This window comes from Cetorhinus maximus, chromosome 13 (genome assembly GCF_964194155.1).
Source record: "Cetorhinus maximus chromosome 13, sCetMax3.hap1.1, whole genome shotgun sequence".
NCBI lineage: Eukaryota > Metazoa > Chordata > Chondrichthyes > Lamniformes > Cetorhinidae > Cetorhinus > Cetorhinus maximus.
This window is the reverse complement of record NC_135891.1, coordinates 115,872,008-116,014,017: the sequence shown is the minus strand read 5'-3', so window position 1 is coordinate 116,014,017 and position 142,010 is coordinate 115,872,008. Positions and strand designations below refer to the sequence as shown.

The window sequence follows — 142,010 nt, the reverse complement described above, 5'->3', positions numbered from 1 at the left end:
GTGAGCAGAGCGAGACTGTAAAGAGAGAGTTCAGTGAGCAGAGCGGGACTTTAAAGTGCGACAGTTCAGTGAGCAGAGCGGGACTGTAAAGAGAGAGAGTTCAGTGAGCAGAGCGGGACAGTAAAGAGGGAGAGTTCAGTGTGCAGAGCGGGACTGTAAAGAGAGAGAGTTCAGTGAGCAGAGCGGGACTGTAAACTGCGTCAGTTCAGTGAGCAGAGCGGGACTGTAAAGAGAGAGAGTTCAGTGAGCAGAGCGGGACTGTAAAGAGAGGGAGTTCAGTGAGTAGAGCGGGACTGTAAAGAGAGTGAGTTCAGTGAGCAGAGCGGGACTTTTAAGTGAGACAGTTCAGTGAGCAGAGCGGGACTGTAAAGAGAGCGAGTTCAGTGAGCAGAGCGGGACTGTAAAGAGAGAGAGTTCAGTGAGCAGCGCGGGACTGTAAACTGCGTCAGTTCAGTGAGCAGAGCGGGACTGTAAAGAGAGAGAGTTCAGTGAGCAGCGCGGGACTGTAAAGAGGGAGAGTTCAGTGAGTAGAGCGGGACTGTAAAGAGAGAGAGTTCAGTGAGTAGAGCGGGACTGTAAAGAGAGAGATTTCAGTGAGCAGAGCGGGACTGTAAAGAGAGAGAGTTCAGTGAGCAGAGCGGGACTGTAAAGAGAGAGAGTTTAGTGAGCTGAGCGGGACAGCAAAGAGAGAGAGTTCAGTGTGCAGAGCGGGACTGTAAAGAGAGAGAGTTCAGTGAGCAGAGCGGGAATGTAAAGAGAGAGAGTTCAGTGAGCAGAGCGGGACTGTAAAGATCAAGAGTTCAGGGAGCAGAGCGGGACTGTAAAGAGAGCGAGTTCAGTGAGCAGAGCGGGACTGTAAAGAGAGAGATTTCAGTGAGTAGAGCGGGACTGTAAAGAGAAAGAGTTCAGGGAGCAGAGCGGGACTGTAAAGAGAGAGAGTTCAGTGAGCAGAGGGGGACTGTAAAGAGAGATAGTTCAGTGAGCAGAGCGGGACTGTAAAGATAGAGAGTTCAGTGAGCAAAGCGGGACTGTAAAGAGAGATAGTTCAGTCAGCAGAGCGGGACTGCAAAGAGAGAGAGTTCAGTGTGCAGAGCGGGACTGTGAAGAGAGAGAGTTCAGTGAGCAGAGCGGGACTGTAAAGAGAGAGAGTTCAGTGAGCAGAGCGGGACTGTAAAGAGAGAGAGTTCAGTGAGCAGAGCGGGACTGTAAAGAGAGAGAGTTCAGTGAGCAGAGCGGGACTGTAAAGAGAGAGAGTTCAGTGAGCAGAGCGGGACTGTAAAGAGCGAGAGATCAGTGAGCAGACCGGGACTGTAAAGAGCAAGAGTTCAGTGAGCAGAGCGGGACTGTAAAGAGAGAAAGTTCAGTGAGCAGAGCGGGACTGCAAAGAGAGAGTGTTCAGTGAGCAGGGCGGGACTGTAAAGAGAGAGAGTTCAGTGAGCAGAGCGGGACTGTAAAGAGCGAGAGATCAGTGAGCAGAGCGGGACTGTAAAGAGTGAGAGTTCAGTGAGCAGAGCGTGACTGTAAAGAGAGAGAGTTCAGTGAGCAGGGCGGGACTGTAAAGAGCGAGAGTTCAGTGAGCAGAGCGGGACTGTAAAGAGTGAGAGTTCAGTGAGCAGAGCGGGACTGTAAAGAGAGAGAGTTCAGTGAGCAAAGCGGGACAGTAAAGAGGGAGAGTTCAGTGAGCAGAGCGGGACTGTAAAGTGCGACAGTTCAGTGAGTAGAGTGGGACTGTAAAGAGAGAGAGTTCAGTGAACAGAGCGGGACTGTAAAGTGCGACAGTTAAGTGAGCAGCGCGGGACTGTAAACTGCGACAGTTCAGTGAGCAGAGAGGGACTGTAAAGAGCGAGAGTTCAGTGAGCAGAGCGGGCCAGTAAAGAGAGAGAGTTCAGTGAGCAGAGCGGGACTGTAAAGAGAGAGAGTTCAGTGAGCAGAGAGGGACTGTAAAGAGAGAGAGTTCCGAGAGCAGAGCGGGACTGTAAAGAAAGAGAGTTCAGTGAGCAGAGCGGGACTGTAAAGATAGAGAGTTCAGTGAGCAGAGCGGGACTGGAAAGAGAGAGAGTTCAGTGAGCTGAGCGGGACTGTAAAGAGAGAGAGTTCAGTGAGCAGAGCGGGACTGTAAAGAGAGAGAGTTCAGTGAGCAGAGCGGGACTGTAAAGAGTGAGAGTTCAGTGAGCAGTGCGGGACTCTAAAGAGCGAGAGTTCAGTGAGCAGAGCGGGACAGTAAAGAGGGAGAGTTCAGTGAGCAGAGCGGGACAGTAAAGAGGGAGAGTTCAGTGAGCAGAGCGGGACTGTAAAGTGCGACAGTTCAGTGAACAGAGGGGGACTGTAAAGTGCGACAGTTCAGTGAGCAGAGCGGGACTGTAAAGTGCGACAGTTCAGTGAGCAGAGCGGGACTGTAAAGAGAGAGAGTTCAGTGAGCAAGCGGGACTGTAAAGAGAGAGAGTTCAGTGAGCAGAGCGGGACTGTGAAGAGCGAGAGTTCAGTGAGCAGAGCGGGACTGTAAAGAGCGAGAGTTCAGTGAGCAGAGCGGGACTGTAAAGAGAGAAAGTTCAGTGAGCAGAGCGGGACTGTAAAGAGAGAGAGTTCAGTGAGCAGAGCGGGACAGTAAAGAGGGAGAGTTCAGTGAGCAGAGCGGGACTGTAAAGTGCGACAGTTCCGTGAGCAGAGCGGGACTGTAAAGAGAAAGAGTATAGTGAGCAGAGCGGGACAGTAAAGAGAGAGAGTTCAGTGAGCAGAGCGGGACAGTAAAGAGCGAGAGTTCAGTGAGCAGGGCGGGTCTGTAAAGAGAGAGAGTTCAGTGAGCAGAGCGGGACAGTAAAGAGAGAGAGTTCAGTGAGCAGAGCGGGACTGTAAAGAGAGAGATTTCAGTGAGCAGAGCGGGACTGTAAAGAGAGAGAGTTCAGTGAGCAGGGCGGGACTGTAAAGAGAGCGAGTTCAGTGAGCAGAGCGGGACTGTAAAGTAAGAGAGTTCAGAAGCAGAGCGGGACTGTAAAGAGTGAGAGTTCAGTGAGCAGAGCGGGACTGTAAAGAGAGAGAGTTCAGTGAGCAGAGCGGGACTGTAAAGAGAGAGAGTTCAGTGAGCAGAGCGGGACTGTGAAGAGCGAGAGTTCAGTGAGCAGAGCGGGACTGTAAAGAGCGAGAGTTCAGTGAGCAGAGCGGGACTGTAAAGAGAGAAAGTTCAGTGAGCAGAGCGGGACTGTAAAGAGAGAGAGTTCAGTGAGCTGAGCGGGACAGTAAAGAGGGAGAATTCAGTGAGCAGAGCGGGACTGTAAAGAGCGACAGTTCAGTGAGCAGAGCGGGACTGTAAAGAGAGAGAGTTCAGTGAGCAGAGCGGGACTGTAAAGTGCGACAGTTCAGTGAGCAGAGCGGGACAGTAAAGAGGGAGAGTTCAGTGAGCAGAGCGGGACTGTAAAGAGCGAGAGTTCAGTGAGCAGGGCGGGACTGTAAAGAGAGAGAGTTCAGTGTGCTGAGCGGGACAGTAAAGAGAGAGAGTTCAGTGAGCAGAGCAGGACTGTAAAGAGAGAGAGTTCCGTGAGCAGAGCGGGACTGTAAAGAGAGAGAGTTCCGTGAGCAGAGCGGGACTGTAAAGAGAGCGAGTTCAGTGAGCAGAGCGGGACTGTAAAGAGAGAGAGTTCAGTGAGCAGAGCGGGACTGTAAAGATAGAGAGTTCAGAAGCAGAGCGGGACTGTAAAGAGAGAGAGTTCAGTGAGCAGGGCGGGACTGTAAAGAGCGAGAGTTCAGTGAAAAGAGCGGGACTGTAAAGAGAGAGAGTTCAGTGAGCAGAGCGGGACTGTAAAGCGAGAGAGTTCAGTGAGCAGAGCGGGACTGTAAAGAGCGAGAGTTCAGTGAGCAGAGCGGGACTGTAAAAAGAGAAAGTTCAGTGAGCAGTGCGGGACTGTAAAGAGAGAGAGTTCAGTGAGCAGGGCGGGACAGTACAGAGGGAGAGTTCAGTGAGCAGAGCGGGACTGTAAAGTGCTACAGTTCAGTGAGCAGAGCGGGACTGTAAAGAGAGAGAGTTCAGTGAGCAGAGCGGGAATGTAAAGAGCGAGAGTTCAGTGAGCAGAGCGGGACTGTAAAAAGCGAGAGTTCAGTGAGCAGAGAGGGACTGTAAAGAGAGAGAGTTCAGTGAGCAGAGCGGGACAGTAAACAGAGAGAGTTCAGTGAGCAGAGCGGGAATGTAAAGAGAGACAGTTCAGTGAGCACAGCGGGACTGTAAAGAGAGAGAGATCAGTGAGCAGAGCGGGACTGTAAAGAGAGCGAGTTCGGTGAGCAGAGCGGGAGTGTAAAGAGTGAGAGTTCAGAGAGCAGAGCGGGACTGTAAAGAGCGAGAGTTCAGTGAGCAGAGCGGGACTGAAAAGAGAGAGAGTTCAGTGAGCAGAGCGGTACTGTAAAGAGAGAGAGTTCAGTGAGCAGAGCGGGACTGTAAAGAGAGAGAGTTCAGTGAGCAGAGCGGTACTGTAAAGAGAGAGAGTTCAGTGAGCAGAGCGGGACTGTAAAGAGAGAGAGTTCAGTGAGCAGAGGTGGACTGTAAAGAGCGAGAGTTCAGTGAGCAGAGCGGGACTGTAAAGTGCGACAGTTCAGTGAGCAGAGCGGGACTGTATAGAGAGAGAGTTCAGTGAGCAGAGCGGAACTGTAATGAGCGAGAGTTCAGTGAGCAGAGCGGGACTGTAAAGAGCGAGAGTTCAGTGAGCAGAGCGGGACTGAAAAGAGAGAGTTCAGTGAGCAGAGCGGGACTGTAAAGAGAGCGAGTTCAGTAAGCAGAGCGGGACTGTAAAGAGAGAGAGTTCAGTGAGCAGAGCGGGACTGTAAAGAGAGAGAGTTCAGTGAGCAGGGCGGGACTGTAAAGAGAGAGAGTTCAGTGAGCAGAGCGCGACTGTAAAGAGCCAGAGTTCAGGGAGCAGAGCGGGACTGTAAAGAGAGAGAGTTCAGTGAGCAGAGCGGGACTGTAAAGAGAGAGAGTTCAGTGAGCAGAGCGGGACAGTAAAGAGGGAGAGTTCAGTGAGCAGAGCGGGACTGTAAAGTGCGACAGTTCAGTGAGCAGAGCGGGACAGTAAAGAGAGAGAGTTCAGTGAACAGAGCGGGACTGTAAAGTGCGACAGTTAAGTGAGCAGCGCGGGACTGTAAACTGCGACAGTTCAGTGAGCAGAGAGGGACTGTAAAGAGCGAGAGTTCAGTGAGCAGAGCGGGCCAGTAAAGAGAGAGAGTTCAGTGAGCAGAGAGGGACTGTAAAGAGAGAGAGTTCCGAGAGCAGAGCGGGACTGTAAAGAAAGAGAGTTCAGTGAGCAGAGCGGGACTGTAAAGATAGAGAGTTCAGTGAGCAGAGCGGGACTGGAAAGAGAGAGAGTTCAGTGAGCAGAGCGGGACTGTAAAGAGAGAGAGTTCAGTGAGCAGAGCGGGACTGTAAAGAGAGAGAGTTCAGTGAGCAGAGAGGGACTGTAAAGAGAGAGAGTTCCGAGAGCAGAGCGGGACTGTAAAGAAAGAGAGTTCAGTGAGCAGAGCGGGACTGTAAAGATAGAGAGTTCAGTGAGCAGAGCGGGACTGGAAAGAGAGAGAGTTCAGTGAGCAGAGCGGGACTGTAAAGAGAGAGAGTTCAGTGAGCAGAGCGGGACTGTAAAGAGAGAGAGTTCAGTGAGCAGAGCGGGACTGTAAAGAGTGAGAGTTCAGTGAGCAGAGCGGGACTCTAAAGAGCGAGAGTTCAGTGAGCAGAGCAGGACTGTAAAGAGCGAGAGTTCAGTGAGCAGAGCGGGACTGTAAAGAGAGAGAGTTCAGTGAGCAGAGCGGGACAGTAAAGAGGGAGAGTTCAGTGAGCAGAGCGGGACTGTAAAGTGCGACAGTTCAGTGAGCAGAGGGGGACTGTAAAGTGCGACAGTTCAGTGAGCAGAGCGGGACTCTAAAGAGCGAGAGTTCAGTGAGCAGAGCGGGACTGTAAAGAGCGAGAGTTCAGTGAGCAGAGCGGGACTGTAAAGAGAGAGAGTTCAGTGAGCAGAGCGGGACAGTAAAGAGAGAGAGTTCAGTGAGCAGAGCGGGACTGTAAAGAGAGAGAGTTCAGTGAGCAAGCGGGACTGTAAAGAGAGAGTGTTCAGTGAGCAGAGCGGGACTGTAAAGAGCGAGAGTTCAGTGAGCAGAGCGGGAATGTAAAGTGCGACAGTTCAGTGAGCAGAGCGGGACTGTGAAGAGAGAGAGAACAGTGAGCAGAGCGGGACTGTAAAGAGAGAGAGTTCTGAGCAGAGCGGGATTGTAAACTGCGACAGTTCAGTGAGCAGAGCGGGACTGCAAAGAGAGAGATTTCAGTGAGCAGAGCGGGACTGTAAAGAGCGAGAGTTCAGTGAGCAGAGCGGGACTGTAAAGAGAGAGAGTTCAGTGAGCAGGGCGGGACTGTAAAGAGAGAGATTTCAGTGAGTAGAGCGGGACTGTAAAGAGAAAGAGTTCAGGGAGCAGAGCGGGACTGTAAAGAGAGAGAGTTCAGTGAGCAGAGGGGGACTGTAAAGAGAGATAGTTCAGTGAGCAGAGCAGGACTGTAAAGATAGAGAGTTCAGTGAGCAAAGCGGGACTGTAAAGAGAGATAGTTCAGTCAGCAGAGCGGGACTGCAAAGAGAGAGAGTTCAGTGTGCAGAGCGGGACTGTGAAGAGAGAGAGTTCAGTGAGCAGAGCGGGACTGTAAAGAGAGAGAGTTCAGTGAGCAGAGCGGGACTGTAAAGAGAGAGAGTTCAGTGAGCAGAGCGGGACTGTAAAGAGAGAGAGTTCAGTGAGCAGAGCGGGACTGTAAAGAGAGAGAGTTCAGTGAGCAGAGCGGGACTGTAAAGAGCGAGAGATCAGTGAGCAGACCGGGACTGTAAAGAGCAAGAGTTCAGTGAGCAGAGCGGGACTGTAAAGAGAGAAAGTTCAGTGAGCAGAGCGGGACTGCAAAGAGAGAGTGTTCAGTGAGCAGGGCGGGACTGTAAAGAGAGAGAGTTCAGTGAGCAGAGCGGGACTGTAAAGAGCGAGAGATCAGTGAGCAGAGCGGGACTGTAAAGAGTGAGAGTTCAGTGAGCAGAGCGTGACTGTAAAGAGAGAGAGTTCAGTGAGCAGGGCGGGACTGTAAAGAGCGAGAGTTCAGTGAGCAGAGCGGGACTGTAAAGAGTGAGAGTTCAGTGAGCAGAGCGGGACTGTAAAGAGAGAGAGTTCAGTGAGCAAAGCGGGACAGTAAAGAGGGAGAGTTCAGTGAGCAGAGCGGGACTGTAAAGTGCGACAGTTAAGTGAGCAGCGCGGTACTGTAAACTGCGACAGTTCAGTGAGCAGAGAGGGACTGTAAAGAGCGAGAGTTCAGTGAGCAGAGCGGGCCAGTAAAGAGAGAGAGTTCAGTGAGCAGAGCGGGACTGTAAAGAGAGAGAGTTCAGTGAGCAGAGAGGGACTGTAAAGAGAGAGAGTTCCGAGAGCAGAGCGGGACTGTAAAGAAAGAGAGTTCAGTGAGCAGAGCGGGACTGTAAAGATAGAGAGTTCAGTGAGCAGAGCGGGACTGGAAAGAGAGAGAGTTCAGTGAGCTGAGCGGGACTGTAAAGAGAGAGAGTTCAGTGAGCAGAGCGGGACTGTAAAGAGAGAGAGTTCAGTGAGCAGAGCGGGACTGTAAAGAGTGAGAGTTCAGTGAGCAGTGCGGGACTCTAAAGAGCGAGAGTTCAGTGAGCAGAGCGGGACAGTAAAGAGGGAGAGTTCAGTGAGCAGAGCGGGACAGTAAAGAGGGAGAGTTCAGTGAGCAGAGCGGGACTGTAAAGTGCGACAGTTCAGTGAACAGAGGGGGACTGTAAAGTGCGACAGTTCAGTGAGCAGAGCGGGACTGTAAAGTGCGACAGTTCAGTGAGCAGAGCGGGACTGTAAAGAGAGAGAGTTCAGTGAGCAAGCGGGACTGTAAAGAGAGAGAGTTCAGTGAGCAGAGCGGGACTGTGAAGAGCGAGAGTTCAGTGAGCAGAGCGGGACTGTAAAGAGCGAGAGTTCAGTGAGCAGAGCGGGACTGTAAAGAGAGAAAGTTCAGTGAGCAGAGCGGGACTGTAAAGAGAGAGAGTTCAGTGAGCAGAGCGGGACAGTAAAGAGGGAGAGTTCAGTGAGCAGAGCGGGACTGTAAAGTGCGACAGTTCAGTGAACAGAGGGGGACTGTAAAGTGCGACAGTTCAGTGAGCAGAGCGGGACTGTAAAGTGCGACAGTTCAGTGAGCAGAGCGGGACTGTAAAGAGAGAGAGTTCAGTGAGCAAGCGGGACTGTAAAGAGAGAGAGTTCAGTGAGCAGAGCGGGACTGTGAAGAGCGAGAGTTCAGTGAGCAGAGCGGGACTGTAAAGAGCGAGAGTTCAGTGAGCAGAGCGGGACTGTAAAGAGAGAAAGTTCAGTGAGCAGAGCGGGACAGTAAAGAGGGAGAGTTCCGTGAGCAGAGCGGGACTGTAAAGAGAAAGAGTATAGTGAGCAGAGCGGGACAGTAAAGAGAGAGAGTTCAGTGAGCAGAGCGGGACAGTAAAGAGCGAGAGTTCAGTGAGCAGGGCGGGTCTGTAAAGAGAGAGAGTTCAGTGAGCAGAGCGGGACAGTAAAGAGAGAGAGTTCAGTGAGCAGAGCGGGACTGTAAAGAGAGAGATTTCAGTGAGCAGAGCGGGACTGTAAAGAGAGAGAGTTCAGTGAGCAGGGCGGGACTGTAAAGAGAGCGAGTTCAGTGAGCAGAGCGGGACTGTAAAGTAAGAGAGTTCAGAAGCAGAGCGGGACTGTAAAGAGTGAGAGTTCAGTGAGCAGAGCGGGACTGTAAAGAGAGAGAGTTCAGTGAGCAGAGCGGGACTGTAAAGAGAGAGAGTTCAGTGAGCAGAGCGGGACTGTGAAGAGCGAGAGTTCAGTGAGCAGAGCGGGACTGTAAAGAGCGAGAGTTCAGTGAGCAGGGCGGGACTGTAAAGAGAGAGAGTTCAGTGTGCTGAGCGGGACAGTAAAGAGAGAGAGTTCAGTGAGCAGAGCAGGACTGTAAAGAGAGAGAGTTCCGTGAGCAGAGCGGGACTGTAAAGAGAGAGAGTTCCGTGAGCAGAGCGGGACTGTAAAGATAGAGAGTTCAGAAGCAGAGCGGGACTGTAAAGAGAGAGAGTTCAGTGAGCAGGGCGGGACTGTAAAGAGCGAGAGTTCAGTGAAAAGAGCGGGACTGTAAAGAGAGAGAGTTCAGTGAGCAGAGCGGGACTGTAAAGCGAGAGAGTTCAGTGAGCAGAGCGGGACTGTAAAGAGCGAGAGTTCAGTGAGCAGAGCGGGACTGTAAAAAGAGAAAGTTCAGTGAGCAGTGCGGGACTGTAAAGAGAGAGAGTTCAGTGAGCAGGGCGGGACAGTACAGAGGGAGAGTTCAGTGAGCAGAGCGGGACTGTAAAGTGCTACAGTTCAGTGAGCAGAGCGGGACTGTAAAGAGAGAGAGTTCAGTGAGCAGAGCGGGAATGTAAAGAGCGAGAGTTCAGTGAGCAGAGCGGGACTGTAAAAAGCGAGAGTTCAGTGAGCAGAGAGGGAATGTAAAGAGAGAGAGTTCAGTGAGCAGAGCGGGAATGTAAAGAGAGACAGTTCAGTGAGCACAGCGGGACTGTAAAGAGAGAGAGATCAGTGATCAGAGCGGGACTGTAAAGAGAGCGAGTTCGGTGAGCAGAGCGGGAGTGTAAAGAGTGAGAGTTCAGAGAGCAGAGCGGGACTGTAAAGAGCGAGAGTTCAGTGAGCAGAGCGGGACTGAAAAGAGAGAGAGTTCAGTGAGCAGAGCGGTACTGTAAAGAGAGAGAGTTCAGTGAGCAGAGCGGGACTGTAAAGAGAGAGAGTTCAGTGAGCAGAGCGGTACTGTAAAGAGAGAGAGTTCAGTGAGCAGAGCGGGACTGTAAAGAGAGAGAGTTCAGTGAGCAAGCGGGACTGTAAAGAGAGAGAGTTCAGTGAGCAGAGCGGGACTGTGAAGAGCGAGAGTTCAGTGAGCAGAGCGGGACTGTAAAGAGCGAGAGTTCAGTGAGCAGAGCGGGACTGTAAAGAGAGAAAGTTCAGTGAGCAGAGCGGGACTGTAAAGAGAGAGAGTTCAGTGAGCAGAGCGGGACAGTAAAGAGGGAGAGTTCAGTGAGCAGAGCGGGACTGTAAAGTGCGACAGTTCCGTGAGCAGAGCGGGACTGTAAAGAGAAAGAGTATAGTGAGCAGAGCGGGACAGTAAAGAGAGAGAGTTCAGTGAGCAGAGCGGGACAGTAAAGAGCGAGAGTTCAGTGAGCAGGGCGGGTCTGTAAAGAGAGAGAGTTCAGTGAGCAGAGCGGGACAGTAAAGAGAGAGAGTTCAGTGAGCAGAGCGGGACTGTAAAGAGAGAGATTTCAGTGAGCAGAGCGGGACTGTAAAGAGAGAGAGTTCAGTGAGCAGGGCGGGACTGTAAAGAGAGCGAGTTCAGTGAGCAGAGCGGGACTGTAAAGTAAGAGAGTTCAGAAGCAGAGCGGGACTGTAAAGAGTGAGAGTTCAGTGAGCAGAGCGGGACTGTAAAGAGAGAGAGTTCAGTGAGCAGAGCGGGACTGTAAAGAGAGAGAGTTCAGTGAGCAGAGCGGGACTGTGAAGAGCGAGAGTTCAGTGAGCAGAGCGGGACTGTAAAGAGCGAGAGTTCAGTGAGCAGAGCGGGACTGTAAAGAGAGAAAGTTCAGTGAGCAGAGCGGGACTGTAAAGAGAGAGAGTTCAGTGAGCTGAGCGGGACAGTAAAGAGGGAGAATTCAGTGAGCAGAGCGGGACTGTAAAGAGCGACAGTTCAGTGAGCAGAGCGGGACTGTAAAGAGAGAGAGTTCAGTGAGCAGAGCGGGACTGTAAAGTGCGACAGTTCAGTGAGCAGAGCGGGACAGTAAAGAGGGAGAGTTCAGTGAGCAGAGCGGGACTGTAAAGAGCGAGAGTTCAGTGAGCAGGGCGGGACTGTAAAGAGAGAGAGTTCAGTGTGCTGAGCGGGACAGTAAAGAGAGAGAGTTCAGTGAGCAGAGCAGGACTGTAAAGAGAGAGAGTTCCGTGAGCAGAGCGGGACTGTAAAGAGAGAGAGTTCCGTGAGCAGAGCGGGACTGTAAAGAGAGCGAGTTCAGTGAGCAGAGCGGGACTGTAAAGAGAGAGAGTTCAGTGAGCAGAGCGGGACTGTAAAGATAGAGAGTTCAGAAGCAGAGCGGGACTGTAAAGAGAGAGAGTTCAGTGAGCAGGGCGGGACTGTAAAGAGCGAGAGTTCAGTGAAAAGAGCGGGACTGTAAAGAGAGAGAGTTCAGTGAGCAGAGCGGGACTGTAAAGCGAGAGAGTTCAGTGAGCAGAGCGGGACTGTAAAGAGCGAGAGTTCAGTGAGCAGAGCGGGACTGTAAAAAGAGAAAGTTCAGTGAGCAGTGCGGGACTGTAAAGAGAGAGAGAGCAGTGAGCAGGGCGGGACAGTACAGAGGGAGAGTTCAGTGAGCAGAGCGGGACTGTAAAGTGCTACAGTTCAGTGAGCAGAGCGGGACTGTAAAGAGAGAGAGTTCAGTGAGCAGAGCGGGAATGTAAAGAGCGAGAGTTCAGTGAGCAGAGCGGGACTGTAAAAAGCGAGAGTTCAGTGAGCAGAGAGGGACTGTAAAGAGAGAGAGTTCAGTGAGCAGAGCGGGACAGTAAACAGAGAGAGTTCAGTGAGCAGAGCGGGAATGTAAAGAGAGACAGTTCAGTGAGCACAGCGGGACTGTAAAGAGAGAGAGATCAGTGAGCAGAGCGGGACTGTAAAGAGAGCGAGTTCGGTGAGCAGAGCGGGAGTGTAAAGAGTGAGAGTTCAGAGAGCAGAGCGGGACTGTAAAGAGCGAGAGTTCAGTGAGCAGAGCGGGACTGAAAAGAGAGAGAGTTCAGTGAGCAGAGCGGTACTGTAAAGAGAGAGAGTTCAGTGAGCAGAGCGGGACTGTAAAGAGAGAGAGTTCAGTGAGCAGAGCGGTACTGTAAAGAGAGAGAGTTCAGTGAGCAGAGCGGGACTGTAAAGAGAGAGAGTTCAGTGAGCAGAGGTGGACTGTAAAGAGCGAGAGTTCAGTGAGCAGAGCGGGACTGTAAAGTGCGACAGTTCAGTGAGCAGAGCGGGACTGTATAGAGAGAGAGTTCAGTGAGCAGAGCGGAACTGTAATGAGCGAGAGTTCAGTGAGCAGAGCGGGACTGTAAAGAGCGAGAGTTCAGTGAGCAGAGCGGGACTGAAAAGAGAGAGTTCAGTGAGCAGAGCGGGACTGTAAAGAGAGCGAGTTCAGTAAGCAGAGCGGGACTGTAAAGAGAGAGAGTTCAGTGAGCAGAGCGGGACTGTAAAGAGAGAGAGTTCAGTGAGCAGGGCGGGACTGTAAAGAGAGAGAGTTCAGTGAGCAGAGCGCGACTGTAAAGAGCCAGAGTTCAGGGAGCAGAGCGGGACTGTAAAGAGAGAGAGTTCAGTGAGCAGAGCGGGACTGTAAAGAGAGAGAGTTCAGTGAGCAGAGCGGGACAGTAAAGAGGGAGAGTTCAGTGAGCAGAGCGGGACTGTAAAGTGCGACAGTTCAGTGAGCAGAGCGGGACAGTAAAGAGAGAGAGTTCAGTGAACAGAGCGGGACTGTAAAGTGCGACAGTTAAGTGAGCAGCGCGGGACTGTAAACTGCGACAGTTCAGTGAGCAGAGAGGGACTGTAAAGAGCGAGAGTTCAGTGAGCAGAGCGGGCCAGTAAAGAGAGAGAGTTCACTGAGCAGAGCGGGACTGTAAAGAGAGAGAGTTCAGTGAGCAGAGAGGGACTGGAAAGAGAGAGAGTTCAGTGAGCAGAGCGGGACTGTAAAGAGAGAGAGTTCAGTGAGCAGAGCGGGACTGTAAAGAGAGAGAGTTCAGTGAGCAGAGCGGGACTGTAAAGAGTGAGAGTTCAGTGAGCAGAGCGGGACTCTAAAGAGCGAGAGTTCAGTGAGCAGAGCGGGACTGTAAAGAGCGAGAGTTCAGTGAGCAGAGCGGGACTGTAAAGAGAGAGAGTTCAGTGAGCAGAGCGGGACAGTAAAGAGGGAGAGTTCAGTGAGCAGAGCGGGACTGTAAAGTGCGACAGTTCAGTGAGCAGAGGGGGACTGTAAAGTGCGACAGTTCAGTGAGCAGAGCGGGACTGTAAAGTGCGACAGTTCAGTGAGCAGAGCGGGACTGTAAAGAGAGAGAGTTCAGTGAGCAAGCGGGACTGTAAAGAGAGAGTGTTCAGTGAGCAGAGCGGGACTGTAAAGAGCGAGAGTTCAGTGAGCAGAGCGGGAATGTAAAGTGCGACAGTTCAGTGAGCAGAGCGGGACTGTGAAGAGAGAGAGAACAGTGAGCAGAGCGGGACTGTAAAGAGAGAGAGTTCTGAGCAGAGCGGGATTGTAAACTGCGACAGTTCAGTGAGCAGAGCGGGACTGCAAAGAGAGAGATTTCAGTGAGCAGAGCGGGACTGTAAAGAGCGAGAGTTCAGTGAGCAGAGCGGGACTGTAAAGAGAGAGAGTTCAGTGAGCAGGGCGGGACTGTAAAGAGAGAGATTTCAGTGAGTAGAGCGGGACTGTAAAGAGAAAGAGTTCAGGGAGCAGAGCGGGACTGTAAAGAGAGAGAGTTCAGTGAGCAGAGGGGGACTGTAAAGAGAGATAGTTCAGTGAGCAGAGCAGGACTGTAAAGATAGAGAGTTCAGTGAGCAAAGCGGGACTGTAAAGAGAGATAGTTCAGTCAGCAGAGCGGGACTGCAAAGAGAGAGAGTTCAGTGTGCAGAGCGGGACTGTGAAGAGAGAGAGTTCAGTGAGCAGAGCGGGACTGTAAAGAGAGAGAGTTCAGTGAGCAGAGCGGGACTGTAAAGAGAGAGAGTTCAGTGAGCAGAGCGGGACTGTAAAGAGAGAGAGTTCAGTGAGCAGAGCGGGACTGTAAAGAGAGAGAGTTCAGTGAGCAGAGCGGGACTGTAAAGAGCGAGAGATCAGTGAGCAGACCGGGACTGTAAAGAGCAAGAGTTCAGTGAGCAGAGCGGGACTGTAAAGAGAGAAAGTTCAGTGAGCAGAGCGGGACTGCAAAGAGAGAGTGTTCAGTGAGCAGGGCGGGACTGTAAAGAGAGAGAGTTCAGTGAGCAGAGCGGGACTGTAAAGAGCGAGAGATCAGTGAGCAGAGCGGGACTGTAAAGAGTGAGAGTTCAGTGAGCAGAGCGTGACTGTAAAGAGAGAGAGTTCAGTGAGCAGGGCGGGACTGTAAAGAGCGAGAGTTCAGTGAGCAGAGCGGGACTGTAAAGAGTGAGAGTTCAGTGAGCAGAGCGGGACTGTAAAGAGAGAGAGTTCAGTGAGCAAAGCGGGACAGTAAAGAGGGAGAGTTCAGTGAGCAGAGCGGGACTGTAAAGTGCGACAGTTCAGTGAGTAGAGTGGGACTGTAAAGAGAGAGAGTTCAGTGAACAGAGCGGGACTGTAAAGTGCGACAGTTAAGTGAGCAGCGCGGTACTGTAAACTGCGACAGTTCAGTGAGCAGAGAGGGACTGTAAAGAGCGAGAGTTCAGTGAGCAGAGCGGGCCAGTAAAGAGAGAGAGTTCAGTGAGCAGAGCGGGACTGTAAAGAGAGAGAGTTCAGTGAGCAGAGAGGGACTGTAAAGAGAGAGAGTTCCGAGAGCAGAGCGGGACTGTAAAGAAAGAGAGTTCAGTGAGCAGAGCGGGACTGTAAAGATAGAGAGTTCAGTGAGCAGAGCGGGACTGGAAAGAGAGAGAGTTCAGTGAGCTGAGCGGGACTGTAAAGAGAGAGAGTTCAGTGAGCAGAGCGGGACTGTAAAGAGAGAGAGTTCAGTGAGCAGAGCGGGACTGTAAAGAGTGAGAGTTCAGTGAGCAGTGCGGGACTCTAAAGAGCGAGAGTTCAGTGAGCAGAGCGGGACAGTAAAGAGGGAGAGTTCAGTGAGCAGAGCGGGACAGTAAAGAGGGAGAGTTCAGTGAGCAGAGCGGGACTGTAAAGTGCGACAGTTCAGTGAACAGAGGGGGACTGTAAAGTGCGACAGTTCAGTGAGCAGAGCGGGACTGTAAAGTGCGACAGTTCAGTGAGCAGAGCGGGACTGTAAAGAGAGAGAGTTCAGTGAGCAAGCGGGACTGTAAAGAGAGAGAGTTCAGTGAGCAGAGCGGGACTGTGAAGAGCGAGAGTTCAGTGAGCAGAGCGGGACTGTAAAGAGCGAGAGTTCAGTGAGCAGAGCGGGACTGTAAAGAGAGAAAGTTCAGTGAGCAGAGCGGGACTGTAAAGAGAGAGAGTTCAGTGAGCAGAGCGGGACAGTAAAGAGGGAGAGTTCAGTGAGCAGAGCGGGACTGTAAAGTGCGACAGTTCCGTGAGCAGAGCGGGACTGTAAAGAGAAAGAGTATAGTGAGCAGAGCGGGACAGTAAAGAGAGAGAGTTCAGTGAGCAGAGCGGGACAGTAAAGAGCGAGAGTTCAGTGAGCAGGGCGGGTCTGTAAAGAGAGAGAGTTCAGTGAGCAGAGCGGGACAGTAAAGAGAGAGAGTTCAGTGAGCAGAGCGGGACTGTAAAGAGAGAGATTTCAGTGAGCAGAGCGGGACTGTAAAGAGAGAGAGTTCAGTGAGCAGGGCGGGACTGTAAAGAGAGCGAGTTCAGTGAGCAGAGCGGGACTGTAAAGTAAGAGAGTTCAGAAGCAGAGCGGGACTGTAAAGAGTGAGAGTTCAGTGAGCAGAGCGGGACTGTAAAGAGAGAGAGTTCAGTGAGCAGAGCGGGACTGTAAAGAGAGAGAGTTCAGTGAGCAGAGCGGGACTGTGAAGAGCGAGAGTTCAGTGAGCAGAGCGGGACTGTAAAGAGCGAGAGTTCAGTGAGCAGGGCGGGACTGTAAAGAGAGAGAGTTCAGTGTGCTGAGCGGGACAGTAAAGAGAGAGAGTTCAGTGAGCAGAGCAGGACTGTAAAGAGAGAGAGTTCCGTGAGCAGAGCGGGACTGTAAAGAGAGAGAGTTCCGTGAGCAGAGCGGGACTGTAAAGAGAGCGAGTTCAGTGAGCAGAGCGGGACTGTAAAGAGAGAGAGTTCAGTGAGCAGAGCGGGACTGTAAAGATAGAGAGTTCAGAAGCAGAGCGGGACTGTAAAGAGAGAGAGTTCAGTGAGCAGGGCGGGACTGTAAAGAGCGAGAGTTCAGTGAAAAGAGCGGGACTGTAAAGAGAGAGAGTTCAGTGAGCAGAGCGGGACTGTAAAGCGAGAGAGTTCAGTGAGCAGAGCGGGACTGTAAAGAGCGAGAGTTCAGTGAGCAGAGCGGGACTGTAAAAAGAGAAAGTTCAGTGAGCAGTGCGGGACTGTAAAGAGAGAGAGTTCAGTAAGCAGGGCGGGACAGTACAGAGGGAGAGTTCAGTGAGCAGAGCGGGACTGTAAAGAGAGCGAGTTCAGTGAGCAGAGCGGGACTGTAAAGAGAGAGAGTTCAGTGAGCAGAGCGGGACTGTAAAGATAGAGAGTTCAGAAGCAGAGCGGGACTGTAAAGAGAGAGAGTTCAGTGAGCAGAGCGGGAATGTAAAGAGCGAGAGTTCAGTGAGCAGAGCGGGACTGTAAAAAGCGAGAGTTCAGTGAGCAGAGAGGGAATGTAAAGAGAGATAGTTCAGTGAGCAGAGCGGGAATGTAAAGAGAGACAGTTCAGTGAGCACAGCGGGACTGTAAAGAGAGAGAGATCAGTGATCAGAGCGGGACTGTAAAGAGAGCGAGTTCGGTGAGCAGAGCGGGAGTGTAAAGAGTGAGAGTTCAGAGAGCAGAGCGGGACTGTAAAGAGCGAGAGTTCAGTGAGCAGAGCGGGACTGAAAAGAGAGAGAGTTCAGTGAGCAGAGCGGTACTGTAAAGAGAGAGAGTTCAGTGAGCAGAGCGGGACTGTAAAGAGAGAGAGTTCAGTGAGCAGAGCGGTACTGTAAAGAGAGAGAGTTCAGTGAGCAGAGCGGGACTGTAAAGAGAGAGAGTTCAGTGAGCAGAGGTGGACTGTAAAGAGCGAGAGTTCAGTGAGCAGAGCGGGACTGTAAAGTGCGACAGTTCAGTGAGCAGAGCGGGACTGTAATGAGCGAGAGTTCAGTGAGCAGAGCGGGACTGTAAAGAGCGAGAGTTCAGTGAGCAGAGCGGGACTGAAAAGAGAGAGTTCAGTGAGCAGAGCGGGACTGTAAAGAGAGCGAGTTCAGTAAGCAGAGCGGGACTGTAAAGAGAGAGAGTTCAGTGAGCAGAGCGGGACTGTAAAGAGAGAGAGTTCAGTGAGCAGGGCGGGACTGTAAAGAGAGAGAGTTCAGTGAGCAGAGCGCGACTGTAAAGAGCCAGAGTTCAGGGAGCAGAGCGGGACTGTAAAGAGAGAGAGTTCAGTGAGCAGAGCGGGACTGTAAAGAGAGAGAGTTCAGTGAGCAGAGCGGGACAGTAAAGAGGGAGAGTTCAGTGAGCAGAGCGGGACTGTAAAGTGCGACAGTTCAGTGAGCAGAGCGGGACAGTAAAGAGAGAGAGTTCAGTGAACAGAGCGGGACTGTAAAGTGCGACAGTTAAGTGAGCAGCGCGGGACTGTAAACTGCGACAGTTCAGTGAGCAGAGAGGGACTGTAAAGAGCGAGAGTTCAGTGAGCAGAGCGGGCCAGTAAAGAGAGAGAGTTCAGTGAGCAGAGCGGGACTGTAAAGAGAGAGAGTTCAGTGAGCAGAGAGGGACTGTAAAGAGAGAGAGTTCCGAGAGCAGAGCGGGACTGTAAAGAAAGAGAGTTCAGTGAGCAGAGCGGGACTGTAAAGATAGAGAGTTCAGTGAGCAGAGCGGGACTGGAAAGAGAGAGAGTTCAGTGAGCAGAGCGGGACTGTAAAGAGAGAGAGTTCAGTGAGCAGAGCGGGACTGTAAAGAGAGAGAGTTCAGTGAGCAGAGCGGGACTGTAAAGAGTGAGAGTTCAGTGAGCAGAGCGGGACTCTAAAGAGCGAGAGTTCAGTGAGCAGAGCGGGACTGTAAAGAGCGAGAGTTCAGTGAGCAGAGCGGGACTGTAAAGAGAGAGAGTTCAGTGAGCAGAGCGGGACAGTAAAGAGGGAGAGTTCAGTGAGCAGAGCGGGACTGTAAAGTGCGACAGTTCAGTGAGCAGAGGGGGACTGTAAAGTGCGACAGTTCAGTGAGCAGAGCGGGACTGTAAAGTGCGACAGTTCAGTGAGCAGAGCGGGACTGTAAAGAGAGAGAGTTCAGTGAGCAAGCGGGACTGTAAAGAGAGAGTGTTCAGTGAGCAGAGCGGGACTGTAAAGAGCGAGAGTTCAGTGAGCAGAGCGGGAATGTAAAGTGCGACAGTTCAGTGAGCAGAGCGGGACTGTGAAGAGAGAGAGAACAGTGAGCAGAGCGGGACTGTAAAGAGAGAGAGTTCTGAGCAGAGCGGGATTGTAAACTGCGACAGTTCAGTGAGCAGAGCGGGACTGCAAAGAGAGAGATTTCAGTGAGCAGAGCGGGACTGTAAAGAGCGAGAGTTCAGTGAGCAGAGCGGGACTGTAAAGAGAGAGAGTTCAGTGAGCAGGGCGGGACTGTAAAGAGAGAGAGTTCAGTCAGCAGAGCAGGACGGTAAAGAGAGAGAGTTCTGTGAGCAGAGCAGGACTGTAAAGAGAGAGAGTTCAGTGAGCATAGCGGGAATGTAAAGAGAGAGAGTTCAGTGAGCAGAGCGGGACTGTGAAGAGCGAGAGTTCAGTGAGCAGAGCGGGACTGTAAAGAGCGAGAGTTCAGTGAGCAGAGCGGGACTGTAAAGACAGAAAGTTCAGTGAGCAGAGCGGGACTGTAAAGAGAGAGAGTTCAGTGAGCAGAGCGGGACAGTAAAGAGGGAGAGTTCAGTGAGCAGAGCGGGACTGTAAAGTGCGACAGTTCAGTGAGCAGAGCGGGACTGTAAAGAGAAAGAGTATAGTGAGCAGAGCGGGACAGTAAAGAGAGAGAGTTCAGTGAGCAGAGCGGGACTGTAAAGAGCGAGAGTTCAGTGAGCATGGCGGGTCTGTAAAGAGAGAGAGTTCAGTGAGCAGAGCGGGACAGTGAAGAGAGAGAGTTCAGTGAGCAGATCGGGACTGTAAAGAGAGAGATTTCAGTGAGCAGAGCGGGACTGTAAAGAGAGAGAGTTCAGTGAGCAGGGCAGGACTGTAAAGAGAGCGAGTTTAGTGAGCAGAGTTGGACAGTAAAGAAGGAGAGTTCAGTGAGCAGAGCGGGACTGTAAAGAGTGAGAGTTCAGTGAGCAGAGCGGGACTGTAAAGATAGAGAGTTCAGTGAGTAGACCGGGACTGTAGAGAGAGAGAGTTCAGTGAGCTGAGCGGGACTGTAAAGAGAGAGTGTTCAGTGAGCAGACCGAGACTGTAAAGAGAGAGAGTTCCGTGAGCAGCGCGGGACTGTAAAGAGAGAAAGTTCAGTGAGCAGAGCGGGACTGTAAAGAGAGAGAGTTCAGTGAGCTGAGCGGGACAGTAAAGAGGGAGAGTTCAGTGAGCAGAGCCGGACTGTAAAGAGAGAGAGTTCAGTGAGCAGAGCGGGACTGTAAAGAAGGAGAGTTCAGTGAGCAGAGCGGGACTGTAAAGAAGGAGAGTTCAGTGAGCAGAGCGGGAATGTAAAGAGAGAGAGTTCAGTGAGCAGAGCGGGACAGTAAAGACGGAGAGTTCAGTGAGCAGAGCGGGACTGTAAAGATAGAGATTTCAGTGAGCAGAGCGGGACTGTAAAGAGAGAGAGTTCACTGAGCAGAGTGGGACTGTAAAGAGAGAGAGTTCAGTGAGCAGAGCGGGACTTAAAAGTGCGACAGTTCAGTGAGCAGAGAGGGATTGTAAAGAGAGAGAGTTCAGTGAGCAGAGCGGGACAGTAAAGAGGGAGAGTTCAGTGTGCAGAGCGGGACTGTAAAGAGAGAGAGTTCAGTGAGCAGAGCGGGACAGTAAAGAGGGAGAGTTCAGTGAGCAGATCGGGACCGTAAAGAGAGAGAGTTCAATCAGCAGAGCGGGACTGTAAAGAGAGAGAGTTTAGTGAGCAGAGTTGGACAGTAAAGAAGGAGTGTTTAGTGAGCAGAGCGGGACTGTAAAGAGAGAGAGTTCAGTGAGCAGAGCGGGACTGTAAAGATAGAGAGTTCAGTGAGTAGACCGGGACAGTAGAGAGAGAGAGTTCAGTGAGCAGAGCGGGACTGTAAAGAGAGAGTGTTCAGTGAGCAGACCGAGACTGTGAAGAGAGAGAGTTCAGTGAGCAGCGCGGGACTGTAAAGAGAGAGAGTTCAGTGAGCAGAGCGGGACTGTAAAGAGAGAGAGTTCAGTGAGCAGAGCGGGACTGTAAAGATGGAGAGTTCAGTGAGCAGAGCCGGACTGTAAAGAGAGAGAGTTCAGTGAGCAGAGCGGGACTGTAAAGAAGGAGAGTTCAGTGAGCAGAGCGGGACTGTAAAGAAGGAGAGTTCAGTGAGCAGAGCGGGAATGTAAAGAGAGAGAGTTCAGTGAGCAGAGCGGGACAGTAAAGACGGAGAGTTCAGTGAGCAGAGCGGTACTGTAAAGAGAGAGAGTTCAGTAAGCAGAGCGGGACTGTAAAGATAGAGATTTCAGTGAGCAGAGCGGGACTGTAAAGAGAGAGAGTTCTCTGAGCAGAGTGGGACTGTAAAGAGAGAGAGTTCAGTGAGCAGAGCGGGACTTTAAAGTGCGACAGTTCAGTGAGCAGAGCGGGATTGTAAAGAGAGAGAGTTCAGTGAGCAGAGCGGGACAGTAAAGAGGGAGAGTTCAGTGTGCATAGCGGGACTGTAAAGAGAGAGAGTTCAGTGAGCAGAGCGGGACTTTAAACTGCGTCAGTTCAGTGAGCACAGCGGGACTGTAAAGAGAGAGAGTTCAGTGAGCAGAGCGGGACTGTAAAGAGAGAGAGTTCAGTGAGTAGAGCGGGACTGTAAAGAGAGAGTTCAGTGAGCAGAGCGGGACTTTAAAGTGCGACAGTTCAGTGAGCAGAGCGGGACTGTAAAGAGAGAGAGTTCAGTGAGCAGAGCGGGACAGTAAAGAGGGAGAGTTCAGTGTGCAGAGCGGGACTGTAAAGAGAGAGAGTTCAGTGAGCAGAGCGGTACTGTAAAGAGAGAGAGTTCAGTGAGCAGAGCGGGACTGTAAAGAGAGAGAGTTCAGTGAGCAGAGGTGGACTGTAAAGAGCGAGAGTTCAGTGAGCAGAGCGGGACTGTAAAGTGCGAGAGTTCAGTGAGCAGAGCGGGACTGTAAAGAAAGAGAGTTCAGTGAGCAGAGCGGGACTGTAAATAGGGAGAGTTCAGTGAGCAGAGCGGGACTGTAAAGAGAGAGAGTTCAGTGAGCAGAGCGGGACTGTAAAGAGAGAGAGTTCAGTGAGCAGAGCGGGACTGTAAAGAGAGAGAGTTCAGTGAGCAGAGCGGGACAGTAAAGAGCGAGAGTTCAGTGAGCAGAGCGGGACAGTAAAGAGAGAGAGTACAGTGAGGAGAGTGGGACTGTAAAGAGAGAGAGTTCAGTGAGCAGAGAGGGACTGTAAAGAGCGAGAGTTCAGTGAGCAGAGCGGGACTGTAAAGAGAGAGAGTTCAGTGAGTAGAGCGGGACTGTAAAGAGAGAGAGTTCAGTGAGCAGAGCGGGACAGTAAAGAGGGAGAGCTCAGTGAGCAGAGCGGGACTGTAAAGAGAGAGAGTTCAGTCAGCAGAGCGGGACTGTAAAGAGCGAGAGTTCAGTGAGCAGAGCGGGACTGTAAAGAGGGAGAGTTCAGTGATCAGAGCGGGACTGTAAATAGAGAGAGTTCAGTGAGCAGAGCAGGACAGTAAAGAGGGAGAGTTCAGTGAGCAGAGCGGGACTGTAAAGAGAGAGAGTTCAGTGAGCAGAGCGGGACAGTAAAGAGGGAGAGTTCAGTGAGCAGATCGGGACTGTAAAGAGAGAGAGTTCAGTGAGCAGATCGAGACTGTAAAGAGAGAGAGTTCAGTCAGCAGAGCGGGACTGTAAAGAAGGAGAGTTCAGTGAGCAGAGCGGGACTGTAAAGAGAGAGAGTTCAGTGAGCAGTGTGGGACTGTAAAGATAGAGAGTTCAGTGAGTAGAGCGGGACTGTAGAGAGAGAGAGTTCAGTGAGCAGAGCGGGACTGTAAAGAGAGAGAGTTCAGTGAGCAGAGTGAGACTGTAAAGAGAGAGAGTTCAGTGTGCAGCCCGGGACTGTAAAGAGAGAGAGTTCAGTGAGCAGAGCGGGACTGTAAAGAGAGAGAGTTCAGTGAGCAGAGCGGGACTGTAAAGATGGAGAGTTCAATGAGCAGAGCGGGACTGTAAAGAGAGAGAGTTCAGTGAGCAGAGCGGGACTGTAAAGAAGGAGAGTTCAGTGAGCAGAGCGGGACTGTAAAGAAGGAGTGTTCAGTGAGCAGAGCGGGACTGTAAAGAGAGAGAGTTCAGTGAGCAGAGCGGGACTGTAAAGAGAGAGAGTTCAGTGAGCAGAGCGGGACTGTAAAGAGAGAGAGTTCAGTGAGCAGAGCGGGACTGTAAAGAGCGAGAGTTCAGTGAGCAGAGCGTTACTGTAAAGAGCGAGAGTTCAGTGAGCAGAGTGGGACTGTAAAGAGAGAGAGTTCAGTGAGCAGAACGGGACTGTAAAGAACGAGAGTTCAGTTAGCAGAGCGGGACTGTAAAGAGAGAGAGTTCAGTGAGCAGAGCGGGACTGTAAAGAGAGAGAGTTCAGTGAGCAGAGCGGGACTGTAAAGAGAGAGAGTTCAGTGAGCAGAGCTGGACTGTAAAGAGCGAGAGTTCAGTGAGCAGAGCGGGACTGTAAAGAGCGAGAGTTCAGTGAGCAGAGCGGGACTGTAAAGAAAGAGAGTTCAGTGAGCAGAGCGGGACTGTAAATAGGGAGAGTTCAGTGAGCAGAGCGGGACTGTAAAGAGAGAGAGTTCAGTGAGCAGAGCGGGACTGTAAAGAGAGAGAGTTCAGTGAGCACAGCGGGAATGTAAAGAGAGAGAGTTCAGTGAGCAGAGTGGGACTGTAAAGAGAGAGAGTTCAGTGAGCAGAGCGGGACTGTAAAGAGAGAGAGTTCAGTGAGCAGAGCGGGACTGTAAAGAGAGAGAGTTCAGTGAACAGAGCGGGACTGTAAATTGCGACAGTTCAGTGAGCAGAGCGGGACTGTAAAGAGAGAGAGTTCAGTGAGCAGAGCGGGACTGTAAAGAGAGAGAGTTAAGTGAGCAGAGCGGGACAGTAAAGAGGGAGAGTTCAGTGAGCAGAGCGGGACTGTAAATAGAGAGAGTTCAGTGAGCATAGCGGGACTGTAAATTGCGACAGTTCAGTGAGCATCGCGGGACTGAACAGAGAGAGAGTTCAGTGAGCAGAGCGGGACTGTAAAGAGAGAGAGTTCAGTGAGCAGAGCGGGACTGTAAAGAGCGAGAGTTCAGTGAGCAGATCGGGACTGTAAAGAGAGAGAGTTCAGTGAGCAGAGCGGGACTGTAAAGTGCGACAGTTCAGTGAGCAGAGCGGGACTGTAAAGAGAGAGAGTACAGTGAGCAGAGCGGGACAGTAAAGAGGGAGAGTTCAGTGAGCAGAGCGGGACTGTAAAGAGCGAGAGTTCAGTGAGCAGGGCGGGACTGTAAAGAGAGAGAGTTCAGTGAGCAGAGCGGGACAGTAAAGAGAGAGAGTTCAGTGAGCAGAGCAGGACTGTAAAGAGAGAGAGTTCCGTGAGCAGAGGGGGACTGTAAAGAGAGAGAATTCCGTGAGCAGAGCGGGACTGTAAAGAGAGCGAGTTCAGTGAGCAGAGCGGGACTGGAAAGAGAGAGAGTTCAGTGAGCAGAGCGGGACTGTAAAGATAGAGAGTTCAGAAGCAGAGCGGGACTGTAAAGAGAGAGAGTTCAGTGAGCAGGGCGGGACTGTAAAGAGCGAGAGTTCAGTGAGCAGAGCGGGACTGTAAAGAGAGAGAGTTCAGTGAGCAGAGCGGGACTGTAAAGAGAGAGAGTACAGTGAGCAGAGCGGGACTGTAAAGAGCGAGAGTTCAGTGAGCAGAGCGGGACTGTAAAGAGCGAGAGTTCAGTGAGCAGAGCGGGACTGTAAAGAGAGAAAGTTCAGTGAGCAGTGCGGGACTGTAAAGAGAGAGAGTTGAGTGAGCAGGGCGGGACAGTAAAGAGGGAGAGTTCAGTGAGCAGAGCGGGACTGTAAAGTGCTACAGTTCAGTGAGCAGAGCGGGACTGTAAAGAGAGAGAGTTCAGTGAGCAGAGCGGGAATGTAAAGAGCGAGAGTTCAGTGAGCAGAGCGGGACTGTAAAAACCGAGAGTTCAGTGAGCAGAGAGGGACTGTAAAGAGAGAGAGTTCAGTGAGCAGAGCGGGACAGTAAAGAGAGAGAGTTCAGTGAGCAGAGCGGGAATGTAAAGAGAGAGAGTTCAGTGAGCAGAGCGGGACTGTAAAGAGAGATAGTTCAGTGAGCAGAGCGGGACTGCAAAGAGAGAGAGTTCAGTGTACAGAGCGGGACTGTAAAGAGAGAGAGTTCAGTGAGTAGAGCGGGACTGTAAAGAGAGAGAGTTCAGTGAGCAGAGCGGGACTGTAAAGAGAGAGAGTTCAGTGAGCAGAGCGGGACTGTAAAGAGAGAGAGTTCAGAGAGCAGAGCGGGACTGTAAAGAGAGAGAGTTCAGAGAGCAGAGCGGGACTGCAAAGAGAGAGAGTTCAGTGAGTGGAGCGGGACTGTAAACAGAGAGAGTTCAGTGAGCAGAGCGGGACTGCAAAGAGAGAGAGTTCAGTGAGCAGAGCGGGACTGTAAAGAGAGAGAGTTCAGTGAGCAGAGAGGGACTGTAAAGAGAGAGAGTTCCGAGAGCAGAGCGGGACTGTAAAGAAAGAGAGTTCAGTGAGCAGAGCGGGACTGTAAAGATAGAGAGTTCAGTGAGCAGAGCGGGACTGGAAAGAGAGAGAGTTCAGTGAGCAGAGCGGGACTGTAAAGAGAGAGAGTTCAGTGAGCAGAGCGGGACTGTAAAGAGAGAGAGTTCAGTGAGCAGAGCGGGACTGTAAAGAGTGAGAGTTCAGTGAGCAGAGCGGGACTCTATAGAGCGAGAGTTCAGTGAGCAGAGCGGGACTGTAAAGAGCGAGAGTTCAGTGAGCAGAGCGGGACTGTAAAGAGAGAGAGTTCAGTGAGAAGAGCGGGACAGTAAAGAGGGAGAGTTCAGTGAGCAGAGCGGGACAGTAAAGAGGGAGAGTTCATTGAGCAGAGCGGGACTGTAAAGTGCGACAGCTCAGTGAGCAGAGGGGGACTGTAAAGTGCGACAGTTCAGTGAGCAGAGCGGGACTGTAAAGTGCGACAGTTCAGTGAGCAGAGCGGGAATGTAAAGAGAGAGAGTTCAGTGAGCAAGCGGGACTGTAACGAGAGAGTGTTCAGTGAGCAGAGCGGGACTGTAAAGAGCGAGAGTTCAGTGAGCAGAGCGGGAATGTAAAGTGCGACAGTTCAGTGAGCAGAGCGGGACTGTAAAGAGAGAGAGAACAGTGAGCAGAGCGGGACTGTAAAGAGAGAGAGTTCTGAGCAGAGCGGGATTGTAAACTGCGACAGTACAGTGAGCAGAGCGGGACTGCAAAGAGAGAGAGTTCAGTGAGCAGAGCGGGACTGTAAAGAGCGAGAGTTCAGTGAGCAGAGCGGGACTGTAAAGAGAGAGAGTTCAGTGAGCAGAGCGGGACTGTAAAGAGAGAGAGTTCAGTCAGCAGAGCGGGACGGTAAAGAGAGAGAGTTCTGTGAGCAGAGCAGGACTGTAAAGAGAGCGAGTTCAGTGAGCATAGCGGGAATGTAAAGAGAGAGAGTTCAGTGAGCAGAGCGGGACTGTGAAGAGCGAGAGTTCAGTGAGCAGAGTGGGACTGTAAAGAGCGAGAGTTCAGTGAGCAGAGCGGGACTGTAATGAGAGAAAGTTCAGTGAGCAGATCGGGACTGAAAAGAGAGAGAGTTCAGTGAACAGAGCGGGACAGTAAAGAGGGAGAGTTCAGTGAGCAGAGCGGGACTGTAAAGTGCGACAGTTCAGTGAGCAGAGTGTGACTGTAAAGAGAAAGAGTTCAGTGAGCAGGGCGGGTCTGTAAAGAGAGAGAGTTCAGTGAGCAGAGCGGGACAGTAAAGAGAGAGAGTTCAGTGAGCAGAGCGGGACAGTAAAGAAAGAGAGCTCAGTGAGCAGAGCGTGACTGTAAAGAGAGAGAGTTCAGTGAGCAGGGCGGGTCTGTAAAGAGAGAGAGTTCAGTGAGCAGAGCGGGACAGTAAAGAGAGAGAGTTCAGTGAGCAGAGCGGGACTGTAAAGAGAGAGATTTCAGTGAGCAGAGCGGGACTGTAAAGAGAGAGAGTTCAGTGAGCAGGGCGGGACTGTAAAGAGAGCGAGTTCAGTGAGCAGAGCGGGACTGTAAAGTTAGAGAGTTCAGAAGCAGAGCGGGACTGTAAAGAGAGAGAGTTCAGTGAGCAGAGCGGGACTGTAAAGAGAGAGAGTTCAGTGAGCAGAGCGGGACTGTAAAGAGAGAGAGTTCAGTGAGCAGAGCGGGACTGTGAAGAGCGAGAGTTCAGTGAGCAGAGCGGGATTGTAAAGAGCGAGAGTTCAGTGAGCAGAGCGGGACTGTAAAGAGAGAAAGTTCAGTGAGCAGAGCGGGACTGTAAAGAGAGAGAGTTCAGTGAGCTGAGCGGGACAGTAAAGAGGGAGAGTTCAGTGAGCAGAGCGGGACTGTAAAGTGCGACAGTTCAGTGAGCAGAGCGGGACTGTAAAGAGAGAGAGTTCAGTGAGCAGAGCGGGACTGTAAAGTGCGACCGTTCAGTGAGCAGAGCGGGACTGTAAAGAGAGCGAGTTCAGTGAGCAGAGCGGGACTGTAAAGAGAGAGAGTTCAGTGAGCAGAGCGGGACTGTAAAGATAGAGAGTTCAGAAGCAGAGCGGGACTGTAAAGAGAGAGAGTTCAGGCAGCAGGGCGGGACTGTAAAGAGCGAGAGTTCAGTGAGCAGAGCGGGACTGTAAAGAGAGAGAGTTCAGTGAGCAGAGCGGGACTGTAAAGAGAGAGAGTTCAGTGAGCAGAGCGGGACTGTAAAGAGCGAGAGTTCAGTGAGCAGGGCGGGACTGTAAAGAGCGAGAGTTCAGTGAGCAGAGCGGGACTGTAAAGAGAGAAAGTTCAGTGAGCAGAGCGGGACTGTAAAGAGAGAGAGTTCAGTGAGCAGGGCGGGACAGTAAAGAGGGAGAGTTCAGTGAGCAGAGCGGGACTGTAAAGTGCTACAGTTCAGTGAGCAGAGGGGGACTGTAAAGAGAGAGAGTTCAGTGAGCAGAGCGGGAATGTAAAGTGCTACAGTTCAGTGAGCAGAGGGGGACTGTAAAGAGAGAGAGTTCAGTGAGCAAAGCGGGACTGTAAAAAGCGAGAGTTCAGTGAGCAGAGACGGACTGTAAAGAGAGAGAGTTCAGTGAGCAGAGCGGGACAGTAAAGAGAGAGAGTTCAGTGAGCAGAGCGGGAATGTAAAGAGAGACAGTTCAGTGAGCAGAGCGGGACTGTAAAGAGAGAGAGATCAGTGAGCAGAGCGGGACTGTAAAGACAGCGAGTTCAGAGAGCAGAGCGGGACTGTAAAGAGAGAGAGTTCAGTGAGCAGAGCTGGACTGTAAAGAGAGAGGGTTCAGTGAGCAGAGCGGGACTGTAAAGAGCGAGACTTCAGTGAGTAGAGCGGGACTGTAGAGAGAGAGAGTTCAGTGAGCAGAGCGGGACTGTAAAGAGAGAGAGTTCAGTGAGCAGAGCGAGACTGTAAAGAGAGAGAGTTCAGTGAGCAGCGCGGGACTGTAAAGAGAGAGAGATCAGTCAGCAGAGTGGGACAGTAAAGAGAGAGAGTTCAGTGAGCAGAGCGGGACTGTAAAGAGAGAGAGTTCAGTGAGCAGAGCGGGAATGTAAAGAGAGAGAGTTCAGTGAGCAGAGCGGGACTGTGAAGAGCGAGAGTTCAGTGAGCAGAGCGGGACTGTAAAGAGCGAGAGTTCAGTGAGCAGAGCGGGATTGTAAAGAGAGAGAGTTCAGTGAGCAGAGGGGGACTGTAAAGAGAGAGAGTTCAATGAGCAGAGCGGGACTGTAAAGAGAGAGAGTTCAGTGAGCAGAGCGGGACAGTAAAGAGGGAGAGTTCAGTGAGCAGAGCGGGACTGTAAAGAGAGAGAGTTCAGTGAGCAGAGCGGGACTGTAAAGAGAGAGAGTTCAGTCAGCAGAGCGGGACTGTAAAGTGCGACAGTTCAGTGAGCAGAGCGGGACTGTAGAGAGAGAGTACAGTGAGCAGAGCGGGTCAGTAAAGAGAGAGAGTTCAGTGAGCAGAGCGGGACTGTAAAGAGCGAGAGTTCAGTGAGCAGGGCGGGACTGTAAAGAAAGAGAGTTCAGTGAGCAGAGCGGGACATTAAAGAGAGAGAGTTCAGTGAGCAGAGCGGGACTGTAAAGAGAGAGAGTTCAGTGAGCAGAGCGGGACTGTAAAGAGAGATAGTTCAGTGAGCAGAGCGGGACTGTAAAGAGAGAGAGTTCAGTGAGCAGAGCGGGACTGTAAAGATGGAGAGTTCAGTGAGCAGAGCAGGACTGTAAAGAGAGAGAGTTCAGTGAGCAGAGCGGGACTGTAAAGAGAGAGAGTTCAGTGAGCAGAGCGGGACAGTAAAGAGGGAGAGTTCAGTGAGCAGAGCGGGACTGTAAAGAGAGAGAGTTCAGTGAGCAGAGCGGGACTGTAAAGAGAGAGAGTTCAGTGAGCAGAGCGGGACTGTAAAGTGCGACAGTTCAGTGAGCAGAGCGGGACTGTAGAGAGAGAGTACAGTGAGCAGAGCGGGTCAGTAAAGAGAGAGAGTTCAGTGAGCAGAGCGGGAATGTAAAGTGCGACAGTTCAGTGAGCAGAGCGGGACTGTAGAGAGAGAGTACAGTGAGCAGAGCGGGTCAGTAAAGAGAGAGAGTTCAGTGAGCAGGGCGGGACTGTAAAGAAAGAGAGTTCAGTGAGCAGAGCGGGACAGTAAAGAGAGAGAGTTCAGTGAGCAGAGCGGGACTGTAAAGAGAGAGAGTTCAGTGAGCAGAGCGGGACTGTAAAGAGAGAGAGTTCAGTGAGCAGAGCGGGACTGTAAAGAGAGAGAGTTCAGTGAGCAGAGCGGGACTGTAAAGATGGAGAGTTCAGTGAGCACAGCAGGACTGTAAAGAGAGAGAGTTCAGTGAGCAGAGTGGGACTGGAAAGAGGGAGAGTTCACTGAGCAGAGTGGGACTGTAAAGAGAGAGAGTTCAGTGAGCAGAGCGGGACAGTAAAGAGGGAGAGTTCAGTGAGCAGAGCGGGACTGTAAAGAGAGAGAGTTCAGTGAGCAGAGCGGGACTGTAAAGATAGAGATTTCAGTGAGCAGAGCGGGACTGTAAAGAGAGAGAGTTCAGTGAGCAGAGTGGGACTGTAAAGAGAGAGAGTTCAGTGAGCAGAGCGGGACTTTAAAGTGCGACAGTTCAGTGAGCAGAGCGGGACTGTAAAGAGAGAGAGTTCAGTGAGCAGAGCGGGACTGTAAAGAGAGAGAGTTCAGTGAGCAGAGCGGGACTGTAAAGAGTGAGAGTTCAGTGAGCAGAGCGGGACTGTAAAGAGACAGAGTTCAGTGAGCAGAGCGGGACTGTAAAGAGAGAGAGTTCAGTGAGCAGAACGGGACTGTATACTGCGTCAGTTCAGTGAGCAGAGCGGGACTGTAAAGAGAGAGAGTTCAGTGAGCAGAGCGGGACTGTAAAGAGTGAGAGTTCAGTGAGCAGAGCGGGACTGTAAAGAGACAGAGTTCAGTGAGCAGAGCGGGACTGTAAAGAGAGAGTGTTCAGTGAGCAGAGCGGGACTGTAAAGAGAGAGAGTTCAGTGAGCAGAGCGGGACTGTAAAGAGAGAGAGTTCAGTGAGCAGAGCGAGACTGTAAAGAGAGAGAGTTCAGTGAGCAGAGCGGGACTATAAAGAGAGAGAGTTCAGTGAGCAGAGCGGGACTGTAAAGAGAGAGAGTTCAGTCAGCAGAGCGGGACTGTAAAGAGAGAGAGTTCAGTGAGCAGAGTTGGACAGTAAAGAAGGAGAGTTCAGTGAGCAGAGCGGGACTGTAAAGAGAGAGAGTTCAGTGAGCAGTGTGGGACTGTAAAGATAGAGAGTTCAGTGAGTAGAGCGGGACTGTAGAGAGAGAGAGTTCAGTGAGCAGAGCGGGACTGTAAAGAGAGAGAGTTCAGTGAGCAGAGCGGGACTGTAAACTGCGTCAGTTCAGTGAGCAGAGCGGGACTGTAAAGAGAGAGAGTTCAGTGAGCAGAGCGGGACTGTAAAGAGAGAGAGTTCAGTGAGTAGAGCGGGACTGTAAAGAGAGAGAGTTCAGTGAGCAGAGCGGGACTTTAAAGTGCGACAGTTCAGTGAGCAGACAGGCACTGTAAAGAGAGAGAGTTCAGTGAGCAGAGCGGGACTGTAAAGAGGGAGAGTTCAGTGCGCAGAGCGGGACTGTAAAGAGAGAGAGTTCAGTGAGCAGAGCGGGACTGTAAACTGCGACAGTTCAGTGAGCATCGCGGGACTGTAAAGAGAGAGAGTTCAGTGAGCAGAGCGGGACTGTACAGAGAGAGAGTTCAGTGAGCAGAGCAGGTCTTTAATGTGCGACAGTTCAGTGAGCAGAGCGGGACTGTAAAGAGAGAGAGTTCAGTGAGCAGAGCGGGACTGTAAAGATCGAGATTTCAGTGAGCAGAGCGGGACTGTAAAGATTGAGAGTTCACTGAGCAGAGTGGGACTGTAAAGAGAGAGAGTTCAGTGAGCAGAGCGGGACTTTAAAGTGCGACAGTTCAGTGAGCAGAGCGGGACTGTAAAGAGAGAGAGTTCAGTGAGCAGAGCGGGAATGTAAAGAGGGAGAGTTCAGTGTGCAGAGCGGGACTGTAAAGAGAGAGAGTTCAGTGAGCAGAGCGGGACTGTAAAGAGAGAGAGTTCAGTGAGTAGAGCGGGACTGTAAAGAGAGAGAGTTCAGTGAGCAGAGCGGGACTTTAAAGTGCGACAGTTCAGTGAGCAGACCGGGACTGTAAAGAGAGAGAGTTCAGTGAGCAGAGCGGGACAGTAAAGAGGGAGAGTTCAGTGTGCAGAGCGGGACTGTAAAGAGAGAGAGTTCAGTGAGCAGAGCGGGACTGTAAACTGCGACAGTTCAGTGAGCATCGCGGGACTGTAAAGAGAGAGAGTTCAGTGAGCAGAGCGGGACTGTAAAGAGAGAGAGTTCAGTGAGCAGAGCAGGTCTTTAATGTGCGACAGTTCAGTGAGCAGAGCGGGACTGTAAAGAGAGAGAGTTCAGTGAGCAGAGCGGGACTGTAAAGATCGAGATTTCAGTGAGCAGAGCGGGACTGTAAAGATTGAGAGTTCACTGAGCAGAGTGGGACTGTAAAGAGAGAGAGTTCAGTGAGCAGAGCGGGACTTTAAAGTGCGACAGTTCAGTGAGCAGAGCGGGACTGTAAAGTGCGACAGTTCAGTGAGCAGAGCGGGAGTGTAAAGTGCGACAGTTCAGTGAGCAGAGCGGGACTGTAAAGAGAGAGAGTTCAGTGAGCAGAGCGGGAATGTAAAGAGGGAGAGTTCAGTGTGCAGAGCGGGACTGTAAAGAGAGAGAGTTCAGTGAGCAGAGCGGGACTGTAAACTGCGTCAGTTCAGTGAGCAGAGCGGGACTGTAAAGAGAGAGATTTCAGTGAGCAGAGCGGGACTGTAAAGAGAGAGAGTTCAGTGAGTCGAGCGGGACTGTAAAGAGAGAGAGTTCAGTGAGCAGAGCGGGACTGTAAAGAGAGAGAGTTCAGTGAGCAGAGCGGGACTGCAAAGAGAGAGAGTTCAGTGTGCAGAGCGGGACTGTAAAGAGAGAGAGTTCAGTGAGCAGAGCGGGACTGTAAAGAGAGAGAGTTCAGTGAGCAGAGCGGGACTGTAAATTGCGACAGTTCAGTGAGCATCGCGGGACTGTAAAGAGAGAGAGTTCAGTGAGCAGAGCGGGACTGTAAAGAGAGAGAGTTCAGTGAGTTGAGCGGGACTGTAAAGAGAGAGAGTTCAGTGAGCAGAGCGGGACTGTAATGAGAGAGAGTTCAGTGAGCAGAGCGGGACTGTAAAGATAGAGAGTTCAGTGAGCAGAGCGGGACTGTAAAGAGAGATAGTTCAGTGAGCGGAGCGGGACTGTAAAGAGAGAGAGTTCAGTGAGTAGAGCGGGACTGTAAAGAGAGAGAGTTCAGTGAGCAGAGCGGGAATGTAAAGAGAGAGAGTTCGGTGAGCAGAGCGGGACTGTAAAGAGAGATAGTTCAGTGAGCAGAGCGGGACTGCAAAGAGAGAGAGTTCAGTGTGCAGAGCGGGACTGTAAAGAGAGAGAGTTCAGTGAGTAGAGCGGGACTGTAAAGAGAGAGAGTTCAGTGAGCAGAGCGGGACTGTAAAGAGAGAGAGTTCAGTGAGCAGAGCGGGACTGTAAAGAGAGAGAGTTCAGTGAGCAGAGCGGGACTGTAAAGAGAGAGAGTTCAATGAGCAGAGCGGGACTGTAAAGAGAGAGAGTTCAGTGAGCAGAGCGGGACTGTAAAGAGAGAGAGTTCAGTGAGCAGAGCGGGACTGGAAAGAGGGAGAGTTCAGTGAGCAGAGCGGGACTGTAAAGAGAGAGAGTTCAGTGAGCAGAGCGGGACTGTAAAGAGAGAGAGTTCAGTGAGCAGAGCGGGACTGTAAAGAGAGAGAGTTCAGTGAGCAGAGCGGGACTGTAAAGAAAGAGAGTTCAGTGAGCAGAGCGGGACTGGAAAGAGGGAGAGTTCACTGAGCAGAGCGGGACTGTAAAGAGAGAGAGTTCAGTGAGCAGAGTGGGACTGTAAAGAGAGAGAGTTCAGTGAGCAGAGCGGGACTTTAAAGTGCGACAGTTCAGTGAGCAGAGCGGGACTGTAAAGAGAGAGAGTTCAGTGAGCAGAGCGGGACTGTAAAGTGCGACCGTTCAGTGAGCAGAGCGGGACTGTAAAGAGAGCGAGTTCAGTGAGCAGAGCGGGACTGTAAAGAGAGAGAGTTCAGTGAGCAGAGCGGGACTGTAAAGATAGAGAGTTCAGAAGCAGAGCGGGACTGTAAAGAGAGAGAGTTCAGGCAGCAGGGCGGGACTGTAAAGAGCGAGAGTTCAGTGAGCAGAGCGGGACTGTAAAGAGAGAGAGTTCAGTGAGCAGAGCGGGACTGTAAAGAGAGAGAGTTCAGTGAGCAGAGCGGGACTGTAAAGAGCGAGAGTTCAGTGAGCAGGGCGGGACTGTAAAGAGCGAGAGTTCAGTGAGCAGTGCGGGACTGTAAAGAGAGAGAGTTCAGTGAGCAGAGCGGGACTGTAAAGAGAGAGTGTTCAGTGAGCAGAGCGGGACTGTAAAGAGTGAAAGTTCAGTGAGCAGAGCGGGACTGTAAAGAGAGAGAGTTCAGTGAGCAGGGCGGGACAGTAAAGAGGGAGAGTTCAGTGAGCAGAGCGGGACTGTAAAGTGCTACAGTTCAGTGAGCAGAGGGGGACTGTAAAGAGAGAGAGTTCAGTGAGCAGAGCGGGAATGTAAAGTGCTACAGTTCAGTGAGCAGAGGGGGACTGTAAAGAGAGAGAGTTCAGTGAGCAGAGCGGGACTGTAAAAAGCGAGAGTTCAGTGAGCAGAGACGGACTGTAAAGAGAGAGAGTTCAGTGAGCAGAGCGGGACAGTAAAGAGAGAGAGTTCAGTGAGCAGAGCGGGAATGTAAAGAGAGACAGTTCAGTGAGCAGAGCGGGACTGTAAAGAGAGAGAGATCAGTGAGCAGAGCGGGACTGTAAAGACAGCGAGTTCAGAGAGCAGAGCGGGACTGTAAAGAGAGAGAGTTCAGTGAGCAGAGCTGGACTGTAAAGAGAGAGGGTTCAGTGAGCAGAGCGGGACTGTAAAGAGCGAGACTTCAGTGAGTAGAGCGGGACTGTAGAGAGAGAGAGTTCAGTGAGCAGAGCGGGACTGTAAAGAGAGAGAGTTCAGTGAGCAGAGCGAGACTGTAAAGAGAGAGAGTTCAGTGAGCAGCGCGGGACTGTAAAGAGAGAGAGATCAGTCAGCAGAGTGGGACAGTAAAGAGAGAGAGTTCAGTGAGCAGAGCGGGACTGTAAAGAGAGAGAGTTCAGTGAGCAGAGCGGGAATGTAAAGAGAGAGAGTTCAGTGAGCAGAGCGGGACTGTGAAGAGCGAGAGTTCAGTGAGCAGAGCGGGACTGTAAAGAGCGAGAGTTCAGTGAGCAGAGCGGGATTGTAAAGAGAGAGAGTTCAGTGAGCAGAGGGGGACTGTAAAGAGAGAGAGTTCAATGAGCAGAGCGGGACTGTAAAGAGAGAGAGTTCAGTGAGCAGAGCGGGACAGTAAAGAGGGAGAGTTCAGTGAGCAGAGCGGGACTGTAAAGAGAGAGAGTTCAGTGAGCAGAGCGGGACTGTAAAGAGAGAGAGTTCAGTCAGCAGAGCGGGACTGTAAAGTGCGACAGTTCAGTGAGCAGAGCGGGACTGTAGAGAGAGAGTACAGTGAGCAGAGCGGGTCAGTAAAGAGAGAGAGTTCAGTGAGCAGAGCGGGACTGTAAAGAGCGAGAGTTCAGTGAGCAGGGCGGGACTGTAAAGAAAGAGAGTTCAGTGAGCAGAGCGGGACATTAAAGAGAGAGAGTTCAGTGAGCAGAGCGGGACTGTAAAGAGAGAGAGTTCAGTGAGCAGAGCGGGACTGTAAAGAGAGATAGTTCAGTGAGCAGAGCGGGACTGTAAAGAGAGAGAGTTCAGTGAGCAGAGCGGGACTGTAAAGATGGAGAGTTCAGTGAGCAGAGCAGGACTGTAAAGAGAGAGAGTTCAGTGAGCAGAGCGGGACTGTAAAGAGAGAGAGTTCAGTGAGCAGAGCGGGACTGTAAAGAGAGAGAGTTCAGTGAGCAGAGCGGGACTGTAAAGTGCGACAGTTCAGTGAGCAGAGCGGGACTGTAGAGAGAGAGTACAGTGAGCAGAGCGGGTCAGTAAAGAGAGAGAGTTCAGTGAGCAGAGCGGGAATGTAAAGTGCGACAGTTCAGTGAGCAGAGCGGGACTGTAGAGAGAGAGTACAGTGAGCAGAGCGGGTCAGTAAAGAGAGAGAGTTCAGTGAGCAGGGCGGGACTGTAAAGAAAGAGAGTTCAGTGAGCAGAGCGGGACAGTAAAGAGAGAGAGTTCAGTGAGCAGAGCGGGACTGTAAAGAGAGAGAGTTCAGTGAGCAGAGCGGGACTGTAAAGAGAGAGAGTTCAGTGAGCAGAGCGGGACTGTAAAGAGAGAGAGTTCAGTGAGCAGAGCGGGACTGTAAAGATGGAGAGTTCAGTGAGCACAGCAGGACTGTAAAGAGAGAGAGTTCAGTGAGCAGAGTGGGACTGGAAAGAGGGAGAGTTCACTGAGCAGAGTGGGACTGTAAAGAGAGAGAGTTCAGTGAGCAGAGCGGGACAGTAAAGAGGGAGAGTTCAGTGAGCAGAGCGGGACTGTAAAGAGAGAGAGTTCAGTGAGCAGAGCGGGACTGTAAAGATAGAGATTTCAGTGAGCAGAGCGGGACTGTAAAGAGAGAGAGTTCAGTGAGCAGAGTGGGACTGTAAAGAGAGAGAGTTCAGTGAGCAGAGCGGGACTTTAAAGTGCGACAGTTCAGTGAGCAGAGCGGGACTGTAAAGAGAGAGAGTTCAGTGAGCAGAGCGGGACTGTAAAGAGAGAGAGTTCAGTGAGCAGAGCGGGACTGTAAAGAGTGAGAGTTCAGTGAGCAGAGCGGGACTGTAAAGAGACAGAGTTCAGTGAGCAGAGCGGGACTGTAAAGAGAGAGAGTTCAGTGAGCAGAACGGGACTGTATACTGCGTCAGTTCAGTGAGCAGAGCGGGACTGTAAAGAGAGAGAGTTCAGTGAGCAGAGCGGGACTGTAAAGAGTGAGAGTTCAGTGAGCAGAGCGGGACTGTAAAGAGACAGAGTTCAGTGAGCAGAGCGGGACTGTAAAGAGAGAGTGTTCAGTGAGCAGAGCGGGACTGTAAAGAGAGAGAGTTCAGTGAGCAGAGCGGGACTGTAAAGAGAGAGAGTTCAGTGAGCAGAGCGAGACTGTAAAGAGAGAGAGTTCAGTGAGCAGAGCGGGACTATAAAGAGAGAGAGTTCAGTGAGCAGAGCGGGACTGTAAAGAGAGAGAGTTCAGTCAGCAGAGCGGGACTGTAAAGAGAGAGAGTTCAGTGAGCAGAGTTGGACAGTAAAGAAGGAGAGTTCAGTGAGCAGAGCGGGACTGTAAAGAGAGAGAGTTCAGTGAGCAGTGTGGGACTGTAAAGATAGAGAGTTCAGTGAGTAGAGCGGGACTGTAGAGAGAGAGAGTTCAGTGAGCAGAGCGGGACTGTAAAGAGAGAGAGTTCAGTGAGCAGAGCGGGACTGTAAACTGCGTCAGTTCAGTGAGCAGAGCGGGACTGTAAAGAGAGAGAGTTCAGTGAGCAGAGCGGGACTGTAAAGAGAGAGAGTTCAGTGAGTAGAGCGGGACTGTAAAGAGAGAGAGTTCAGTGACCAGAGCGGGACTTTAAAGTGCGACAGTTCAGTGAGCAGACAGGCACTGTAAAGAGAGAGAGTTCAGTGAGCAGAGCGGGACTGTAAAGAGGGAGAGTTCAGTGCGCAGAGCGGGACTGTAAAGAGAGAGAGTTCAGTGAGCAGAGCGGGACTGTAAACTGCGACAGTTCAGTGAGCATCGCGGGACTGTAAAGAGAGAGAGTTCAGTGAGCAGAGCGGGACTGTACAGAGAGAGAGTTCAGTGAGCAGAGCAGGTCTTTAATGTGCGACAGTTCAGTGAGCAGAGCGGGACTGTAAAGAGAGAGAGTTCAGTGAGCAGAGCGGGACTGTAAAGATCGAGATTTCAGTGAGCAGAGCGGGACTGTAAAGATTGAGAGTTCACTGAGCAGAGTGGGACTGTAAAGAGAGAGAGTTCAGTGAGCAGAGCGGGACTTTAAAGTGCGACAGTTCAGTGAGCAGAGCGGGACTGTAAAGAGAGAGAGTTCAGTGAGCAGAGCGGGAATGTAAAGAGGGAGAGTTCAGTGTGCAGAGCGGGACTGTAAAGAGAGAGAGTTCAGTGAGCAGAGCGGGACTGTAAAGAGAGAGAGTTCAGTGAGTAGAGCGGGACTGTAAAGAGAGAGAGTTCAGTGAGCAGAGCGGGACTTTAAAGTGCGACAGTTCAGTGAGCAGACCGGGACTGTAAAGAGAGAGAGTTCAGTGAGCAGAGCGGGACAGTAAAGAGGGAGAGTTCAGTGTGCAGAGCGGGACTGTAAAGAGAGAGAGTTCAGTGAGCAGAGCGGGACTGTAAACTGCGACAGTTCAGTGAGCATCGCGGGACTGTAAAGAGAGAGAGTTCAGTGAGCAGAGCGGGACTGTAAAGAGAGAGAGTTCAGTGAGCAGAGCAGGTCTTTAATGTGCGACAGTTCAGTGAGCAGAGCGGGACTGTAAAGAGAGAGAGTTCAGTGAGCAGAGCGGGACTGTAAAGATCGAGATTTCAGTGAGCAGAGCGGGACTGTAAAGATTGAGAGTTCACTGAGCAGAGTGGGACTGTAAAGAGAGAGAGTTCAGTGAGCAGAGCGGGACTTTAAAGTGCGACAGTTCAGTGAGCAGAGCGGGACTGTAAAGTGCGACAGTTCAGTGAGCAGAGCGGGAGTGTAAAGTGCGACAGTTCAGTGAGCAGAGCGGGACTGTAAAGAGAGAGAGTTCAGTGAGCAGAGCGGGAATGTAAAGAGGGAGAGTTCAGTGTGCAGAGCGGGACTGTAAAGAGAGAGAGTTCAGTGAGCAGAGCGGGACTGTAAACTGCGTCAGTTCAGTGAGCAGAGCGGGACTGTAAAGAGAGAGATTTCAGTGAGCAGAGCGGGACTGTAAAGAGAGAGAGTTCAGTGAGTAGAGCGGGACTGTAAAGAGAGAGAGTTCAGTGAGCAGAGCGGGACTGCAAAGAGAGAGATTTCAGTGAGCAGAGCGGGACTGTAAAGAGAGAGAGTTCAGTGAGCAGAGCGGGACTGCAAAGAGAGAGAGTTCAGTGTGCAGAGCGGGACTGTAAAGAGAGAGAGTTCAGTGAGCAGAGCGGGACTGTAAAGAGAGAGAGTTCAGTGAGCAGAGCAGGACTGTAAATTGCGACAGTTCAGTGAGCATCGCGGGACTGTAAAGAGAGAGAGTTCAGTGAGCAGAGCGGGACTGTAAAGAGAGAGAGTTCAGTGAGTTGAGCGGGACTGTAAAGAGAGAGAGTTCAGTGAGCAGAGCGGGACTGTAATGAGAGAGAGTTCAGTGAGCAGAGCGGGACTGTAAAGATAGAGAGTTCAGTGAGCAGAGCGGGACTGTAAAGAGAGATAGTTCAGTGAGCGGAGCGGGACTGTAAAGAGAGAGAGTTCAGTGAGTAGAGCGGGACTGTAAAGAGAGAGAGTTCAGTGAGCAGAGCGGGAATGTAAAGAGAGAGAGTTCGGTGAGCAGAGCGGGACTGTAAAGAGAGATAGTTCAGTGAGCAGAGCGGGACTGCAAAGAGAGAGAGTTCAGTGTGCAGAGCGGGACTGTAAAGAGAGAGAGTTCAGTGAGTAGAGCGGGACTGTAAAGAGAGAGAGTTCAGTGAGCAGAGCGGGACTGTAAAGAGAGAGAGTTCAGTGAGCAGAGCGGGACTGTAAAGAGAGAGAGTTCAGTGAGCAGAGCGGGACTGTAAAGAGAGAGAGTTCAATGAGCAGAGCGGGACTGTAAAGAGAGAGAGTTCAGTGAGCAGAGCGGGACTGTAAAGAGAGAGAGTTCAGTGAGCAGAGCGGGACTGGAAAGAGGGAGAGTTCAGTGAGCAGAGCGGGACTGTAAAGAGAGAGAGTTCAGTGAGCAGAGCGGGACTGTAAAGAGAGAGAGTTTAGTGAGCAGAGCGGGACTGTAAAGAGAGAGAGTTCAGTGAGCAGAGCGGGACTGTAAAGAAAGAGAGTTCAGTGAGCAGAGCGGGACTGGAAAGAGGGAGAGTTCACTGAGCAGAGCGGGACTGTAAAGAGAGAGAGTTCAGTGAGCAGAGTGGGACTGTAAAGAGAGAGAGTTCAGTGAGCAGAGCGGGACTTTAAAGTGCGACAGTTCAGTGAGCAGAGCGGGACTGTAAAGAGAGAGAGTTCAGTGAGCAGAGCGGGACAGTAAAGAGGGAGAGTTCAGTGAGCAGAGCGGGACTGTAAAGAGCGAGAGTTCAGTGAGCAGAGCGGGACTGTAAAGAGCGAGAGTTCAGTGAGCAGAGCGGGACTGTAAAGAGACAGAGTTCAGTGAGCAGAGCGGGTCTGTAAAGAGAGAGAGTTCAGTGAGCAGAGCGCGACTGTAAAGAGAGAGAGTTCAGTGAGCAGAGCGGGACTGTAAAGAGAGAGAGTTCAGTGAGCAGAGCGGGACTATAAAGAGAGAGAGTTCAGTGAGCAGAGCGGGACTGTAAAGAGAGAGAGTTCAGTGACAGAGCGGGACTGTAAAGAGAGAGAGTTCAGTGAGCAGAGCGGGACTGTAAAGATAGAGATTTCAGTGAGCCGAGCGGGACTGTAAAGAGAGAGAGTTCAGTGAGCAGAGCGGGACTGTAAAGAGAGAGAGCTCAGTGAGCAGAGCGGGACTGTAAAGAGAGAGAGTTCAGTGAGCAGAGCGGGACTGTAAAGATAGAGAGTTCAGTGAGCAGAGCGGGACTGTAAAGAGAGAGAGTTCAGTGAGCAGAGCGGGACTGTAAAGAGAAAGAGTTCAGTGAGCAGAGCGGGACTGGAAAGAGGGCGAGTTCACTGAGCAGAGCGGGACTGTAAAGAGAGAGAGTTCAGTGAGCAGAGCGGGACTGTAAATAGAGAGAGTTCAGTGAGCAGCGTGGGACAGTAAAGAGGGAGAGTTCAGTGAGCAGAGTGGGACTGTAAAGAGAGAGAGTTCAGTGAGCAGAGCGGGACTGTAAAGAGGGAGAGTTCAGTGAGCAGAGCGGGAGTGTAAAGAGAGAGAGTTCAGTGAGCAGAGCGGGACTGTAAACTGCGTCAGTTCAGTGAGCAGAGCTGGACTGTAAAGAGAGATAGTTCAGTGAGCAGAGCGCGACTGTAATGAGCGAGATTTCAGTGAGCAGAGCGGGACTGTAAAGAGAGAGAGTTCATTGAGCAGAGCGGGACTGTAAAGAGAGAGAGTTCAGTGAGCAGAGCGGGACTGTAAAGAGAGAGAGTTCAGTGAGCAGAGCGGGACTGTAAAGAGAGAGAGTTCAGTGAGCAGAGCGGGACTGTAAAGAGAGAGAGTTCAGTGAGTAGAGCGGGACTGTAAAGAGAGAGAGTTCAGTGAGCAGAGCGGGACTGTAAAGAGAGAGAGTTCAGTGAGCAGAGCGGGACTGTAAAGAGAGAGAGTTCAGTGAGCAGAGCGGGACTGTAAAGAGAGAGAGTTCAGTGAGCAGAGCTGGACTGTAAAGAATCAGAATCACAGAATCCCCGTGTAGAAGTGGCCCTGCGGCACATCGGGTCTGCGCTGACACTTGAGAAACACCTGCCCTATCTACCTAATCCCATTTACCAGCATTTGGCCCATAGCCTTGAATGTTATGATGTGTCAAGTGCTCATTCAGGTACTTTTTAAAGGATGTGAGGTAACCCGCCTCCACCACCCTCCCAGGCAGTGCATTCCAGACCGTCACCGCCCTCTGGGTAAAAAAGTTTTTCCTCACATCCCCCCTAAACCTCTTGCCCCTCACCTTGAACTTATGCCCCCTTGTGACTGACCCTTCAACTAAGGGGAACAGCTGCTCCCTGTCCACCCTCTTCATGCCCCTCATGATCTTGTACACCTCGATCAGGTCGCCCCTCAGTCTTCTCTGCTCCAACGAAAACAACTCAAGTCTATCCAACCTCTCTTCATAACTTAAATGTTTCATCCCAGGCAACATCCTGGTGAATCTCCTCTGCACCCCCTCCAGTGCAATCACATCCTTCCTATAATGTGGCGACCAGAACTGCACACAGTACTCCAGCTGTGGCCTCACCAAGGTTCTATACAACTCCAACATGACCTCCCTACTTTTGTAATCTATGGCTCGATTGATAAAGGCAAGTGTCCCATATGCCTTTTTCACCACCCACTAACATGCCCCTCTGCTTTCAGAGATCTATGGATACACACACCAAGGTACCTTTGTTCCTCAGAACTTCCTATTGTCATGCCGATCATTGAATACTTCCTTGTCAAATTACTCCTTCCAAAGTGTATCACCTCACACTTTTCAGGGTTAAATTCCATCTGCCATTTATCTGCCCATTTGACCATCCCATCTATATCTTCCTGTAGCCCAAGACACTCAGCCTCACTGTTAACCACCCGGCCAATCTTTGTGTCATCCGCAAACTTACTAATCCTACCCCCCACATAGTCATCTATGTCATTTATATAAATGACAAAAAATAGGGGACCCAGCACAGATCCCTGTGGTACACCACTGGACACAGGCTTCCAGTCACTAAAGCATCCTTCTGTCATCACCCTCTGTCTCCTACAACTAAGCCAATTTTGAATCCACATTATCAAATTACCCTGTATCCCATGTGCATTTGCCTTCTTTATAAGTCTCCCATGTGGGACCTTGTCAAAGGCTTTGCTGAAATCCATATAAACTACATCAACTGCACTACCCTCATCTACACACCTGGTCACCTCCTCAAAAAATTCAAACAAATTTGTTAGGCATGACCTCCCTCTGACAAAGCTATGCTGACTATCCCTGATCAAACCTTGCCTCTCCAGGTGGGGATAGATTCCCTCCTTCAGAATTTTCTCCAATAGTTTCCCTACCACTGACGTGAGATTCACTGGACTGTAGTTCCCTGGCTCATCTCTACGACCCTTCTTAAATAGCGGAACCACATTAGCTGTTCTCCAGTCCCCTGGCACCTCCCCCGTGGCCAGTGAGGAATTAACAATTTGGGTCAGAGCCCCTGCGATTTCCTCCCTTGCCTCCCTCAGCAGCCTGGGGCAAGAGTGAGACTTCAGTGAGCAGAGCGGGACTGGAAAGAGAGAGAATTCAGTGAGCAGAGCGGGACTGTAAAGAGAGAGAGTTCAGTGAGCAGAGCGGGACTGGAAAGAGAGAGAGTTCAGTGAGCAGAGCCGGACTGTATAGAGCGAGAATTCAGTGAGCAGAGCGGGACTGTAAAGAGAGAGAGTTCAGTGAGCAGAGCGGGACTGTAAAGAGCGAGAGTTCAGTGAGCAGAGCGGGACTGTAAAGAGAGAGAGTTCAGTGAGCAGAGGGGGACTGTAAAGAGAGAGAGTTCAGTGAGCAGAGCGGGACTGTAAAGAGAGAGAGTTCAGTGAGCAGAGCGGGACTGTATAGAGCGAGAGTTCAGTGAGCAGAGCGGGACTGTAAAGAGAGAGAGTTCAGTGAGCAGAGCGGGACTGTAAAGAGAGAGAGTTCAGTGAGCAGAGCGGGACTGTAAAGAGAGAGAGTTCAGTGAGCAGAGCGGGACTGTAAAGAGCGAGAGTTCAGTGAGCAGAACGGGACTGTAAAGAGCGAGAGTTCAGTGAGCAGAGCGGGACTGTAAAGAGCGAGAGTTCAGTGAGCAGAGCGGGACTGTAAAGAGAGAGATTTCAGTGAGCAGAGTGGGACTGTAAAGAGAGAGAGTTCAGTGAGCAGAGCAGGACTGTAAGGAGTGAGAGTTCAGTGAGCAGAGCGGGACTGTAAAGAGAGAGAGTTCAGTGAGCAGAGTGGGACTGTAAAGAGCGAGAGTTCAGTGAGCAGAGCGGGACTGTAAGGAGTGAGAGTTCAGTGAGCAGAGCGGGACTGTAAAGAGAGAGATTTCAGTGAGCAGAGCGGGACTGTAAAGAGAGAGAGTTCAGTGAGCAGAGCGGGACTGTAAAGAGAGAGAGTTCAGTGAGCAGAGCAAGGCTTAAATTTAAATATCTTGTCTTATAATTACAAACAACCAAAATGTTTGGCATGGGAGCTCAGTCCCATGAGTTGTATGGCCTGCAACTTGTGGGAATTTTTAGGGGGATTCTTAGACTCTCCTTGCACTCTGGATGACCACCTGTGCAGGATGTGCCACTGGCTTGACCAGTTCGAGCAACAGGTTTCGGAGTTTGATCATCAGCTGGAGACACAGCGGAGCATCCGCGAGGCGGAGAGTTACGTCAATAGCACATTTTTAGATGTGGTCACTGCACAGCTTAAGGAAGTGCAATCGGTGAGGGAATGAGTGACCACCAGTCAGAAGAAGGGAGACAGGCAGGTGGTCAGGAAAGCCCCAGAGTGCATCTCACTCAAGAACCCTTTTTCTGTGTTGATAAACGGTGAGGGTGAAGGTTCCCCTGGAGACTTCAGCCAGAGCCAAGTTCATGGCACTGTGGGTGGACAGCTGCACAAGGCGGGAGGGGTAAGAGTGCAAGAGCAATAGTGGTAACAGACTCAATAGTGAGGGGTGCAGACAGGTGCTTCTGCGGCTGTAGACGTGACTCCAGGATGGTGTGTTGCCTCCCTGGTCCGTGGGTCAAGGATGTCACAGAGCGGCTGCAGGGCATTCTGAAGGGGGAGGGCGAACAGTCAGAGGTCGTAGTTCACATTGGTACCAACGACATAGGTAGAAAGAGGGATGAGGTCCTGCAACAAGAATTTAGGGAGCTAGATAGCAGCTTTAAAAACAGGACCTCAAAGGTTGTAATCTCTGGATTACTTCCTGTGCCACGTGCTAGTGAGTATAGGAATAGGAGGATAGAGAGGATGAATGCGAGGCTGAAGAGATGGTGCAGGAGGGAGGGCTTTAGTTTCCTGGATCACTGGGTCTGTTTCTGGCGAAGGTGAGGCCTGTACAAGGCGGACGGGTTGCACCTGAACCGGAACCGTCCCAACATCCTTGCGGGGAGGTTTGCTACTGCTGTTGGGGAGGGTTTAAACTAATTTGGCAGGGGGATGGGATACAGAGTGGAGGTACAGTAGGGGGGTGATGCACAGCCAAATATAGAAGAGAAACTAAGTCAGTCTGGAAGGCAGAGCAAACATAGACCTGTTAAGGCACAAGGGAATAATACAAGGCCGGATTGCATATATTTTAATGCAAGGAGTCTTACAAATAAGACAGATGAATTGAGGCGTTGATTAACAAATGGGAATATGATATTGTTGCTATCGCAGAGACATGGTTGACGGAAGATCGGGACTGGTGGCCTCAATATTCCAGGGTATAGAATCTTCAGGCATGACAGAGGGTGGGGGTGACGGTAAAAGAGGAGGTGGCATTGCACTATTGATCAAGGAGTCAATTACTGCAGCAAGCAGGGATGATCTCTTAGAAGGTTCCTCAAATGAGGCCATATGTGTAGAACTTCAAAACAAAAAGGGGGCAATCACTTTGCTGGGAGTGTACTATAGGTCTCCAAACAGTCAGGGGGAGATAGAGGAGCAGATATGTAGGCAAATCTGAGCGAATTGTAAAAATAATATGGTAATAATAGTCGGGGATTTCAACTTCCCCAATATTAACTGGGATAGTCTTAGTGTGAAAGGCTTAGAGGGGCCAGAATTCTTAAAATGTATCCAGGAGAACTTTTTGAGCCAGCATGTAGAAAGTCTTACATGAGAAGGGCTGATACTGGACCTAATCTTAGGCAATAAAGCCAGGCAAGTGGTAGAAGTATCAGTGGGGGAGCATTTCGGGGATAGCAATCACAACTCTGTAAGATTTAAGGTAGTTATGGAAAAGGACTGGGTATAAAGGTCCTGAATTGGGGGAAGGCCAATTTCAATATGACAAGACAGGATCTGGCCAAACTGGACTGGGAGCAGCTACTTGTAGGAAAGTCTAAATCAGACCTGTGGGAGTTATTCGAAAAGGAACTAGTGAGAGTTCAGGGCCAACATGTTCCTGTAAAGGTGAAGGTAGGACCAACAAGTCCAGGGAACCCTGGATGTCAAGGGATATAAAGGATTGGATAAGGGAAAAAAGGAGGCTTATGGCAGGTATGGAGGGCTGAAAACAGCAGAAGCCCTACAGGAGTATAGAAAATCTAGAGGCAGTACTTTAAAATGTAATTAGGAAAGCGAAAAGGGAGCATGAAAAAACACTGGCAGGCATGATAAAGGAAAATCCCAAGGCATTTTATAAATATATTAAGTGCAAGAGGATAACCAGGGAAAGAGTAGGGCCCATTAGGGACCAAAGTGGCAATCTGTGCGTGGAGCCGGAGGACGTAGGTGAGGTTTTGAATGATTACTTTTCATCGGTGTTCACTATGGAGAAGGACGATGTAGGTGTAGAAATCAGGGAGGTGTACTGTGATATACTTGAACAAATTAGCATCGAAAGGGAGGAGGTATTAGCGGTTTTAGCCGGCTTAAAAATTGATAAATCCCCAGGTAAGATGTATCCCAGGCTGCTATGTGAGGCAAGAGAGGAGATTGCAGGGGCTCTGACACTAATTTTCTAATCCTCTCTGACCACAGGAGAGGTGCCAGAGGACTGGAGGACAGTGAATGTGGTACCATTGTTCAAAAAGGGTAGTAGGGATAAACCAGGTAATTACAGGCCAGTGAGTGTAACATCAGTGGTGGGGAAACTATTGGAAAAAATTTTGAGGGACAGGATTAATCTCCACTTGGAGAGGAAAGGATTAATCAAGGATGGTCAGCATGGCTTTGTCAGGGGGAGATCATGTCTAACAAATTTGATTGAATTTTTCGAGGAGGTGACTAGTTGTGTAGATGAGGGTAACGCAGTTGATGTAGTCTACATGGACTTCAGTAAGGCTTTTGACAAGGTCCCGCATGGGAGAATGGTCAAGAAGGTAAGAGCCCATGGGATCCAGGGCAATTTGGCAAATTGGATCCAAAATTGTGTTAGTGGCAGGAGGCAGAGGGTGATGGTCGAAGGTTGTTTTTGTGAATGGAAGACTGTGACCAGTGGTGTACCACAGGGATCAGTGCTGGGACCCTTCCTGTTTGTAGTGCACATTAATGATTTAGATGTGAATACAGGAGGTATGATCAGTAAGTTCGTAGGTGACACAAAAATTGGTGGTGTCGTAATTAGTGAGGGGGAAAGCCTTAGATTACAGGGCAATATAGATGGGCTGGTAAGATGGGCAGAGCTGTGGCAAATGGAATTTAATCCTGAGAAGTGTGAGGTAATGCATTTTGGGAGGACTAACATGTCAAGGGGATACACAATGAATGGTAGGACCCTAAGAAATACAGAGGATCAGAGGGACCTTGGTGTACATGTCCATAGATCCCTGAAGGTAGCAGCAAAGGTAGATAAGGTGGTTAACAAGTGATACTTGCCTTTATTAGCCGAGACATAGAATATAAGAGCAGGGAGGTTATGTTGGAACTCTATAAAATGCTAGTTAGGCCACAGTTGGAGTACTGTGTGCAGCTCTGGTCGCCACACTATAGGGAGGATGTGATTGCACTGGAGAGGATGCAGAGAAGATTCACCAGGATGTTGCCTGGGCTGGAGTGTTTCAGCTATGGAGAGAGACTGGGTGGGCCGGGGTTGTTTTCCTTACAACAGAGAAGGCTGAGGGGGGACCTGATAGAGGTATACAAAATTATGAGGGGCATGGATAGGGTAGATAGGAAGAAAACTTTCCCCTTAGCGGAGGTGTCAATAACCAGAGGTCATAGATTTAAGGTAATGGGCAGGAGGTTTAGAGGGGATTTGAGGAAAGGTTTTTTCACCCAGAGGGTGGTTAGAATCTGGAACTCACTGCCTGAGGGAATGGTAGAGGCAGAAACCCTCACAACATTTAAGAGGTATTTAGATGAGCACGTGAAACACCACAGCATACAGGGCGAATGGGCCAAGTGCTGGAAAATGGGATTAGAATGGATAGGTGCTTGATGGCCGGCACAGACACGATGGGCCGAAGGGCCTGTTTCTGTGCTGTGTAACTCTATGACTCTATGAGCAGAATTTTACCGTTGATGGGCGGGCAGGCCCGACCGACTTGGCAGCAGGCGGGCAGCCAATCGCCGCTGCCGAAACAGGCCCCGCCGCCATTTTAAGTGGGCGGGCCAATTAAGGCACGTCCAGCGTGTCGCCCGATGGGAAGCGCTATGTGTTTCCTGTGCTGGGGAGGGAGATTCCCCAACTGTCAGAGTGCGCCCTTTCGCGCATGCGCACTGCTCCCTGAGGCAAAGCGCTGTCTCAGGGAGATCACTGAAAGGCAGTGAAACTTTAAAAATAGAAAAATAAAAAAAAATCATTAACATGTCCCCCTCATGTGAAAATGTCACACGAGATGGGACATGTTAATGCAATACCCAAAAACTTTATAACAATATTTCAATTCCGATATCAAACCTCATCCCGCCACTGGATGAGGTTTGTAAAAAAAAAATCCCTTACCCGCCTGCCCGTTGGGCCCGTGCGCCGGCCCGAAGTTCGCACGGGCCCCTCAAAATCCTGGTCGATTGGAGAGATGATGGCCTTAACAAGGCCTTTAATTAATGGCGGGCACGCGTCCCGCTGCATAGCCGACCGAAATATCGCGACGCCGCGCGCTGACGTCGGGACGCTCGCGCGATGTCAGCGGGCGACATTTTAAGCGCTGGCGTGCGGACTCCGCCACCCGCACACCAGCCAGAAGGTTCTATGACTTTGCCATGTCTTCTCTCCATTCTTGTGGTCATTGCAGCCTCAGTCACTTCCTGTTGAGTCATTTGAATCCATGCCAAGGGCCCTTTAATTGGAAACCCCACTTTTTAACTGATCCAGGCTGCCTTCCCTGACTGTGTGCAAATTGACAGCCATTTTTCCCTACATTACAACAGCGACCACACTTCAACAAATACTTAATTGGCTGTAAAGCAGATTGTGCGATACACAATAGAAATGTGAGTCCTTGTTTCTTACAGAACAGACGCAATGTTCCATTCCCCATGTGCATTGAGGTGAGAGTCCTCCTATTTGTTTTAATGGTCTGGGATTAGGGAAGGGAGCAGTGGAATTAAGCAGGCATTACAAAGCATGACTGCAATCTTGCCAGAATTTTCAAGTCACATGAATGATGTCAGCTGTAATAATTCCATTTTTATGTTATTCATTTTCAAGATGTGGGCGAGACCAGCGTTTATTGCCCAACTCTAATTAGCCTTGAGAAGGTGGTGGTGAGCCGCCTTCTTGAACCACTGCAGTCCATGTGGTGTAGGTACACCCAGAGTGCAGCTAGGAAGGGAGTTCCAGGATTTTGATCCAGCGGCAGTGAAGGAACAGTGATATATTTCCAAGTCAGGAGTGCCATTGTCAGGTGAGTGGCTTGGAGGGGAGCATACTGGTGGTGGTGGCCCCATGCATCTGCTGCCCTTGTCCTTCTAGATGGTGGAGGTTGCAAGTTTGGAAAGTGCTGTCTAAGATGGCTTGGCAAGTTGTTGCAGTGCATCTTGTAGATGGTACATGCTGCTGCCACTGTGCGCCAGTGATGGAGGGAGTGAATGTTTGAGGGAGTGCATGTTCAAGATGGCAGATGGGCTGTCGATCTATTGGACAGGTTGCAGAGCCTCAAGACAACCCATAGCCAGAACGTGCCAGCTTCTTTGAGGTGGGGTTGGAGGTCAAAGGGGAGAAGAAAACTCAAAACAACAAAAGTATGAACAGTTTGCAAAAGTCAGCCCCAGTGTTTCATTTTTACATCTCACAAGCACACAGATAAGGTTCCTGACCGGTTTGTTTAAGTCAAAAATACAGGAATCGGTTAAGCAACACTTCCCTTCAGGAACCACCAGAGAAAGCACAATAAAGAGCCATCCAATCAAACAGACCGAGCTGTTGATGACACGCCTTCTAAACTGCAAGGCCTGAGGGGCAGGTCTTTTATTTAACCCAGCAATAACACACGCAAGAAACCGCATTAGCTTGTAGATTTCCGGCTCTGAGCTGTCAGCCTGTTTACTACATCAACTTTATGCATGACATGCTGGTTTAGCTAAACCACTGTGCGTACCACAAACTGATGCTTTGTCACCCCTGCACTTGATTGCCAGGAAGTACAAAGAGGAGAAGGGTGGGGGAGATGGGGAAGGGAGTGTGGCCGAGGAGACTGGGGGAGGTTAGGAGAAATCTGCTTCCCGTCATATGGTGTTCAGGAACTACTTGCCCCAGTGCACATGAGTATCAGCTTTTCACAAAAGGCACAATGACAGGAAAGTTTTAAGCCATAACTTAACCACAATGCTTTGAGTTAAGGGGTTACTCACACAGAATGACAAAACGGTTGAAAGACTTAAACAGATGGGTTGAAAAGGAAAGAAACTTAAAGGTTCTTAAAGGGAAAGAGGTAACATGAAAAATAAAATCAAGAAAGAAAGTGTGTGTGAGGAAGTTTAAATAAAAACAAGGTTTTCGGGTATCTGTTACTATAATAATAATTCCTCTGGGATATTTAACATCCACCCAAGCTTTTCAATGAGGCCTCAGCTAAGATTTCAACTGATGGGCAACGCTTCTGGCAATGCAGCACTTCCTCAGCGCTACATTGAAGTGTCAGCCTTGATTACATGTTCAGGAAAAAGATTCACAAGAATGGTTCCAGTGATGGGGAAGTTCAGTTTCATGAATAGATTGTAGAAGCTGGGGCTTAAATCTACAACTAATACCTTGTCAGCCTTTCCACCCCACCCCCACTAGAGCTGTACCTTGAGTGTCCTGCCATCCATTCTTAATTAGCACTTTTCTTAGATAATATCACCACCTTCAACACCTCTTTGATCCTTTTGTCTGTGACATCTTTTGATTATCTGCTCCTATCACTGCTTGCTTGTCCCTACAACCACCCCACCCTCAACTTCTCTCCCCCCCCGCCCCCCACCTTAAACCAGCTTATATTTCACCCCTCTCCTAACTATACTTCAGTTCTGTTGAAGGGTCATGAGGACTCGAAACGTCAACTCTTTTCTTCTCCGCCGATGCTGCCAGACCTGCTGAGTTTTTCCAGGTAATTCTGTTTTTGTCCTGGGAATAGAGGCTATTAAGAGATTTGATAGAGGTTTTCAAAATCATGAGGGGTCTGGACAGAGTAGATAGGGAGAAGCTGTTCCCATTGTTGGAAGGATTGAGAACCAGAGGGCACAGGTTTAAGGTGATTGGCAAAAGAGGCAACAGGGACAAGAAAAACTTTTTCCACAGCGAGTGGTTAGGATCTGGAATGCGCTGCCTTGATTGTGCGGTGGAGGTAACCCAATCATGGCTTTCAAAAGGGAATTGGATAATCTTCAAAAGAGATAAGATTTGCAGGGCTGCAGGGAAAAGGTGGGGGAGTGGGAATAAATGAGCTGCTCTTGCACAGAGAGCCAGCACAGACACAGTGGGCTGAATGGCCCCCTTTTGTGCTGGGACCATTCTATCAATTGAAGTTCTGGAGTTGGACCTGAACTGATAGTCCCCTGACTAAGAGGTGAGAACGTTACCCACTGAGTCAAGCAGAACAAATCAATGCAACCACACTTAGAATATTCCAATGCTTAGTGACGAAAGAGCCTTCTTATGTACATTAACATGGTCTTTTGAACCATCTCCATTGTAACAAGTTCCTCTAGTTGTGAACAACAACATTTAACTAGATTTATTTAAAAACTCAATGTGTCTCCACAAGGGTAGTGTCTGGAATGGAGAAGCTTAGCTATGGGGCAAGGCTGGATCGGCTGGGGTTGTTTTCTTTGGAACAGAAGAGGCTGAGAGGAGACTTAATTGAAGAATATAAAATGATGAGGGGTCTAGGTAGAGTGGATAGGAAGGCCCTATTCCTGTTGGTTGAGGGATCCATAACCAGTCTGTAACCATAAATCCATAGATTTAGGGTAAAATGTTTGATGTTTTGAGGGCATTCAAGGGGAATTTTTTTCACCTAGAGAATGGTGGGGATCTGGAACTCATTGCCTGAAAGAGATAGAAACTCTCATCACATTTAAAAAGTACTTGGATATGTACTTGAACTTTCATAACCTACAGGGCTTTGGACCAAGAGCTGTAAAGTGGGATTAGGCTGGAAAACTCCTTGTCATCCAAAGTGGATATAATGGGCCAAATGGCCTTCTTCCATGTTGTAAATTTCTATGACCATATGGGATGAGCTTTGACAGCCTCGAAAAGGCCTCTTCTTGTCCATAGCTTAACTACTAATTGCAAGTATGTGGTGTTGCAATGATGTGACGTGTGCATGTGTGATATTAATCTTTAAATTCATTGGCTGGCCAAGACAACTTCTAATGGAATTTCACACATACTAATGTCAAGAACTACTTCAAAAGATGAACTGAAAACAATACTGGCTGTTACCATTTGTATTTCTATGAAGATACAGAAAGTCTACCAGAACAATGGCTACATAGAAAGTGTTCTTCCTAGCTCCTCACAAGGAAGAATGCTCCATTTAGATGTATGGCTGGGACATTACAAAAACTAATCACGTAGGCCATAAAACAATAGCCATGGTCTGTCCAGACATGAGCTAATCAATTACCTTCTGAAATCATTATGGGCAGACAGGACGTGTGACCAGGATAACTATTTTGAAAATTCTGCCTCAGCCAGATACCAGTGAAGGACTCATAAACGGTGAACTCGCTATTTTTTGCCTTTTATCAGTGAATTATAATTCGGCCAAAGAGTAAATTCTTACTGTAGAACTTGTAATTTTGCATTTTGCATGCTTGTTTGTGTGTGTGTGTGTGTATGTGCATGCGCGTGTGTGTGTGTGTGTGCGTATGTGTGCGTGCATGTGTGTGTACGTGTGTGTGTGTGCATGTGTGTGTACGTGTGTGTGTGTGTGTGTGCATGCGTGTGTTGTGAAGGCCAGGATGTGGGTTTACCTTTTTAAATATCTTTATATCTTTACCTGGGTGGGTTTTTAGCTCAATAAAAATTAACCCCTTTTGTCAGACTGGTTTCTTTATAATCAGTGTGTAAATGATTAAGAACAGACATTGAATTAATGAGTTCATTCGTATACATTGCAAAAAACCCTGTTATGGTTGATCGAGGAGTAGGAAAGAAAGAGCAAATCCTGACTTGTGTCTCCCTGGTCGTAACAATGGAGGAATTCTTTTTTAGTGCCTCAGATTTTGACACTCCTTAGCTTCTTTGTTCCTCCCTTCCTCTTATAACCTTTAGTCATTTCTAAACCAAACCTGGTGTCAACTTGCCACCGCATCTTGATTTAACTTATTTTATCACCTACTCTATTCAACCCTGCTGCTACCGCCCTTCAGCTCTGTTTCTCAATGATGAACCAAATGGTTGCTCAGGTCTGGGCCTATACATAACTCCAGCCCCACTCCAACATGCTTGACTCCTAACTGCCCTCTGAAGTGACCCAGGCCCTCAGCTACCATAACGTTTCAGTAAGAAGGCCTACTAGCACCTTCTGAGGATAGGTGGGGCCAGGCAACAAATGCCAGCGACGCCCACACCCCAAGAATGTATCAAGAAAATCATCTCGACAGGCTCTCCAGCTTCTTTGCATGTTGTGGAATTTGTGTTTCTCTTATCTTTCCCTGCCTGGGCTACACTTGGCATCATTGTGCTTTCTCCAAAGAACAACACAGGGTATAGTTTAGAGAAAGATTGACGACACAAAAAGATGATACATTCATGGAAGAAAAGGTGGTTAACTCTGATTATTACAATGCAATATATGGAATTTCATAAATGTTGTAGAAATTCTTTAAAAAGGTATCCTTCAGTCTTCAAGGACTTATCATCAATAATCATTTATTCAACTTGTTTCAAAGCACTTTGGAATGCAGTGACCACTCTTATGTAGGCGCATGCTGTTACGTAGGTTAAAGAGGGGAAAGAGCCTGTTCAGAAGCAGGAAGTTGCTGAGCAATCTATGTCTCATCCATCCTTAACAGGAAGTCTAGGACGCATGCAGCAAACGCAGCTGCTCACAGAGCAGAGAAGCCAGACACAGCATGGAGAACGTTCCACCCGCTCGCTATTCGCACTCTGCAATGTGGAAACCCTGCGCAGTGTAGGAGAAGCAACATTTCAGGGTAAAGAAACTTTATTGACTGGTTTTACGATATTAAGTGTGCTTTGTAGAGTGAACAGGCCTTTTTTCGCATGTACATACACCAAGCTCACACACACATATACACACAAACACTAGTGACGTACAAACTCACACACACACACACACAAACACAAATATTCATATACACACAGATGCACACTCTTACAAACATAAGAATTCATACAAACACTCACATACACACTCGTGCACACACACTCATGCACACACAAACACTGATGCACCCAAAAATACTCATGCATACTCAACTACAAATGCACACAAATATACACTCACTCATACACACACATCCAAACACAAACACGCACACACACATACTTTCTGGGATGAGTTATTTGAGCAGTAGCAGGTTAATTTTGCCCCTTCATATTCCAGGGCTCCTTTGACCTGGTATAGAAGCTTCTAGACATTCCAAAGTGCTTTGCAGCAAATGAAGTGCTTTTGCAATTTAGCCACTGTTGTAATGTTGAAAACTCAGTAGCAAAGGGGTGCACAGCAAGATCCCACAAACAGCAATGTAGTAATGACCAGGTAACATGTTTTGATGATGTTGATTGAAAGATAAATATTGACCAGGATGCCAGGCAGACCTCCCTTGCTCTTCTTACAATAGTGACGTGGGATCTTTTACATCCACCCTGAGAAGGCAGACAGGGGGACAGGGCAGTTTAATGTCTCATTCAAATGGTGGTACCACTGACAGTGCAACACTCCCCTAGTACTGCAGTGAGCATGTGAGTTTAGATTCTCTGCTCAATTCTCTGGAGTGGGGCATGAGCCCTCAACCTTCTGACTCAGTTTGATAAATACTGAGCCATGGCTGACTCCTTTCAACCTGACCTTCTATAACAAGTGACAGAAACCACTTTGTTTTTGTGCTCCTCCAAGTAGTACTGGACAGTGGGACACCAGGAGGCCATTTCCAGCTTCCAGTCTGGGTGTAATTGGACAGAGTGGATCAGCCGCCCATTCTCACCCCACTGATTCCTGGAGGTTGAAGGTCAGGCAGGTTCCGAAAGGGAGACGGGATCGACCTGCTCCTCCGGATTACCCACCCAACCAATCAGTGAAGCCAGAGACCTAATTGCCCCCTCCCCCACTGTTTGTTCAATCACTCCAGGTACAGCATGCCTAGATGGAGACTGAGACTCCCCTCAGTCCACTCACTCCAAAAGCATGTTCCCTGCTCAATCAGAAATTCCTTTGTGAATAATTTTTAACAGTTGAATATAGTGACACCAGTATGGAGATGGATCGGTAATAATCAAAATTACTAAAACAGGTTATCTGGCCATTATCACATTGCTGTTTCCGGGATCTTGCTGTACACAAATTGTCAGCTGCAGTTCCAACAATAGCAGTGACTACACTTCAAAAATACTTCATTTGCTGTAAAGTACTTTATTGGGACACCTGGTGATCATGAAAGGTGCTATGGCAATGCAAGTCTTTCATTTGTCCTTTTCCCCTGTCAGTCAATGCTGCAAATGACTTGGGTTGATTTCACACACAAGATTTGTCTTGTGTAACCATCCTCCACACACTGCATTTTGCTGGAGACATCATCCTGCTTCAATCTTGATGTTCTGTTTGCTGTAGTTCATAGAGTCTCTTTTTAACCAGACTCTGTAGACTGTTTGCTAGGAAAATTAGACTGGCTTCTGAGTCCTGCCATAAACCTCATCCCACCTCACTGGCTGATGCATTGGACCAAGGGGACGAGCATGGTGGTAGGCATGTGTGTAAGTTTTGGCTGCTGGCCTGTTGGTTCCCTGGCTTCATTCTGCCCCAGGCCATTTTATGGAGGTGGATTGGGAAGGGGGTGTAGGGCCACCCGCCCTCAAGCAGTGGTTGGCCAATTGACCTCATTAAAGGCCCATTAAGACCTATTGTCAGGGGCCGACTGGAATATTCCGGTTGGCCTCCAGGTTCCCAAGAGCGTTAAGGAACAATGTAGTTGCCTGGAGGCCACCTCCCAGCAGCAGATCAGGAGACCAACGCTCCACATAGGCTTAGAGGCCATTTCCTGCCTGCCTGGCTTCAGTTCCTGAGGCCATTTTTAATTTAAAGTTATAAAAGTTGGAGAGCTGGTGCTTACCCTCACTTACCTGTCAGGGCAGCCTGCTCTTCCTTCCGAGCTGCAGAACATCCGATTGGTCCTCCAAGAACCCACTGTTACCCTTAATTGAAGAGTGAGACTGCCCTCTGGCCATGACTTGGTCAATTCAGGGACACTCACAGCCGGATTCTGCTCCCCACAAATGGGCCTCTGGCCCCCGTGTAACCTTGGTGGCCGGATTCCAAAGAGCCTGGGGAAAATCTTACACTCTGATTTTTAACAGAGTCAATGTTAACCTGTTTAAAATAGCTACCTCAATAAAGTGCATAAAGCAGCTTCAAGTAGCTAAGGTAACTAAATTCCCCTCTTTATAGGCTCATGTGTGCAAAGTCTTGTGTTCGCAGTGGGTAGCTTCCTTGCCCCTGAGGCAAAAGCTCCAGCTTAGAGTCCCACTCTAGCACCTGATGGCCAAGGAAGGTGCGTTCAAAACACGGCCGGACTGGCTGAGTATCAACTTGTAAACCCTTCCAGCGCACACCAGTTGCAGGCGGTAAGAGTGGGAGAGATTCCTGATCAGCCATGTGATGGAAAGAAATTGCAGCCTCACTCATCACTATCCACTGCTCCAGACTGCAACATGCATGTAAAAGTGTATGTTGCCACGGCAACTCAGACCCCCTGGGGTGCTGGATGGCTGATGTGGATCAAGTTGGTGCCAATGGCACAGGGTTCAATCCCCTCCTTTGTCCTACCTGTGGTGGAAGTTGTGGTGCTGTGGGTGGGACCTGCCTTCAGGTGGAGAACTAAAGAAGAATAGGTTAATGTGTGGTACAGAGCCATATAGACTTTGGAGGGATGAGGGCTGAGTACTATTCTGGGCATGTATGTGGGGTGGGGTGGGGTGGGAGGGGTGGTGGATGGCACTGCTCAGACTGGCCTCCATGACCCTGCAGCAAGAATCTCTGCTCCTGTTTGTTATTCATTTGAAACAGCAAAGTTAAAGAGTTAACATAGAATAATATAACACAGATAGAGGCCATTCAGCCTATCATGTCGGTACCAGTCTTTGAAGGAGCCAGGCAATTAATCCCACTTCCCTGCCCTTTCCCATTAGCCCTGCACATTTTACCCCTTCAAGTATTTATCCAATTCCCTTTTGAATCTGCTTCTACCTCCCTTTCAGGTAGTGCCACCCAGGTCGTGACAGGCTCTTTTTCCACTTTCAGATGATTCCGTACATGACGCTGGATATATTTCAGATGTCTTATGTCCTCAGGGTAAAATGTTGTCTAGTTACAAGCCTGTGAAGCATGCTGGGATATTTTAGTATGTTTGAGGTGCTATATAAATGCCAGTTGTTGTCATTCGCTCTTGGCGTGTGAGCATCGTTGGCTAGGCTGGCATATATCATGGGCTGACAGCACAAGCCATTTTATTCCACCATGATTGTTGCGCCTCGGGATGATTCAGTGCATCAAACGTGCAAGTTGTTGTTGCTGCAGATGGTGGTGGTGGTGCCTTGGATCTTGCCAGTTGCCCTTGGGCGTGGGTGCAAATCCAGACCAGGCCAATTTTATGAAAGCCCATCTTTATGGTTTGCCCGAAGGACCCTCCTGGTGGTGAAGCATCAAAGCCGCTGCTCAGTTGGTGGAGACCCGCAGCGCTGGACTTCCTCTAGTTTGATTGTTAGACTAAAGGGTCTCACTCAGGGGTGTCACCAAGACAGACAGTGTGGGGAATGGAAATCCCAGGCTGCGGAAGTAAGGGTGCACTCCTCTAAGGCTTACCTTCCACACAAACAAATAGTTCTAACCACATGTGCTCACCCTTTTCCCAAAACCTTTCACCCCCTTTTTCCTCCTCGACATGGTTGTAGTTGAAAGAAGAGACACTGAGTGAGAGTGTTCATGGAGTTAGGCTTCCATTAAGCATGGAATACCTGTTGAGCACAACAGCTCTGGCCTGCAGTGGTGGTGCAGTGGTAATGTCACTGCTTTAGAAATCCAGGGACCCCAGGCTAATATGCTGAGAGCATGGGTTCAAATGGGAGCTGGTGGAACTTAATTCATAAATCTAGAATTGAAATTATGATTGTTTGTTGGTTAATAAACCCATCTGGCTTTACTAAAAAGGAAAGGAATGAAAAAAAAGGGTCTGAGTGGTAAAAACACAAGCCTGCGTCCTTCCAAGTTCCAATTCACATACTCAACTTTACATGAAGCTTCCGTCACCACTGAGTGCTGTAACACAGGCCATTACCAGCAATAGGTGATCCAGTATGGGAAAGTGATTCATTCTCAAGCTCACTGCCTTGACAAATAGGAGGATTTGTTACTGTAAAACATAATGACTGTTTGTGTCATCATCAGGGGGTTTGGGCATAGAACAGCTATTAACTGAAAAAAGGGGGAGCAAGGGGGTTTTTGTTTTATTCATTTATGAGGTGAGAGCCCATATGACTGGACCAGCATTTATTGCCCATCTCTGTTTGCCCTTGAGAAGGTGGTGGTGAGCTGCCTTCTTGAACCGCTGCAGTCCATGTGGTGTAGGTACACCCACAGTGCTGTTAGGAAGGGAGTTCCAGGATTTTGACCAAGCGACAGTGAAGGAATGGCGATATATTTCCAAGTCAGGATGGTGAGTGGCTTGGAGGGGAACTTGCAGGTGGTGATGTTCCCATGTATCTGCTGCCTCTGTCCTTCTGCGTGGTCGAGGTTGTGGGTTTGCAAGTTACCATTAAAGCTACATTTAACAAACATAATAGAAGCTGAATGACTCCCTGGACTGACTCAGTAACGCCCCCATTGGAATATCCTCTGGTGATGTCATCATTTCTCACTTTTATGTTTACATTAGTGTGGTGACTGTGGCACTGAGCGAACAACCCAGAGGTTGTAAGGTCAAATCCAACAAAAGCCAAATTGAGAAATTTAATTCAATAAACCTGCATTAACCTTGTCATTTCTCAGCTGGCAGCAGTAAAACTGACCAAGAAAGACAAACCTTTGCACTAATGTCCTTCAGAAAAGGGAATATGCCACCCCCTGCCCTGTTAGGCCTTCATATGACTCCAGCCACACACACACACTCTGAACAGTGCTTAAAGCAGGTGACAGGGGTCTCTCCCACTGGCTGTACAGCCAGTGAGCGCCCCGTGTTGTCTCTTTAGTGTAAAGCCCACCGCATTCAGTGCCTCGGGCACTTAATTGGCCAGCAACAGGCCTTCCCTGGGATCAAGAGCCCTAGGGGCGAAAATCCCTCTCCCTGAGAGCTGCCAGCCAATCAGAGGCTGTCAGCTGGCCATTGAGGGCAGTGCCAGTGGGAGCAGTCACCCAGGGCCCACTTAAGGGCCTCAATTGGCGGCAGGACCAGAAGGCCGTTCACAAGCCTTCCTGCCCCAGACTTAATCAGGGCAGAGACAGGAACATGGTGGGGTCCCTGACTGCCACTCTCCCACCTAATGAAATGCCTCCCCCAGCCCCAGCCACCAAACTCACCTCAGAGCTGGACGGCATCAAATTCCGCCCTCTATCTGATTGACTTCTGTTGTCCTCTAAAAGGTGAAGGGAAGCTCCACCACCACCTTTTCAAGGCAACAAGGGAAGGGCAATAAATGTGGCTCTACAAGCATTGCCCACATGTTAGCATAAAAAGAACTGTTATTCAAACCAAAACCACAGAACAATATCAATCAGAATTCTTTATCAGCTCTGTTTTTGGTACTGACTCATGTTGAGGTTCTGGTCTATATATACTTGACCTTGACACACCCTGATCCCCCCTGGGATGGTGCCCCATTGTACAGAACCTGTCCTTTTCCGAGATATGCTTTATGGGCCCAGGTCTCTCTCTAAGCCCTTACCCAAGTGACTATTCTTCATATGTGAGCCTCAACAGTAAGTAGTGGAAGGCTGGTCGACTGTGGGGCACTTCACAGCACGGCCAAAGCCACATCCTTACTCGCTGTCCACACATATAAGCATTCCAGCGCTGGACTACTGGAGCACTGGATCACTGGAACCCTGAATCATTGGATAGTGGCCTGGGGCATAGCTGATTCAGTTTGTTTTGCTGAGCCCAGTGCTGCTGAAGCCAATTGCAACACCTCAATTGTTAATGGTATGTTAGTTATATTGTTAAGGTAAACAGCATTGTTTAATTAAGTATTTCAAGATCTTATAAAGAGAAACCGCTGGGACATTGGGTTGGTAGATGGAAAGCAGACATATGCAATGCTGCATTCTGCAAATAAACTTATTATCAAGAAAAGGGCTGTGTCTAGTTTCATACTTCACGAGGTGGCTTGGGATCAGATTGTCATCAGTCACCAGGCTGGGTTTCAGTGGAAGGAGTTTGCATTTCTCTCCTGCCTGTCAAAACTCCAGGACATCCCAAAGCAGGTTGATTGTTTTTTGGATTACAGTCACTGTTGTTTTGTAGAAAACAGGGTGGCAAATTTTCACACTGCAAGATCCCACAAGCAGCAATAAGATAAATGACCAGATAGTCTGCTCCTTAATGCCAGTTGGGAGGGGAGGTAATTAATGACCAACATCCACCCCACCCCCCACCCACACCCACTCCCCCCAACATACCCCCACCCACCCACCCACGCCCACCCCCTGAAACTGCCCAGGAAGCTTCAAGAGTTTCATTTTTACAAGAAGCTACTAAGTTCTTGCAGGGGAATTTTTGATCTTTGCATTATTATTTCAGGGAAACTTGAAGTGAGACAGCTTCCTCCTTATTGTAAATTGTAGTCACCCAAGATGGTATAACGTATTTTGGTAAATACAGTGCCATATTGCTAGCATTATTTCCTGGCTTGACAGAATCATTTTTGCAATGCGTTTGTTGCAATAAGGAGTGGTGAACTGTTTGATGCCCACATGGAAACCCCTACATCATTTGCCTTGACACCTCATCCAGTAGCTCAGTTAGTTAAGGTTTGTGTACTCGAGTGACAGGGAATAATTTTCCTGGTCTCTGCTGGGTTGGCTGTAACGGTCGAGGCAATGCTCTTAACTTGATTGAGAGGGAATTCCCAATCCCAGTCCCTCCATTGAGAGGGAATTCCCAAACCCAGTGCCTTCATATGTGTGGGTGCGACATGAAAACTCTCTCAGGCTTAGCTATGAATTCCTTGCTCCTGGCATAGTTGCTGTCAGATGTTACACTTTTGCCTTATTCATTTGTGGGGTGTGAGCATGACTGGTTAGCTCAGCATTTATTGCCCATCCCTTAATGCCCTCAGGAAGGTGGTGGTGAGCCACCCTCTTCAACTGCTGCAGGCCATTTGGTGTAGGTACACCCACAGTGCTGTTAAGAAGAGAGTTCCAGGATTTTGACCCAGGGACAGTGAAGGAAGGGCAATATAGTTCCACATCAAGGTGGTGTGTGGTTTGGATGGGAGCTTGCGCATGGTGGTGTTCCCATGTGTCTGCTGCCCTTGTCCTTTGAGGTGGTAGCAGGTTTGGAAGGTGCTGTCTAAGGAGCCTTGGTAAGTTTCTGCAGTGCATCTTGTAGATGGTACACACTGTTGCCACTGTGCGTTGGTGGGAAACGGAGTGAATGTATGTAGATGGGATGCCGATCAAGCGGGCTGCTTAGTCCTGGATGGTGTCAAACTTCTTGAGTGTTGTTGGAGCTGCACTCATCCAAGCAAGCGATGATTATTCCATCACACTCTTGACTTGTGCCTTGTAGTTGATGGACAGGCTTTGGGGAGTCAGGAGTTACTCATCATAGACCTGCCTCTTGTAGCCGCAGCATTTATATAACTGGTCCAGTTCAGTGGCTGGTCAATGGTGATCCCCAGGATCTTGATAGTGAGGGATTCAGTGATGGTAATGCCATTGAATGTCGAGGGAGATGGCTAGATTCTCTCTTGTTGAGAATTGCCAGGCACTTGTGTGGTGTGATTGGCGCTTACCAGCCTAAGTTTGAATGTTGTCCAGGTTATGCTGCACGTGGGCATGGACTGCTTCAACGAAGGTCTCTTGGATGAAGTGCTGGAGGATTGTGACTGTGCTCAATGTCAGCCTTGACTCAGTGAGTAGCGCACTCACCTTTCACCCAGGAAGCTATGGGTTTGGGATCCACTCCTCAGACCTGAGCGCAAAATCTAGGCTGACACTCCAGCGCAACACCGCGAGAGTGCTGCATTGTTAGAGGTGCCGTCTATCAGATGATGTTAAACTCAGGTCCCATTCTCTCTAGTGTACAATTGACCCCCTGACATTATTTCAAAGGAGAGCAGGGAAGTTGTTCCCAGTCTCTTGGCTAATATTTATCCCCAAAACAACATCATTAAACTAAATTCTCTGGTCATTACCAGATTGCTCTTTTAGGGATTTTGTTGTGCACAAGCCGGCTGCTGCATTCCCCACATCTCAACAGTGACTACACTTGAAAAACACTCTTCTTGCATTTGGGGGTGTGCTGAGGCTGTGAAAGGTGCTATAGAAATGCAATTTACACCCATTTTTTTTTTGAATTCCTAAAATGGAATCTAACATCATTGAGGAATTACCCGAAAGTGCCCGAATCTCTCCAAGCCGCCTTGTTTATCAATCCCAATATTGAAGATCAGCGTGTGTGAGCGGCTTTTGCTTTTTGTTATCAGTTGTGAGTTACTTATCTCTCATACCTGCAATTTCTCTGCAAGAGGTTAAGGAAAATCCCTTCAACTTATTTTCCCAAATCATAAATTCTACACGCCATGAAGTGTCGGAGATATCTGCAGCTTAAGTCAAAACAAGGCCGTACCCCACTGCACATTTAATCTAATTAAGTGCCAATGGTACTCGAAAGTGCTTCTTCACTGGTTGCAGAGTGCTTTGGAGTATCCTGAGGTCAGGGGATGCACCTTCCATAAATGCAAATCTTTTTTTTTATAGACCTATCAGAAGGGTTTTTATTTAGTTTCTCATATTCACTTTCCAGATGAGGCTGCTGATACTTTCTGATCAATGGTTACATCCAACAGCAGCTGTTAGTCATTATTTTCCTGTTATCTAGTTTTCTATAAATGTCGGCGTTCCCAGCACCCGCGCATACCTAATTCCTGTTTCACTCTGGGATGTATTCTGTGCTGCAACTGGAAATTCTGATTGTGTGATGTATCAAACATTCCCGTCTGATCCAATCCCAGGACTGCAATCTTGATGTTGCGTTTGACTCCAAGATAAGCTCCCGGTCACACCTCGCACCACACCTTAAACATTCACTCCCTCCACCACCGATGCACATTGACAGCAGTGTGTACCATTTAAAAGATGCACGGCAGGAACTCACTGAGGCTCCTTCAACAGCGCCTTCCAAACTCGCGACTGCTACCACCTGGAAGGACAAGGGCAGCAAAACTCCCTTCCTAACAGCACTGTGCATGGATCTACACCACATACACTTCAGTGGTTCAATAACCACTGCAGTCTAGGAGATATGGTGGTGTAGTGGTGATGTTACTGGGCTGGTAATCCAGTAGACCCAGGCTAATGACCTGGGACATGGGTTCAAATCCCACCATAGCAGCTGGTGGCATTTGAGTTTAGTTAATAAATCTGGAATATAAGGTTAGTCTCAGTAATGGTGACCATGAAACTATCATCAATTGACATAAAAACCCATCTGGTTCTCTAATGTTCTTTAGGGAAGGGAATCTGCCACCCTTGCATGGTCTAGCCTCTATGTGACTCCAGACCCACAGCAATGTGGTTGACCCTTAACTGCCCTCTGAAGTGGCCCAGCAAGCTGCTTTAGTGCAAGGGCAATTAGGGATAGGCAACAAATGCTGGCCTTGCCAGCAATGCCCAAATCCTGTGAGTGAATACTTTTTAAAAAATCAAGACAGCTATTGCCCAATTCTCCCCTGCCTCAGCTCGTCAGCTGCTGAAGCCTTCATGCATGCCTTTGTTACCTCAAGATTTGAGCTTTTGAATTGTCTTTTGGGGACCGCCCACCTTCGAATCTCCTTTTGAGCTCATCCAAAACCCTGCTGCCTGTTTCTTAACTCCCACCAAGTCCCATTGGCCCTCATGCTTGCTGGCCTACATTAGATCCATCTCTGACAATGTCTTAATTTTAAAATTCCCATCCTTATTTCAAATCCTTCGATGTTCTCTTCTTTCCCCATCTCGCTAACCTCCTCTAGCACTACAATGCTCTACTTGCACAAACCTGGCTTCTTATACATCCCTGATTTTAAATGCTCCACCATTGGTGTCCTTGTCTACTGTTGCCTAGGTCTTAAACTCTTGAATTTTCTCCCTAAACCACTCCACTTCTCTCCTTTTTTCCTCCTTTAAGGCGCTCCTTAAACCCTATTTCCTTGACCAAGCTGCCCTCATACCTCCTTACGTGGCTCCATGTCAAATTATGTTTGAAAGCAGCCCTGTGAAGCGCCTTGGGATGCTTCACTATGATAAAGATGCTATGTAAATGTAAGTTGTCACTGTTGTTGTTATTGGGTGGGGAGAGTAAAGACGTTAGGGTGACAGTAGTCGGCTGACGCAACACTGACCAGAGAATGAAGTTGGACTTCCTGGTTTTGCACAACATTCCCATGTCCATGAAACCACAGCCTAAATGGAATCATGGTCTTCAACTCAGAGACACTGGGAGGAAAGCGGGGGAACCAGACAGAACAAGTAAAATCCAAAAATGAGCCGAAAGTCTTAAACAAAAAGAAAAAAATGCTGGAAGTACAAGAACTGCAGAGCGCTCGCCCAGCCCCACAATCAAATCAGACTAAGAAATCTAACCATGTGAGACAGGCTGCACCAACCAGTGCACAGTCAGCCAATATCCTTCCACACTGCAGTCCAGTTTCTCACATAGTGGCAGCGAATCGACTGCTCCCCAATTAAAATGCTCGGCACACTTATTTTATGTAAGTGGCAAGTACAAAATCATTATTGCTACTAATTTGTCTTAAATGTGAGATAGTTACTAATAAATCCAATTGGGGATTCAGGAGAAATTTCCTTATCCAGAGAGTGGTGAGAATGTGGAACTCACCACCACAGGGAGTAGCTGAGGCGAAGAACTTCCATGCACTTATGGGGAAGTTGGATAAACTCATGGGGGAGAAAGGAATAGAAAGTTACTTTGATGGGGTGAGATGAAATAGAGTTGGAAGAGGCTTGTATGAAGCATAAACACCAGCATTGACTAGTTGGGTCGACTGGTCTATTTTTGTGCTGTAAGTATTATGCAACAAAAAAAACGCAGATTATTCAGCATCAGTGAAGGTGAAAGGCCAGGTAATGTTTCAGATGTAACCCATTGATTAGCAGTTATTGCGGACGATCTGGGAATCAAGTAATGGGTACGGTGTGGGGTCAGGAATGGGAGGAGTGCAACTGTTGTTTAGGTTTGGTTAAAGTAAATGGAAGCAAGTTCAGGAAGTATCAGAGGAAACTGGTGTCGGTAACAGATGTCAAAAAGCCTCGGGCTTTCCTCAGAAACAAGGGGTGTCAAACACACGGTGAGAAAACAAAACCCAGCGTTCATCGAACTAACAGACAGAAGAACTTTCATAAGGATTCATTTGGTTACCAAAATCTCACTCTGTCATTTCAGCTCACCCTGAACGTCCCTAGGCCTGATGAAGTTTATTGGTTTGGAGAAAAATGAAATTAAATCAGAAGGTGCTGAAATTAGTCAGAAGGTGGTAAACAGCCAAGATGTGTACTGATATTTAGGGCATGTGCCTTTCATCTGAACTGAAGATTAAGAAAGGGAAGCTGATGTTTCAGTCAGACTGGACAAAAAGGGGAGAAAGCACAGAGTCCTTGCTGCAGTTACCATATTTCTGACATTCCAACAGTAACTACACTTCAATTTGTAAAGCGCTTTGGGACACTCTTGAGGTCATGAAACGCACCATAAAAAGGCAAGCCTGTCTTTCTTTCTTAAGTCCAACTGTGATCTTCACCCAAGACATCAGTACACAAAATGATGTTGAGATTGAGTCCCCGGCGTGTGGCGTGATCTCAAGGGTCTTGCGTGCACACAAGGGCCGAATCTTGTGCCCGCCCTGCCAGGGCAGGCTTGGTGACAGGGTGGGAGTTTAATCAGGTGGTGAGTGGGCACCCCGTCACCCTCTTGCCTCTGCCATGATTAAGCCTGTGGCGGGGAGGCCCATGAAGGCCCATCCCCCCCCCGCCTGCCACCGGTTGAGTGCCTGAAGGGGGACTTAATGCCACTTAAGGGCCTCATCCCACTGCCACTGGCATTAACCTAGTGCCAAGCAGGTGGCTTGCCATGCAGAGAGCGCCACAAACAAAGCCTGGCATGTTTGCTCACAGGGTCCCGGGGCGGGGGGGGGTCCTTTGTTCAAAGACACTCAGTGCTTGATCAAGGGATTCAAAATTGGGAAGGGGGAGTTGCAGAAAGCCAATTCACCCTTTGCTGCTGATCCCCTGCCCTCGCAAGGCAGCCCCCTCCCCACCATCGCTCATCTGTGCCTGAGTCCCTCCTTGATCCAAGGCCTTGGGTGGGTGCAGTACCGGCATCAACCACCACCTCCTCGCTAGCACTGCTGAGTAAAGCGACTAGCCTCTGACTGGCCAGCACCTCTCAGTGGTAGGACATCCAACCCTGAAAGTCCTTGATCCAGAGGAAGGCCCGCCTCCGGCCTATTAGTCCCTGAGTGGCACAAGATGCGGCGTGCCTTCCCGAAAAGCGGCAACACAGGCAACACAGCCGGCCGCTGCCAAGACCCCTCGTCGTCTCCAAAAGACTCCGCCCAAGATCTGGGTTGAGGTTGGTTCAAAGTCAGTTCATTCCGAATCCTTTGAGCAGAGGTCCGGAGAGGGAAAATTCATCAGTTTGAGGACGAGCTGGGTTTAATCGCAAGTGCCTCAAAGTCCAGCTAAGAAGGACAAGGGCTGAAGGCGCATGGGAATCGCCACCACCTCCAAGTCACACACCACGCTGACTTGGAAATATATCGCCGTTCCTTCTGCATAACTGAGCCAGAATCCTGGAACCGCTCCGAGCCAGGACTTTACAGCCCTGCCATGGTGGGTCTCCCCTGGCGGATGCGGTGAGCCATTTAAATCTCCATTCAGTTCAGTGGGACCGTAATATCCCGCCAGGCGGGAGGGGGCATGAAATTCTGGCCCAAGAGTACACTGATTACGGTGGTAGTGCAAAGTACTTTGCTCTTTAGATAATGATCCGAGTCTCTGTTGAAAGCCATATGTTGAACCTGTCTCCAGCACACTCTGAGGCAGGGCATTCCCAGAGCCTAAACACTTGCTGTGTGGAAAAAGCATCTCCTCGTGTCGCCATTGCTTCTTTTGCCAATCACCTTTAATCGGCGTCCTCTGGTTCTCGATCCTTCCACCAATGGGAACAGTTTCTCTCTATCTAATCTCATGATTTTGAATGCCGCTATCCAAACTCCTCTCAACTTCCTCTTCTCCAAGGAGAACCCAGTTTCACCAGTCTAACTCCATTTGATTGGGTTCTCTAGAGAGCACCTTTTCTGCATGTAAAGGGCCTATAGAAACACAAACTCTGCGTGTTGCTGCTGATGTATTTATATAAAGAGATCTCTAAGTGTGGCCTAGCACCGGGTTGAGGTCTGACAAATGGGGGCGTTTATTTCTTTCCATTTTGGAGTGACTGCCTGTGTCACCATCATCAAGCCGCAACACACGAAAGCTGGAAAGTTCAATGACAACTTACTCATACCTACATGAAAATAGCAATTCCTAACGAACAAGAAAAGAAGTAAAATCCAACGGCCGCAAAATTTGAAAGGTTACAATTTGTCACTCGGTCTTTGGGCATGGGAACGTGGGGAAGGTTAAGGTAGAAGGCGGTGAATAACATTTCAACAAGCCTGAGGTTACATGGCCTTAAAACCACGAAAGGTACTGATAAGATTGATGTTTGGGCCTGGAATTCAAGGGCACAAATCCCAGGTTCACAAGTGCTGAGCGTGGGAAAGAACCTGCCCTTTCCGCGGAGTACGCGGAGCAAGCTCCCGGAGAAAGGGAGCTGATGCTGAGTTGATCTAAAAAGAGGAACTAGCTTGACATTTGTTGCAAAGGGAGATCGAGGGGTAGACAGATAACAGACACCAATGTTTCAAGTCACAATAACAACTTGTGTGAAACCCTAGTTAGACCACAACAAGTGCTACATGCAGTTCTGGTCATCACAGAAGGTGCAGTCACACTCAAGAAGATGCAGAGAAGGTTTATGAAAATGTTGTCAGGATTAGAGAATCTTGGCGATGAGGAGGGGGCTGTTTTCTTTGGAACAGGGGAGGCTGAGGTGAGATTTAATTGAGGTGCATAAGATTATGAGGGGCCTGGACGGAACTGATAGGAAGGGTTTATTTAGCAAAGAGGTCAATAACCAGGGGAGATGGATTTCAAAGAATTGGTGCAAGAATTAGAGGGGAATTGAGGAGAATGTTTTGTTCATTTGGACTGGTTGGTGGGGCTCTGAAACTCACTGGCTGAAAGGTTGGTAGAGGCAGAGAGCCTCGATGCATTTAAAAAAACACTTGGGTATTCACTTGAGCTGTTGTAACCTACAGGGCTACAGGCCAAAAGATGGAAAGTGGGATTAAGCCGCCTGGCTCTTTCTCGGCTGGTATGGATGCAATGGGCTAAATGGCCTCCTGTGTTAAATGTCTACGATTCGATGATTCCAAGTGGATCAACGAACTTGCTGTTAGGATTAAGGAATGAGCTTCCGCAGGATTAACTGTGAGGCGTATATCACTTTTGTGATGTCCCAAATTGGCCATTTAAAAGAACCTTCTTGTCTCTCGCCCCACCATTGGTGACCATGCCTTTTGGATGTCCAGGTCCCTGGAATTCTCTCCCTAAATCTCCCCATGTCACTCCTCCTTTAAACAGTTGCTTAAAACGTTCCTCTTTCATCGGGTTTTTGTTCACATCTCATATGGCTGAGGTGTCAAATTTTGTCAGAAATGTTGCCCTGTGATGTATCTTGGGGGCAGTTTTTCTGCATTAAACGCACATTGTTGTTGTTTCTGTCTGGGCTGGAGTCTAGCTCAGATCCCAGAGATAAGAGCCTCACTGCCTCACCCCCTTAACCCTTAATGTTATGTTTCTTCTTTTTAAAGAAAAATAAAACATTTTTCTGCATCAATTAATATGCAAACTTGTTAATGTTACAAAGTTTAATTTTCTTCTAACTTAATGTTAACAAACAAGTCAATTTTCTGTTTGTCCTGTTATTCCAAAGAAAATGACTTTAACCATAATGTTTTATCAGATCAAGGTTTAATCTCCTCGTATAACTTGATGTGTTGGGCTGATCCTGTTGCAAGAGGGGATTTTTTTTTCAGTCTTGCAATAAGATCCTGCAGAACTCGCTCAGAGACCCAGGGGCTGAATACTTTGGTGGGAGGATGTGTGTGCAGTGCGAGATGGTTAAAAGCCGACATCCTTCACTGAGGGGGTAAAAAAAGGATGTTCTGATCCGAAATTGGGCAGAGACTGGATCGTGTTCCCTGTGTAACCAGCTGGCACCCTAAAGATTCAAGTGTTCCTGATGCCAGGTTGTGCTTTATGCACTATTACACACCATTGTCTTGCTGAAAAGCAACACTACAATCCAACAATTCTACAGAAAGTCACTTTCACGAGTGCCAGCACACACTTAAACAGGCTGTGATGTGACGGGGGTCTGTGTTTGCGATTCCTTCACATGTTAATGGGACACGGGCTTGTGATTCCCCCACACTGTGCCGGGATGGGGGTCTGCTCCTGTTATTCCCACACTGTGCTGGGATGGGGGTCTGCTCCTGTGATTCCCCCACACTGTGCTGGGATGGGGGTCTGCTCCTGTGAATCCCCCACACTGTGTTGGGATGGGGGTCTGCTCCTGTTATTCCCACACTGTGCTGGGATGGGGGTCTGCTCCTGTTATTCCCCCACTGTGCTGGGATGGGGGTCTGCTCCTGTGATTCCCCCACACTGTGCTGGGATGGGGGTCTGCTCCTGTGATTCCCCCACACTGTGCAGGCTGGGTAAACCCCAGCTTCATTATAACACTCCATCGTGCTGGAGAGCAGGATGATGGGCTGAATCCCAGATCAGTTGACAATTAAAGCCCGGGGGACCATTGGAAAACCAGGAGAGATTGAGCAGTGAATCTCAGGAGGGAGGAGGGAGAATTGGGTTGCTGGCTCTGAGCCCTATTTTGAGTGCTAATTCATCACTAACACGGAAGTTGCTGCAGTCTGATCTCGATATCCAGAGCTCTGACAGATTCAGCTACAATAGGGAAGGTGGAAAAGCTTTGTTAAACTTTTATGCATCACTGGTTAGGCCTCAGGTGGAGTATTGTGCCCAATTCTGAGCACCTCATTTCAGGGAGCATATCAAGGCCTTGGCTGGAGAAGATACAGAGACGATTTATAAGTACCAAAGATGAGGGACCTCGATTCTGCGGACAGACAGGAGAAGCTGGGGCTGTCCTCATTAGAGCAGAGAGGGTTAAGAGGAGATTCACTGGAGGCATTCAAAATCATGAAGGGCTTTGAAAGAGTAAATAAAGAGGAGCTGGTTCTAGTGGCTGGAGGGTCAGCAACCAGAGGACACAGATTTTAAGAGAATTGGCAAAAGAACCAGCAGGGGAGATGCGAAGAATGTCTTTTGCACAGCGAGTTGTTATGATCTGGAATGCGCTGCCCAAAAGGGCGATTGAGGAAGATTCAATCGTAACTTTCAAAATGGAACTCGAAAAAGAAAAGTTTACTACTTGGAAAGAACCACGGAGATAGAAATAATAAAGTAGACTTTTCAAAGAGCCAGTACGGGCACAATAGGCCGAATGGCCTCCTGAGCTGTGTCATTCTTTCATGGGGAGCTTCTGAGTCCATCACAAGGCAGCAGTCAATGGTTTCAGGTGACATCATCCACACCTTGGCTCAGTCAAAATCTATTCATGTGCAAGCGGGCCCTTTGTTCCTCAACTGAGATCTGAATCTAAAACAAACACAGGTTTCATCATCTGATGCTCTTAAGGTTCTGTTGGTTTCGGCGATGCCCTGTGAAAAAGGGTGAGAAAGGTTTTCGAAGCCGTTGACATCAGTTCTGCAGTATGGGTTCTAAGAGAACGAAAGATCATTTATATAGAAACAGAAAATGCTAGAAACGTAGTAGTTGTAGAGAGATAAACAGAGTTAACATCCCAGGACAGTGACCTTTCGTCAATTCTGAGCCATTGACCTTTTTAGCTCGTGACTTCCCAAAGTGCTTTATGGTACAGTGCAGCCAATGAAGTACTTTTGAAGTGTAGTCACAGTTTTGACAGTGAAGTGTGCATTTGTTCGCCTTGGCATATTAATTGCACTCTGTGGTTAGTGAGCTGGTTAGTGAGACGCTACTAACTTAAAACCCAACCTCCAATAGATGTAACGTTAATTCCTTCTGCCTTGGCAACCTGGAACTGCCTGGACCAGTTAGAGCTGTTCATGATCTGAATCATGTCACACCAGGCATGCTGACAATTTATTCGCCTCTGACACAGCCGGCCTTCCCTGTGCCTTTAGTGCTATCTCCTGTTACAAAGTACCTGAACTATAAGCAGTGCTGTATGACTCTCAGGACATTGCAAAGCGCTCTACAATAATGGGGGAGAAGGGAGAGTGAGATATTAACCTTAACTTAATCCTCAGGAGTTGATCATTCCAGACATTAACCTGCTCTACAGAGTAGGCAACCTGAACACCCACCCAGAGTCAACTATGGGGGACCCTTATTTGCATTTATCCAATGTCATTTGAATACGGCTGAAATTTAAATTGGATGGTCTAAATTGGAAGCCACTGTGGCTTTTCTGGCTGGTGAAATTTCCCTGGTGGGATTTGGAGGAGCAGGAGCTTCCCCCCCACCGACCCACTTCCTTCCTATCCCACTTATCGAACATAAAATTCCCTCAAGACGGGTGCAGAAGCCGATCTCCTAGTTGGCGACTGCAAATGGCCTTAAGGTGGACACCAATGGGCAGTATTCTCTTTCTCTTTAACCCCAAGATTTATGGGATCCTCAGGACATGGAAATAAATCCAATTGGCGAACCTGCAGGGATCTTCTGCATCCACCCCCCCCAACTCCCCACCTCTTTAACTGTTGCCCTACCTCCACAATCTCCTCACTGGCAGCGGGGGGCACCTTCCAATTGGTCCAGCAGGGAGATGGGTCAAGGTTATTGGGTGGGAAAGGGTGGGATCGAGGTAGTGGGCAAGTTGTTCTGCCCCAAGCTGCTGCACACTTTAAGATAAAAATCCAGGTTTCATGGCCCCATAATGACTCTCTGAGATATTAGTATCAGCTTCCTCTGAAATCCCTCTCTTCCAGTTCAGAGCTCCCTATCTCTCAATCCAGAAAACTGTGTTAAATACTTCTAGGATGTAAATGTCAGCATCTTGGCCTTATTGGCCTTTGAATCGCAAGCAAAAATATTACAGATGTTGGAACTCTGAAATAAAACTAGCACATGATGGAAACACTCAGCATGTCTGGGGGCGTCTGTGGAGAGAGAAACCGGTTTGCGGTTTCAAGTGGGTGCCTTTTTGTCAGAACTGGAGAAAGTTAGAGATGTTTGCAGAGGCAGGGAAAAGGAATGGGGATAAAAGAACAGAAGGGAAACCCCAGGATAGGAAGGCAGAAAGAACAAAATGGAAGGCAGAAGAGACTGGGATCATAGGAGTAGGAGTAGGCTATTCGGCCCATCGAGCCTGCTCCACCATTCAGACAGATCATGGCTGATCATCTACCTCTATGCTATTTTTCCCCACTATCCCCATATCTCTTGATGTCACTATAATCCAGAAATCTATCAATTTCAGTCTTGAACATGCTCAATGATTGAGCTTCCACATCCCTCTGGGTTAGGGAATTCCAAAGGTTCACCACCCTCTGAGTGAAGAAATTCCACCTCATCTCGGTCTTAGATGGCCTTATTCTGAGACTGTGTCCCCTGGTTCTAGACTCACCAGCCAGGGGAAACATCCTATCCACATCTACCCTGTCATGCCCTGTAAGAATTTTGTAAGTTTCAATGAGATCACCTCTCATTCTTCGAAACTCTAGACAATACAGGCCCAGTTCCCACAAACTCTTCTCATAAGACAATCTTGTCATCCCAGGGATTAGTCTGGTGAACCACCACGGCATTCCTCTTAAGGCAAGCATATCCTTCCTTAGATAAGGTGATCAAAACTGTGCACAATACTCCAGGTGTGGTCTCACCAAGGCTCATTACAATTGTAGCAAGACAACTTTACTCCTGTACTCAAACCCCCTTGTGATGAAGGCCAACATACCATTTGCCTTCCTAACTGCTTGCTGCACCTGCATGCTAGCTTTTAGTGACTCATGAACAAGGACACCCAGGTCCCTTTGGATATCAACGCTTCCCAAACTCTCACCAATTAAGGAATACTCTGCCTTTCCATTTTATCTACCAAAGTGGATAACTTCACACTTATTCACATTATATTCCATCTGCCCTGTTCTTACCCACCCACTTAGCCTGTCCAAATCCCCTTGAAGCCCCCTTGTATCCTTTTCACAACTTACATTCCCACCTAGTTTTGTGTCAAATGACAAAAGGGATGATGGTGGAAGGCAAAAGGAGTTGGTAATGGGACAAGTAAAGAACGTGAAAATGGGTCTAGGAGAGGTGTAAGTGGCAACAGCAGAATCATCACCAACAGCTGCCGTTCAAAAAAATGGGGGCAGAATTTAAGATCTTAAAGCATTGAACTTGATGTTGAGTCCAGAAGGATGTAAAGGGTTTGATCAAAAGATGAGGTGCTTTTCCTCAAGGTGACATTGAGTTTGATCGGAACAGTATAGGAGGCCAAGAATAGAGAGGTCAGAGTGGGAGTGGAACAGAGAATTTGAACTAATTTGGATAGCAGTTCCATTTAGCAGTGACCTCTGTTGTTCCAGACTATGCAACTGGTTAAACTCCAGCACCACCTGTGTATCCATGGTCACTGTACTCTAATCTGAGTACTGGCACTCCTTCCACACAGGAGCAGTGGTATTTAGGAACATGCATAGCCATGTTAGTAATGGAAGAGGTGATATTCAACTGTTGAACGTCTCAAATAGATATAGCAACTACATACGTATTACATATATCCCAAAAATATACAACTCAAGTAGAAACTGGCTTTAGCCCTGTTTCAATTGTTGGGTGAGTTTATACCATTTCTTGGGCTAACCACAAGGTAAAAAAACATTGGCAAGATGCTGTGGAATGGGGAGTTCATGAGAACAGAATCTGTAGCACTTGACTATGGATATACCTGGTAACTTGTAGAAGGGGACTGAAATACAAAGAGTACAAAGTTATTTTCCAGTTGTATTGTGTCTTGATTGGACCCCACCTGGAGTACAATGTTTAGTACTGGGCAGCACATCTCAAGAAAGGATGTATTGACCTTGGAGGCGTTCTACCAGAAAGGATTATATTATGAGGATGGCTTGCATAAACCTGGTTTGGGTATAGAAGATTGATCAGGGCTTATCTAATTGAGATGTTTCAACTATTAAAAGAACTCGATAAGGTAGATGCAGAGGCTATGAGCAAGATTTTTAGCTCCCTGGAGGACATTCTCCCAGAGGCGGGATGGAGGGCACCAGGGCTAACTGCCCACAAGTGACCGTGAAGGCCTTCTGAAGCCCATTGAAGGAGGGTGACTGGGATATTCCAAGCATCATCCAGGCCATTGGAGGCAGCAGGGGCCAGTTTAGCTGCCTTCAAGTTGCCTCATGGCATCACAGTAGGGGGCCCGTGCTCTAGGCAGGGTTAGAGACTTCCTTCCCTGCTTGGGTTCAGCAGCAGCCACAAGGCGCTGTGGAGGGGCAGGGGTAGGCCATTTGGCCCCTCTAGCCTGCTCTGCCACTCAATAAGCTCATGAAGCACCTTCTACCTTAACTCCACTTTCCCACCCTATGCCTCTATCTCATGCTCCCCTAGAGTCCAAAAATCGATCAATCTCAGTCTTGAATATGCCGAATAGCTGAGCACCCACATCCTCTGTGAGGAGAACCTCAAAGATTCCCAACCCTCTGGCAAACAAATTTCTCCTCATCTCAGTCCAAAATGTCCAGAGACCTTGACCTCCTGGTTCTAGTCTCGCCAATCAGGCGAAACCAACTCTTAGCATCTCCCTGTCAATCCCTTGAAGAATTTCATATATTTCAATGTGATCATCTCATATCATTCTACACTCCAGAGACTATAGGCCCATTCTCCTCAATGTAGAATAACAGTGGCATAACTGGGTCAACTAATAGGAAATAGCCAGTGAAAACGTTTCTCATGTTTTTTTCAGTTACAAGGCAGCTTCTTCTATCTAAATGCCTCCATTACAGAGTTTTGGAGAAATGGCTGCTCCTGAGGACACAGTTCGGGATGGGCATGGATCTGAAGGTGTCGGACTGAAGGTCTGTCTCTATCACCCCACCACTCACCCTGGTGGAAGCACCTTGGAGTTCTACTCTGGAGGGTATACAGCAGAAGAACTTTGCATTCTGGCAGCAAAGGCTAGTGGTGAGTGTTGTAATATGCCTTTAAGGGATAGCAGCATGATATCACTAGAAGAGAAATGTGTCATGTGATCTTGTCTTAGTTATACTTTTGCTTTGAGCAGAGCGCACACACACAGCACTGACATCTTCAAGCTTTATACCTACGAATAACTGTTCTCATGTGCCTAGTCTTAATAACTGAACCCGCAACGTGTTTACAAAATCCCTTATGAATGATTGGTGCCTTGTGTCTTGTACAATAAATAATCCCAAAGTAGTGCATTGTTAGGAGCAATGTATAACTTTAAGTTTAATTTATATTTATATTTGTGTGTTAAGAAAGGTAGAACATGGTTTCAGTTTCATTTAGTTTTTTCCTGTGAGCTTGGTGCCAGGAAGTCTGGAGGGCCTCCTGGCAAAAATGTCAGGTCTTCTGGGTGTGTTTGTATACGTACATTTTTAATGAGGTTTTACAACCCTTGAATCGAAGAGTTGGGTTGCAATGGGGTTAGTTTAGTAATTTTGGGAGAAAAAACAAAATAGAAAAAAAACTGCGCTGTTGCCTAGCAACAGGGGCCCAGCGGCACACAGAAACACGGGGAAAGACCGAAAGGAAGTTCAGAATGTGTATATCAGAGAGGGAAGACAGGAGTTCTAAACCCTAAGAATAAGCCCTAATAATTTCTAAGCACAAGAAATGTGCAAGGCTGATGGAAGACTGAGCTTAGGGAGCTTATGTGTTCGCCCTGCTGTTGAAGTAATAGTGGGTTTAGAGTGTGGTTTTGGGTGTCTTAGGGAATGTTACCAGCTGGGAAAAAAACATCTAGTGAGTGGTCAGAAATCCACTGGACGAAAACCGTTTGCAACTGGGCCAGCCCAAGCCAAAAGGGCTTGGTGTTAAGATAGTGGTAAATCTTCACTTGGTTTTTGTGTCTGTAAGGGTATTCCTGGGATAAAAGGAATGAGCCTGAATCGTTTTCTTGCATTTGTATTGAGATCTTTCCAACATTTTTATCTGGTGTAATATAGTTCATTTTTTCCCTTGTTTAGTACATGTTTTACTCTTCATGTTAAAAGTTCATCAGTAAACTCCTGTGAATTTGTTCAGTAACTTTCCTCCACAGCTTCTAAAAAAAACAAAGTTATGATCTATAAAGCCAGGTTGCACTCTGGCATCTGGCTTGTCCAGTATTAACATCAGCTGGGACCGGAACGTTGTAATGACACAACTGTAAGGAGCTTTGCTTTAAACCCCAGCTCTGTAGGAAAGCTCTGAACTCTTCGTAACTGTTCAGATCTCACTGTCTTCAACATTACTCCAACCAAAATAAAAAAACTTTCAATGAAAGTGAGACGTGGTTCTCTTAGGAAGCACTTTCAAGGCTCCCGAGACTGTATTTTGCTAAGGGTTCGGGAACCACCATCGGGGGTGGGGAAGGTGGGAGGTTGGTGGTCAGAAGTCCGCACTGTGAGGAGAACAGTTACTCCCCATGACTTTCCCCAAATTGGCTAATTAATGGCCAGAGGGAGGTCCATTCAATTAAGGAAGGTGGGCAGACTCTCAAAGCTGGAAGGCTATTAGGAGGATTTCTAGCATGAAAGCAGTAGACTGCTATAGCTGGTAAGGGAGGGAGACGGAAACACCCTCTCTCCAATATTTTCAAGTTTAAAGTAAAAAAATGGCCTTTGCACTGTGGGGGAATGTGGGGAACGGGGAAGGGGCTAAGGGGGGTAACCCTTCCACAGAGTGGCCTGGAACTGCTGCTGAATCTAGACAGGCAGGCAGGCCCTCTAGGCCTTGAATATTGCTCTTCTCCCCACAACCTCTGCGCTTCAGTTTTGTGTAATGTGCCCACCCCCAGGCAGCTAACCCCAACCCCCCCGCCACCTGCAGGGGCCTGGAGGCTGAATGGAGAACCACAGATTGGCCTCCTTTAATTGCCTCAACAATAGGCCTTTAATTACTCCAATTAGCTAGCCGCAGCTTGCAGGCGGGTAGCCCTGCCACCCCACTAGCCCCATCCCACCTCCGAGATAATGACCCAGGGGCAGGAAGGGGCCAGGGGACCAGCATGCCAGCCGGTGGCACGAAATTCTGTGCGTGGCTGCCACTGCGCCTGCTCCCATCAGGGGCTAAAAATCCAGCTCTCCAGCCATAGCTCCCCTCTTCCTGCCATGCTGTTATCTCCAGAATCCACAGAGCATTCATCTTTGGCCCCTTCCCCCGCACAACTGCAGTTACTACATTCTGTCTCAGGAAGTGGGGCATCGCCGGAAAAGTTGGCACTTATTCCCCACTTCCAACGTGCCTTCCTGAACAACTGGTTTGACGCAACTGAGTGGGTTGTGAGATCACTTTATGGGGCAGCTCAATGTCAAACTGGAATCACATCCCAGATAGATCAGTTCCGATCAGCTGGTGCCCTTCCTCAAAGGACATCAGCTGGGTTTTTACAGCAATCCGACTATTTCATGGTCACTCTCACTGACACCGGATTTTTCTATTTTAAAATGAAATGAAATAGAAACAGGAAATGCTGGAAGTACTCAGCAGGTCTGGCAGCATCTGCGAGGAGAGGGAAACGGAGCTAACGAGTCACAAAAGGTCATCGACCAGATCTGCCGGTCTCCGGAGGGTCTTGCCCCGGACATGCCCCGGACATGCGGGACCTGTCGGAGGTCCCCATGTGGGGAATGTGCGGGAATGTCCCGGGAGGTTTTAACTTCCATTGGGCAATTATCCTGCGCCCGGAACCCTCCAAAACATCGATTTAAATCGAAGACTTCAGATAGTTCCAGCTTACTTAGATAAATAGTTACCCAGGAAAAGTTAGAAAGATTAAAACCAGTTCTAACTCTGCTGTAACTATGATACTGACCCCCACCCAACCCCCACTGGGCCCCCGTGACTACATCCCTGACCCCAGACTTCCCTCCCGATCTCCCCCCCCGACTACACCTTTGACACCCTGACTACCCTCCCGATCCTCCCAACTATGCCCCGACCACCTGACTAACCCCCACACCCCAACTAACACCCTCACCCCACAAACACCTGACTACCCCCAAGTTCCCCTGACCCCCCCCACCCCCTGACCCCATGAATACCCCCCAGACCACCCGACTACCTCCACCCATCCCCCTGACTACCTGACCTCCCGCTGACCCCCTGACCTCTTGACTACCCCCACGATGGCCTGACTAACCCCTCACCCACCAACTACCCTCCCCCCACCCCCAACTACACTCCGCAACCCCTCCCAACCCTCAGCTACACCTTGACCCTCGCCAAACACCTAACTACCTGCCCTGACCCCTAGACTAACCTCCACCCCCTGACTACCTCCCCCTGACCCCCTTCTACCCCCGGACCACTGGGTTACCCCACAGCCCATGATTACCCCTCCAACCCCCCAACTACCCTTCCAACCCCCTGACTATCCCCGACCCCTTCGACTACCCGACTATACCCCCATCACGGACTCCTCTCCCCACCCCCTAAATCATCCTACCCCCTCAAGCCACTTACCTTACACGCTTACCTTCTCTCTGTAGCTTGTCAAAGTATCTTTGGGACATTTAAACTTACCATAATATGGCAACGAGTGCCAATAAAAGGGGGCCTCGGCCTTATCCCAACGCTCCTACTCTGCGCTGAAGGACTGCAGGACCAGCCGAGCTCCACGTTTCTCAGCAAGCCCAGGTTGGAAGTCTGGGCAAGAAATGTGGAGCTCCAGTCTAAGGCAAGAAAGTAGGAGCTTAGTGGCAACCTGGTGGTGATTGCCGCTCCATGGAAGATTCAGCCCATTAACTCCGTTTCTCTCTCCACAGACCCATTGAGTATTTCTAACATTTTCTATTTTTTTTCAGATTTCCATCGTCTGCAGTAATTTGCTTTTATATTAAACGATTAATTCAAATTCTAACACTGTGGCGGAACTGGAATTCAATAGCTCTGGACTGTTGGCGTGTTGTTGGTGGGTTAATAATCAGGAGACACACCACTTCACTGTGCGGCTGACCTTCCAATGCTTACCCTCTGCCTCACAGAGACTGGATACTTCCTCCCCAACCTCACTCAACCTTTCTGCTGCTGAGACTCTCATCCTTTGTCACATCCAGGCTATTCCTGGCTGGCCTTCCGCCTTCCACGAGCTATCCAAAACCTTCAGCACGTCCAAAATTCGACAGGTCATATGTTATTGGGGTGACTAGCCCTGTATTCACTGGAGTTTAGAAGAATGAGAGAGGATCTCATTGAAACGTATAAAATCCTAACAGCGCTGGGCAGATTGGATGGAGGGATGAAGTTTCCTCTGGCTGGGAGGGTCTAGAATAAGGGGTCACAATCTCAGGATACGGCTAGGCCATTTAGGATTGAGGAGAAGCTTCTTCACTCAGAGGGTGGTGAACCTGTGGAATTCTCTATCACAGAAGGCTGTGGAGGCCAAGTCACTGAATATATTTAAGAAGGAAATAGATAGATTTCTAGACTCTAAAGGCATCAAGGGGCATGGGGAGAGAGCGGGAGTATGGTGTTGAGATAGAGGATCAACCATGATCATTTTGAATGTTGGAACAGGCTCGAAGGACTGAATGACCTACTCCTGCTCCTATTGTCTATGTTTCTATGTTTCCATGTTATTATCAAAATATTAGCCGCGGGTCAATGAGGCAACCGCTGGGAGTCAATAAAAGAACCTTTGTCATTATATCCCATTACATCTGCTAATATTGAATGGGTCATATTCTCAACTCTGAGAAAAACGGTTGTGGGTTCAAGCCCCACTCCAGAGACCTGAGCACAAAATCCGAGGTGACACTGCTAGTTCAGAGAGTGCAGCATTGTCAGAGGTGCCTTCTTTCAGGTGAGATGTTAAACTGACACATTCGCTCCCCACTTGTGTTGATCTGAAAGATTCCGTGACTCCATTATAAAGAAGAGCCAGGGAGTTCTCCATGGTGCCCTGATCAATATTTATCTTTAATGAGCATCACTGGAGCTAGATAACCTGGTCATTTTCTCACTGCCGTTTGGGGGACCTTGCTGTAGGCAAGTTGGACGCCATGTTTCCTATCTTACAGCAGGGAATCTCGCTCCTTCAAAACCCTTCCCTTGAGCAAATGTTTGTCAACCTTCTTTGGCTCATCGTGATTTTTTTTACACCTTTGTGAAACACCTTGAAACATTTTTTTACTTAAAAATGCTATAGAAATTCAAGTTGTTGCTGCTGTCCTAACACATTATCTAGGAAATGAGGCAAACCCTGGAAGTTAATAAGAGAACCTTCATCATTATACCCCATCACATATGCTCATATGATTCACTCACCTTCAGGAGGTGGGACAGCAGGCACTTTAGCAGCCATTTTGTGCACAGCAAGATTTCACAAATTGAGCTGAGATCAATGACCATGAGTTTTATGTTTGGTGGGATTTTTTTTCTTTATTCATTCTCGGGATATGGGCTTCGCTGGCTGGGCCAGCATTTATTGCCCATCCCTAATTGCCCTTGAGAAGGTGGTGGTGAGCTGCCTTCTTGAACCGCTGCAGTCCATGTGGTGTAGGTACACCCACTGTGCTGTTAGGAAGGAAGTTCCAGGATTTTGACCCAGCGACAATGAAGGAACGGTGATATATTTCCAAGTCAGGATGATGAGCGGCTAGGAGGGGAACTTCCAGGTGGTGGTGTTCCCATCTATCTGCTGCCCTTGTCCTTCTAGATGGTAGCGGTCATGGGTTTGGACACGGCAGCAGGAGAACATCCTATTCTTCTTCAAATAGAATCATTAACTCAGAGGAACAAGTGATGGGACTTTGTATTCATGTTTCATCTGAAGCATGATACTCTCTCCAATCTCACAGTGCAGCACTGAGGGAGCGTCAGCCTAGCTGAAGTTCTCATGTCCTGTTGGACAGATGACTCAACATTCTGGCATGGGGCCAAGTGTGCTGTCAACAAAGGCTTGTTGTTTGTACAATAAATATGCACCTTCATTTCACTTGCATTTACAAAAACATTCCATTACGAGCAGAAAGGGCCTCCCTCATTATATCTATTGATCTCTTGAAGTGTTGTATGATGTCACAAGGCTTTCTGACATTTTGCCCCCAATGGCATAATTGTATAAATTCACAAGGAGAAATAGTGAGCAGAATCTGGACACCTCTCTTTTTTTACCCTGGGAAATTAGGTTCCGATGTGGTCATTGAAAAGAACCCTGGAAATATTCCCCCTTTTTCTAACCTCCTTCAATCCCAGAACCCTCCAGGATGCCTGTGCTCCTTTAATTCTGGGCCTCTTGTGCATTCCCAATCATAATCGCTCCACCATTGGCAGCCGTGCCTTGAGTTGTCTAGGCCCCAAGCTCTGGAATTCCCTCATATCTCCCTGCCTATCTAACTTATTTGCCTCCTTTAAGTCACTTCTTAAAACCTTCCTCTTTGACCAAACTATTAGTTATCTGACCTAATATCTTCTTATGTGGCTCAGTGTCTTATTTTGTTTGATAACACTCCTGTGAAGCACCTTGGGATGGTTCATTACTTTAGAAGTGTTTAAATATAAGTTGTTGTTGATGATGTAAATCTCTCCTGCACCCTCTCTAAAGCCTTTACATTCTTCCTAAAGTCCCTAAAATCTATCCCCGAACTGCCCTTTACCTTTCAAGTTTGACTATTAACTTTGAATATTCCACTCATCCTTTAACTACAACGTCTCAGTTTCTCAATTCTTGGTGTCTGCCTTTGACATTTGAACATTTTGATCTCCGCCAGGAATCCTGCCGGTCTACAACAGCCTCTTCGCTCTTGCAACTGAAGATCTGAAAGTTTGGTTCCCTCCAAGTCACATTTTCCAAGTCGATGGATCCACTCAACAGGTTGTTCTATACCGGATCAGGCAAGTTGTGGCACATTGCATTAATGTTGAGGGCACTAATGGTCAGTATCATGCTAGCAAACAGTCCTTGCCATATTTTTGCTGCTCTTGTGGTTGGGCCTATAGTTGCAGCAAAAAAAACAGGAAGACTTACATTTGTATAGCGCCGTTCACAATCACAGATGCCCCAAAAGTGCTTTACAGCCAATTAAGTACTTTTGGAAGTGTTGTCACTATCGTAATTTAGGAAATGCAGCAGTCAATTTCTGCACAGGAAGCTCCCACAAACAGTAATGTGACAATGATCAGGTAATTCTTTTTGTGATGTTGATTGAGGGATAAATATTGGCCAGGGCACTGGGGAGAAGTCCCCTGCTTCTCTTCAAACAGTGCTTTAACATCCAACTAATAGAACAGGCTAGGCCATGGTTTAACATCTCATCCAAAAGATGGCAACTCTGACAGTGCAGCACTCCCACTGAATTGCGCTGGAGTGACATTCAAGATTTTTGTGCTCAAGTCTGGTAGGGGACTTGAACCCATAACTTTCAGACTCACTGTCATTGAGCCACTGAGCCAGTGAAAAGGATAAGGTTCGTATGTGGACAGAGCGAGATCATCAGGCCAATTGGATAACAAGGTTAGACTTGGCAAGAAATTGAGATCTTTGTTGACTCTGCGCCAGTACTGGGACATCTCAATTAGTCCTGGGCCATATGTGGCAGGACCTGCTACATTATGTACCCGTGACACAATTTCCATTAAGAACATTTAAAAGTAATCTCAATCTATACACGGCTTCTCCCTCGATTCCACTGGTTATAATATTGATATGAAACTGTATATAAATGTATCATATTGATATGAGACTGTCTGGGGATCAGCTGTAGAATTATGCTGAATAAACATCATGCCAACTTCAAAGCAGTAAAGCAATGGCAGTCACCACCCGTTAGGCAAAAACTGTCCATATTTGAATCCTGCTCCCAAACCCATGGAGCTTCTTCTAACATCTCAAAGGATGGTCCTGGTCAAAGAAAAGGCTTCTCGTCTAACTGACCTTTGTCTCGCCTGTGAGGTATGCGACTGTGGCATGCTGGGTATCGAATTTTTAAGTGAAAAGCTTTAAGCAATTCTTACATATTTGTTTATCCAGCTGACTGTCCAAAATTTAATTTATTTTTAATCACTTGTTTATGGTACTAGCTACTTATCTTCATGTGTGTTCCATAAATTAAAGTTTCAGCCTTCATCAGCCACTGTAGGCAGTTCCTCCCTTTCCAAAATGATTTTGTGATGACCACAAGGAATTCTTAGAATGCAGTTTATTTTTGTTCTGCTTTTAAATGCTGACCATTAAAGAGTATTGCTTGCTGTAAAAATCAGTTGTATTTCTCTTTTAAGGAACTGAGAGATACAGAGATCACCAACACATTACGGTCCTCTGCCAATTCTATTACTGAAACCAGAGAGTCCTATAATTAGCATGTCATTATCCGAATCCTGAGTTGTTCCTTTATTCTTTCACAAGATGTGGGCGTCACTAGCTGGGCCAGCATTTATTGCCCATCCCTCATTGAGAAGGTGGTGGTGAGCTGCCCCCTTGAACCGCTGCAGTCCATGTGGTGTAGGTACACCCACAGTGCTGTTAGGGAGGAAGTTCCAGGATTTTGACCCAGTGACAGTGAAGGAAAGGACAATATGCTTCCAAGTCAGGATGGTGTGTAGCTTGGAGGGGAACTTGCAGGTGGTGGTGTTCCCATGTATCTGCTGCCCTTGTCCTTCTAGGTGGTAGAGGTCACAGGTTTGGAAGGTGCTGTTGAAGACAGCCCAAGTTTGGCACGTTACAATCCTAAATCTATGATATTCCTGTCCTATACTTGCTGTGTTAGCCCTATAACCGGTTAATGCTCCATACCTCCTTTGTGAATTCTTGATATTGTGTTGAATCTCAGAATGAGAAAGACAATCTCATGCACTAACCCCTGCACCTTGAGAAACACAAAATCCAAAAGCAAGAGGTTAGAATGAAGAAATGTTATTTGGATTGAATCTGTTCAATTTAGGGTGTTGGGTAGATGGGGGGAAGATTTGTCCTGTTCAAAATCATAAACAGGAAATCTTACCCCACTCAGTGCGCACAGGGGAGATCAGCACTGTGATAATCAGTGTTTCTTCCTGTGCTTCAGTTAAAGATTAAAACGGAGTCTTCCTCTTGACTGAGTGCGTAACATTGAGCACCTTCTAGATTCAAGCTGAACTCCAGCATTTGACCCCATAACCCAGGCTGACAGTTCAATGTAGTATTCAGAGAGTGCTGCACTGCCAGAACTGCCGTCTTTCTGCTGAGATGTTAAACCGAGACCCGGCCTCTCACTGTTCTGGTTAATGCAAAAGATTTCATATGGCACCATTCCAAAAAACGGGAAGTTTCATCTTGGTAATCCGGAATACATTTTTCTCTCAACCAATATCAACCAGGCATTTAAACTAATTAGGAGTATAGCAGCATGAATGGGCGTTCAGCACTTTGAGCCTGTTCAATGAGATCATAGCTGATCTCTATCTGAACTGCATCCGCCTGACTTGGCTCCCTGTCATTTTTACGTCTTTGCCTAACAAAAATCTATTGATCTCAGATTTAAAATTAATAATTGCAGTTGGCGGGATTTTGCTGTGCACAAATTGGCTGTCGTATTTGTCTACATAACAACATAGTGATCTCAGTTTGCAAGTACTTCACTGAGCATTAAACACTTTTGGACATGCAAGCTGCTTTTCTCCGCGATTTAGTGAGAACTGTGACCTTTGCCTGCTTAAAATCGAGAATGGCCTGGATTTTGCGCTGTCACTGACAGTGAAATTGTCAGCATTCACCATCACGGTTTCTTGGAAGCTGACAGCTCTTGGAGTCTGCAAACATGCAGTTAAGTGTGGAAATCCAGAACTGTGATTCTGTGCATCTCTAGAGGGTGTGTGGTTGAGGTCCTGTAGTCTACAACCAATTAGAAATCACTGAACTGGTGAGAACTTCCATTTTTATGCTTTTCATCTCGATGCAAAAACCCTTGCAAATGAGGTGTAACCGAAATTTTAATGATAAACTAAATTCATAAATATTGGTAAACACCCTAACTGCCCCTGAAAGAGCAATTTTATATTTTTTGAATGTCAAATCTCTCTACTGTGATAAGAAATTCCACATATGTTTAAATTTATAATTCTTTTTTAAAATGTGTTTATTGTATTTTATTTTTATCTTAATCCTATGTGCATGTCCCAATTATTTATCTCACTATGTGAAAAAATTCATAGTTAAAAGCAAAGGGATTCAGTGGATTTCACGACTTAGGTTGCGGTCTGTGAGAATTCTTCAATGTGATTGGCTGCTTACTCTGCTTGAAGACATCATTGTGGCTGGATGCCTGGAGATTCCCTTGACTTGGTGCCAGATTTAAAAGTAACTCCGGAAAGGGGAAATCCACACCTCAGAGATCACTGGGTCTTTGTTGGCCAGCTTGCTTCAAGGACACCAATGATCCAGCCCAATAACTTAAATTCATTCATTTCAATTGTTCTTTGCTAAAGATTGCAATTGATTTACAAACTTAAGGAAGGAAGATGTAAAGGGAGTGATTGAATCTCTTCATAAATCTTGGTGGATCAATCATTTTGATGGACTACCAAATGTGATCAGTTAATAAAGCCATTGTCAACTGGTGAGATAGTCCTCCATTTTTTGTGATCTCATCATGTAGAGATTTTGTGTTGTGTTAATTTCTGTCTGATAATATTCCCGTGAAGCACCTTGGGAAGTATTACTATGGTAAAGGCACCATATAAATGCAAGTTACTGTTGAATACAATGGCCTAGTGATGATGACACTGGACTAATTACTCAGAGGTGCTGAGATCAAATTGTGACATTGAATTTAATAAATTTGGTGCTTTGGGCTGCCACCGGAATAAAATGACCATAAAAGCTGCTGGATTGTGGTAAAAACCCACCTCCTGTCTTTCAGCGAAGGGAATCCGCTGCCTGTACCTGGTTTGGTTTGCAAGTGACTCCTGTCTGACACCACATCATTGACTCTCAGTGCCCTCAGAGCATTTAGAGATGGGCAATAAATGTGGCCTTTGCTGGTGTTGCCCACATCCCGTGAACAAACGAGAGACAATAAGACTGTCGTCGCTGATTTTCATGCTGATGGTCTCATCTCTCTCCCTTTCTCTGCATAGGTTTTTCTTCCCCAATTGGTTTGGACAAGGCAGCAAGAAATCATATCGCTACGGCCTTACAAAGGAGTGCATTAACACCGTCTTGGATTACTCTGTCATAGACTACCTCTTTGCTCAGGTAATTGTGAAGCGTTTACACCTTAGGGTATATGAACCAGGCTGGGATCTTTCTAACATTAGGAAATGTTCATCGATTTCTGAGTTCATTGGTTGGAGCCAAGAAGTCAAGGATTTCTAAAAACAGCTATGCAGGTTAATAAGGCCACTAAAACATAAAAGCAAACAAAGCACTGACTTTCATTTCTGGAAGGGTAGAGTTGAAGAGCGGAGAGGTTATGTTAAACTAGTATCATACCTTGGTTAGGGAGCATTTGGAATTCTGTGCACAGCTTGGGTCATCAGGTAATAAAAACGATATAGGGTTGGATTTCACCATTAACATCAGGGTAAGGGAGTGGAAGTGCCCAGCCCTCTCGCTCCTGCCCCCCACTCCCCACCACTGCCCCTCACCCTCACCCATCACCCCCACTCACTGCCAACATTCTTCCTGTACAACTAGCGAAAAATGGAGTGGGCAACAGCAATTGATTGTTTTTTTAACGAGCCCAATATCTTGTTAATTGGTTTTCTCAAAAGGGCAGGTGGGCATCCGATTTCGGCACCCCCTTGCCTTCCGATTATCAGAGACTGGAGGGATGACATCATCATGCCATATTTTCCATAAGCGTGGGGGCGTGGCCTGCCTGATTTCGGACCATAAAATCCAACCCATAGCGGCAACGAAGAAAGGGCATAAACAGATTTACCAGAATGATACCAGAACTGAGAGGTTAGAACGATCAGCAAAGATTGAACAGGCTGAGGCTCTTTAATTAGAAAACGGAAGATTGATAGGGTGACCTGATAGAGATGTTTGAGATTATGAAAAGATTTGACAACCAGGGTAGATGTGGAGAGGATTTTTCCATATGAACAAACATACAAACATATCAATTTACAGCAGATATAGGCCATTCGGCCCCTCGAGCCTGCTCTGCAATTCAATACCATCAAGGCTGATCTGATTGTGGTCTGAACTCCACTTCCACCTACCCCCGACACATTTGACTCCCTTGTTAGTTAAGGATTTATCTACTTCTGCCTTATAAATATTCGATGATCCTGCCTCTACCACTCTCTGGGGAAGGGAGTTCCAAAGACTCACGACCCTCTGAGAGACAAAAAGTTTCCCCTCACCTCCGTCTTAAATGGGAGACCCCTTATTTTTAAACTGTTTCCCCTAGTTCTCGTCTCTCCCACAAGGGGAAACATCCTCTCAAACCTACAAAGCTACAAAGCACTTAAACGGATAGGCAGTGTTTCCCCTGGCTGGGGAGTCTAGAACCAGGGAACACAATTTCAAAATAAGGGGAAAGCCACTTAGGACATGAGGAGATTGTTTTTACTCAGGGGTTTGTGAATCTTTGGAATTCTCTACACCAGAGGGCCATGGAAACGTAGTCATTGAGTGTGTTTAAAGCAGAGATTGACAGATTTCTAAATACCAAAGGCGTAAAGGGATAAGGGGATAGTGTGAGAAAAAGGCTGAAGTGGATGATCAGTCATGATTGTATTGAATGACAGAGCAGGCTCAATGGGCCGAATGGCCTACTCCTGCTTCTATGTTCCTATATCCTCTGTTCCTATGTTCAGCATTGATGCATTGCAGGAATTCACCAAGGCTCCTTAGGCAGCACCTTCCAAAACCACGACCACTACCACCTAGAAGGACAAGGGCAGCAGATAGATGGGAACACCACCACCTGGAAGTCCCCATCCAAGTCACTCACCCTCCTGACTTGGAAATATATCACCGTTCCTTCACTGCCGCTGAGTCAAAATCCTGGGACTCCCTTCCTAACAGCACTGTAGATGTACCTACACCACATGGACTGTAGCAGTTCAAGAAGGCAGCTCACCACCACTTTCTGAAGGACAACTAGGGATGGGCAATAAATGCTGGCCCAGCCAGCGAAGCCCACATCCCATGAATGAATAAACAAAAAGGCATCCACCCTGTCAAGCCACCTCAGGATCTTAGACATTTCAATAAGATCATCTCTCACTCTTCTAAACTCCAAAGTATAGGGGCCCAACCTGTCCAACCTTTCATCATAAGATAATGCCCCCCTCCTACCCCCACATTGCAGGAATCAGTCAAGTGAACTTTTTCTGAACTGTTTCTAATGCAATTATGTTTTTTCTTAAACAAGGGGATCAAAGCTGTACACAGTACATCAGATGTGATCTCACCAATTCCCTGTACAACTGTAACAAAACATCCCTACTTTTATATTCAATTCCCCTTGCAGTAAATTACATTTCATTTGCCTTCCTAATTACTTTAATAATTTGCATACTAACTTTTTGTGATTCATGCACCAGGACACCATTGTACCTCAGAGCTCTGCAATTTAAATAATATGCCGCTTTTCTATTCTTCCTGCCAAAGTGGACAAGTTCACATTTTCCTACATTTTACTCCATCTGCCAAATTTTTGCCCCCTTCCCCCAACAACCGTCCCCCACTTAACCTATCTATATCACTTTGCTGGTCCCTCATGTCCACTTATTTCCACTTGCATGAGAACGCAGAATGATGAGTCATTAATATAAGGTAGTCACTCATAAATCCAATAGGGAATTCAGGAGAAATCTTTTTTTAAATTCATGGGGTGTGGGCATTGCTGGTTGGGCCAGTATTTGTTGCCCATCTCTAGCTGCCCTTGAGAAGGTGGTGGTGAGCTGCCATCTTGAACTGCTGCAGTCCATGTGTTGTAAGAACGCCCACAGTGTTGTTAGGGAGGGAGTTCCAGGATTTTGACCCAGCGACAGTGAAGGAGCGACAGTATATTTCCAAGTCAGGATGGTGAGTGGCTTGGAGGGGAACTTCCAGGTGGTGGTGTTCCCATGTATCTGCTGCCCTTGTCCTTCTAGGTTGTAGAGGTCATGGGTTTGGAAGGTGCTGTTGAAGGAACCTTAGTGAGTTGCTGCCGTGCATCTTGTAGATGGTACCACACTGCTGCTACTGTGTGTCGGTGGTGGAGGGAGTGAATGTTTGTGAATGAGGCACCAATCAAGCGGGCTGCTTTGTCCTGGATGATGTCGAGCTTCTTGAGTTTTGTTGGAGCTGCACTCACCCAGGCAATTAGAGAGTATTCCATCACACTACTGACTTGCGCCATATAAATGGTGGACAGGGTTTGAGGGGGTCAGGAGCTGAATACTCTCTGCAGAATTTCCAGCCTCTGATCTGCATTTGTAGCCACAGTATTTATAGAGCTAGTCTAGTTCAGTTTCTGGTCAATGGTAACCCCCAGGATGTTGATAGTGGGGGATTCAGTGATGGTAATGCCTTTGAACATCAAGGGGCGATGGATAGTTTCTCTCTTGTTGGAGATGGCCATTGCCTGGCATTTGTGTGGCGTGAATGTTACTTGCCACTTGTCAGCCCAAGCCTGGATATTGTCCAGATCTTGCTGCATTTGGACATGGACTGCTTCAGTATCTGTCGAGTCTCAAATGGTGCTGAACATTGTTCAATCGTCAACGAACATTCCCACTTCTGATCTTATGATGGAGGGAGGCCATTGATGAAGCAGCTGGGCCAGAATTTTATGTCACACGGGCAGGCGCACGCCTGACCTGTCAGGCTGCAAAATAGCACAAGATGACAGCAGGCGTGCGTCCCAACGTCATCAAACACTCCCGCAATATCTCGCTCGGTGGGCGCGTGCGGCAGTCAGAAGCGCGTCCGTCAACAATTAAGCAGGCAATAAAGCCCATTAAGGAGGCAATTGAAAGCGATCTTTCATGGCCCGTCCACATTTACGGTTGGCGGATGGGCCAATCGGCAGGTGGCCTTTATAGCTTTGCTCAAACCTCGACCCAGGGTGGGAGGAAACCTCCATGGGGAAATAAAATAATTAGAGATAATTGGGGACTGTTTTTTTAAGAGGTGTGCTTTCAGGTGCTTAATTGTGCTGCATGGACATATTTTGCAGCACTTTTGTTGTTTCATTTATCCTGTGGAGGTCTGCAGCTCCCTGGGGCAGCTGTCTGCCTGCTGGGAGCTCAGTGGAAGCTCTCACCCGTGCCCACAGTGACATCAGTGCCCACCCTCTCCCCACCCCCACTGACACTGCTGAGCCTTTCTCAAGGCACGTTTCATGCTGACTGGCTGTTAGTGGCCATCCAGCGTGAAATTGCGGTCAGGGGCCGATCGTGGTTGAGGGCCCGTTTCCCGTCCGCTTCCAGGCCCAACGATCGCGTGCACCCACCGAGCGAGAAATTCAGGCCCTGTAGATGGTTGGGCCCAGGACACCACCCTGACAAACTCCTGCAGTGATGTCCTGGGACTGAGATGTTTGACCTGCAGCAACCACATTCATCTTCCTTTGTGTTAGGTATGACTCTAACCAGCAGAGAGTTTTCCCCCTGATTCCCATTGATCTCAGTTTTGCTAGGGCTCCTTGATGCCACACTCGGTCAAATACAGCCTTGATATCAAGAGCAGTCACTCTCACCTCACCTCTGGAGTTCAGCTCTTCTGTCCATTTTTGGACCAAGGCTGTCAGGAGCTGAGTGGCCCTGGCGAAACCCAAACTGAGTGTCAGTGAGCAGGTTATTACTGTGTAATTGCTGCTTGATAGCACTGTCGCTGGCACTTTCCATCACTTCATTGCCTAGAGAGTGGTGAGAATGTGGAACTCATTACCACAAAATGCGATTAATGCAAATAGTATAGATGCATTTAAGAGGAAGCTAGATAAACACACAAGGGTACAAGAAATGGAAGGATATGCTGATAGGGTGAGATGGGATGAAATAGGGTGGAAAGGGCCTCACGTTCAGGTTAAACATCAGTGTAGAGCATTTGGGGCAAATGGCCTGTCTCCTGTGCTGTTCATTCTAATGCAAAATGTTTAAAGACGATCTAACAGCGGAGATTTATTTATTATATATTCATGGAGGAAAATCTTTTGGGGGAGAATCTACTTGTTTTGGGTGGAAGCAATAGGAGTAAAAAGAAGTCTCCATAAACATTTATGAGAGTGAATGTTAAGCTTCAGTTATGGCTCATTATGCTTTGTGTAAACCATCAACAAATCACACTTAAAATATCTTCAAATAAAACTTTACAAACAGAAAGACGCCCAGTTGTTGCTGATTGTTTTGCCGAGCTAGAGATAGGAGATGTTACGAGATAACCCGGAGACGATCCCAGCAGCAGGCACTCTGAGGAACGTCTAATAAGAAAATTCATTAGTCTTCTTTTCAATTTTTATACTCCAATTGCTGCTCACAATGCCATCTGCTCTACATTGGAGAGACCAAACGCAAATTGGGTGACTGCTTCGCAGAACACCCCTGTCCGATCCACAAGTGTGACCCCGAACTTTCAGTTGCCTGTCATTTTAAATCTCCATCTCAGTCCCACTCTGACCTCCCTCTCTTTGGTCTCCTACACTCTTTTAATGAGGATGAATGGAAACTAGAGGAGCAGAATGCCATCTTTCAATTAGGCACCTTACAGCCTTCCGGACTCAAGATTGAGTTCAACAATTTCAGACCGTAACTACTGTTCGCATTGTTTTTCAGAGATTAGGGCCTGCCCCCATTTCTAACAGACTCTATTTTTGCTAGCATGGAGAAGAGACCGGGCATGATTCCTGCAGGGTGGAATCCCGAAATCAGATGGCCATTTGAACTCAGTGTTGAGCAAAAACAGACCCAATTTGACTGTTGCCAGGGCCTTAATCTTCATTGTGGGAGTCATGAATCCTTGGAGTAGACATAAATGCTCTTGAGGGGTGGATAAGGCCTGTTTAACTGTCATGGTCTGAAGTTTTTAAAATATCCCACTCTTTAAACTGTAGAAAAAAATGGGCTGACATTGTCAGTGATTGTTAAAAAAAAACCTCTGCTGGATTGCTTTGATTGACAGGTCAGCTGGTGTAGCATTTATTTGTGCACTATTTGTTGACATTTCCCTAAAAGCTATGATTATGTCATTATGCAAACTTGGCTGAGTTTCCAAAGCTACAATTATCATGACAGGACATTCTGAGTTCACAGGTTGATAGATTAAAGAATATTAAAGGATTAGCTGTTTTTGATGTGGAGCAGGGATAGAAGTTTGTTTGTTTTTATAATAGATTAACCATTTGAGATTTAAATGGTTTGAATGGGCTTCACGAATGGGAGATTTTGCTTCAGTATCAAGTGTGTAGAGAGAGACCTGTATTAGATTTCTAGACGTTTAATTTATTTCATCTCCACACGGCTCCTGATGTCTGCCCATGGGAGATACTGGGTGATTTGGCATTGAGATTGGCATCAAGGGTATGAGTGCCATGAGGGTGGGTGGGGGCATGAGTAGACATTGAGTTAGCATGGAGGCCATGGAGAGGACATCGGGACTGGGTTAGGGGAGGTAAGGGGATGTGAGGGTGGAGGGCTAGAAGGCCTAGCTGCTTTTATTACAACTGGGATGAAGTTCCAGAAAATCATGACAGGCCTCATACTGAGCCTGCCCCAGCACTTGCCCGCCCTCATGGCCATCTGGGACCTGCTTCCGGGGTCAGTGGGTCCAATTCTATCCCATACCCGCCTGCCCCCGGAGTGAAAATTGTGTGTGACTGGGGGCTTTCAACCAAGGCAGCTCTTCCAAGTCGGGAAATTTCCCGACTCAAGCTAGTGAAAATCCGGCCCTAGGTGCTGGTAATTTTTCTGCTGTTACCACCTTTAGACCCATCTTCTGTGTTTTCACTTTTTCCAATATAACCTCCTTTTTCCTAGAAACATCAGCGCTTTAGTCTCCCCTGCCTCTCACCTCTTTTAAAGACCTTCACTTTTGCTCCCCCCACCCCCCCACCCCACTCCCTTTCTTTGCCCCCCGTACTTCCTTAAAACCTCCTACATCTCAAACATTTTGCAATTCTGGTGAAAGGCCATTGACCTGAAGCATTGACTTTATTTCTTCCTCCACAAATGCCACCAGAACTGCTGAGCGTTTCCAAAATTTTCTGCTTATTTTTCATAGTTTCCGATTGACTTCATGGTTTATTTAAATCCCTTGCAGAAAATGCCTGAATATCTCCCTTTGACGGGTGGAATGTCACAGGTGATCGACCAGCTTTGAGGTTCAAAGGGTGAAGTTCACTTAGGAGGAAATGTTGTATGTGTTTAACCTGTAGCTCTTTGAGTTTAGGAGGGGAGGTGGTGGCATTTTGGTATTGTCACTGGATTGGTGTTCCAGAGAGCCAAGGTAATTCTCCGGGGACCTGGGTTTGAATTCCACCATGAGGTGAAATTTGAATTCATTAAAAAAACCTGGAGATGATGATGACCATGTGGCCATGAAACCATTGTCAATTGTCGTAAAAAACCCATCTGGTTCGCTAATGTCCTTTAGGGAAGGAAATCTATTGTCCTTACCTGGTCTGGCCTACATGTGACTCCAGACCCACAGTAATGTGGTTGACTCTTTAATGCCCTCTGAACAAGAGCAATTAGGGATGAGCAATAAATGCTGGTCTAGCCAACGATGCTCACATCCCTTGAACGAACATATATAAAAAAAAAGATTCAGAGGTGACCTGATCATGGTGTGTTTCGAATTATTCGATAGGGAGAAATTATTCCCTCTGGTTGGGGGTATTAAGTACATGGGGATATAACCTTAAAATTAGAGCCAGGTCAATCAGGAGCACTACAAAGGGCGGAATCTTCTGGCCCCGCTAGCACAGGACTCCAGGCGGGGAGTTTAGGCGAGGTCAGGAATCAGTCTCCCAAAGTTGGGGGTTGGACTTTACGAATTCTGTTCTCAGGGCTTTAAAGGTAGCTTAAAAAGCCTAGTGTGGGATAGTGTAGAATTGGGTGTGTGGGAAAGTGTGGGATAGTGTAGAATTGGGTGTGTGGGAAAGTGTGGGATAGTGTAGAATTGGGTGTGTGGGAAAGTGTGGGATAGTGTAGAATTGGGCGAGTGGGAAAGTGTGGGATAGTGTAGAATTGGGTGTGTGGGAAAGTGTGGGATAGTGTAGAATTGGGTGTGTGGGAAAGTGTAGAATTGGGCGTGTGGGAAAGTGTGGGATAGGATTGGGCCCACTGACCCCGGGAGCAGACCCCAAATGGCCACGAGTGCAGGTAAGTGCTGAGGCAGGCTGGGTAAGAAGCCTGACATGATTTTCCGCAACTCCATTCCTGTTGTAATAAAACCAGGTTCAGCTTGCCAACGAGAAATGTTGGGAAGCCTCTTGCATGCATTGGCATGTCATACAGACTCTTTGAAAGGCCACCTCACCGGGACTAAGGGCCCTGCCGGCCAGAAATTAGGATGTCCGCTTTTACGGCTGCATATAAGTGGCGTGCACCTGCTGAGGTAGACTTCTTCCATGATTAACGGCGAGTTGCCTCTGCATCGTCCTCTTTGGGGAGTGTCTGTAAATGCCAGCCTATGCCTGAGACCCCGGTGGTGGCAGTACAAGCTGTGAGGAGGATGACCAAGGAAGGCAGGAAGGGTTAGCGGGGAAGGGTAGATCAGTGGCCGGGCAAAGGTGGAAGGGGTAGTGCAGGCTGTCTGGGTGCCCTTTAAATATGGCGCCAGGACCTGTGACCCCCATGAGATCATGGCAGGGATGGCGACTTCCTGTCTGCACCTGCCATGAGATTCACTGTGCTCCACACAGATACATAGGTAATGAGCTGGCCAGCGCGAGATCACTCATAGTCAACACCCCCAGCGGAAAACACTCCGACTTCCACTCCTGCCAATGAGCTTAGGCTTCAGAATGGAAGATTGCCCCCAAAAAGTTACAGATCGGAAGAAGGCCATTCGGCCTATCAAGCCCATGCTGGAGTAGTAGAGATTTGGAACTCTCTTCCCAAAAGGCTGTGAACACTAGGGACAATGGAGACTGAGATTGATAGGTTTCTATTGGGTAAGACAACCGGGAGATATGGAAAGGGTGGGAGAATGGATTTGAATTGCAAATCAGGTATGATCAAATTAGTTCAGGCCTCCTTGTGTAGCTAGCATTTGTCTAAAAATGCCAAGTCTGCTGATACTATTCTAATAGTTAATTATTCACTGATCTTTCTGGTCGAAAATCAGCTCAGATTCATCGAGCATAATTAAAGTGTTGGTGAGGTAGATGTGGGTTGATCAAAGAGGAAATTCAATCTTATTGAAAACAACTTATCAGTGTTCACCGTAGAAGGAAACAGGGCTTATCAAACTTGTTAATCACTGCTGTTTTTTTTTTCTCTCTGCTTAGTCACGCACTGACTTTGTCAGTGGTCTCATAAAGGTGCCACTGGACCTGCAAATGCAAGAGGAATGTCTGGGAATGGCAGTATTGGACATAATGAGGATATCGAAGGAGAGGAAATGGGACCTGCAACAAATCTGTCATCACATCAGGTGAGCTAGTGAGGAAGTCAGTTCCTACCTTCCCATTCCCCAAAGCCCACCCCCTCCCCTACAATATTAGATTCCATCTTCTCCCACTGTGCTTCCCGTCACTGCGATCTTCCCCAAGGTCAGCCCCATATCACAGAGCGACCAGTGGGAAGGAAGAGTGAAGCACCCTGACTGCTGTGTTCGTTGACATTTCTCAATGGTTTAGTCTATAGGGCCTGGTTCTGCCTGAATCGTGGGCTTTGTGAGCAGGTGTTTTTGCCATTGAGGCCCACTCCACATTTCTTTAAGCGTTTCAGACATTTCGTTTCAGAGAGTTGCCTCCGGGAGCGGGAGACCCGAAAAAGCTGAAATAAAGGTTTTGAAAGCTGAAAACAAAAAGTGTCCACGCATCGTAATCGATCACCTGACAATACAGCTGATCAAAATGCCGTCCGCAGAAATTTATTTTCATTTTACTTCATCACGGAAATTTCTTCCCGCCCTTGGATGAGATTCGATGAAGAATGCAAAGTCTTTCATTGCCCGTCCGCCAGCCGTAAGGTTGGACGGGCAATGAAAAATCGGAATCAACTGTGTGTTAATGGGCTTACTCGCCCGCTTAATTGTCGGTGGGCACGCTTCCGACTGTTGCACGCACCCGCCAAGCAAAATATTGCGCGATGACATCGGGACGCTCACCTGACCGTCTTCTCACGTAATTTTACGCCCGATCGGGTTGGGCGCCCACAGGACATAAAATTCTGCCCTTTTCGTGGGACCTTGACACGCTCAATATCTTAAGCAATAGTCATAGTGAGAGATAATGGATAGTACCTGCTTGCACTCTGGAGGGAGAAATCCTTGTTGATTCTTTCCTTCTTTTTCTCTCTCCGAATTGTGAAAAAAAAGATATTTTAAGGCTCCAGTAACACAGAGTGTCCTTGTAACCTTGATAATTCATTAAGGGGTGATAGAAATGCTTTACAGTTTCCTAGCTATCAGTTGCCCATTGAGTTGAATATAGATTACCAATTTATCTGGGAGATTATTTGCTCCTTATCTGGTATCCTTGCTAGCAAAAGGCCTCTCCATGCCAAATGTTATCCATGTCATGAAGAATTCTGGGATTGAGCAACTTAACCACTTCATTATTTAAGAACATAAGAAATAAGAGCGAAATAGGCCATTCAGCCCCTTGAGCCTCCCAGGCCATTCAATAAATTCAAGGCTGACCTTCTACCACAACTCCACTTTCCTATCCCATCCCCATATCTCCTGATTCCCTTAGTGACCAAAACTGTATCGATCTCTGTTTTGAACATACTCAACATTTTTAGCTGCACAGCAAATCAACAAGCAATTTAAAAGTGAAAATAGAGAGAAACCTAGACCGTATCTGATTAAACCAAATTGTACATTTGCACATAATAGGGTATCTTGCAATTCTGAACTCGTTATAAGCCATTTCCGCTCTGCATTTACCAACAGACTGTAGAGTGGCTTTTATTCCTGAAACGTCCTTTGACAGACTCCCTTGCTAATGAATCCATTCTCATTCCCTTCAAAGCTACAAGTCCTGCATCCCGGCCACCCTCCGTCGCCAAATCCAGCAGCACAACTTCCTGACGAGGAAGAGAATCCGAAGAAAGTTCTACAAATTCTTGAGGAAAATCAGCCACTGCGAGGCGGACCTCAAGTACCTGAAGCTGAAATATCTCATGGACATGGAAAGCTTGGAAACTGTGCCCAGCAAGGAGACTTTCCATGTTAAAGATCCAACATGGGAGCCCCAGGGACAGGACGTGCACAAGTTCATCTGTGTCTCTGGAGAGCATGGAATCCAGTGGAGTTTAAAAGGAGATGAGGTTGGTGTTTATTTCTGGTAGGCCAATGGGCAGGATTTGCTGACCTTTGGGTGGGTGGGGGCGGGCCCCAGGAGTGGCCAGGAAATGGCCTGCTGCCCGTGTTTGGCCCCCCCGACCGCCATTTCACGCTGGCCAATTAGCTCACCGCTGCCGGGGTGGGGGGCGGGATGAGGGCGAGCGCTGATATCAGCGCAGGCCCAAGGGGAGCGCGCAATGAAAACTCCCTGAAGACAGAGTTGCCTCAGGGAGCTGAAGAATTTAAAACCAAGAAGTAAGGATGTAAAAATGCAGGAAGACATGCCCGCACATCGGACTCACTGACCCCAACCTTCTGCCCAAACGATTTATTTTCATTGATATCAGAAACCTCATCCTGCCCTTGGATGAGGTTTCCTTAAAAACCCCGAAGGCCGCCTGGCCGATTCGCCCACCCGCCAACCGTGACATTGGGCAGGCAGCGAAAAGTCACAGCTAACTGAAACTTTAATGGCCTTGACGGGCCTCTTAATTGCCGGTGGGCGCACTGCCAACTCTCGCATGAGCCCGCTGGCCGAAATATCGCGCAATGATGTCGGGACGCTCACCCGACGTCATCGCGCACTATTTTGCGCCCAATCAGGTCGGGCGAACGCCCACCCCCGGGACATAAAGTTCTGCCCCATATGTAGAAAGTAAAGGGAATTCTGCTCAACAGGACACTTTTCCCTTTAGCCATGAAACCATGGAACCATAGTGCACTAAAGCCGGCCATTTGGACTATTGCGCCCATGCTAGCTTTCTGAAGAGCTACCAAACAGTCCCACTCCCCACAGCACTGCATTTTTTTTCCATTTTAAGTAGAAATACAATTCCTTGTTGAAGGCTACCATTGAACCTGCTTCCACTGCCCTTTCAGATCGTTATCACTCGCAGCATTGAAAAATTTCTCCGTTTGGTTCTTTTGCCAATTATCTTAAACCTGTGTCCTCTGGTTACCGAATCTCCTTCCATGGGAAACAGTTTCTCTCTATCCACTCTATGAAAACCCCTCGCAATTTTGAACACCTCTGCTAAATCTTCCTTTGAACCACTCTGCTATGAGGAGAACAACCCCAGCCTCTCAAGTTTCCCTAGACAGCTGATAACCCTAAACCCTAGAACCATTCTAGTAAATCTCCTCCGCACTAACTTCAAGGTCTTGACATGTGGAGCCCAGAATGGGACACAATACTCCAGCTAACGTCCAGCTACTGAATTAGCATGACCTCCTTGTTCTTGTGCTCTACTTATAAAGCTAAGCAGTAACAGTTTTGTCCTGTTAACTTTAAAGACTTGCCTGTGTGAATCAGATACATGGGCTGAATTTCCTGAATGGTGTGGGCTCAGCCACGCCATCCGAAGAGTCAGCGGGGAACATATCCCCACCGACACCAGCAGCCCCGATGCCATATTACGCTCTAATGAGCATTGATTGGCATAAGGCAGAATTCCGCCCCTCACTCAAAAGGAAGTCCCACCTTGGAGAACTGCCGCCAATCAGATTGGCCAGCAACTCTCCAGTTCCTCCAGGATTTACCAAGGCTCCTTAGGCAGCACCTTCCAAACCCACGACCACTACTATCTAGAAGGACAAGGGCAGCAGATACATGGGAATACCACCGCCTGGAAGTTCCCCTCCAAGCCACTCACCATCCTGACTTGGAATTATATCGTCATTCCTTCACTGTCGCTGGGTCAAAATCCTGGAACTCCCTCACTAACAGCACTGTGAGCGTACCTACACCACATGGACTGCAGCAGTTCAAGAAGGCAGTTCACCACCATCTTCTCAAGGGCAACTAGGGATAGACAATAAATGCTGGCCTAGCCAGCGATGCCCACATCCCATAGGCCAGGGTGGGGGGAAGGAAGTCTGGAGGTCACTGGGTCTTAGGGGATGGCACCCCCAGTCAGAAGGGACTTTTGATGGAGGCACCACCCCCCACACTTCTCGCCCGAGAATGAAGTCACTTTATTTTCAGGTTCCGCACCACCCCCAACCCTGAACTGTCATCGCCTGCCAGACTTAAAATTGAGGCTGGGTGGGAAAAGGCCCTTAAGTGGCCATTAATTGGCCACTTAAGGGACTTAACTGAGGCAAGGGTGGGCTTTCGCCATCCAAGGCCTTGCCCGCCCAGCGTAAAATCGCTACCAGGTTGGAGTGGGCGGGCACCCAGAGGGAATCCTGTCCAAGCAATTTCACGCTCCCCCCACCTCAGAACCCACCGCGGGGAGCGTAAAATTCCTCTACATTGGAGAGACCAAACGCAAACTGGGCGACCGTTTTGCGGAACACCTGCGGTCTGTCCGCAAGAAAGACCCAAACCTCCCTGTCGCTTGCCATTTTAACACTCCACCCTGTTCTCTTGCCCACATGTCTGTCCTCGGCTTGCTGCATTGTTCCAGTGAAGCCCAACGCAAACTGGAGGAACAGCACCTCATCTTCCGACTAGGCACTTTACAGCCTTCCGGGCTGAATATTGAATTCAACAACTTTAGATCTTAAACTCCCCCTCCCCCCATCCCCACCCCGTTTCTTCTCCCCCCCCCCCCCGCTTTTTTTTCAATAATTTATATAGATTCTTCTTTCCCCACCTATTTCCATTATTTTTAAATCTAAACTAAAACCTTGTTAGTCTTTCCACCCCACCCCCACTAGAGCTGTACTTTGAATATCCTGTCTTCCATTCTTAATTAGCACTTTTCTCAGACAAATATCACCACCTTCAACACCTCTTTGACCCTTTTGTCTGTGACATCTTTTGATTATCTGCTCATCTCCACAATCACCACACCCTCAACGTCTCTCTCCACCACCCCCCACCCACCTTAAACCAATTTATATTTCTCCCTTCTTCTAACTACGCTTCAGTTCTGCCGAAGGGCCATGAAGGCTCGAAACGTTAACTGATTTCTTCTCCGCCGATGCTGCCAGACCTGCTGAGTTTTTCCAGGTAATTCTGTTTTTGTTGTGTAAAATTCTGGCCCATGGCTTTTACCTTTGAGCAGTTCATGACCGTGAGTTTTCCTGCAAGCTCTCTCTATTTTCCTAAGCCTCTAGTAAGGCTACTCTAATTCTATACCTCTTATTAGCTGTGAATATTGTTTACCAAATCGAAAACTGCTAGTAGGTTTTGAGTTTGATGATACCCCTCCTTAATACTTAACTCCATTAAGTGAGGACTTTGGTAGGATGTTGTTCAGCTGCTTGATTCTCCAACCTGGGATTTTAAGCTGCCCTCCCTCTCTCATCAGGAGATTATTGGGTGGTATGAGGAGTGTATATTATGATATATAAGGTATCATAATTCTGTTGGACAGACTGAATGGACCAGAGATTCTTTATCTGCCTGAAATTGTTTGTATGTTGTTAAAACCCTGACTGCACTCGCTTAACAACTGATCGCTGAATAATAAGATGATCTCTATTTGATTTCCCTTCTCGTTTAGCAGTGGCAGCCATTTTGTGACTTCCCCGAGATTGTGGACATTACTCTCAAGCAAGCCAGCCGAGATTATGTCTTGGAAGAAAGCCGAATTGTCACGCTTACCAAGCAAGACAACAAGCTTTTGGTAAATTTAATTTAACCGATGACTTTTACATTCCTAGCACAGAATATAAACAGGAACACCAATCAGAGGACCTAAGCTAAGAAGTTGGAATGTTCATTCATAATACTCACTCCAAAGGGTTTGCATTGGTTGCAATTCAGTTCTGAATTGCAGCTGATTTGATACATAAAGCAGAGAAGATGATTTGATAGAAGTGTAAAAATCAGGAGTACAGTAAATAAGCAGAGATTGTTTTCAGTGTCAGATGGGTCAGGAACCAAAGGACCCAAATTTAAGGTGATTTGCAAAAGAGTCAGAGGTGACATGAAGAACCTTATTTTTTTTAACATAGCGAGCTCTTGTGATCTGGAATGCAGATCCTGTAAGAATGTTTGGAATCAGACTCAATTGTAACTTCCAAAAAAAAAATTGGTTAAATGCTTGAAGGGAAAAGTTTTTGCAGGACTATGGGGAAAGAGCAGGTAAGTGAGACTAATTGGCCAGCTCTTGCAAAGAACCAGCACAGGCATGATGGGATGAATGGCCTATTTCTTTGCTGTATCGTTCTATGACTCTAACCTGACAAAGTCAGCCTCACCCAGAAAGGCTTCAGCAATGGATGGTGTAGGGACTATAACACTGAGGGCATTGAGGAAGTGTAAAAGGAGGTTTATTCTGTGCCTAAGTTAAGCTGTTAAAGAATGGCCAACTCAAGGGTGCTCTATTCTCTACCTGATTTGGGAGTTCTGAAGCTGAATGAAAGGAAGTGCTTGCATTTGTATAATGCCTTTACCACACCATAGGGACATCCCAAAACATCTTACAGACAGTGACAACTTTTGAACCTCACTCACTTGTTACATAGATGAGTGCAGCAGCCAACTGCTGCATAGCAAGATCACACAAGTAAGGAAAATGACCAGATAATCTGTTTTTGAAATGTTGGTCAACATATTAGGATAACTCAGCAGGTCTGACAGCATCTGCGGAGAGGAACACAGTTAACGTTTCGAGTCCGTATGACCAACAGTTCTGTTGAAGAGTCATACGGACTCGAAACGTTAACTGTGTTCCTCTCCGCAGATGCTGTCAGACCTGCTGAGTTTTTCCAGGTATTTTTATTTTTGTTTTGGATTTCCAGCATCCGCAGTTTTTTGCTTTTATATTAGGATAACTCCCTGATCTTCTTTGAATAATGCCATGGGATCTTTTACATCCACCTGAGCAGGTGTAATGACGACGTGCCGGACGGGTTTCTACTTGAAAACAGATAACTTTACTACAGAGAGCTTTTCAGAAACTACATGATTGAACCAGGTCCTCGACCAGAAAAAGCCACACCCCTGGCTTACCCACACTTAGGGCTCATTCGTTGGAGTCTCCAAGAACAATCATGTGACCCCTGAGAAGCAGTAGGAAAAGGCTATACCTTCAATCGCTACAGCAGGCAGACAGAATCTTGACTTAACGTCACATCTGAAAAAGCTCCGAATCCAGTAATGCTGCTTTCTCTCGATACTGCAACGAAGTGTCAGTCTAGATTATGTCCTCACATCTGTCATGCGACTTGAACAGCTGAGCTTCTAATAAAGAAGTGAGAGTGCCACCAGCTCAATCACGAAATATATTATCATTGAGGAACCAAGAAACCGGTCTCAAGCATTAGAGAACTGAGTTACAATGAAATACTGGAGGCATCTGAGTTCTACAGCCTCGGAGGATGGTGACAGTCAACCTCACCAAGATTTATAAGATAGTAAACAATACAGAACATGTAAATATAGGACACTAGGATCAAACATAGGATCAGAAGCAGGCCATTTAGCCCCTCAAGCCTGAACCGCCATTCAGTTAGATCATGACTGATCTGTACCTCAACACCATCTACTCACATTGATTCCATAAACCCTTAATACTCCTGCCTGCCCCTGAACAGCCTGGCTCTAATTTTAAGGTTATAGCCTCTTGTTCTGGAGTCCCCCACCAGAGGAAATAGCTTCTCTCCACCCTATAAACTCCATTTATCATTTTAAATGTGTCAATCAAATTATCACTTAATCTTCTTTGTTCAGTGGAAAATAAGCCCGGTTTATGCAACCTCCCCTCATATCAGCACTGTGGGTGTACCTACACCACGTGGACTGCAGCAGTTCAAGAAGGCAGCTCACCACCACCTTCTCAACGACAACTAGGGATGGGCAATAAACACTAGCCCAGCGAAGACCACATCCTGTGAATGAATTTTTGAAAATTAACCGCTTTAGCTCCCGAAATGGTTCAGTTGCTACTGTTTCCAGTTAAACTGTGACAGAAGGACAAGTAGACAAAATGGTGAAAGGTAAATTTAGCACCGATCAGGAAATTGCCCTTTGCAAAGAATGGCCAAGGTGTGGAGTGGACATCTCAGCGAGACCCCTGGAGGCAGTTAAGAGACATATGTTGTAATGGTGGACTGTGCAGAGACTGTGGATGGATGAGGCTAAAGTGAGCCAAGTGGTTCCCCTCATCCATGTCAGTTGGACTTTTCTGAGTGAACGGACTCCAAGGGCAGAATTTCGCGGCCCCGTCGCAGCAGGGGTGGGGCCATAAAATATGGCAAGCCTTTCAAAAGTCAACTGACTCCGACGGGATGGTAAAATCCCACCGGCATAAAATTCCACCCCAAATTTCAAGATCTCAACTTAACATTCCATTCTACAAGGACCAGGGCAGAATTTTGACTCTTTTCTCCTCCTCAGCAAAACAGCCAGGATTAGTAACTCAGCACTGTCAATCCGACAAATCAAATGGCTAAAGATCGTGTGGTTTTTTTGTGGTGTGGATTGGTCAGGTTTTTTTTTTGGTTGTACGTGTTAGTCAGAATGTAAAATAAATGTGTTACGATAAACAGCGTAATATAAATAATTCTTTCTGTAAGGCTCAGCTCACTTACGACATTGTCACCAGTACGACAAATGAAGGTATTTATCATCATTTGATACCATTCATCTTGTGTTTTGTTTTAGAATTAGGAAGGCTAGGTGAAAAGGCAATGCTTGTAGCGTAGGTCACCAGCAAGATTGTGAAGAGGTGAAGACAAGTGAAAATGAACATAATGTTTATTTTTAATTCATTCATGGAAAGCGAGCATTGCTGGCAAGGTCAGCATTTATTGTCCAGCACTCGTTGCCCTTGACAAGTCTATGTTGCCCTTGAAAGCGTCTATGTTGGGGAAGGATGGGAAGGTTAAGAGAAGGAAGTTTGGAGGCCGTTGGAAAAAGAGTGAAAGATGATGTGATTATTCTTCATTTCAATACAGTGAGGATACAGGAGAACATGTAAAAGAGAAAAAAAGACTTTAGTTTATGTAGAATTATTCATAATCACAGGACTTTCCAAAACATTTTACAGCTATTGAAGAGCTTTTGAAGTTTGGTCACTGTTGCAATGTAGGAAATGCTGCAACAATTTGCTCACAGCAAGATCCCACAAACAGCAATGTGATAATGACAAAACATTCTGCTTTTGTGAAATTGACTGAGGGATAAATATTAGCCAGGATACCGGGGAGAACTCCCATGATCCTCTTCAAAATAATGCCATGGTATCTTTTACATTCACCTGAGAGAGCAGGCAGTGCCCCAGTTTGCTATCTCATCTGAATCTCTGCACCTCCGACAGTATAGTGCTCCCTTGGTACCAGCACTGGGAATGTCATCCTGGATTATGTGCTCAGGTCTCTGGAGCAGGATTTAAACCCAAAACCTCCTGACTCAGAGCTGAGAGTGCTGCCGGCTGAGGCATATATTTGGAAATTGGGAGAAGCAAGAGTGAAAAGTTCAGGGGAGCAATGTCAGCAGCAGTATCTAATCTAGAGAAAGACTGGAATTTGTGGCATGTAGAGAGTGTGGTTAGAGGTTAGGGGTGAGAGTAAAAGCAAGTTTTCCCATTTGTGTGAGAAATGTTGGAGAGATTACCAGAAACAGAGGTAAAGCTCAAGTCTTTGATGGACTTGGACTTTACATTCACAGCGTCTGTTGAACATTTGTGCTGCTTTCAACTCAAAAAAATATATGGTAAAACTGTTTAGCGTTGTTGCTTTTCACTTTAGTTTTAACAAGTATAACTTTCTTCTGGTTTGCGCCCTGTCTCTGTCTAACTTGTTCCACTCCTGCTACCACAGGAGGCAGAGTTTCCCACTCTGAGAGAGGCTCTCTCCTTCGTGTCTCTTATCGATGGGTATTACAGACTGACGGCTGATGCACATCACTATTTCTGCAAAGAGGTGGCTCCACCGAAGCTGTTGGACCACATTGAGGACAACTGTCATGGACCTATCACGTACGTTCAAGGATTGGGCATTACAACTGGCCTAATGAAAGTGGGCCATCTCCTTTAAGAAGGGAATCAGCCATTAGAACCATACATCTCCTTAAACTCTTATTTTTTCATTTTCTTTCCACTGGTCTCGTTGCATCTCCCACCTTTAAAGAATAAAACAACGTACCCCGGTTTCTGCTGGTGTTTGCTAAATGCACACTATGGGCGGCTGTGACAATTGTTTCCAGGGACAATGCACTGACCATTTATTGCCTCTTCCACCTTGTTAACAAATGCCTGTTATTCATTCAGTACCTCCTTACAATAGGATTGCTAAGGTCAGGAGGTCATGAAGGTGGAGTATAAGATGGAGTCTGCCGTTACTATGTGGGATGTCATTTTGGAGTTCCACCACAAAGTACCACTACCCACATACGATCCATTTGGCTCCATTTCTCCTCACCATCAATATATAGCCCTTATACACATGAATAAGCATCTGTGTCCATATCCTAACTTGCACCAAGTGCCCTTCACCTTGCGCTCGCTACCCTACATTGGTTCCCAATCCAGCAATGCCTTGATTTTAAAATTCTCACGCTTACTTTCAGATCTCTTCGTAGTCTCACCCCTCCCTCTCTCTCCTCCAGCCGTACAAACCTCTGAGATATCTGCTCTCCTCCAATTCTGGCTTCTTGTGCATCTCTGATTCCCATCGCTCCACCATTGGTGGCCATGCCTTCAGCTGCCAAGACCTTAAGCTCTGTATTTCCATCCTTAAACCACTGTGCCTCTCCACCTCTCTCTCTCCTCTCTGAAGATGCTGCTCAAAAACTAACTTTATGACCAAGTTTTTTGGCCATCTGCCCTAATACTGCTGTCTTCTTCTGTCTTGCGAACCTGTGAAAATTTGTAAAACGCCGATCCACTTGTTAGTCAATTTCTGATAATTGTTAGTCTCACTCAAAAAAGGCATCACAGGGAGCGTGCAGTGACAAACAGAAATGTTCGAACTTTGACGAGAAGTCAAAGCAAAGCCATGTTGCAAACCCCAATATAGCAACAGTTCTGGCCACCTTCCCTCCCATACTCCTGCTTCCCGTGAAAGGGTCCTTGGTATTATTGGTCTTTTGTCTTTATTTTAAGTTGATTGCACTTCCTTAACAGCTCTGACTTTGCCATGCATAAGCTGAAAAAACTTGGAAACAGGAAAGGATTCTACATCCTCCGCTGCAGTCCTAAGGAGTTCAACAAGTACTTCCTGACCGTTTGTGTTGAAGTAAGTTGTCGTCTTAAAATGCTGTCATATATTTTATTTGCCTCAAAGCAATGCAAGTATGACACTAGTTTCTAAGTGTGCAGGAACTTTATTTACTAAGTTTTATACAATGTTTTAAAATGTCTACACCACCCTCCAAGCTCAGCCTGGAGTAGTTTCTGTGTTCACAAACAAAAACAAAAATTGCTGGAAAAACTCAGTGGGCCTGACAGCATCTGTGGAGAGAAAGACAGAGTTAACGTTTTGAGTCCGTATGATTGTTCTTCAGAACTAACCCTGTAGCTTCTGTGGAGCCTATTTAACTTAATTCTGAGTCAACACCCGGGCTTAACCAATCAAGCACAAAGAGCATAGATCAATTCCCAAACTCACATAATCAAACACAGAACAACTGAACCATCGAACACCACAGATGCCAATTGCATTGGGTTTTGAATTTCATTCACCTGTTTCTGTAGTAGAATTCCATACAGCTGAGGGAGGTCCCAGGTGGTGGCTGAGGTCGGTGGTGAGTCAGGTGGAAGGTGAATGAATGACCATTAGAATGGAGACTTCACAGTGACCCTGGGCTAGGAACGGTTGGGAAGAGATCTCCTGGGTTTTTCCTTATCATTGTCCAGTGAACCCCATTGCTGGATGTGGGTGTGAGTGTGAGCATTGGCTGAGGAAGAGGTCAAGCTCAGCTCTGAGGTTCCCATGGTCCAACAGCCTGCTGACATTCAGAGATTTCTGACCTGAAATTCCAGCGGTCCGGCTGTTCCAGCACAAGGCCACAGGCTTCTTCCCAAATTGTGAGGATGAGGTGGTCTCCATGGCCACATTGGCCCCACTGTCTCCAAGGGAACTTCAATAGTAGCTACCCTCCACATCATTATAAAGTAGATCACAGCCACTCTGTGCTATTGACCCCTCTTCGATCTTTCCTCACATCAAAGAAACAAGAGATGGCCATTCAACACCTCAAGTCCGTTCCACCATTCAATTAGATACATAATAAAATCCTTTGACCCTAAAGGAAACCATTTACAGCCTCAACATTGATCTCTCCTGGGGTTTTTGTTAGGTAAGGTTTACAGAAGCTAAGCTGATAGATGGATTTCAGATATGGATCAGCCATAATCTAGCTGAATGGTGGGACAGGCTCGAGGGGCTGAATGGCTTACTTCTGTTCCTATGAACATATAATTCATTTTGTCTGTTGATGGTTGGGGGTGTTTGCTTAGCAGCTGCCCAGAGTAAATCCATTCACGAAGGCTGTTGGTGGGACTGATGCTTTACCAAGCCTTCTCAATATTGGTTTTAGCAATCCCAGCTAATCCTCTGATAATGGACTAGCTTTTGCCAGCCTACAGCATGACCTGGATAACAGGCAAGCAGCAGGGTAACTTTCAATGCATATAAGGGCCAGGCTATTAATAGTAGGTTAATTATGTTGGTAAAGACACGAAGACACATATGTGAAGGGCATTGTTTGATTGAGGACTTGGAGCACATATAAAGAGAGCCTGCTGGGACACTGGGTTAGTAGAGATCTGTAATCCTGCATTCTGCAAATAAAGCTACTTGCAAGAAAAGGATGTTTCATACTTTAACTGGCTAGGCTCCATTTAACACATTCAGTGACCATTATGAAGAAAGCTCAGTCAACCACCGCCTGGCCTTCAACTGAGTCGCCAGTAATTTTCAAAAGGCAAGTGAGGGGTAACAATTTCCAGGGCCTAAGGAAAAAGAGCAATTGGAATGAGACTAATTGGATAGTTCTTTCAAGGAGCCGGCACAGACACAATGGGCCGATTGGCCTCCTTATGTGCTCCATCATTCACCCATACGCTCCTCATGCATGTCATTCCTTCATTGTTGCTGGATCAATATCTTCTAATTCCCCATTTATCACCAACATTGGAGCACTATCACCATCAGGGTTACTGCAGTTCTAGGAGAAAGCTCAATTATACCTTCTCTCAGGGCAACTGGAGATGGACAATAAGTGCAAGTCTTGCCAGTGACGCCCACATCCCAAAAACAAATAGTTTTAAAAAGCAAGTTGAATTGGGGGGGTCCTGTGGCACAGTGGGTAGCGTCCCTGCTGTGAACCAGAAGCTCTGGGCAGGATTTTCCTGTCGGCTAGCGGGGAGGGGGCGGGGCCCGCTCGCCGATGCGTAAAATGACACGCGGTGACATCGGGCGGAACCTCCGACGTCATCCCAACCCATTTACATTTTCTGGTTGGCGGGGGCGCAGCAAAATCAGCTGTGCACCCGCCGACCTGTCAATGGCCAATTGGGGCCATTGACAGAGTCATTAAGATAATTAATGGTCCTGCCCGTCCAACCTTAAGGTTGGCGGGCAGGCCGGGAACCCCAGCGGGAACTAGAAAAAGCATGAAACCTCATCCACGGGCGGGATGAGGTTTCATGTAGGTTTTAAAAAATTGTATTAAAGTTTTTGTAAAAATTATGGACATGTCCCAACTCATGTGGGGACATGTCAGGAATTTTTTTTTTCTTATTTTTAATTTTTGTCACAGAACAGCCGATCTCCCTGAGGCAGCACTTAGCCTCAGGGAGATGAGTGCGCACTTTCGTGTGCATGCGCGAAAGGGCACACTCTCGATTTTAGGAATCCCCCCACCTCCCCCTCCCCCGCCCGCACAGGGAGCACATAGTGCTTCTGTGTGGACGTCGCGATGGGCGGGCCTTAATTGGCCCGCCCACTTAAAATGGCGCCGCGCCCCCAATCGGGGGCGCCAATCGGAAGCGCGCCTGCCATTCAGCTTCACCCCCGATGGGGGAAAATCCTGCCCTCTGAGTTTGAGTCTCACTCCAGGATTTGATGGCCAAGGAAGGTGCGTTCATAACGTGGCTGGTGGTAAGCCTGGAAGAGACTCCTGGTCAGCCATGCATGATGTGGAGTGGTGCCTGTCAAACCATGACTGCAGGCGAGTGACCTGTTCCAGGAAAAGCATGTAAGCATGTGCTTTGCCTGCCTCATGCATCTCTAGCTGCAGAAAGCCTTCTAAGTTTAATTGTGATGCCCCTGTTGGGAGCTCAAGATACCAAGAATGAAGAGCAGGAGAGGAAATGAAAGAAGTTAAGAACTGGTGATTACATGATACACATCTTGCATTTTGAAAGAGTGGCGCAGTCAAGATATGTCTATCGGTCCCTCAAGATTGCAGAATAGATTGACAAGGTGAATATAAGAAGGCATACAGGATTTTTCCTTTATTAGCAGAGGAATAGAATACATGAGCAGCGAGTTTATGCTAGGACTGCATACAGCACGAGTTAGAGCATTTCTAGAGTACTGTGTATAGTTCTGGTCACCACATTACAGGAAGGATGTGGTCGCACTAGAGAGGGTACAAAGGAGGTTTATGAGAATCCTGCCAGGAATGGAAAATTGTAGCTGTGGGGAAAGATCAGATGAGCTGGTGTCGTTTTCTTTGGAACAGAGGAGGCTGAAGGGAGACTTAATCAAAATGTAAAAAATGATGAAGGACCTGGAAGGAGTGGAGAGGAAGGACCCCTTCTCCTTGGCAGAGGGGCTGATAGTCAGGGACACAGGTTTAAAGTAATTGGTGGAAGGATTAGCGGGACTTGAAGGGAATTTTTTCACCCAGAGGGTGGTGGGGGTCTGGAACTCACTGCCTGAAAAGATGATGGAGGAAGAAACCCTCATCTCATTGAAAAAAAAACACAGGATTGTGCATTTGAGTTGCTGTAACCTACAGAGCTACGGATCAAGAGATGGAAAGTGGGATTAGGCTGGGTATCTCTTTGTCAGCCAGTGCAGACACAATGGGCCGAGTGGACTCTTTCTATGCTGTAAATTCCGTGTGTTTCAATGTGAGGAAATGTGTACTAATTCCACAAGGATTTGAGTACATTTGATAATACTCTTGTGTTTGCAGTCGGAATTTGGAAAGGACTACAAGGACTGTCTAATTATAAAGGAGAAAAGTTATTCTCTGGCTGGAGTGCAAAGACAGTTTGAGAGTCTGAAGGAGCTTCTGAATTACTATCACACTGCAGGCCTCATGTCGGAAGGTGTCAGCATCCAGCTCAACACCTGTTGTCCACCTAGACCAAAAGGTAAAAGGCCTTTATATTCCAAATTTCCTTTCTCAAACTCCTTAAGTCTCTTAGCTAATCCTCTCCTCTTTTAAAACACTTCCTTAAAATCCACCTCCAATTGTCCAGATATCTCCTGTGCTTTGTTAGTGTCTACAACACAGACTAACATCAGTATTCCCTCACATTTTTATGAGTGAAACAACAGTGTGATAACGGCCAGATAGTCTGTCTTTTGTGATGTTGATTGAGAGATAAATATTGGCCCAGGACACCAGGGAGAATTCCTCTGCTCTTATTCGAAATAGCCATGGGATCTTTTACATCCACCCAAATAGGCAGTTGGTTTAACATCTCATCCAAAAGACAGGCACCTTCAACAGTGCTGTATTCCCTCAGTACTGCACTGGAGTGTCAGCCTCAATTTCTGTGCTCAAGCCCTGGAGTGGGATTTGAACCCAATACCTTGCGATATAGAGGCGGGAGTGCTACCAACCAAGCCATCCCTGGTGATTTGGTGTCAAACTTTGTCTGATAATCTCTCCTATGAAATGTCTTGGAATGATTGCTGCATGAAAGCACATGCAAGTTGCTGTTGTTCATCTTCTGCTTAAGGCAGTAACTGAAGCTACCAGTTCCCCGCTACTACATCCAAGAGGCCATTATTAATGATTGAACACTAGGCAGTGAGTGTTGGCAGGTTATTTGGCTATTGTGGTGGAGACTGGGAGAGGCTTTACAGAATCGAAGAATTTTAGTGTAGAAGGAGGCCATTTGACCCATCAAGCCCTGTGCTGGCTCTCTGTAAGAGCTAAGCACTTAGTCTCATTAACTTCGCATTACTCTATATTTTTCTAAATTTTCTTTTTAAATGTTAATCCTACTTCTATTTAAAGTATTCTGCTGATTGCCACTAACTCTGCGATAGCACTTTACATACAAACAACCTTTGGTCATAAAGCACACCTTTCTCACACATTTCTTGTAGTTTTGGTGATCTTAAATTTACTCCCTCTGCTTGCTAACTCATTGATCAGTGGCAACAGGTTTCCCAGTTTGCCTGATCTAAGCTCCTTATGGTTTTGAAACACTAACAGATCTCCACCTAACCTTTTTTTGACTAATAAAATAAGCCTCAGTTTTTCTAGTAACTCACAACTAAAGCCTTTCATTCCTAATACTGTCTCAGTGAAAGAAAGCACGTATTTATATGGTCATTATTTATATACTTTCATTTATATATTTATTATTTATATACTTGCATTTATATAGTACTTGCATATATATATATATATATATATAGTCCCTTTCATGACCTCAGGACATCCCAAAGCGCTTTACTGCCGGTGAAGCAATTTTGAAGTGTAGTCACTGTTGTAAAGCAGAAAACATGGCAGCCAATTTTCATACAGCAAGATCCCACAAACAGCAATGTGATCATCCATTTTTGTGATTTTGATGAAGGATGACAATTGGCAGAACAATGGGAGAGTTCCCCTCTTTTCTTTGAAGTAGTGCCATAAGATCATCGCCTTGCAATTTGGGTTCTTGCTGTGCGCAAATAGGCTGCCATGTTGCCTACATTATGAAAGTGACTACACTTCATCCGAACTTTGTTGGCCGAGTGGGCAGCCAGGATGTCGGTTTAACATCAGCTGAAAGATGGCATGTCCGACAGTGCACTAGAGTATCAGCCTAGGTTGTGTCTCTCTTAGAATTTGAACTCAAGCCTTAATGACATGGGTGACAATACTACTGCTGAGCAACAGCTGGCCACTTAGCTCCATCCAACTATCTTGTACCCTCTCCATCATGTCCTTCCTAAAGGGAGGCACCTAAAACTGATTACAGTGTCCAAACTGTGGCCTAACCAATTATTTTAATAGTTGAAACATCACCATCGAAACCATTATATACCATGAACCTGACATCCCAGCCTAAGTCCTCACCATTATGGTCATAGTCACAATACTGAACTAGTAATCTCAACTACTTTTCATGAAGTTTCTATTCATTTCTCTAACAGTAGCAAAACTGTCTGGATGATAGTTCTACAGGCAATAAAACAGTACATGAGATCTTTCCATTGGTGTTCCATTTAGAATTTCAGGATGGTGTTATGTTAAGATGAGGTTCTTTGGTTTCTACAATGAGTGAGAAAATCAGGTCCAAGCGAGAATAAAATGGGTTTTAATCAAAGTCTCCATGATAAACTGACAGAGGGGATCTGGATGAAAATCAAGCAGCTTCTATAACAGGCAAACTGTCCGAGCAGATTATCTTCCCTGATGGCTATTCCCTTATTGCTCCAGTCCCAATCAATGTCTTCCCTTTCTCTCCCCTTCCAGAAAAATCCAACTTGATTATCGTACGCAGTAACTGCTCTTCTGACCTCCTCACATCTCCGACCATGCAGCGAAGGAATGTCAATCAGATGATGTTCCACAAAGTGAAGAAGGAAGAGCTGACTTGGGTGAGTCAATGAGAGTGGAGCAAACGAGGATCAGCAAAATACTGCGGATGCTGGGAATCTGAAATAAAAGCAGCAAATGCTGGAAGTCTTTGGAGAGAGTAAAGCAGAATTAATGTTTCATATCAATAATCTTTCATACAAGGGAGTGTCTGAAATTGACTTAGATTAAAAGAGTGCAAGTCATTAACTTGGCGACGAAAGTAGCCAACCTGGTATTGTAATTTCACACACGCGCACATGCAACTCAGAGTGAAAGGATGAGGTGATGTCAAGCTTGGAAATGTTTTCCTTTTAAATCTCGTTGCCTGTCAAGGTGGTGAATGTTTAAGCAGGAGAAGGGGCTTTCCAATTTCCAGCAGCCAGCATCAGCAATCAGGCACTCCCAGGGCAGGAGGAGGGCAGTAAATGATAGAGTGAAAGCTCCCTCTACTCTGCCAGAACAATATACTTCAAGATGCCTTACTTCATCCCTTATTTGCCGACTTCTTCATGGGATTGTAAATTAATGGCTAATTAGGAACCAGTTTGTGCCATAGCTTCTTGGGTCTCGGAACTGGATGGAGACTGTTTAAAATCATTGCATTGTAGAATTCGTACAGCCAACAAGCAAAGAAGTCTTTCATCTTATCAAGTGGTTCTGGATTTGAACCCAGGAGTGAAAGTCTTGTACCTGATTGATTGCACAACCCCAGTTTCCAAGAAATGCAGGTTAGGTGAGCCAAACTCAATTATTAAAAAGTAACAATAATAGAATGACTTGCATTTATAAAGTACCTTACAGCCAATTAAATACCTTTTGAAGTGTAGTCACTGTTGTGTTGGAGGAAACATAGGAGCAAATTTCCCATAGCAGCAATGTGATCGAACCAAATAATTCAAACTGAATAACAAACAGAAGCAAGGTCAACAAGAACATTTGTTTTGTTATGCAGCGAGTGGTTAGGATCTGTAATGCACTGCCAGGCAAATTTAATCATGGCCTTCAAAAGGGAGCTGGATAATTATGTTAAGAGAAAAATTTGTGGGGCTATGAGGAAAAGGCGAGGGAGTGGGACTGGTAGAGTTGCTCGTGCAGAGAGCCTGCATGGTTGCAACGGGCCAAGTGGCCTTGCGTGCTGTAATTGTTCTATGATCTGTTTTGTTGATTGAGGGACAAATATTGGCCCATGACATCTGGGATAACTCACCTGCTCTCCTTCAAACAGTGCCATGTCCAGCTGAGAGAGCACATCACATCCAAAAGGCTGCACTCCCTCGGTGGGAGCATCCACCTAAATTCTGTGCTCAAGTAACCCACAGCCTCCTGACTCAGCAACAAGAGGGCTACCCACTGAGCCAAGGAGTTGCACACCTTTGCCAATGTGTGAAAGAATTAATTTGAACAGTGTGATAAGTCTTGATTTTGACCCAGGGGGAAGGAGTTTGTATGGAATTTAAAGTTAGCAGAGAGTAACATCCAGAGGAACAGTGACTATAATAGCACTGATAAAATAGAAAAAGATGAGTATATATTGAAGAGTTTTGATGGAGTAATTAGGGAAAGACTATTTTCTCTGCTTGGAGAACCAATAATGAGTGGTCATCGATTTAAAACTGTCACTAAACTGAGGGGAGGAATTAGGAGAAATGTTTGTTATTGGAGCGATGTTGTTGTTGGTCCATGGGTTTCTTTGTCACTTGGGAAATAGGGACATAGAAAATAGGAGCAGGAGTAGGCCATGCGCCACCTCAAGCCTGCTCCACCATTCAACTAGACCATGGCTGATCTACCTCAATGCCATTTTCCCCACACTATCCCCATATCCCTTCATATCTTTAAGATCTAGAAATCTATCAATCTCTGTCTTGAGCATTCTCAATATCTGAGCCTCCACAGCCTCTGGGATAGAGAATTCCAAAGCTTCTCCACCCTTTGAGTGAAGAAATTCCTCTTCAAGGAGCGTGGTTGAGGCAGAATCATGCAATCATCTTTTAGGGAAAAGTTGGCTAGGTATTTAATGCAGAGGAAGGTTCTGGACTCGGGGAGGACAAGGGCTGTGGGATTAGATTAATGTTGCTCTGGCAAAGAGTTGGTGCAGACAAGATGGTCCAAATGACCTCCAATTGTACAGTAACATTCTACAGACAAGGGAGAGATTGGGTTATAAAGACTGCATATCAGAGAACAAATGACTTCAGTGCCAGTATAAAACAAGTAACATGAAACAGGAACATATTTTCCTGTTAAGCATCACTTTAAAACACAGTTCCAAGTCTTGTAGATGATACTATGATGGATTTTAGTTTCACCATGTTGAGAATGTAATGAGGAAGCACATACAACAAATAGTTCATTGTATTCTTGCTTCAAGATAAGCTCCGGCCACCCACACCCTAAGTTCTGGATCTTGCTCTCTAAACATTTTTACCTCATTCCCAAAGCTCCTTAAAACCTACCTTTATCATTCACCTGCTTATGTCAATTTTTTGACTGATTACACTCCTGTAAAGTGCATTGGGACTTTTTTTTTAAAGTATGTTTAAGGAGCTATATAAATGCAGATTCTCCTTGTTGTTATAGGTCTCATTGCTCATGGTGTATCAAGTGTCCTCGTTATAAATGTCAACACGTTTCTGCGTTGTCACTCAGTCAGCTAGTTCCATTGCATAGTCTATTGTAACATTCAGTCTGCCTGTCCCATTCTTCGGTTACAGTGCGAAGAATGCAGGCAGTGCGCCTGTTACAGGTGTAATGAGGGAGCCTGTTAGGAGATCCAGATAGTATGAATCCTAGAGTCAGTGTGTTATCAGTCATCCAGGTCCTGATGCAGCTGGTTTGTCAGGTTGCTCAGAATGCCAATGTGTACCCAGGCAGCGCCCATCAGGAGCAGAAGGCAAGGGCGCGTGATGCATGCTCCCCTCACTTAAATACCATAAATATGAATGAGGTGCTTGCTGACATTCCCAGTGCAGTGCCAAGGGAGCACAACACTTCCAGAGGTACTTTCATCCTGACGAGCTGTTAAACTGAGGCACTGTCTGCTCCCTCAGCGAGGCATAAATGATCCCACACCCACTATTTTGAAGAAGAGCAGGGGAATTCTGTCCATTTTCCTGTCGATAATTATCCCACAACTAACCACATTAAAAACAAATTATCCTGTCATTATCATCTCATTGTACGTAGGGTTTTCCTGTGCGCAAATTGGCTGCCATGTTTCCTACATCACAACAGTGACTGTGCTTCAAAAGCACTTTATTGGCTGTGAAGCACTTTAGGACATCTGGAGGATGTGAAAGGTGCTATAGTAATGAAAAATTTCTCTTTTCTTCTGCTCCATCATCCTAACTCTGAGAAGAACAGAACTTTTGCATTCACATAGAACCTCTTTGGATTATCCCACATAAATAATTAGAGCCATAAAGTGACATGAAATCTGTTCCTAGAGATTAAATTAAACTTATTGATAACACAATCTCTATCTGTGGAACATAAGCAATATGACACCAGATGCCTGCTTGGATTGTCATCACCAACACTAATATTTTTTTGGAACAAACCATATTTAAAATGCTTGTACTAGGGACCATTTATTTGATTATGTATACTAGGTTTTGCTCATGGCTGATGAGCAGACATGAAAGACCAGGAATTCTGCGGGCAGTGATCCTAGCAGTTCCACTGACGTCAATTCCCAAGGAGGCTGAAGCAATGTTGTTGGTTTTAACGTTCATTATGAGACACTATCTATCGGCTGTTGCTGTGAAGCATCTCCTTGAACTTGTAAATACATTATGTGGGAGGTTGATATTTCAGTCCACAAAGTCAATTCTCAAAAAAATGCAGTAAACCTACATTTCCACCTCGATGGCCTGTATTGTTATGGTTATGTCAGTTCTTTCGGAGTTCTTGTTGAAGAAGTAGTACCATGCCTCCGTTGTTGGCAAAGATCTAAGCAGCAGTGCCCTCCAACGTTGTCCCAGGCTGGAGACTGTCAGATTGTTGGGTGCGCACCTCATTCCATGGGGCCACTTTCTGGGGCCTGGCTGTTCTATCCCATGCTATGGGAGTTTGGTTACTTTTGCCTACCTGTTAGAGAGGGAGTGTCTAGTCAGCCCCCTCACCCCCAACTAATCCTTGACTGCTCCAATCCATCACTGATAGGGACACGCATGCCCTTAGCAAAACTGGGGTACACCTCAATACACTTGGACTATCAAGCACAATCGATACAATATCCAGGGCCAGGAAGGGAAACCTGGTTTAGGGAATCCTTGGGACAGCTCATCATTTTTCTTCTAAGGAAATAAAGAAAGGTCATATATATGGACTTGGAAAGGAAATGAAAACAGAAAAGTGGGTCTTTGGACCTGAATTAATTGGTAGAAAGAAGCATTGCTCCTGGGTGAGATGTTTTCTTTTATTCGTTCATGGGGTGTCGGCGCCACTGGCTGGGCCAGCATTTATTACTCATCCCTAATTGCCCTTTAGGTGGTGGTGAGCTGCCCTCTTGAACTGCTGCAGTCCATGTGGTGTAGATGCACTCACAGTGCTATTAGGGAGGGAGTTCCAGGATTTTGACTCAGTGACAGTGAAGGAGCGGCGATATATTTCCAAGTCAGGATGGTGAGTGACTTGGAGGGGAACTTGCAGGCATCTGCTGCCCTTGTCTTTCTAGGTGGTAGAGGTCGCAGGGTTTGGAAGGTGCTTTTGAACGTGTATGTTTCTAACCTGTGATCAGGGGCAGGAATGCACCCATCTAAATAGCGCTGCCTTGCTGGCTCCATGAAAGGGAGTACCCAGGTGTGCAGGGAGCTGCCGCTTGCCAGTGCCCAATGTTATAATGGAAGCCACTTCGAACTAATGGCTAGACTTTGCTTCAATCACAACAGGGTGAAAGTCTAGGTCAAGGCTCCTTTATGAAGATCTTCAAAGGTACAAGAAAGGGAAATGCGGATTGTGACTTTTACCAGATGGATGTTTTACTGAAAGTCCTGGATCACACACACAGGAACTATTCTGAGGTAATCCCATCATCATTCCATTCTGATCTACAGGGTCACTCATCAGCTAGTGGAATTTAGAAGATTATGGGTGAACTCATTGAAGTGTCCAGAATAAGGGGGATACATCTTTAAAATTAGAGCTCAGCTGTTCAGAGGGTGATGTCAGGATTAGTGAATATCTGGAACTTGCTCCCCCAAAAAGATTTTGAAACTGCGGGCTAAATGAAAACTGAAATCAATACACTTTTGGAAGGGTATTAAGGCCAATTGAATCAATAGAGTTAAAATATAGATCAGACATGATTTCATTGAATGGTGGGATGGCTAAGAGGCTGAATGGTTTTTTTCTTCCTCCAAGGTCGCTTCCTATGATCATAGAATCATGGGCACTTCACAACGAGATGGGAGGGAAAGAGATATTGAAGGGGGAAGATTGATGGCCAAAAGCTTGGCCCAAGATGGGTTTTGAGAAGTAAAGGAGCAGAAAAAGGTGGAAAGCCACAGATGTTTAGGGAAGGACTTCCAGAGATTACAAGGTTTGGGTTGGGGGAGGCAGGGTTGTTGCATGGAAGGCCAGAATCAGAGAAATGCAACATTTGGAAGAGGCTGCAGGAGATCCGAGGGTTTTATCTCTGTTACTATAACTACAGTATTGTGCTACATCCATTGTTTAAACCTGAACTCTTTTTACACTTGCAGTCATTCTTTGAGGCAGCGAGTGTAATGAGTCAAATTTCCCACAAGCATCTCATCCTGGTTTATGGAATCTGCGCAGTTAGCGAAGAAAGTAAGTCCTGCGATTTTCATGGTGCCTGACTGAATTTCCCTCTTGCATCTTTTTCCAGCGGCCAACATTTTCAATTATTTTAAAACGTGAATGAGTAAGAAGTCCTCATTGTAACACACTGTGCTGTGACACGGGAACAGGAGGAGTCCATTCATTCCCACAAGCCCATTTCAACATTCGTGTAGGTTATCCTGCGGTAATCGTTTGCCATCATCAAGGTTGTCAATCCGAGGTGCCGGCTGTGGCATTAAACAACCCCGGCTATTTCTGGCAGAGTTTGTCATCTTACTTTCCTTTCTTGCTCTGCCATTTTCATCCTTGTTCATCTCAGATTGTATAATCGATCAAACTGTTCTATTAAAGTCAACCTTCATTGGTTTTAAGCTGCACGATCGAAGCCAAAAGAGCGGGGAATTTTCAAATGTAAAACCTGCAAGCCGCAACTGCGACTCTTAATGAGAATAAGGGAAAAAAGTGGAATCAGGTGTTGGATTGGCACGTGCACACTGGTATCATTACTTTACCAGCTGTCACATCCAGAGGACTGGTATATTTAGTCACAAATCTGCCTTCCCTTCATTTATTGTACTGTCCAACTCTTATAGCTCACAAATTTCATTAACTTTTTTAAAATTCATTCATGGTATGTGGGTGTCACTGGCAAGGCCAGTTTTTGTTGGCTATCCCTAATTGCCATTTCAGAGGGCAGTTAAGAGTCAACCACATTGCTGTGAGTCTAGAGGTGTCGGCTGTGGCTCAGTCCATAGCACCCTCACCTTTGAATCAGAGGGTTGTGGGTTCATGTCCCACTCCTGGAAACCAAGAACTGTGATTGTACCCAAAAGGGTTGCAATCTGTGACTGTTGATAACTCGAAAGAGGTTGCTGTGAGTCTGGAGTCACATGTAGGCCAGACCAGGTAAGGATGGCAGATTTCCTTCCCTAAAGGACCAAGTGGGTTTTTTGAGCAATTGATGATAGTTTCAAGGTCACCATTACTGAGTCTAGTTTTCAATTCCAGATTTATTAATTAATTGCTGCTGTGGTGGAATATCAACCCGTGTCCCCAGAGCGTTAGCCTGGGGCCTGGAAATACTAGTGCAGTGATATCTCCACTACGCCACCATCTCACCTTCCCTAACATTGTCACCCCTCACATTAATGCACTCAAAGCTTAGACTTGGGCAATAAATGCTGGCCTTGCCAATGATGCTTATCCTGTGAATGAATAAATATTTTTTTTTAAATCCCCTCCCTAAACCTCTCCTCTCTCTCCTTTAAACACATTCATTAAAACCTTCTTCTGTGATCCTTTTTGTCACCTGCCTTAATAATTCATTATGTGGCTCAGTGTCAAATTTTGCCTGATAACACTCCTGTGAAATGCCTTGGGGCTTTTAGCAACATTAAAGGTACCATATAAATGCAATCTAGCAGTGTGGCTATTGTTAGGACTCATGGGATGCTGGCTTTATCTAGAGAACTAAAATACAAGGGGTTAACATTATGATTCAGCTTTACAATGCTCTGGTTAGACCACATCTGGTGAACTGTGAGCAGTTCTGAGAATCACACCTTAAGAAGGAAATATTGGCCTTGGAGGGAATGCGGTGTAGATTTACCAGAATGACACCTGGACTTCAAGCGTTAAATTACAAGGAGAGATGACAGAAACTAGGGCTGTATTCCCTTGAATTTAGAAGTCTTAGGGGCCATTTGATTGACATTTTCAGGATATTAAGGGGAACAGAAGGGGTAGATAGAGAAAAAATATTTCCACTGGTTGAGGAGTGCAGTGTTCAATTGTTCGGCGTTTGATTATGTTGTCTGTTGACTGTTGTCTGCTCACTGTGTGTGATTAGTTAAGCCTGGGTGTGGTGACTCAGAAAAGCAAACAAAGCTGAGGAAGGAGCTGGAAGCTAGTTGCTAGAAGCATGGAGTAGACATTTTAAAGCATTGAATAAAATCCCTGTTACACACACAGAAGCTTGTCTATCATCTCTGCGTGGCTATGAGGCACATAAAATACACAACGAGGAGTCTGTGACTAGGGGACATAGTCAACATATTAAAGCCAGACCTTCAGGAGTGAAATCAGGAAACACTTCTTCACACAACAGGTGTAGAACTTTGGAACTCTCTTCTGCAAACGACAATTGATGCTAGATCGGTTTTTAAAAGTTAAACCTGAGATTGATAGATTTTTGTTAACCAAAAGTATTAAGGGATATGGGATAAAGATGGGTACATGGAGTTCGATCACAGATCAGCCAAGATCTCATTGAATGGTGGAACAGGCACAAGGGGTTAAATGATCTCCTCCTGTTCCTATGTTCTTAAATGACAATGGGTGATATTGGTGGAAAGAGAACACGTTCAGTTATAAAAACACCCATTTTACACTTCCTTCAAATATTAAACATCCTTCAGGCGTTCTCCAGGTGACTTATGTCCCTTAAATTTGCTCCCTTTTGCTTTACAGACATCATGGTGCAGGAGTACGTGAAGTACGGAGCCCTGGACATGTACTTAAAAAAGAATAGAAACAAAAACTGTGTCAACATCAGCTGGAAGCTGGAAGTTGCCAAGCAGCTTGCCTATGCCATGAATTTTCTGGTACGTGTTGCATGTTGTACAGAAGCAGTCATATAACGCATTGCGGGATCTACTGCTCGCAGTTCTGCTTCCAAACTACTGTGAGCTATCTTGTTGCCCATTGGGCTTAGGTTTAATGCACCATTCTTATATCTCTAACATTGGGTCCAATTCCACTGTTGGCTGCTGGCTTGAAAAATCTCCCCTCCCCGGTGGCCACAATGGTTTGCATGAGCCCCGAGCAAAAGAGATGAGCAACAAAGCCATTTGCGGCTGGATAAGTAATTCAGTATGGGATGCTGTGAAAGGCGCTATATAAATGGAAGTTCTTTCTTTATGGAGAAGCAGTAAGTTGACAGGAAGTTTATAGTTTGTAGGAGGAAGGAATGGCACGGCCTTCCTGTGTGCTAGTAATGAATGAGTAGGGATAGGGAGATGGAAGAAGTTGGAAAGATGCAGTTTTGAGGTGAGAAAAATGCTCCTGAGGAAGAGAAGGAAAAAATACAGCCCCGAATAATTGACAGCTGCTAGCCTCATCTGCCCTCTACACATTGAGTCTAGAATTATATTGGAGACTTCTGGGGGCAACTGCTCTTCAATCTTCCCAGGCAGGTGTATCTCAAACGCAACTTAAATGCAAAATTACACCAAATGATAAAGAATAAATAAAAGAATGCATGTCACCTGGTCACTGATGACTTTGATAGCATTGGCGTTATTTTGGACTTAAGCAGAGAAAGCTCTGAGGAGACTCAATGGAGATGTTTAAAACCACAAAGGATTTAGGGAGAATAAATAAAGAGAAACTGTTTGACTGGCCCAAGTGGATGTTAACCAGAGAGAGAAGATTCAAGGTCATTGGCAAAAGAACACAAGATAACATGTGGAATGCGTGATTAGATTTGGAATGCACTGACAGAGCGGTGATACAGATTCAATAGTAACCTTCAAAATGGAATTGGATAAATACTTTAACGAGAAAAAATTGCTGGGATATGGGGTGGGGGAGGGGGTGGGGGGGGAAAGGGGGAGTAGAATTAACTGGATTGCCCTTAAGATCCAGCACAGGCTGTGCCAAACGGTTGTCCCCTGTGCAGTACTATTCAATGATTCTATATTACTAAATTTATCCACTTAGGTTGATTATTACCAAGTAGGTCACTGATATCAGAAGGGTGGTTTGGATAAAGTAGACCCTTGGATCCATTTGATCTCCTCCTCCGGAATACCAAACCCTACTGTTTCCACATTCAAGCACCCAGCTACTTGATCAAGTGGTCCAGGGCTGAGCCTCCCTTCCTTAAGAATCTTTCCCTACCATGGATCACCGCTCCGAGTGAAGAAATACTGGGCATCTGTCCTGTATTTTCCCATCACCTGTAGTCCTGGGCTAAGGTCATGTCTTACTAGTTTAATCAAATTTTTTGAGGAAGTAACAAGGAGGATTGATGAGGGTAGTGCAGTGGATGTTGTCCATATGGATTTTAGTAAGGCATTTAACAAGGTCCCACATGGCAGGCTGGTCAGAAAAGTAAAAGCCCATGGGATTTGAGGGAAGGTGGCGAGCTGGATCTAAAATTGGCTCAGGTGACAGGAAACAAAGGGTCATGGTCAACAGATGTTTTTGTGAATGGAAAACAGTTTCCACTGGCGTTCCACAGGGCTCAGTGTTGGGGCCCTTGCTGTTTGTTGTACATATTAATGATTTGGACCTAAATGTGGGAGGCATGATTGGGAAATTTGCAGATGACACAAAAATTGGCCGTGTAGTTGATTGTGAAGAGGATAACTGTTGTCTCCAGAATGATTTGGTTGAGTGGGTGGAAAAAGTGGCAAATGGGATTCAATCCAGAGAAGTGTGAGGTAATGCAATGGGGAGGGCAAACAAAGCAAGGGAATACATAATAAACAGGAGGATATTGAGAGGGGTAGAGGAAGTGAGAGGCCTTGTAGTGCATGTCCACACATCCCTGAAGGTGGCAGGAAAGGTGGATAAGGTGGTGAAGAAAGCATATGGGATGCTTTCCTTTATTTGATGAGGTATTGATTACAAAAGCAGGGATATAATGCTGGAACTGCATAAAACGCTGGTTAGGCCACAGCTGGAATTTTGTGTACAGTTCTGGTCACCACATTACAGGAAGGACATAATTGCTCTGGAGAGAGTACAGAGGAGATTTACAACAATGTTGCCAGGGCTTGAAAATTGCAGCTGTGAGGAAAGATTGGATAGGCTGGGGTTGTTTTCCTTAGAACAGAGGAGGCTGAGAGGTGACATAATTGAGACTTAATTTAATTATGAGGGATCTAGATAGGGTAAACAGGAAAGACCTGTTTCCCCTAGTGGAGAAGTCAATTTCCAGGCGGCACAGATTTAACGTGATTGGTGGGAGGATTAGAGGAGACATGAAGAAAAACTTCACCCATAGATGGTGGGCATCTGGAATTCGCTGCCCTGCCTGGTTTGGTAATGGAGACAGAAACCCTCAAGTCATTTAAAAGGTACCTGGATCTGCACGTAAAGCACTGTAACCTGCAAGATTACAGACCAGGTGCTGGAAGGTGGGATTAGAACGGCCGGATAGTTCTTTTTCCAGCCAGCGCAGCCACGATGGACTGAATGACCTCTTTCTGTGCCTTAATTTTTCGATGGTTCTACTATCTGAAAATACCAATGCAGGTTCTTCCTTCTGTCTTGTTTATATAACCCTCCGAAATCTCCCTCTCTGAAGAATCATTAGATTGTCAAGATTATCCTTCACCAACCCAACTAAGTTCAGCTCCTACCCAATGCTGACGCTCCTTTTAACGCGAGGCTCTCTCCTTTGCAGGAGGACAAGCACATTGTCCATGGCAACATCTGTGCCAAGAACGTCCTGCTGACACGCGAAGGAGACGCAATGACTGGGATTCCTCCATTTATCAAGCTGAGTGACCCAGGGGTCAGCATCACAATCCTGCCAATCGAAGGTAAGAGGACGAGGGAGATTGGCATGAAATTCAGATCAGTGAATAGGTTATTTTTTATTTTGGCGGGGAAGAGATTGTCCATCAATGGTGGGGAAATTCCAGGGAAAAGAATATTAAACACACCCAGTCAATATGACAGGCGTGTGTTGATGCCCCTTTTAGAAGCAAATTCATGCCTGGATGTGGGAATTGTTGCCGGCAAGATTGGCATTTATTGCCCATCCCTAATGGCCCTCGAAAAGGAGATGGTGGGCGTTCTTCTTGAACTGCTACAGCTCATGTGGTGAATGTGCTCCCGTTGTGTTGCTAGGTACAGAGTTCTGGGATCCTGACCCAGCAATGAAGGAATGGCTGATCTCTGTCCAAGTTGGGATGGTGCTCGATTCAGAGGGGAACTTGGGAGTGGTGGTGCTCCCATGCACCTGGCGAATCTGGTTTCCTAGCTGGTGGAGGTCGTGTCGTTTTGGAAAAAAGTTCATTGCTAAATGTGAGGCTGATATATGACGGTGCTTTTCCTGCAGTACGAATTGACAGGATTCCCTGGGCTGCTCCCGAGTGCATTGACGAACCCAACCATCTGGCTCTAGAATCGGACAAGTGGAGTTTTGGGACAACACTGTGGGAGATATTCAGCGGAGGAGACCTTCCTCTCTACAGCATGGAGCCCACACGGGTATGGAGCCATCCACTTCTAGATGGTCAACATTTCAATAGGTTTTGTTCTGGAGCTATTCAGTAGCATTGAATTATGTTGTGCAACACTGGGAGAATTCAACAACAGAAATTCCTTTTAAATCCAAATCCCAAACCAGCCATAGAATTCAGAATAGCTACTCTTGTATACATTAGATGGTGTAGCAAGATGTTATATATTATAGGGAAATAACAAACCCTATATAAATTATTGGGAATAGTAGACCCCATTATGTTATAGGGAATAGCGGCCCCTGTGGATGATGTAGAGAATAGCAGATACTTTCTACGTTATATAGAATAACAGACTGCATATTACAAGGAATAACATTAACCCTATGTTATATTATAAGGGAATAGCAGCCCCTGTGCATGTTACAGAGAATAGCAAAATATTGTGTGTAAATGTTACTATTCCTGCAGTGTTTCCTCAGTCTTTCTGGTCCTCCCCTATATTTCACCCTTTTTGACAAATTGTCTCCATTCTCCTCTTGGTTCATGCTGGGGTACTATTCCACACATCATTCACCATGCGAGTGTAATCATTGAATGTTGGTAGCTGCCTAACTGTAGGAGATATCACAGGAATAATGTCCTCATGCAACATCTACATACATGTACATTCCGGCATGACTCACTGAAAATTAAACTCGGAGCAGGACCCCGGCTAATTTTTCTCCATTTCTGATTTAATCTAAGATTGCCAAGGTCAATGAATGAACCTCTATTCCTAACTTGTTTAAAGACTTGCATTTATATAGCACCTATCACTGTCTCAGGCTATCACAAAGCGCTTTACAGTAAATGAAGTCATTTTGAAGTTTAGTCACTGTTGTAATGGATGAGATACAACAGGCAATTTGCACACAGCAAGATCCCAGAAACAGCAATGCGATAATGTCTGGATAATCTATTGTGTAATAAATGTTGGCCAGGACACCAAGGAGAATTCCTTTGTCTCTAAAATAATACCATGGGATCTTTCACATCCATGCAAGAGGGCAGATAGGACCTCAGTTTAATCTGTCATCTGAACGACAGCACCTCTGACAGAGCAGCACTCCCTCAGTTTTGCACTGGGAGTGTCAGCCTACAATTTTGTGTTCAAGTCTCTGGAGTGGAGCTTAAACCCACAATTTTCTGACTAAGAGGTGAGTGTGCTACACACTGAGCCACAGCAACTCAATGGAGAGCTGGGATTGATCCTGGGACCTCTCTTGTCTGGCTGGCTCAGTTCGGGACTAATTATTAGATTTCCCATTGGGAGACATTTTCCCTTCACCACCCAGGCAGTGGTCTGACGGAGCAGATCAGTTGCAGATTGTAGAGGCTGCCAGAAAATAAAACCACACTGGGGGAGATTTGTAATGATGTGTTCTTATGTCAGTTTTTTTTTTGTTTCACGTATCGTACAGAAGCTACAGTTTTACGAGGATGGTCTCCATCTTCCTGCTCCCAGGTGGACAGAACTTGCCAACCTCATCAACCAGTGCATGAACTACCAGCCCTATCTGCGGCCGTCTTTCAGAGCCATCATCAGAGAACTCAACAGATTGAACACATCAGGTAAACAGTTTAGAACTCAGGGCTACACCTTACCCCACAAACACCACCCCACTGCAGGAAAGTCACAAGACAGTAGTACAGAAAGAAAATGTATTTTGGGATACAATATACAAGTAAAAGGGTAAATGGACTATTTTACAATTTATTTCCCTTTTTTGTGAATTTTGTCCTCCTCAAGCTAGTGTGCTAATGTGGAATGGACAGCACAGGCTAGATACAGAATAAAGCTCCCTCTACACTGTCCCCATCAAACACTCCAAGGACAGGTACAGCACAGGGTTAGATACAGAGTAAAGCTCCCTCTACACTGTCCCCATCAAACACTCCCAGGACAGGTACAGCATGGGGTTAGATACAGAGTAAAGCTCCCTCTACACAGTCCCCATCAAACACTCCCAGGGCAGGTACAGCACGGAGGTTAGATACAGAGTAAAGCTCCCTCTACACTGTCCCCATCAAACACTCCCAGGGCAGGTACAGCACGGGGTCAGATACAGAATAAAGCTCCCTCTACACTGTCCCATCAAACACGCCCAGGACAGGTACAGCACGGGGTTAGATACAGAGTAAAGCTCCCTCTACACTGTCCTCATCAAACCCTCCCAGAACAGGTACAGCATGGGGTTAGATACAGAGTAAAGCTCCCTCTACACTGTCCCCATCAAACACTCCCAGGACAGGTACAGCACGGGGTCAGATACAGAATAAAGCTCCCTCTACACTGTCCCATCAAACACGCCCAGGACAGGTACAGCACGGGGTTAGATACAGAGTAAAGCTCCCTCTACACTGTCCTCATCAAACCCTCCCAGAACAGGTACAGCATGGGGTTAGATACAGAGTAAAGCTCCCTCAACACTGTCCCCATCAAAAACTCCCAGGGCAGGTACAGCACGGAGGTTAGATACAGAGTAAAGCCCCTGCTACCACTTCCCAATCAATGCACCTCAACCCCAATCTCAGAAGACACTCTGTGGCCTGAATGCGTTTGCCATTTTTGAACTATTTGCTGCCAAATTAGAGGCAGTTTGACAGTGCAACACACTGTTAAGACTGAAAAAGCTAATTTCACAAACAGAGAAAGGAGATTTATATTCCACTAATTTAGGCTGGAATTGAACAAGATCCTTAAGGTGAAAGGTTAGAGTTTAACCCTGCATTAATCCCTGGTGTTGTTAATGACCTTGTTGTCTTCTTGCAGACTATGAAAGGCTCTGTGACTTGTCCCCCAGTGACCTCCCCAGTACTGATGGCTTCTGGCGCTTTGTTGACATGAGGAAACAGGATGATCCCAGTTTCTTTGAAGAGAGGCATCTTAAATTCATCTCAGTGTTGGGCAAGGTATTTGCACTGAATTCATAGAGGAATAAAATTGCGGTGAAGGAGGAGAGAATTAGATATGAGCTTGAAGGTCACTTCTCAAATCCTGGACTGTGCTGGGTTCACTGATCTCCAGTCATTTCTATAGCTTTCTTCAGGTCCTTGGGATGTCTCAAAGAGGTTAACAGCCAATGATATACCTTGGAAATGTAGGGACTGTTGTAACATGGCTGCCGATTTGTGTCTATCTTGAGATCCCTAAACAGCAATGAGACAAATGACCAATTCATTCACTTTAATGATGTTGGCTCAGAGATTTTGGGGGAAGATGGTGGCCTGACGGTAATATCAATGGATAATAACCCATGGCCCGGGCTAATCCTCTGGGGGCACAGGTTCAAATCCCATGATGGCTTCTGGTGGAATTTGAATTCAAATTAAAAATCTGGAATTATAAATCTAGCCTCAGTAATGGTGGCCATGGCAGCTATCATTGATTGTTGTAAAAAGCCATCTATTTCACTAATGCCCTTACCCTGTCTGGTTTATAGTCATTTGGTAGTACAGAACTGGAGTATTGCTGAAAAAAGAGACATGTCAAAGCTTTTTGCCTTGCACTCATCAGGACACTTTGCAGACACTTTGTACACACATTGCACCTGTTTCAGATAAACAAAATAAGTGACAGCCATTCACTGACTCATTCCTCAGAGCAATACCTTGACCAATCAGGGTCAAGCTGCCTGGTTTAAATTTCAAACAAACAATACTTGGCAGTTAAGTGTCAGTCACCATCAATTGGTGCATTCTCCATGGCAATGCCTCTACCAATCAGGGTCTACTTGCCAACCAATCAGCACTCACTTCTCATATTGTATAAATTGTTGCTTTCCCCTAGCACTGGTATTCTTGCGAAGTGTCCTAATGAGTGTAAGATGAGAAGCTTTGACATGTCCCTTTTTTATCCAGTTTACATGTGACTCCAGACCCACAGCAATGTAGTTGACTCCTAACTGCCCTCTGAAAAAGCCTAGCAAGTCATTCAGTTCAAGGGCCATTAGAAATGGACAAAAAATGTTGGCCTTGCCAGTGATGTTCGCATCTCATGAAAGAATAAATTTAATTTGTGCTAGAACACCCTCTTCCAATAGTGTCACGGGATCTTTTACATTCACCTGAGGTGCCAGGCAGGGCCTCGGTTAATGTCTACACCAAAAACCCATCACCTCCCATGCAATTTTTAAAATTTTCCTCCTGACCTTTCTCCTGGAAGTTATTCCCAACAGTATCCTGCAGATGAATCCTTAATTCCTGGAGACTCCGGGGCAATCCTGGAGGGTTGGCAACACCCTATCCACAAGCCCAGTTTGCTCAGTTACTCTTGTTGCCTCATTGGCAGGGAAACTTTGGCAGTGTGGAGCTGTGCCGATACGATCCACTCGGCGACAACACAGGAGACCTAGTCGCCGTGAAAAAGCTACAGCACAGCACAACAGAGCACCTTCGTGATTTTGAGCGAGAGATTGCGGTGGTCAAGAATCTCCACAGTGAATACATTGTAAAATACAAAGGGGTCTGCTACAGTGTCGGTGAGTGGAAATGTTTTTCCTGATCTTTGTTTTCTTTGTTTGTTAAGAATAATTTGGAAAGGAAAACTTCATGTCGGCAATATTTTTCATTGAGGAACTAGGGGAGAAAGGGCGAGGTCTCATGGTGCAGGGTTGAAAAAGTAAGAAACAAGGAACATTAGATCTTGAGGCCCATTCTGTCCTGTCTAGTCCTTGTTTATTCAGTGGATATCCATTTACTGAATCAAGCAGCAGAAGACATTGTGTGAATCACAACTGCCTTGTTGTTGAACTGTAGTTCGGTATAAATACCAGATTCCACTCTTCCATAGAACCATAGAAAAGTTACAGCACAGCAGGAGGCCATTCGGCCCATCTTGTCCATGCCAGCCCGAGGACACCCAGGTGCCCTTTCTAATCCCACCTTCCTGCACCCGGCCCATAGCCCTGCAGCTTACAGCACTTTAGGCCTTCTGGATCCTCTCCCTGCCCAGAATCCAACCCCCCCTGTAATAATTATGGTATTATTTAGTGTCTAGCATGCCTTTAAGAATAATGCTTGTTAAGGAAGATCACATGATCTTTCGTACCCAATAGGAGAGTAGCGCCGGCTACCTCAGTAGAGTTTGAGTTTGATAGAGTTTGAGTTGAAAGCACGCATGTAATTGCTGCTGAGTTCCTTGTAAATGAACTAAGTTGCCACCCAAGAAGCATCTGCTGATCAACTCCGTCAATAGCACCAACTCAGCCACCACTCTCAATAAACTGGCGATGAGGATAAACAAGTTTAATAGAAGAAATCAAATGAAAGGAAAATGGGCACTGTACCTCGCCCAGTGATTGTAAGTAGAAAGCTCCGTTAGATTAAAGAAGGTATTCCCTCTCAAAATGCCGCAATTTGGAAGAATTGATCCTTTCGATCCAGCCATGGACGATTGGTCTCATTGCATTGAACGCCTCACGTTCTTTTTTCAAGTGAACGAGATTACTGGAGAAGAGAAGAGGCGAGCGATCCTCTTATGTACACGTGGGAATAAAACCTGAAGCTTGATTCGAAGTTTGAAGGCACCCAGTGTCCCAGATTTGAAAAATTGTGATGAATCGGTGGACCTTGTGAAGGGTCATTATCAACCAAAACCCTCAGTAACGATGCAAAGGTTCAAGTTTAATTCAAGAAACAGAGCCCCAAGTGAGACAGTTGCATGTTATGTGGCAAATTTGAAGCAGTTCACGGAACATTTGAGAGTTTGGTACATCACTAAACGACATACTCAGAGATCATTTAGTGTGTGGTGTGAATGAAGACACCATTCAGAAAAGATGATTGTTCAAAGTGATTTGGATTTCAAGAAGGCGCTAGAGATAGCACTGGCCCTGGAAAGTGCAGCAAGAGATTCAAAAGCAATACAGGGTGCACAAAATGGCGCCGCCCTCCACATCGAGTGGAAAACCCCAACTGAAAAGGGCGCAAAAACTGGAGATTCCTTAGCAACCAAACTAGCACACTATCTTTTCCATTGTAGGACCACCCCTCACACAAGTGTGATGTGTACAGGTGTAAGTACCTGCGGAGTTATTTTTGAAACTTGGTCTCAGGATGAGACTGAGCTTAATAATGCCGAATTTAGTGAGGAAGGTGGAAAGGAGTCGGGAAAACCGGAAAACTAGACACGACTGCCATAGTTGTGAGGAAAAAATTTACCGCGGGAGAGGCGGTATACGCAAAGAACTTCAGAGAAGGACCAAAGTGGTGACCGGGTGAAATAAGTTCAGTGACTGGACCTCTACCTTACCATGTGGAGGTGGAAGGACAAGTCATACTGAGACGTGTGGACCACTTAAGGGAGAAAGAAAATGGATCACCAAGAAATAATTCCACCAGTGTTCACAAGCGGGTCAGCGTTTCCTGTTGAGAGCACAGGACTGACGTGTCTGATGTTCCTGTAAGAGTTGAGGATACAGAACTGCAAGTGCCTACCGAAGCACCTGATGCTCAGGCAACTCCGGAAAAGGAGGTTCCTGACAAAGGATCTGAAGTTGTGGAGCTGCGACATTCCACAAGTTCAGGAAACCACCTGAAAGACTGAACTTGTAAATTCCCTACCCAGCGTAAATAATTTGCTGTCTTGAGAAATTTGTACGTGTAAATATATGTATATCTGAGTAAAAGGGGGGGATGTAGTAATTATGGATTTATTTAGTGTGCAATGTACTTTCAAGAATAACATTTGTTAAGGAAGATCACATGATCTTTCGTACCCAATAGGAGAGTAGCGCGGGCTACCTCAGCAGTTAGTAGAGTAGAGATAGAGTTTGAGCTGAAAGCTGCTGAGTTCCTTGTAAATATACTTTAAGTTTCCACCCAAGAAGTGTCTGCTGATCAACTCCGTCAATAGCACCAACTCGGCCACCACTCAACACCCCAGGACTAGGGAAAAACCCAGCTCTTGATACAGGCTTCAATGAGCATCACCTGCTCTCAATTCACTCTGAAACTTGTCCTGCTTTACTCTTTAAGGACCTGCATTGCTAACGTTGCCAGCCTTGTGCTGTCACGCATAGGGGCTTTCTAACAGTAGATATTCTCTCAGGTTCAGCAGCTGCCTCTCTCTCCTGTAAGTGGTCCTTGTGCCCCTATGAGGTACACCTTTTTTCTGCCCGATTATTTAAATCTGTGTCCTCTGGATACTGGACCTCTTGTCATTGGAAACAGTTTCTCTTCTATCTACTCTGTCGAAAAGCCTCCTAATTTTGAATATCTCCATTAAACTCTACCTAACCTTCTCTGCTCTAAGGAGAACAACCTCAGCTTCTCTAGTCTCTCCAGATATCTGTGGGGGTACATGGCTATGTTACTGGACTAGTAATCCAGTAGCCTGGACTTATGATCCTGAAAAAGAAGTTCAAATCCCACTATAGCAGTTAGTGAATTTAAATTGTTAATTAAATGAATATAGAACGACTAAGCTAGTATCGGTCATGGTGACCATAGAACTACTGGATTGTTATATTAAAAAAATCTACTTCACTAAGGTTCTTCCATTGAGGAAGGAAATCTATCTTCCTTACCTGGTCTGGACTATATGTGATCCTAGACCCACTAGTCCAGTTGCTTCTTAACTGCCCTTTAGAATGAGTTAGCAAGACCCTCAGCTGTAGTCAAGAAGGTAGCACACCACCACCTTTTCAAGGGCAATTGGGGATGGGTTATAAATGCTGGCCCTGTCGTAGCACCTACATCCTGCGAATGAATAAAAGAAACATCAAACTGATGTGCTTTCCTTACTGAAATGCCTTAGACCGTGCAGTTTTAACCCTTTCCCCGCTGATTCTAACAGCATTGAAACCCATGTCAAAAAACACAGGGAAGGCACAAATCCATTTTAACCGCAGGCTGTCTGATTGTCATGTCGCAGCTAAATAGTGCCAGTCTTTAGTACTAAAAGTCTGAAGCTTGGAGGATGAAGCAAGGACTTCAGGAGTCCCACATGCATCGGGAGTCCCACAGTTTTGGGATTTAGAATGGGTGATGGTTCAACAAGTCTTGATTTCAACATAGGGAGGGTGGAGACTGAAGGGAGGAAGAGGGTGCAGGAAGGTCTTGGAGTTTAGGAGAAATCAAACAGCATGGTAGTAATACTGATAGAAAAAGAACAAAAAAATAGTAAAGCAGAGAGGAATTGGAGAATGGGGGGCGAGAGAAGGATTCCTCAGTGATGAATAATTTCCTTCTTCATTAAAGGTAGAAATCTGTATTTTCATTTCTTATGTGTTGGCTAAATGTTTGCATAAAAATGTGGTCTAAAGATTAAAAAACTCGTCTGTGTGAAACACTCAGACTCATTAAAAATACATTCAGGTTTTACCAAAAGCTCCGTGCTATTCACATTTCCCCGCAATATGTCCCACGCTGTCTGTGACTCACCAGTGTTACACACGCCCCTGCAACACCCCTTGTGTCAGAAATAGCTGTTATTTTATTTCCGCAGGGCACAGGAACCTGCGACTGATCATGGAATACCTGCCATATGGGAGCCTGCGAGATTACCTGCAAAAGAACAAACACAGACTGGATCACAAACAGCTCTTGCTGTATGCCTCACAAATATGTAAGGTGAGTAAGGCCATTGAGAAAGGGTTTGACTAGTATGGTTTGGCTACGTATGACACTGGGTGATTTGGGGTGACCAGGTACCTTCATATCAATGGAACAGAGAGTGAAGGCCCATAGGCAAACCTGGTCCACAAGCTCCTTGTATCAGCTTCTGTCAACTCCTTTCACCTTTCCACACTGGAGAACAAAGTCATATGTAGAATCCAACCCACATTGAGCTGTTTGAATTTCCTTTACCTGAGGGACTGCTAAAGATTCCCTTTTTAGCATCATGGCTAATCCTGGAAGGAAGCTTTCCTGAAGTTGGCCTGACCTGTTGGCCTCCAATCACTCCACCCCACCCCTACAGCCCTGCTATTGGCCGCTCAATACATCCGTCCTTATGATGCCCCGCCTTCCAATGACCAATCAGAAAGAGCACAGGCTCCACGTTACCTGGTTGGGTGATCTTGGCTGTCAGTCAAGCCACCTTTCCTCCCGCCCATGTCTGATATTTGTATAATTAATAACCAAAATAGTCAAAGAATTTTATTTTCAAAATACAATTTTTTAATGATTAATTTTCCTGGGTTTGCTTACTTAAGTGTCCTAGGGATTACCGCATCTGGAGTATGGCGTACAGTTTTTGCCCCCTTACTTAAGAAAAGGTACAATTGCATTAGAAGCAGTTCAGAGAAGGTCCACTTGACTGATTCTTGGGATAAACTTATGAGGAAAGGTTGAGCAGGTTGGGCCAAGTGGAATTTAGAAGAATGAGAGGTGACCTTATTGAAACGTAGAAGATCCTGAGGGTGAGCGTTGACGGTGAATTAGTCTAGAATTAGGTGGCCCAGTTTAAAAATTAGGGGTCTCCCATTTAAGACTGAGATGAGGAGGAATTTCTTCTCCCAGAGGGTTGCTCGCCTGTGGGATTCTGCTCCCCAGTGCAGCTAGGTAATTGAGTATATTCAAGGCTGAGTTAAACAGATTTTCGATCTGCAAGGGAGTCATATGGGGTCAGACAGGAAAGTGGAGTTGAGGCCACAATCAGATCAGCCATGACCATATTGAATGGCGAAGCAGGCTTGAGGGACCAAATGGCCTACTCCTGCTCCTAGTCCGTGTGTTAGTCTTCAAACCCTGCTCCAGGGCAATCGTGGAGGGTTGGTCACCCAATTCAGATCCCAAGTGCTCCCTCAAAGGTTAACTTTAGTACCTTCCCTAATAAGACACAACAGTTGAAATGCTCCAATCTACGAACCACATGTGACAAATCTTCGTGTTCTTTTTGAAAGGGGATGGACTATCTTGGCTCCAAACGCTACGTACACAGGGACCTGGCAACACGGAACATTCTGGTAGAAAGTGACACCTGTGTAAAAATAGGTGACTTTGGACTGACCAAGATTCTGCCTGGAGACAAGGATTATTACAAAGTGCTGGAGCCTGGAGAGAGTCCGATCTTTTGGTGAGAGTCCTTAATGAGCAATGAAGCATTCCCCCTAATGGCTCAGTCAGTTACTGCATGAGGCTGATTTCTGAGGAATCCTGTGTTGCAAAAGAAAGACTTGCATTTATATAGCAACTTCCATGGCCACAGCGTTTTACAGCTAATGAAGTACTTTTTTAAATGCATGAACTGTTGTGGGAAAAGAGGCAACCAATTTGCACACAGCAAGCTCCCACAAACAGCCATGTGATAATGACCAGATAATTTGCTTTGTGACAATGGTTGGGGAGTAAACATTAGCCTAGGACACCATTGAGAACCCTCCTGCTCGTCTTCAAAGTCGTGCCGTGGGGTTCTATTTATACCCACTTGAGAGGACAGACAGGGCCTGGACTTAATGCCTCATCCAAAGACAGTACCTCTGACAGTGCAGCATTCACTCAGTACTGCACTGAGAGTGTTAACCTAGATTTTTGTGTTCAAGCCCTGGTGTGAGGCTTGAATTCACAGCGCTCTGATTCAGAGGCAAGAGTGACGCACTGAAACATAGATAGATAAGAAGATAGAAATAGTAGCTTTAATCTACCTCTGTGAATATGCTCCATTTGCCTGGTTGAGTGCAGCTGCAACAATACTCAAGAAGCTTTACACCATCCAGGACAAAGCTTGATTGGTTTTCCCCATGAGCGAACTTAAACAGTCACTTCCCTCCGCCAATCACCAGCGTAACCTGGGGCAGAAATTCCTCCCCCCCCCACCCCGTCAGGTGGGGTTGTGCGGGGGCAGGCGGGGGTTTGTGCGAACCTGATCGCCCCCCTCCCCACCCCCGATTGGGGCCGTGCCGCCATTTTACACGGGCGTGACGCGCGCCCAGAAGCACTGGGTGTTCCCGGTGCGGACGGAAGGGGATTCCCTGAGTCGGGGTACTGGGCTCTTTCACGCTAGCACGCATAAGAGGGCAGAAATCTCCCCGAGGCACCTCTGTGCCTCAAGGAGATTATCTTAAGGTTTAAAAATTTAAATAAAGAAAAGGAAATATTTTAAGCCCCGTCCCCTCATGTGACGGTGTCACATGAGCTGGGACATGTTCGTGAATTTTGTTCAATAATTGTATTTAGTTAATGAAGCCTTCATGAAACCTCATCCCGCCCGTGGATGAGGTTCCATGAAAAATGGGAAGGCCGCCTGGGCTCTTCGCCTGCCCCCCCGCCAACCTGAAGGTTGAACGGGCAGGCCTGTTAATTGTTTTAATGACTCTTTAAATGGTCTTAATAGGCCTTTGACAGTTCGGCGGGCGCGGAGCCGAATCGAATGTGCGCCTGCTGAACTGAAAATCTAAATGACGCGCGATGACGTCGGGACGCCCGCTCGATGTCACCACGTGTCATTTTACGCGTCAGCGAGTGGGTCCCGCCCCCGCTCGCCAACCCGAAACGTCTCCCCCTGGTTGCAGTTTGCAGCATCTACATGGTCCGCTGAGATTGGGGATGGTAATGTTACTGTGCTAGTAATTCAGATAACTGCTCTGGAGACCTGAGTTCAAATCCTGCCATAGTGCTGGTAATTTAAATTCAATTAATTAATTAAATAAATCTTGTGGTTAAAAAGCTAACATGTGTAATGGTGACTGTAAAACTACTGAACTGATGTTAATAACCCATCTGGGTTCACCAATGTCCTTTAGGGAAGGAAATCTGCTCTCCTTACCCTGCCTGATGTATATCTGGGTCCATTCAGGAATCCTTTCAGCAGTTCTCAAGGGTAATTAGGGATGGGCAATAAATGCTGGCCTTGCCAGTGATGCCCACATCCACGAATCAATAAAAAAAAACCACTGGTGAGGTTTCAGTAGTAAAGCTGCTGACTGGAAAGTCTAGACTGTAATTTTTGAATTGAAATCCCTTTGCGTTTAGGTATGCTTTCGAATCTCTGTCCGACAGCAAGTTTTCCAGAGAGTCAGATGTGTGGAGCTTTGGTGTTGTGCTTTACGAGTTGTTCACGTACAGTGATCGCAGCAGGAGTCCCCCAATGGTAAGTGCTGATATCGAGGTGGAGGCAAATCCACAAATGCTGCCGGGGCAGGGATTTTAAACCCTGTGGAGGTGGACCTTGGCTTTGTGTGGGAAATCAGTCTTGCACTAGATATCCAAATGCTGAAAGCTTTATACCCCTCTGTCTTCCCATTCAAATAATAAAGTACAGAGTATTATTTTTTTAAATTTCCATGTTGTTGCACTACTGCACAAGGTCAGAATTTACTCTGCAGACTGTGCGGTGGAAGGACAGACTGAGGGATGTAAGAAATTTCCACGCTTTGAGATCCTGGCAGAGACTGATGTCAAGTAACAGGTGGCACACCAAGGTCTGATTTCCAAGGAGTGTAAGATTTGGAGTTTGAGGCAACGAAAGACCAAAGTTCAGAGAAACAATGACAAATATGCTATGGAATAGCGAGAAAGATTGGACTTGGATCACGTAGAATTGAAATATAATAAGAAAATCTGACACTTTGTTTTTTTTTTAATAAGTAGTCTCTGTGGGCTATCCATCTTGTCATGCTCTTAATTTCTTAACGTCCATTAAAACAGCAGCAAACAGTTAATCTCCTTCAGTACTGCATACCGGAAGTCAAAACCAAACATATTCTTTCAGGTGGGGCAGGGTTAAGAAGCAGGGGAATAATTGAATCAGGATGCACAACTGTCAGAATTTATTGACTCCTCATTTAAAATATTATTTTCTGTCTGTTTTTTCTGTCGTACATTGATTTTACAATCGCTGCTCATTCTGAAATGAAAAACTTGCAGTAATTTGGGAATGAGGGAAGCAGAGGTAGGTGAAACATAAAGGTTTCTCTGCAGTGGAGGCCAAGGAGCTGGGAGTCACAGAACTGTGGTGCTACAGCACCACCACTGGTGGAAGGGTGTAATTACAGTGTGACAAGTTTATATAGGCAAATTCCCTTCTATATTTTGACACAGGAATTTACAATGAAAAATGTCAACACCAAAGTATGAACAAAATATGACAACAGGAAAACAGCTGTGGCAGTCATAAAAAGTGTTCAACCACAAGAGATTGGAATTTCAGCATTTTTAAATTAAACTTTGAGAATGCTGGAGAGAGGGCACCTCCATTTTGGACCCTTGCTCACTTACCTGCTTTGACAACCTATTGCAGCTTTTAAGCTAGAATTGGCCTCTGATTGGTTGTCCAGCTTCAAGAGCCCACTGCTATCTTTAATTGGACAGTGAGCCCACCCTCTGGCCATTAATTAGCTAATTCAGGGAAAATTACATGGAGTGACTGTTTCCCACAAATTGCAGGCTTCTAACTCCTTTGAGACTGACAGTGGGATTCAGAATCCCACAGGGAAAATCCTGCCTAAGATTTATGATTAATGGGATGATTGAGAAAATCAGTTGAAGGGTTATGGTTCAAGACTCAGAAAGAGGAAAAGTCATGAAGTAGTTATGGGGTTAATGGCAATTTTGGTGTTTAAGAATCTTTAAATTGTTAAGGGAAAGACTGAGTTGCTGAATTTGAAGTCCTGGGAAAGAATAAACTGGATGAGGAGGCAGTGCAATGTTTTTTTTTAAGTCATTCATGGGATGTGGGCATCGTTGGCTGGGCCAGCATTTATTGCCCATCCCTAATTACCCTTGAGAAGGTGGTGTGAGCTGCCTTCTTGAACCGCTGCAGCCCATGTGGTGTAGGTACACCCACAGTGCTGTTAGGGAGGGAGTTCCAGGATTTTGGCCCAGCGACAGTGAAGGAACAGCGATATATTTCCAAGTCAGGATGGTGAGTGGCTCGGAGGGGAATTTCCAGGTGGTGATGTTCCCATGTATCTGCTGTCCTTGTCCTTCTAGATGGTAGCAGTCGTGGGTTTGGAAGGTGCTGTCTAAGGAGGCTTGGTGAGCTCCTGCAGTGTATCTTGTAGATGGTACAGACTGCTGCCACTGTGTGTCGGTGGTGGAGGGAGTGAATGTTTGTGGATGGGGTGCCAATCAAATGGGCTGCTTTGTCCTGGATGATGTCAAGCTTCTTGAGTGTTCTTGGAGCTGCACCCATCCAGGCAAGTGGAGAGTATTCCATCACACTCCTGACTTGTGCTTTGTAGATGGTGGACAGGCTTTGGGGAGTCAGGAGGTGAGTTACTCATTGCAGGATTCCTAACCTCTGACCTGCTCTTGTAGCCACAGTATTTATATGGCTAGTCCAGTTCAGTTTCTGGTCACTGGTAACCCCTAGGATGTGAATCAAGTTCAACCCATTGGGATAGCATGAGGAGAAGGAATGGATGAGATGGAGTCTTTGAGCCTCAACAGGAATAAAAGAGGAAAGGTTGGAGATGCAATGATCAAAGTAACGTTCCTATTCTTTTCTTTTCTTCTTTTGAAAAGGAGTTTCTGCGGATGATTGGTTCAGATAAACAGGGCCAGATTGTCTTACAAATGCTTGAAGTCCTGAAAACCAAACGCCTCCCAGCACCCAAGGACTGTTCTAGACAGGTAAGGATGCTGCATGTATCAGGTATTGTCCCAGGCCTTTGTCTTTATGGGTGATATCATGGAACTTCAGGTCTACATACAGACCGGGAAACCACTTAGATATTGACAAACCCAAGAACATTCGCCTGACCATTTTAATGGGAAAGATTGGCTTTAAAGCTTAATGTCATCTTCCCATTAAGTTAGACATATCTCATATTCTGGGGATTCGATTTAGGTTTTAGCCACCAAGAAGACTTATATTTTCCCAGATAAAGAGACTTATTGGATAGCCATCCGATTCAATAGTCAAGTTCAGAAGAATATATAATTAAAAAGGAAAAAATTGCAGGGCTATGGGAAAGAGCAGGAGAGTGGGACTAATTGCATAGCTCTTTCAAAGGGCCAGCACAGGCACAATGGGCTGACCTCTCTAGTTCAGGGATATCAAGGACAATTTTACCACCCGGTTGAGCTCAACTAACTCAGCAAAGACGAAGGATTGAAGCTGGCAACCTCATTACTCAACTGTTCACTGCCTTAGTTTTCTGAGCCAATGAGGACAGCCAAATTGCTTTTAAACCAACTGATCCAAAGTCATTGTTCTACTCTCTTAGCCCCTTAAAGATTTGGTATGGAAAACAGCTGGTTTGCCATCACCTTCTCAAGGTCAATTGGGGATGAGCAATAAGTGCTGACCTGGCCAGTGATGCTCACATCCCATGAATGAATTTTTTAAAAAATTCACTCTGGCAGATAGCACAGGAACTGATGTTGGCTTGGGCGTCTAATAGGCGCTTAATACGATTCCACTCGTTTTACACTGTCCCCCAAGGCTAGTCTCTGATTCCAACATCCCAGCACCATGACTGAGATGCCAGGGATTATAAAATTAAAATAAAAGCTGACCAATGTAGGCAATGGCCATGAATTTCCTGCAATCTGCTCCCATTACGGTGACATAACTTCACCAGGAACTCCAGAGATCACCCAGTTTCAAACAGGGGGAAGGAGAGACAATCAAGAAGGAAAGCAAGGACTGGCGTATGGTTCCCATCCCTAGCCCAGGGATTTTGAAAGCAATTGTAGCACTTTACTGTTACTCCAACCGAGAGCAACTGATTCAGCACCATCTTTCAGACAATTGGTGGGGGTTGGATACGGGGGAAATATCTTTTAATGCAGTGAGTTGTTGTGTTCTGCAATGCGCTGCTGAAGAGTGACGAAAACAGATTCAATACTGAAGTTCAGAAGAATATATAATTAAAAAGGAAAAAATTGCAGGGCTATGGGGAAGAGCAGAGGGAGTGGGACTAATTGCATAGCTCTTTCAAAGGGCCAGCACAGGCACAATGGGCTGAATAGCCTCCACCTGTGCCATATGATTTTATGAACTAGGATTAGATAAGTATGGTCTGTGTACGGCTCAGCTCCAAACAGGCACATAATTACCCGTTAAACCATCATATTGTGAGATTCCGGAAGTTTGTTTGATTAGAACATGCTGCGCGGTCTCAGTTTTAATTGTTAATGATAACTGTTAACTCTTTTTAACCATTGTCCAGATGTACAACGTAATGCTGAGTTGCTGGAACCACAATCCTGCACAAAGACCGACGTTCGTGGAATTGCTGCGAAACATCGAAGAGATGTACGATGCCCTTCGGTGATCAGCGTTGGTTGCTGGAGACAAACATGGGAACTGAGCAAACGTGGGGACCATGTTGTACCATACGTGTCACCAAAAACCAGGATTGAACGCAAGACGATTCACAGAGAAACTCATAGTCCTTGCACCTATATTTAACTTCATCAAGTTGTTTGAACTGCCTCAATGAGCATTGCATTATGAATTACTCTTGGAGTGCAGTGACTGTTGCTATGTGGTGCAGCCCAAACTCTCCCTGCCACAGCTTGCTGAGTTCCACAATATTCAACACCTTCAAAATATTGAATACAACTTCACGCTGCGACTGTTGGATGTTGGAAGGAGTCAGATACTAGGACTACATTTTCTCCTTCTGCACTTTTCTTGCACTTTTGTTACATTTAAACAGCCACGATCTCTCCCTTCAAGTGCAGAGACAACAGGCAGCAAGAGCGCGGGGAGAGGCACAGGCCATTTAATATAACTCACCGCTTGTCTTAAAGATAACTTGCAAATGATGCCTTCCTCCTAGGCACATAAACTAAGGATGGGCAGAATGGCTGAGGTGTTTGCCAACTGGCGGCTATTCTTGGGGGAGCGGTGGGGGAGGTGGGGGCGGTGGGGTGGGAAGGGAGGGATGGGGTGGGGTGGGAAGGGAGGAATGGGGTGGGAAGGCTCCTTAGCTCCTTCGAACTCAAATCCTGTAACCTGTCACTGCTTGGCTTAAAATGGGAAATCCCATTAAAATACCATCTACGGGTATCATAAGGAATTGTGACAGCATTGTATCATTGTAAGGGCCAGGCAAGATCTTCACCTCTCTTTTCAATGCAGCTTGCAGCCTACATATCAATTCTAATATAATATATGAATTGATACTGTTTTTTGTGCTGACTCCTGTTTGATTACTAGGTTTATTAAAACAACTTACCTGTTGGTTACTGGCCTCAGTTTAATAGAACTTTGCACATGGCTCCTGCAAATCTGAGTGAGAGCTCACTCAGCGACGAGCCACTATCTGAATGGTGTGTATGTGAGTGGGGGAAGGGGGTTGTCAGAATAATTGGTGCGTGACTCACCCAATCGTTGAGGTATGATGGACCCACAAACCTCCCTGGCTCCAGACTCTCAGAACAGGGCCTTTGCCATTGATCACGTACCCAACCATCGGCAGGTAATCAGCTCCTTTGGGATTGATGGCCCTGTTTTGTGAGGCCCACAGTGAAACCCAAACCAGCACTCAGGGAAAGTTGGAACCCACTGACAGGCAGTGGTGTGCAATGGCTTGGGATCCCGAAAGGTCAGCAGAAATCATCCCCCAACACCATCTGGAGAAATTAACAGAGGTAAGCAGAATATGTGGCAGCTCTTCCCCACCACTCCCCTCTATTCTATTCAGGTTCGATCTTCCAGGGTAAGTTATAAGGGGGAAATGATGCAACAA

General features: G+C 47.0%; 1 protein-coding gene across 1 annotated transcript; it reads left to right on the top strand.

Annotated features, from left to right (window-relative positions):
• The first annotated feature begins 52,515 nt into the window (after positions 1–52,515).
• On the top strand, positions 52,516–141,506 carry LOC144688993 (tyrosine-protein kinase JAK2-like). Its single transcript, XM_078556080.1, has 24 exons — positions 52,516–52,635; positions 74,083–74,300; positions 81,056–81,179; positions 85,398–85,515; positions 94,715–94,860; positions 96,407–96,704; positions 100,173–100,295; positions 104,437–104,594; positions 105,741–105,852; positions 109,766–109,946; positions 112,274–112,398; positions 117,271–117,402; positions 118,084–118,171; positions 120,653–120,786; positions 123,597–123,735; positions 124,257–124,408; positions 125,844–125,994; positions 127,196–127,335; positions 128,714–128,903; positions 132,872–132,996; positions 134,271–134,443; positions 136,339–136,456; positions 138,832–138,939; positions 140,484–141,506. The coding sequence occupies exons 2-24, from the start codon at positions 74,108–74,110 to the stop codon at positions 140,586–140,588; spliced, it is 3,333 nt and encodes a 1,110-aa protein (XP_078412206.1). The 5' UTR covers positions 52,516–52,635; positions 74,083–74,107; the 3' UTR covers positions 140,589–141,506.
• The last annotated feature ends 504 nt before the right edge of the window (positions 141,507–142,010 follow it).

Bases quoted from the DNA above. Each gene is read 5' to 3' on its own strand.
- LOC144688993 (XM_078556080.1), top strand. From the start codon at position 74,108: ATGCCTCCATTACAGAGTTTTGGAGAAATGGCTGCTCCTGAGGACACA. The intron at 94,861-96,406 runs GTGAGCTAGTGA...TTCCCTTCAAAG, and splicing joins CAAATCTGTCATCACATCAG to CTACAAGTCCTGCATCCCGG. The intron at 100,296-104,436 runs GTAAATTTAATT...CTGCTACCACAG, and splicing joins AGCAAGACAACAAGCTTTTG to GAGGCAGAGTTTCCCACTCT.